Raw genomic sequence first — 130,959 nt, forward strand, 5'->3', positions numbered from 1 at the left:
GAAAAGGTTCCTGACACAATAGAATCTCCCTCTTCTCTCTGCCACATTAGTGACGCACACAGGTGGGACTAAATTAGTTCTGAAAGGAAGCGGGGAGGGTGCGGGCGTACAGAGTTCTTCAACACCAACACACAGGGGCCACCTCTGCTCCTGTTCCTAAGAAGATGCACATGCTGAGCCTTTGCTCATTAACTTAGAACAACAGCCCATGATTTGGCCTCGCTCACGCCCGGTCCTATTATGACAGCTGCAACAAGGAGCAATCAGAGGGCCCGCGCAGGAAAGGGTTAGAACGCTGATCTATTTACAGATGTGTTGTAAAACAGCCCAGTTGGATTCGCTTTATTTTTCAACGATTAAAACAGGCTAAAGGCGGAACACGTTGGTTCCTAATATCACCATTCCAGTAGAACTCCAAGAACGTCTATAGTGCTATAAAACCCCGGCTTCGTTATAGCAAATCTCCCGCGAGGCAGTGTCTCTGACTCGGTTCCTTTCCTGGTGGTGTGGGACTACAGGGAGCTTTTGTCCTTGGTTCATGTCAAATTTACACTCGCATAAAAAGGTAAATACTCCACAAGGCCGCTCAGATAGGGGCTTCTGATTGGCTCTCTATTACAGCTTTATGGATTGTGTAATTCACACAGACACCAGCAAGCCTCACAGAGAACAGGGTACCTGCGGAGGATCATGGGGACGTGGTGATAATGTCCTGGCCTGTAATAGGCCAGCGGCACAGGTGACGCAGATACCGAAGATTTATTGGTTGTTATGGTTATCTGCCGCTGCAGGTACAGCTTGTAAGCCTAAATGTTGGTTATCTTTACCTTCTGTGTTTTACTTAACGCCAAGGTTAGCAGTTGTAAACACAGTATTATCATCAGAAAAAAAATTATACTTTGCTAGAATAAAGACTGCTTTTTAAGGTTGTTGTCGTGGAACTCAGACCCATAACGAGCCTCAGATGTTTTGACTTTTTCAGTTGGTGTCGACTATACGGAAACCCTCACACATATGCACACACACGCTCCATGAGTAGATGACCCTCAGGTGGCTGATTGATACCTGCTTACTGGAGGGTGTGTGATCAGTCATAGGGCGTGTTGGTGATACTGGCTCATAGTTGGAGAGTGTGTCCCTCTCCCAGGAAACACTATCTCCCAGCAGCCCATAAAACACCCTGCTCAGAGGACATGCAGGAGCACAGCATGCCACCAAACACCATTCCTCTTACTCCACCAAGGACAGGCACATCACTTATGTCAACTCTCCACTTCCTCCCCCACTCAAACGGTTCACCTTATATTTGCTTGGACTACAGCAACTTACCCACGACAAGCCGACAACCTTCCACCGGTAAATTCTGATCGAGTTTGTTTCCTCCCTTTGGGCCCTATTAGCACATCTCCAGGCATCAGTCTGGGAATGTATTCAAACTCTTGTTAAAATACCCCCCACTGTTCTCTGTCAATAATGATCATATTAACATTGTGTGACATTGTTTAGGCTTGGAGTCCAACCCTTGTTGTGTGTTTATGTAAAAGACAACCAATTAACTCAGAGGAGAGATATGTTATCACCCTAAGCTCAAAATGAGGGGAAAATAGCAGTCCAGCTAATCTTCTCTGCATCCCTTCAGCGTTCAATAATAAATGATTTCTATCTGCCCACTTACTGTAGACTAAGACCTCTCGTGATTTTCCACGCTGTTTCTCTACAAATCATTAACTTCACGCTTAGCACACGCAATTATGTTAGATTTACTGACATGTCCACCTTCCACTGTTTCCACCCAATCAATGTTCAAAAGGACACAAACCGCTAAATTTAAAGGCCAATGGTGCACAAAGAAATGTTCTTGCGTGTATTTCCGAGTCAGGGTGAGGTGAAGTTACTTCATCTCACTTAAGTCTCGTCCTGCCAGCGTTTGCCTGAGCGTTATTAAATCGCCTTGGCGTTGCAGTGCTCTCCATGACCTGCCAAGGATAAAGAATCTGTTTACTGTAAATTGCACCCCACTCCCTCTCAAATACCATCTGCCATACCGAACAGCGCTGTGCTCACAACCTCTAAAAATAGACTCTGATTGGCTCCTGATGAGACAGGGGTCCACAACACCCAAATAAACCTCAACGTTCGTCTGTGATTCAGTCGACGGGCTGCGGGTTATCACCATGTTCACCTCTTCCAACACCAACTCGCCTCTCAAGTCATTGGACTCATTTGGCGTGAACTTAATGAAGCTGTAATGTTTGAGTGTGTGTGTGTACACGCATGCATGCGTGTCTGTCGACACCAAGCAAGTAAGGGCAAGAAGCAGCCTTTTTTTTTCTCTTTCTAAACAGGCTGGTGACTGATGCTCGGATCATGCTTGGTGTAATTGGCTTCTGCCAGCTTGTTTTACAGCTCTGTCTCTCTGTGCTGTGATTTGTCAGTTGCTGATGCAGACGGCCCCACCTGTAGCTAGAAGGCCATGAGATGCAAATGTTGCAGGAATGTATACCCTTGTATCTGTTGCCTATGCTCAGCTATTTGTCGTCTGTATGTGTACTACAACCCAGCACTACAACCACATTGATTACCTAAAAGTTCTCTGTTTTTCAATAGAATTTTACACCATACCTTGATACCAGTTTGTTTGTGGCATACAGTAAACTAGTAATAAGTGAGTATTGAGTTTTGACAGCTTTACAAGCCCAGGACAGTTTGGAGTGAACTTGATGATTGCTCTTCAGCACTCTTTTAAGGTTGTGCTGACTTAAAAAATAAATAAAAAAGAAGCCTGATTCTCGACTGCCCTCCAAACTATAGAACTTTTCCACCGATGCCGATAAAGCAGCTCCTTGTGAAAGAGCTGAGGAATCCATACTAATCTTCCAGAGGCAGAGCCCATATCTCCAGCTCGGCACATATTTAAAGGTCATCTGTGGTTTTACAAGTGGAGGTAATGGCGTTCCTACATTTCCATGAATTGGCTGATCTGTCACTGAAGGCTTGTTTATGAGCCGTTTGTTCCCCGGAACGCTCCTTCCCCAGTGCAGAGCTCATTCCAGCCGCCATAAAATACACAATTGCTCCGATTCATCACTGAATTAGTGGGAGCATGACGGCTCCTGCCAAGCGGTGGCGCGCTCGCTGATCCAGGTACAGCCACAAACTATTATTATATTAACTGATTAGCAAAGACTGTCATCTGTGGGTGGTTACTGTAATATTGGCCTAAGTTATGCCCTGTGTCCATATGCCCTAGGCCATAGAAGGTGTATCAGGCAAGGTAAACAATAGGTTGATGTTGTTACAGAATCACTTAATAACTATTGCTACAAAAGTAAGTCATGTTTTTTTACCATTTGATTCGGTAATATTCATAAACCAACATTCATAAATGCAACACACATTGTTTGTTTAAGTGATAAGTGATAACCCTGCATACATTTATTGAGCACTGTGGTGGCCTATGGTCCACTGTATCGTGTTTGGTTCCACACCTCCTAACAGTAATCCTGTTGTGTTCTTCAGGGCATCCTAAATGCAGCGCTGTCCCCCATATTTCTAAGGCTCACAGGGTTTGTTTCCTTGTTCTGAGTTCCCCGGTCGGCCTGCCTGACTGAGGAAAAACAGCTGTTTAAGGGTGCTGGAGACGGGGACGAATGCTCAGTCTGCTCCCTGTGATCGGTGAAAGGTTGGTCCTCACTGCCCAGTGTTTCTACCTCAGTTCTAGCTCTCCCCTCCAACCATGCTAGTGGGTGATAGTGCCACGGTGCTGTGCTGTAATTTCCTTCCTTTCTCATCTTTATCTTCACCTTTGGTTTCCTGTCCATGAACATAGCTGGTCCTACACACAGCCCGCCGTGTAATCTCCCACTCTAAAGCTGCATGTAAATGAGGTATTTCTCAGGGGCCGTCACCCCTTTTACACACCTACACGCACATACAGTACAGTATTTTGCAGGAAAACACTCCCACAAACACATAAATCTCATAATGAAGCCTCGCACTCTTTTTTGGGGGGGGTTCAACTTTCAATCTCACATTGAGAAATGTGGCATTAGAACACTATTTTTTGCTTTGCTTTCAATATCTATTGGGTCCTCAACTGATAGGGATGATGGCCAGAGAGAGATCATCCATCATGCTCATCCACAGTGACACCTGTCAGCTTTCTCTCCGGGGAGAAGGGGGTCCATCCAGCCAGTCTAGCTGCGGAGCTGCCTCTCTGACTCGCACAAAGAGAACCTCCAGCACCTTTCACGGGATGAAACGGCCTGGAACAAAGGTAATAGACATCAGCGCTCCTCCCTCCCTTCCTCCTCCCCCATTCGCCAGTCGCAGCATTGGCATCACGTCCAGGCGACGTCATGGTGGAGCCGCTCCCTCTGCCTCGGGGCGGCGCGGTGGTGAGCCCGACCCAGCACTTGAGCATTAGAATGTGCTGGAGCCGGTACAGCTGGCTCCAGACGCCACGGTTCCAGCAGAAGGCGAAGGAGCGGAGGAGGCCTGGCGTCCGACTGGCAGGCACATCCCGTCCCATCACGCCCGCCGTCTGAGCCCCACACGATAAGCCCTCATTACCATAGGTTTATTTTCTCCTATTGAAACGGCTGCTAAAACAAAGGGCGGTTGATTATTTTGCCTGATCGTTGTAGCATTCAAGCCGTCTGTTTGAAAGGGGGAGAGAACAATGCCGTCCCTCATCGGGAAAAGGGAGCCTGACATGCATACAAGGCAGGAAGGAAGGCTGGAATACTGACGTGAGTTCAGCCTGTCCACTCTCCACAAAGGGCCCATGAGACAGAGACAGACACACAAAAGAGCTGAATCTGACAGTCCTGTCCATCCACTCCAATGGCCGCCGTCCCTGGAGATGATGGCCTGGCTTCACAGACCTCGTCATTCATGGCCGACATTTACATTGTGACTGATCTCAGTGTTTGATGTTTGATTGTTGATAGATTAATGGTTGTCGATGAAACAATTGGAATTCTGCAATGAGATTCGACGTGTGAAAGACTATTGGAAACGTATTGGTATTGGACACAGGAGTCATTGAGTCTTGCTTCTTCTCTTTGGTTTTGTTTTCGACTTTTGTTGAAATGATCCTGGAACTTTCTGTTCATTCTTTTCTACCTCTTGAACCTGCTTGTTGTGTAATGTATGATAATGTATCTTCCCCTGTCAATGGGCTACTATTAATACACTATTAAAACCTCCATGAGGGTTGAAACCTAGGGAGGCTAGAGGGGGAGGAAATTTGTTGCTAAACCTCTCAGGTTGTACTCTAAGTGACTGGGTGAAGGGGCTCTGATTGAGGCCAGATCTCTCTAACGACTCAGTAATCGGAGGCTTAATTGCAGAGTGTGGATGAGGGTGAAGGGTAAACGCATCTATATGTCTGTCCGTTTTTCTTTCTGTGTCTTTGTCCCTCTGTCTGTCCATCTGGTCATCTTTGCCTCCAATCAAGATATTGCAAGGAGGCATTTAGTCTCATTTCGATGTTGTTGTTGACTGCATAGTGCCAGTTAGCAAAGCAACACATAATGCATTATGGGTTATTTGTAGTCATTGAATTCCAAGCAATGTACTGTGTTAGCTTTATTCCTTAGTAGATGGGGATTATTACCATGCATGGAATTGACTTTAAATTGGGGAAATGCTGTAGCAACACAGCTAAGAGGGACAGAAAACAGCGGATTACAAGGGTTTTTTCACTCCATAATGTGATTTTAAAGTAAAGAGTCTTACCTTTGTAACATGTTCCCAGTAAGGATGGTGGGAGGTTGAGATTAGCAGAGAGAATAGAGTTTGGGACAAAGCCGATTAGTCGGAATTGAAACACAGCCAAATTGAGTTCCTTCCCTTTTTTCAAATGCTGTTGTTCAAAATGTAAGATTAGTTTTGTTAAATAGCATGAAGTGAATTGTTTTCGTTTTTGTATTATAAATATTTTATGTCTGACAGAAAATAACTGACTTTCTTCTGTTTTCATTTTAGCAGAGACATATGTTTGTTATTATGTAAAGGGCTTTATTGAATAAAATAATTGATATCTTACCAGAGTGGACATTTCTGAGTCGATATGGTTTACCATTTTCTTTATTTGAATTGACATTTTATGAATCCAATGTGTTTGCTAGTGGCCGTGAAAAATACTTCCTGAGTCTTGCACTGCCATCTGCTGGTTACTAACCCTGTGTAACTGTTATATTGTAATTATAAAAGACACATGTCAGTGAATGAATAAGAATAACTAGTAAAGCTAAGGACAACTCACAATTCAGTTTGTAATTATCAAGTTATTAATTATTAAGTATACTTTATTAACTTACAAAAGCATAATTGAAGCATGGCTGAAGACATAAACCCTCTTCACAGGGTAAAAAGGATCAACTATGTTCTGCTTGTCTGCACATTGATAGACATGGATTGTCAAATAAAACCTTTTGAAATAAAAAATATTAAATTCTGTTTTAAAATGTAAATAAGATTGGAAGCATGTAGTCAGCTGGGAAAAATTGGAAGGAGGTCCGGCAGAGCATAGGTGATAAGCCTTGTTTTAGAATCTCTCAGTGGACAGAACCCACAAGGAGCTTTTTGAGTATCCTGAAGCCGTTAAATGTTGGAAGTTCTGACAGGTACACTCACTCATTGACTTGTCAGTCCGTATATTTTCATCTCTCATTTGAAAATGTACGCAGGATTCTTAAAGTGCTCGCCCCCGATGTGAATTATTACTCAAACCGGCTCTTCCAAATCCTGCCGTGTCATTTCCTGATCAGATCAAATGAGATCGCGGTCACCTCTGCAGTATCGGCGAAAAGTCGAGGTTGTCTCTCACTCGACCGGTTGCACGTCTCATCTTGTGCTGAGACCTCGTGTTGCTTTGAGGCTATATTTACCTGTAATGGTGCCGCTCTGTGCGCCGCTCGTCATTCCCGCTTCCAGCATGCAGGGTTATCTGTGAACCTGTCACTCCGTCCAAGGCCGGAGCCGTGAAGAGACGGTGATTTATGCTCCTCTCAGAGTAACATTGAATCCACCACAAAGAGAGAGAGAGAGAGGTTAGAGCGGTGGGATGAGGCGCGGGGGATGAGTGGTGTTCAACCGAGACGCATCCATTCACCCCTGACAGGGAGATGTCATCCTTTCAAGGCAGGAGTTAAGCCGGGGTAGTTCACTCATAGTGCTGGGTAAGTGTATGGTTTGAGGTTCAGGAATTCACTGTGAAATATGTCTTTACCCTAAATCATGTGTATGACCCCAGACCACAGTAATGCCCATATCTCTCTACTCTCACAACTGTTTATTTCTCCCCATTGTTTGTCAACCCCCATACATTAGCCACAGTTTAAAATAATGGGGACATGTTGTCCTTATTCTTCTATTAAGCCCCAAAATATCTTCTGTATATTTAAATATTCTTTATCCATGCAAGAAATGTATTTATTAGTGCTGTCAGTTTAACGCGTTATTAACGGCGTTAACGCAAACCCAAATTAACGGCGTCAATTTTTTTATCGCGCGATTAACGCTCTTTTTGGCCTAGCAAACTTTGTAGTTTTTTTCACATGCTGTTGCAACAACTACCGAAGTTAGAAAAACTACAACATCACACCGGATCTAGCTAGACCGGAAACAAAACAACAGGCACGCCACACACTTGTTTGGCTTGCGATCCGGCTAAAGCGTAGTAGCAGAGCCCGTTTACGGATATGAGACATTCTCTGGTAGTAGGTTAACGTTACGTTTTGAGTTGATGGCGAGCGCGAGACGCCGAAATGGATGCCAATAAGATTCTGAATGGAAAGTTGACTTTTAAAAAGTTGCCAAATGGTTCCATTGACAAGACCAAAGTGATCTGTGTGTTTTGTCGTTGTAAACTGAGCTATCATCGCAGCACGTCCAGTCTGAAATACCACTTGATGGCCAAGCACACAGATGATGCGAATTCTCCGTCAAAGCCAGGCGATTGCAATGTTGTTTTCAATAACAAAAAATATTTGCACGAAGCAATCCGAACCACTTTGACATGTTGATTAGAGCATTACAATTGAAAAAAGAATGGGACAAAAAGAAATCAAGGGACATTTAGAATAGATAAAAATGTGCGATTAATTGTGATTAATCGCGACTTAACTAACCGCATTAATGCGATTAATCGCGATTAAACATTTTAATCGTTTGACCGCACTAGTATTTATTAGAGAGCAGGTGACATGATAAAGTCAAATTACCCTGGACTGACTTTTCCAATTTGAGCAGCTCTCAGCCACTAGAGGGGGTGCTATAAAATGTGACTCACTGGTCCATTCATGATCATTTAATACAGGCCCCATCTCATCAACCTTTCCTATAAATCTGAAAGAAAAGACCTACCTATAATGTCTTTAATGTTTCTGAATCCACATATTCATACTGCACTGCAGGGTCATGTATCATTCACACATTCCAGGGCCTGTCCCTTTGGTTCTGCTAATAACTTTATTTAAATAAGACAGATCTCTATGTTGAAAAATACAAAATAATTTGCCACACACGGCCATCCCATTACAGAAAACAATTGATCCTATGGTGTCATCAGGAACAGTCAGCAGAGCACAGTGCCTGGACGGTAACAGTGAACCTATGTACTGTACAAACAGTAAGCAAGCTTTCGGTCTAACGCCAGCAACACAAGCCTTTGTGCACACACCAAGGGCAAAGTGAGATATATGTGGGAAACCAAATGCAATACGTTTTTGTGTGTGTGTGTGTCATGACCTAATAAGCTAACCTTGCAACAGTGGGATCTACAAATACAGTGGGAAAGAGGAGAGTTCCACTGTGAGTGTGGCTGTACACAGGACTAGCATTCTGGAGAGCATCACAGGGGAGGGGGGTTCATTTGTGCTGTTGTATAGATATACTGTATTTGTGAGTTGTTTGGATTGCATTACCCTCTAAATAGCAGGTCAGCAAGTTTCCCTAAATGACAGCCAGGACCTCTCCCTCTTCTGTGGCCTAGCACACAATGTTTTCGAGAAGTGGCCATAGCAGTCGATCGCTTTATTGCCAGTGTGCGTAAACTTTGACTCTGCAGGCTCAGTGTGTACTCAGACCTGCTGGTCATGTGCTCTGGTTACTGCCCAATGCTGGTTTTGGATTGGTTAATGGCTTTCACAACAAGCCGAGTGCTGACCTGACTCCTTACTCCAAGGCCTAAGAGTAAAACTAGGGAGGGTTGAACAATGACAACAGCTTTAGAAAGGAAACACCTTCTCTATTATTGCACACGTCTAGTTAACCAATGACATAATGATGTCAGTCATTGGATAAGCTATATTTTTGATAATAAGGTGCTGGATTGAAATCAAATAAAAACAACATGGAAATTCATCCTTTTTAAAGCCATATATATCTACAGAGTCGGATGAAAGGAGTCTCAATGCGGTATTTCCTTGAGCCCACAAGATATTAAAATAAATAATGTTACTTTTGATTATGTTCATCTCGTAAATGTCTTGATAAGTTGAAGCGTCGATCATTAACGCTTGGATAAGTGATGTTCAACGCGGTATATTGTTACTACCTATAGAGGAACTCTATTAGGAATTTTGCACACAAGACAATACGGAAGGCTCACCAGAGACGTATGGTAGAAAGGTGGTCAAAAGATGTCAACCTCCCTCTCTATGTGATTTGAGATACATTTGAATTTGGCTTGAGTCATTTGATCTCTAAACAGAGGAAGTTATGGAATTCGTTTTCTGCTTAGCTAACAGCTAAGGTTTGAGCGTGACATGTTTATGTGTGATATTTAAACAGTCTTCGTACGGGCATCACCTGAATATAACCGTCTCTCCTGTAGCTGTTTCTCAAGGAAATGTTACTGCAGGTTAAGACGCGACTTTAGATTACATCAACCACTCAGTTTTCTACCGAATGGTTGACGGTTCCAACTACACCACACCTATGGCTATTCTTACTTCCCTACAGCATGTTTGAACTAATCTCAGTCAACACAACCAGGCATCAAATCTCTCTCTCTCTCTGTCTCTCTCAAACTGTGTTCCTGGACCACAACTCACCACCTCCACTAAGAGGACTAAGGGGGAGGCCAACAGAAGACTGTCAACACACACCTTCAGTCTGCAAGCATGGGTCTAGGAAAAGGACAGCACGTGGCAACATGGAATGTCTAGGGAAACTCCTTCATCTGGAATGAGAACGCGTGTGAAGCGATCAAAACTCTTCTACTTTGAGCTACAGATGTTTTTATGGACATACATTCCAAATTACCTGAGTCTAGAGTGAGATACCTGAAGCAAGGCCATAACAGACACTGTGCAACGGATCTGGCCATTTTGTCTGTCCATTACCTCTTCTCATTTTGTGTTATGCTTCCTTGTTTTGCATTGCGTATCTTAAAGTGGGTTCCAAAATGTGTTGTGGATCGTGTAAACATAATCCTGAACAGTATAGCTGTTTTCCCGTTACATACATAACACAGCAAATACACAGTTTTCAATTGAAACAAGCCTTGTTTTTCTTTTCATAGATATATGAGACTATAATATGTATAGCGAGAGCTTATTCATACTGTGAATGTTGAAACAGAATACAACACAGAGTTTAATCTTAAACATACTACCAGTTTTAAAATGCATGCCACCCCTCTATTCATGGTATTTCATTCTTCCCTCAAACGTTGGCATATCTATCACTGGACAGATCACCGTGACCAGCCCAGCCAAGAGCAGTGCTTTTAAGAATATTCAAGGAACAATAAGGTGACGTTGTCGTCTTGTTTTGTGGATGTTGTTGGTGTTGTTGCTACGCCATGCAGAGAGTGGGGGTCAGCACAGAGGGGGACAGAGGGAGGGAGGGAGGAGTCGGTGACGGTGAGTGGGCGGGCGGCCGTGGAGCAGAGGCCAGCTCTGCTCCCGTCTAGCTGATGGCCAGGCCGTCTGTCTGGGAGGCAGTCTCTGAGGGCGGAGCCGCCCCCTGCGAGGGGGAGGCGGGGGCCTCCGGGGGGTCGTCTGTGCTGGTGCTGGTGGAGACCTGAGTGGGGACACAGTGGGGCGGGGCGCCGTACACAGACACGGGCCCCGAGGAGGCGGAGCTGGGGCCGGCCTCGGGGGCGGCGTCCTCGTGGGGTTCTAAGGCGGGGGCGAGGTGCAGGGAGCCGGGCAGCCTGACGGGGCAGAAGGCGGAGCCGGTGGAGATGAAGTTGACCTTGTTTTTGTCGGGGCAGGAGAAGAGGGGGACGGATGCAGACTGCTGCCTGGAACTGTAGAGACAATGTGGAGAGACGAGTGTTGACAGCTGTTTGGTTTGAACGCTGGAGGTAGACTGATCGAAAACGCTGGGAGTGTTTGTGTTAGGTTCAAATCTTAATCATGATCTTCATTTCGAGGTAGAATAGGAGAGCATTCGACCAAGTGCATTTTTATTACTGTTGGTGCACCCTGTGTACTTCCCCTTGACTAGCATTTGTAGCAGAGTGCTAGCTAAGCAGTAACAAGCTAGAGGTGTGTGCATGTGACATGCCCCAGCCTGGCTAACAGTTTGGGCTGTCAGTGGGGGGGAAAGCACACCGTTGGAAGGGGTGCACTGGATTGACAACACAAGACAAAACCAAATCATCATTGCGAAACGGAATGATTCGGCATGATAATTGTTTCATCTCAATTGCCTTGTTTTCTCAAGCGTTGGAAGCCCAAATTGGACTTTAATATGAGTGCCTGGCCCAGGCTTGGTTTGTGGGATCCTACCTCTGCTCCTCGAACACTTTGATCTTCTCACAGCCCTCCGGAGGCTCCCGCTTGAACATGTAGCTGTTGTTTGGCTTCGGGGACGAGGCAAACTTGGGCAGCGGTGAGCTGCTGCCACTGTCTGTGTACCAAGAGAGACAAAGAGATAACAACATTTTAACAGGGAGTCCTTAGACACAAATAAATATCTGCCGCAAAGACCTAAGGTGATATAGCTATAAACTATTTTCATGGTAGCTACTTTTGATCCATTTCACACCCCTCCCCCTGGGGGTCTGAAGGGGGCAGGACAGGAGAGGAGCGGAGGGGGGGGGGGGGGGTAGTATTATGGAGCAGATTGTGAGAGGGCCTGGGTGGGGGGGCTGCTACCTTTGTCGTGGTCGTAGAGCAGGTCGTCTGCGGAGTAGGGGCTGCCGTCGTGGGATCCGGGCGGGCAGGCGGGCGAGGGGCAGGGGGACAGGCTGGAGCAGCTGCTGGAGCGGCCGGCCACCGAGGGGGTCTGCGTGTCCACGCTGCGGCTGCTGCTGCTGCGCTGCTGGGGGGGGAAGGGAGCTCGCCGGCCGTCAGGCACCTCCAGAGCCTCCAGAGGGGGAGAGGGACAGCATGAGACCCTCCACCCGAGACACAGACCGTCTCCGTGTCCGACTCGACGGCATGTCGACATCTCCGAGGCAAACTGGGCCCGGCTGTGCAGTGACTGGGCGTGTATGGTTGTATGGGACTGAAAGGAGGGTGCGTGATTGGCCGGTTCCCCCCCTCCACTTACCTTGAGCTCCTCCTTCTCCCCATTGTCTCTGATGAAGACCTTCTCCAGCTCGTGGTTGATGCCCTCCATGCTGCTGGGAACTCTGGAGATGGAGGGCTTTGGCACCGTGATGTTGGTGAGAGCCATCTGGGACGACTTTGACATGGACGAAGGCTGGAGAGACACACACACAGGCAAACACAAGCATACACACGTTACACACTGATAGCCGTTGCATCGTATCTCAACAGGACGCAGGCTGCAATAGTAGTTCAAATCACTTAAGACTCTTTTGACAGTCTCTGGTTCTGATGAAACACTGAGAATGAATCGAACAACCACTTTGGTGCGGTCGGTTGCCAGGTTGGGGTGTTACCCGGGTCGGCAGGTGGAGCGGTACCTGAGCGTGGCTGGTCGTGGTGAAGGTGGAGGTGGTGTACTGAAAGGGAGACAAGCGGTCCTTGTCTTTGCTATGACGACCTCCCTGCTTACTGCGCTGGAGCTGCTGCCGGAGCTTGGCAATCTGCTGGAGGAGGAGAGGAAGAGGAGGAGGAGAGGAAGAGGAGGAGGAGAGGAAGAGGAGGAGGAGTGAGACAGTGAGACTGGTAGCTGGAAGCAAAACTAAACCGACAGATGGTTGTGGTTTGAGTCAACGTCATCTGCGTTGGACAGTAACTCCAAATGTCCATCAGGTGTCGCTGGTATTCTGGTTGAAGACCCTGGCAGATGTTATGGATGCCTCACATTACTACAGTAGTGGGCTTAGCTGCCCTTGTCTAGATATCAGAACTAGTGGAAAGACAAGACTGACAGTGGCTGACCTCACATTGATCTCATACGTAAAGGAGAAATGGAACGGTTTGAACCGCAAAGAGCACTTTAGTATGGAAATGTCTCTTAAAGACCATTTACATATAGACATTACATATAGACAATGCATCGTTTGCATAGATCCGTAAAACACCTTTTTGAAGGCGCACTGTAGGTCTATGGAAGAGTAGATTTGCAGATGAAAGTGCGTGTGAACGTGTGTGTGTCTGTGTAGATCAAGATAGTTCAGTAGTCTAATACACAGGGCTATATCTAAACGGTACCTAAAGGTAGCTATGGACATGTTCAGACACATCTTTACTGTGTCTTACACACACACAGACAGAGTCCTTCATTAACTCTTCACTCAGCCCTGGTTCCTCTACACACTACTCCACAACACTATAGAAACACAACACTCAGGACCAAACAAACACACCACAGCCTAACATGGCCCTCTTATCAAAGGAGCCTGTGTCTGTGTGCAAGGCCTGAGACGGGATCTCCTGAGCCATACTACCTGTTAGTCCCATACACAACTATTTGCTTCTCGGTCAGTCAGACGACTCACCTCCGATGTTCGCTTTCAGTAAGAACACAGCGAGAGGGAGAGCTTACAGTCAGACTGTGGGTTGCTGTGAAAATCCTACTGTAGCATCTGCAACGGGCATGAATAGGCCTGTGTTCCTCCTAGAGGGCTGGTCAACGCAAGTCAATAAACCTGCCCTAAACCCACTTAGGCGCTGTAAGTCAGCGGGTGAATGCACACGACATGTGACTGAAACCCAAGTGTGACCAGTATCCCATTAACCGGTACCAAAATAAAGGCAGGAATTCAAGTTTGTGTGCTTAGTGAAAGATGGCGGTGGGAAAAACTGCACCTGCACCTGACATGCAAATGTGGATCCAGTGCCTGCCAATAATACCCAGCGACTGTCACGAGTCATCAATCAGAAAAAGAACCAGGTTGAGGGGGCCTTATCGGTCCTCTCTGGTAGCCTATATTCCACACCGGCCCGTCTGATATCTGTGGCTCCCTCTCTCCCTCTCTCCCTCTCTTTCTCTCCCTCTCTCTCTCTCTTTTTCCCTCTTCCTGGTGGTGTGTGTGTCAGCTGTGCTCCACCACAGCCCTGCTCTGTTACTCAGTAGCGCGCCAGTGCACACATATTTGAGCAGCGACTAGGCTGTTTTTATTGTCCAGCTCCACCCCCCCCCCCCCCACCCCTCCACACACAGGAGGAGGCAGAGGGGAGGTGATTGCAGGGAGGAAGACGAGAGGGAAGGCAAGGGAGGAGGAAATAGAGAAGAGGCAGAGAGAGGAGGCAGGGAGGTGAGGCGGGGAGAGGAGGCAGGGAAGAGGCAGAGAGGTGAGGGAGAGAGGAGGACAAAAGGAGGCAGAGAGGAGCCAGGAGCCCGAGCCAAGCAGAGAGCCCATAAATTGTAGTGGGCTATGGCCGTTGCAGAGAGGGGAAGTGGGTAGTTAGAAGCAAGATAGTGTTATCTGCCGCCTTGCTGCCGTGGTAGAGTATCGTCAGGGTGGAGCTGAGAGAAGACGATAAGACAAGGGCGGCCACCCAACACCCAACGTCACAAACACTCAGGACTGCAAAATTCTGAGGTCACACAAATAGTCATAAAAGCCAGTGGCCTGTTGGAGCTTCTGTGTCAGGTGTGCCAGCGTGTGTGTTGCTGTGTGTGTGTGTGTGTCCAGTACCTCTTTGAGCTGGTCGGCGCTGCCCCAGGACGCCGAGCGCTGATGGGTGCTCCTCTTTTCTCTCGCTTCTTCACTCCAACATCCAGGAGTCTGAAGGGGAGATCACACTGGACGTCAGCCTTGCCCGCGTCCCGTCATCACCGCCGCCTAACGCAACGTCATCGCTTCACCATCGAATAAGAACAGGACGGGCCACGGGCAATCTCCATGGGACAAAGTCCGCATGCACACGCACGCACACGCACGCACACACATGCCAAAAGGACCACTGAAGAGTGAAAGATGAGCTGAGCTGAACTGGGTGTGCCAGTGTTTCTCTACGCCGTCGCTCTCTCTCTCTTTCTCGGACACACACACACACATTCTCTCCTCCCTGACACCCGGAGGAAATTGAATTGCTGCCTTACTCATCTTAATGGGCCTGACTCAAAGGACCGTTTGTTTATTTTGAGCACTGAGTCAATTACTAGAGAGCCTGCATTTCCAAACCTCTCCCCTCTCTCTCTCTCTCTCTCTCTCTCTCTCTCTCTCTCTCTCTCTCTCTCTCTTTCCCCCAACTCGTTCAGACCTGCTCCACTTGGTCACGAGAGATGATGAAGCGACACTGGCCAGAAGATTAAGAACTGCAGACAGAGGACATCTCTCTCCATCTGCTCTGACTGAGATCCGAACACACCCCCCCCCCCCCACCCTGCTCTCTCCTTTACACAGCAGCAACCCAGGAGCCTCACACCACCTCCATCCTCCTGGCAAACATTCTAGAAACGTCCAAAACACCAACTGTCGTCCCCCCACCCCTCACCCCACCCCCCATACCCCTCCCCCCACCCCAGCCCAGCCCCCACCAGAGCCCCTGGGTGTCCATACAGACTTGACAGTAGGCTCTTAATGCCAGGTGGTGGTGTGACCCACCAATGCCCGGGACCCAGCAGCGCTCAAGAGAGCTGGGGCTGGCAGTGCTGTTGTTGCTCTGGGCAGGACGGGAGGCGGGGCAAGGCCAGCCATGCCGCCAGCTACCCCGGACCTGGAGCAGCGTCACACTGATGAACAAGTTATGTCAACTAGCCAGATACAACCAGAAACAGCCTACCATCACCTAGCAGCACAGGCTGGGCTAAGCTGCTGGAGAGGAAGAGGGGGGGGGGGGGGGGAGAGGGGGAGGAAGAGGGAAGAGAAGAGTTGGCTGAAGAAAGCGTCGGAGGAAGCAGCCCAGACACAGTCAGTGGTGGTGGTAGGCCTGTGTGCGAGGCTTGTTCCACAGACATGTTTTCAGTCGGACGGGGTGACTGAGCTTTGATAAAGAGAGACTCTGTGTGGCTCTGCTTTCCCCAGGGCGAGGACAAGAAGAAGAAGCAGAGGGAAGACAGCGTGCCACCGAGGGAGTGATGAGAGGTTCAAGGCCAATGCTGTTTGCCAGTGTTTGTTGTTAAATGGCTAGTTCCTCTATTCATCTTTGGTGAAACGTCCCATTTTCAAAGGTTGTCCCTCTGCAAACAGGTCGGCAGCAGGGGCCAGGAAATGGCGAGGCGACGGCTTTGAAGACAGCGTTTTTCATGTGCTCTTTAAAGCGGGCCAAGAGAAAAAACCACACGCGTGCACAGACACGCACTCTGTCTTTATCTCTCCCTCTCTCGCTCCCTCTTGCTTTCTTTCAGAGAGAGACGCTCACACATCCGCATATCACATGCAGTCTGACCTCCCCCACATCCCTCTCTTTATCTCCATTCCTCTCCCTCAGCCTTCATTTGGCACTCTTCTAAGACTGGACTGGACTGTGACCGCATACCGACCCCTCCTAGGTCCACCTGCCCTGCATGTGTCCTGTCAATGAACAAACATGGCGGGGGAATTCCAGGTTTTCCGTTGGTTAGGCCTGGACATACAGTATGAATAGTGGCCTTATGGTGGTAGGATAGAGTTCCAGGCCAAGCACAAGTCTAGTACGTGTTGCAAATGTGTCAAGTTTTTGGTCGAGTTCAGAGCGAGAGGAAGAGAGAAAGTGAAACAGACGTTTGGAAGTTTTTCGAAGGATTAAAGTTGTCACAATTGATTACAGCAGTATACACACATTTGGCAATATGGTTGCTTTGCTGAAGTAAATAACCAGGTTGCCGAGCAGCACAATAAAAACAGGATGTATGTAATGCGGGTTGTCACTTATGACTGACACAGCTGACTCTGGTGGCACAACCTTGCAACTCCATGGGCAAACTGTTGCAAGTCCACCCTTCGACAGAACTAAATGCCATGAGAGCGGGTTGTGTTTGTACTGCACACTTACCCTGCCTTGCTAAATATCTACTTCAAAATGGACGTCTACACAAGAGTGTAGACGTCCATCAGCTCACGTCTGTAGCTACCTCGCAAGTTAGAGTCCTACTTTTAAAGGTCACAATATGGAGCAGGAGTTCCCTGAAACAGAGCACAGAAAGTACAGGAAAAGGGGCAGGAGGAGGAGCAAGAGGAGGTGGAGGAGGAGAATATTCTAGAAGTGGTAGGAGTACTCTATTGACAGGAGCTCCCAGGTCCTTCCAATCCTTATCAGGCCGTGGTGTCCATGCTAGTCCCTGCTTCATAACACACTGTGCTGCAGAGGAGGAGAGGCTGTCAACTGAAGGCCCACGGATGCGTAGGTGGTAAATGTCACACTGCCGGGAGGAAAACAGAGTGGTGTGCAGAGCTGTGAGAGAGAGAGACCACGGGAGGCTAACCACTCGGGCATACTTCACAGGCCTGCAGGCCCACAGAGAGGATCTTTAAACACACTGGAAGAACTGCTGATGGGGTTGTTGTTTTTTTCACATCTCTTCAGACGTTGCATAAACACACTTAAATAGTGACAGCGCAGGGGGGGGTCGTACTTCCTCATGACAACAGCGTGGAAACACTTCTGCTTCGTAGTTCCCTTTGCATATGGGTGTGCCAGCCATCTCTCTGATGGAAATGCCACAGAATGCATTCATCTCTGTGGGGAGGAGCAGTTATAAGGTGAACCCGTGGCTGCCAGGAAGCGGGCCTACCTGTGTGGATTTGTCTTTCATGCAAGAGGGGTAGTGCACGTGGGGGTCGCGTGGCCAGTGTCCTGTGAGGTAGGGGCCTGTGATGGTGCCCAGGGAGGATGTCCGGCGGATCGCTCCCGAGGGACGCACCTGCTGGGCCTTGGAGCTTTCAACTGCAGAGGGGAAGCAGACACACAACACAGAGAAGCCCGAGATCAAATACACGAAATACTTTGTGAAGCGCTGTAACCTTCTAAGAGGAAATGGCTCCTTTTCCACTCCACAATGCAGTAAAGAAGAAGACGAAAAAAACATGAAACATGCCCGGGTTTCCAAAATCCTTCCAAAACTCCCAATCCTGTCACCATTCTTCACCTGCTGCTTCGCTAAACTGGATGAACTAGAAAACCTCCACCCACATTTGTAGCCAAGCATGACACGCTCTTACTCCGCCCTCTACCTTCTGCACAGGACGGGGAGTGAGGCTGCATACTGAAACAGGCACTGCCTTGATTTGGAGTTATTGACCAGAGGTTGATGTTGTTGCCCTTGAGGGGAGAGACTCTGTGTAAGTGAGGCAACCGTACACCTGATGAAAATACCTCACAAACACTCCAGGCAACACCAGACTCGAGGAACTGGGTCAAGGTCTCGTCCTTTACTGACAACACTCGGTGCTGTGTGCCACGATTCCAGGGTAAAAACAACAATATTTACACCCTTGTAACCCTCCGGTCGTGCACAGGTGCGGGTCCATCTTTGCACGCCTCTACGACCACTCCTACTGTATGTCTGAGCCAATATGATTTAAGGTGTTTTTAAGAAAAGCAAACAAGGTCCCTGACCTCAGAAAAGCTGGATAAACAGGAACGGTTTCTAGGAACTACATTCAAGGACGTGGAGGTAAAATAGATCTGCCTGGATAAAAATAGATACATAGATCTGTCACTACAGTAGAATCCATTCTTTTTTGTTTAGACGAGTCAACCAAAACCAATCACTCATCTACATTGACCTGTTTCAGTGCATGGGGGGGATTTTTTGAGTGAGAAAATGCGGTCGTGCATCTTGCATTCTGAATCACATCAACTGACGCCCCAGATGGAATAGTTTCCAGGTTTCCAAGACAGATGCTAGATCCCCAGTGGTATGTGGTGTTAGAATGCAGAAACGGTTCACAAGCATGCCCTTCCCGCTGCTTCCTCTGGCATCAGAAGCTGTTAAAGTGAACTGACAACCACCAGGCAGTGAGTGCTGCGTCTTCGTAGTCATGACTTAGCGGTAAACTCCGACTGACTGAGTAGTCAAAAGCAGTTGGCCAACTGTAGACTGGGTTCGTTTTGGGTTGGTATCAGCCACAGTGACCTCAGCCTCCTACCCTATGGCCCTATTGGATTGAAGCTCCACTAAAGCCAAAAGAGGGCCGGGTCAGCTGGTGCCAATCCAGGGGATTACAGCTCTGCTCTTTGGGGAACTCATTTAGACTTGGTCGTGATCTTACACATGGTGTAAAGGTGTCAGATCTCTGAGGCACGGGATGGAAGAGATCCACTGAGGCTGAGCTCCACTTGCAAGAGTTGTGTTTTGTCTCTTTGAAACCCCCTTAGTTAGCACGTCTGGCTCACCACAGCAGGGAAAACGCAAGGCCTGCAGACCACAAACACGCATCTCCATCCGTCCACACGTTATACATGTGTATGACGTTATTTATAGGATTCATGGCCTCCTTCGTTTACTTTTTATTTTGTGATTTTTGTCACACTGTAATACTGTTGAATTGACATACAAGTTCCTATGAGCTACGAAATGCACCACGTGTGCAAACAAATGTAAAGTTAGCTATTATGGGGGCAAATATAGGCCATTTAAACCCTAATCTATGTTGCTGCATGGACTACTAGCCTAAACCTTGCCTTGGTGTGTTGTGCTACAGCTAGCCTTGTCTGGAGCCTTGGGCTGTGCCTGTTCTGGTTAGTTAGTGACACGTAGGGGATTATTGCTCATGAGACAAGGTGGAACTGGTCTGATCTTCAAATGGGCCAAATTTTCCACCGGGCAGACAGACAGACTGGCAGCCAGGCAGCCAGACAGGCAGGCAGGCAGCCAGACAGGCTGCAAAGGCGTTTGGTGTCAGTGCCCTGGCACTTTTTTTTCCAACCCATTTTTTATGGTTTCCTGAGAGCAGATGGAGAGAAAGGTGCAAGGCCATGCCAGGAGCTCTCACTCAGCAGGGCTCAAACAGGGACAGGCTCAAACAGGGACAGGCTCAAACAGGGACAGGCTCAAACAGGGACAGGCCCAAACAGGGACAGGCTCAAACAGGGACAGGCTCAAACAGGGACAGGCCCAAACAGGGACAGGCTCAAACAGGGACAGGCTCAAACAGGGACAGGCCCAAACTAGGCCCAAGAGATCATGTAACTGTGGAATCATCTCCATCTCTTTCCTACTGCAAATTATAGACGACGCAATGATGTAAGAATAATAACAATAACTGTTTTATTATGCATAAGTATTCAGCAGAAAACCAAATATCACTAATCTGTGCATGGAACATGTACTATATGAATGAAATACAGTTACTTTGTAGCTACCTCGTTGGAATCATCTCCATCTCTTTCCTACTGCAAATTATAGACGACGCAACGATGTAAGAATAATAACAATAACTGTTTTATTATGCATAAGTATTCAACAGAAAACCAAATATCACTAATCTGTGCATGGAACATGTACTATATGAATGAAATACAGTTACTTTGTTAACATCCTATAGCCATTGCTTCTTGTCACTCACTGCCTATATGAGGATAATCTATGTCAAAATCGTAGCTGCGTCTCGAGTCAGTGTCTATTGTGGACCCAAGATCGGGACAGTTTGGGTTAACTGGACCAATGCAGAACGACTGCTGTTGCAACAGAGCCCGCTCTGATCCCCCGCTCCATGACTGAGTATTGCAGGGTTCTTTAGCAAAACATCTGGAGTTGAGATACAGTGCCCTCCAAAAGTATTGGAACAGTGAGGCGAATTCCTTTATTTTTGCTGTAGACTGAAAACATTTGGGCTTGACATCAAATAATGAACGTGAGACCAGAGATCAACGTTTCAGCTTTTATTTCCAGGTATTTACATCAGGATCTGATGCACAACTAAGAAAATATCACATTTTGTTTGAATCCACCCATTTGTCATGTGATCAAAAGTATTGGAACAGATATACTTAAAACATATTTAAGTGAATAAGACTTAATATTTAGTTGCAAATCCTTTGCTTTCAATAACTGCAGCAAGTCTGTGACCCATTGACGTCACCAAACTTTTGCATTCTTCCTTTTTGATGCTTTCCCAGGCTTTCACTGCAGCCTCTTTCAGTTGTTGTTTGTTTTGTGGGGTTCCTCCCTTCAGTCTCCTCTTAAGCAGGTAAAATGCATGCTCTATAGGGTTTAAGTCTGGAGATTGACTTGGCCAGTCTAATACCTTCCATTTCTTGCCCCTGATGAACTCCTTTGTTGTTTTGGCAGTGTGTTTTGGGTCGTTATCTTGCTGCATGATGAAGGCTCTGCCAATCAGTTTGGTTGCATCTTTCCTTAAATTGGCAGACAAAATGTTTCTGTAGACTTCCGAGTTCATTTTGCTGCTGCCATCATGTGTTACATCCTCAATGAAGATTAATGAGCCCGTCCCAGAAGAAGCCATGCAAGCCCAAGCCATGACATTACCTCCACCGTGTTTCACAGATGAGCTTGTGTGTTTGGGATCATGAGCAGTTCCTTTCTTTCTCCAAACTTTAGCCTTTCCATCACTTTGGTAAAAGTTAATCTTTGTCTCATCAGTCCATAAAACTTTGTCCCAGAATTTTTGAGGTTCATCTCTGTACTTTTTGGAAAATTCCAGCCTGGCCTTCCTATTCTTCTTGCTAATGAGTGGTTTGCATCTTCTGGTGTAGCCCTTGTACTTTTGTTCATGAAGTCTTCTGCGAACAGTAGATAGTGATACCTTCACTCCTGCCATCTGGAGGTTGTTGCTGATCTCACTAACAGTTGTTTTAGGGTCTTTCTTTACAGCTCTCACAATGTTTCTGTCATCAACTGCTGATGTTTTCCTTGGTCTACCTGTTCGACGTCTGTTACTTAGTACACCAGTAGTTTTCTTCTTCTTCAGGACATTCCAAATGGTTGTACTGGCTATGGCCAATGTTTCTGCAATGGCTCTGATTGATTTTCCATCTTCTCTAAGACTCACAATTGCTTGTTTTTCACCCAAAGACAGCGCTCTGGTTTTCATGTTGTTTTCACCTCTGAATACAGTCTGCATAGACAAAACCTATCTTACCCAATCTGAACCTGAGTGTAGACATTCAGTGGTATTTATTGATTGAATAATGTATGTAATAGGACACACCTGGGCAACAAAACACACCTGTCAGTCACATGTTCCAATACTTTTGCTCACGTGACAAATGGGTGGGTTCGAACAAAAAGGTGATATTTTCTAATTTGTGCATCAGATCCTGATGTAAATACCTGGAAATAAAAGCTGAAACGTTGATCTCTGGTTTCACATTCATCGTTTGATGTCAAGCCCAAATGTTTTCAGTCTACAGCAAAAATAAAGGAATTGGCCTCACTGTTCCAATACTTTTGGAGGGCACTGTATGCAGGTTAATGAGAGCCAGGAAAACCTCAGTCAGCACTCCATCACATTTGTGAAAAACAGCAATGAAATAGGAAGATGATCATGTTCTCTACGTGCAATATTGTTCATTTAACAATGTATGAAAATGCAACTTCCTGTTATTAAAATAGCTGCCTCAGACAGCACAGAGTGAGAGTCATGCAACTGTCATCACATCATTAAGAACATTCCCATTGCGAGAATGCTTTCCGGCTTTTTCAATGATTCCAGTCAAACAAAAATAGACACAAACAATGGAAGGAATAACTCATAATAGCACTGGGTTTGGTGCAGATACAATCCTCCAGCAAAAGACACTGTATTTATTGTAGAGTCCATGGATATTTAATTGACAGTAGGGACTGAAAGTATGTAAGAATCTTGGCTAAATCATAGTCTGGCCTACTAAGTACAAAATGCATACCCTGATGACTCAAACTCACATTTTACAAACTTTACAAAGTGCTGCTGAAATGTTTGAATGAGTGTCTTCAACAGCTGCTCTGCACTGAGTTACTTATTAAAGCAGTAGGCTTGATTTAGGCCTAGTAGGGTCATGAGACAGGCTTTGAGAACCAAGGAAAGGATGCAACGCTCTCAGTGAGAGTATACCATGTTAATCTGCCTTAATCCCCCTGTCACCTCAACACTGGGTGTGATAGCGTTTAGGTCCCAGGTCACAAACATCACAGTGCCCGAGAAACCAGATTTCATACAAGGACTCAAATTTGCCATTTCAACCATCCTTGTGCAACATAAAGATCCAGCTATGGTTACAAATTCCCACATCCATAGCAAAAACGAAGCACCATGCCATAAGACCCAGCCTAATTATCGGAGAGAGCACCACAGTCACTATATAGCCTTCTAAAGCCATGCTTGCCTGCAAAGTAGCCTATGTCTATACTAGGAAATGAGAGATGAGAATAGGGGAAAGGCATCCTGTGAGCGGTGCTCGACAAGGCATGAGAGTAATCCTATGCACATGGACGCCATTCAGTTCTTCTTAAGGCAAATGTCTTGCAGATGGGTTAACAAGTCCAACAAACAAGACTATCCAGGAAGTGGGCCATCTACTGTGATGCATTCTTTCATTTAGAAGTCCACTGAGTGCGGAAGTCAACCGTTTCATGGATTTACAACCTGGTAGTTAACTGTTCAACGGATACACTTCATTCCCTTTTTGTCTCTGTTTAAAGATGATCATGGTTTTAACACAAATATATCTCTGGCTAAGTGGTGTAAACTCTCAAATTTTGGAGTATACATGGTATAATTTAGATCATTTAAACTGTACATGCCAAAGTAATGTATTCTAAATCACTCCTTACTTTCCGTCCTCCAAAGCTTGGTTTACAGAACGTATGCTTAAAAAGCTGTAACCATAAAAACATACTTTTACTGCTTCCCCACCCTTCTCACCTTAACCCCATCATTAATACAAACGGGTTTGATAATTGCATTCATTACTACACATGAAAATGGTTAGCTTTGTAAAGCTGCATGACGTAGCATAATTGTCTAAAAATGCCTGGGATGGTTAATAGAATAATAGCAGGGAAGGTTACCTATCTAATAGACATCACAGACCTGAATGGATGATTGCCTTTCTGGACATTTTAATAGCCTGAATCCCCTGTAAATGTGTGGCATTAGAAGCACCATTAGCCATAAATGATAGGAACAGTTTGTGCGCAAACACAACTGGGGCTTAGGTGTGATGTGATCACTTAAAAGGTCATGTGTTAGAATGTCACCTGACCTTTCAGAATCTACCAAAGTAGTGTTCCAGATATGGTCCCTTGATCATGGGGACTGACTGTTCAACCCAACCATGTTCTATTCTAGGTCAGGAAACGTTTGCCAAGAAGACACCATTTTACCTGAAGGGGACACTTTTGGGATAACATTTTCCCAACAAATGCACTGCATTGTATCAAGTCCAGGGTGGTTTTGATGCCAGAGGACTCATGTAAGAATATAAGAATAGTTAATGTGCCTATGAAGTATTGTTTTGTTTCTCCTGAATAATTATCAGCCTACTAGAACCGCAACAACAAAAAAACATGCTCATTCCACCTTGTCATGGTGGTTGTCTGCTGGGGAGATCACTAAACAGGATGTCATTGTTCAGTGACTAATCTGAACACTGACGTTCTGAGTGCAGAGAGCAGGCAGATACCAGCAGATCTGCCTCAGTCAGTCAATGTCTACTATAGAGCTAGCAACACCATCAGTGAAAATGCTTGTGCTGAAAGTATGAGACTGATAGCAAACTGAGACACTTTATAGCGGATGAAGCAGATGTTAAGTGGGGATATATCTATGCATCTATATAGCTATATTATCTAACTATATAGGTATAATCAGTGTTTTCCTCGGGAGGAAATAGTCTTCTGAATATTTCTAGGACCGTTTATGAGTGACAAAGACACCATTAGAGCTCTGTTCAGCCTTTCCAAATGTTTACAATAAAAGCAGCATTCACATATATGCAATAATGTTTTTAGTGTTTACGTCTGATATGCGCTCGTGCTAGGCCCCGATGTTGCCATACGCGCGACCTTCCAATTGACGACGTAATTCTTTCCATTCTTCAAGCAGTCAACAAGCGTTTAAATGGTCGACATACGTAATTCATATCATGCATACTTAGCACCGTATCAAGCTCTGTTCTGTATCAGCATCGTTTCTTTCGCTGATAAAATGAAACTACCGATATTGCTTTTAACCTGGCGCGCTAGAGGTAACTGCATACTCATCCCTGCCACGATTCACATCCATAACACAGTAATAACAAAATATCTACCTTAATGAGAACATCTGGGTTATTCCATGGATCTAAAATATCGGATTATTCTAAAACACTCAGAGCTATGTTGATCATGACAAACGGATTCAGCACGTATGAAACATGATCGAGCAACGTATACGACGTATACGCACTAAAACATCCCTTTAATGCATGCAATAAAGCACTTGGTCTAGTTCCAATAACATTTAATACAAAATTACCATGGTAATGTAGCATGTAATGTAGTAATTCATGATTACATTAATGTTAGCCAGCGATATCTTGCTACCTTGTGATGCTATGGCGTCTTAAGCATCCGTGCGACCCCCCAATCTGACCCAATTAGGACGGTAGAGCTAGCTAGCTAGCTGGCTAGCAACAAACTATCATATTCTGGTGAATGCAAAAATGGATACGACACTTGAGATACTGCACCTTTTAACACAGGAGAATTTGAACACCGCTCAGGTGAGCCCTTGTCAGGCGGTGAGGGTCTCTGCCTTGCGACCAGTCTGCCTTCGGAGCAGCTCCCACCCGCGTTTCCAAGCAGCAGCTGCGTCGGGCTGGTGGGACTGGAGCAGCGGGATGTCGTCGGTCCTGTATTGCTCCCAACTGAGAAGGATGAGGAAGAGCGGGTTGGGCTGTGTTGATTTCCACGCAGGAGCTGAAACGGCACCGTGGCACGAATAGGCTGCAACCGGATCGTAGTGCTGTTGCTGTTACAAGCTGGTGAGATGGTCGGAGAGCTGTCGCTGCTGCGTTTGCTTGCTGATGATGCTGACATTGTCACGGTTAAACACTTCCAAAATGGCAAACTTAACAATGACAATAAAAAATCCTAAGTGTTTGGTTAACTTAAACAGGCCTCAACTTCAACTACCTTGTGTATTTTTCAACGTAATAAAAAGCGGACTAATAACCGAAGCAACCTCTTTACGAGCTGACTAAGTTAGCCTACTTGGTGAAACATTTTGTTTACACACGTATCGGTCAAAGCCTGGTAAGTTGTATCGCTAGAAAGCTCCCGACGTTACATTTCAGCAATGTTTCGACTACTTATCTTTTTCCAAAATGCTTCAATGCTCTGCGGGACTATACAAACTATTAGAACATTAAGAAGTCGCAATAAAACCAGTAAGTTATTTAAGTTTGCAATACTAAATTCAGTACTCAAACTACAACGTTCCTACTTAAGCATAGTACTAGTAGCCTAGTGAATTTGCGTCCAGTGTCTCAACCCCCTGTACTACGATTACTCGTTACGGTCAGAATCAGCACAACCTCCACTGGTTGACAGATAGGGGCGGAGTAAAGTCACTGTAAACTTGGTTGGCCAAAAAATACATGGAGTAATTATTCATTGGTTACAATGTATCTATACATTCACCAATGGCTTCAATGAGGATTATGGTAGATTGGATACGATTATAAACGTGTCTGCTTTACTAAATATAATTAGGCATTATACTTTTATTGGGTATCATACAGGTCCGTGAGCTGCAAACAGTGACTCAAAGACACAATCATTTAATTACAATATTTATTTGAAATACTTTTAATCATAAAAATCTGATAAATTGTAAACCACATCCAAACTGTTAAAGGATTGATCATCGAAGGACAAAAAGTTAAAGAGGTCAAACATGAACATCAAAAGTCATGTGACTAAAGGTGAAAGGTGTTCACACAGTGGGAAAACAAAATGTCAGACAGAAAAAAAACATGTTCACCTTTAAAGTGCCATATATTCTTAATTATGCTTTACAGTATTCCGTATATGTATTTAAAGGCACTACAGCATCAGATAATATATTTTTGCAAGTAACATCCAGACACAAAACCTAGTGCAAATTGTTTGCAGGCTCCAAGATCGAAATGATTAAGAAAATGAGTTTGTAGTAAACAGAAAGGATTCATGCTCTGAAAACAAACATCTCCTCTGACAAAAGAATGAAAATAAATTAGAGAGAAATAACATTGACCAGTAAACAGTTGCACAGCACAACCAGTCGTGCAAATAAACACCATAAACAAAGCAAAACACACTAAGCAATAGCTAAATCATAAACAAGCTATGAGCATGCTCACATTCAACCTAATATGAGGATGTAGGACATAAAAAGAGCATGGTTGAATCTACAGTGTTTGTTCAGAAACACAGATTCTGTCTGGATAAATTCCTGACATGTAAAACAGTGACCGTGATTTAGTTTTGGTGAAATATCACAGAAAAAATATTTGATTCCATAAGTGGTCATAAAAGTGTAAACCATAATGGGTTTGATATAGTCCTGATTATACAATTGTTCACATGTAAAACACAATGGGCACGTCAACTGTCAAATCTTCTGCATTAATGATGGGGAACAATATAAGTATACAAATAGCAAGGCAGAAATAACCATACAGTGTTAGGGAACATAACTCAAAGGTAAGGATGATTGACTAAAGGCCACAGAGGTCAGTCTTATTACACTTCAGACAATAAATGTAGATGAGAAAGTATCTTTGGAAAGAGATATTGAACAGATGGGCTGGCTACAAGTGCTACATTGGATGTTGTAGGAAATGCTGGCTACACAAAAATGTTCACAGCATTTCCAAAGTGGTTGACAAAGGTAAGCTAAGCTCATTTGAAATCTCCCACATATATAGGTTCAAACCTTTAATAACTAAATTAACCATTCCCATGCTAGTAGGAACCAGACAAATGTATGACTTTATGTAACTATATATTCCTTAATAAATTATCTATAGTTATCATTGGACATTAGCAAGCTGTAACAGATTCCTGAAACTGCACAGAGCTCACAGCAAGTGCTTTAGTCAAAGCAATAGCAGGTACTAAATGTTCCTGAACATCTCCTCTCTGGTCATAACCACAGTACTACATGAACCTACAGTATGTGCATTTGAGTCAGGATTCGTGGAGATCCCACCTGACAAACACATGGTCTCCAAGTGGTCCCAGGTTTATCACTAACGACAGTCAGCGGTCTCTGAGCCCCTGTGAAACCAAACAGTATCAAGAACCAGGACGGTCCAGGGCTGGCAGGGCTGGCAGGGCTGCTGTTCGACGTCTGCCGACAGATGGGAGACAAAAATCACAGGTCACAGAGCACAGAGTTCTCCAGTGTGAAGTCGTAGTGGAAGTTGGCAAGGTTGTCGTTGATGTCCCGGGACAGGCGCAGCTCAGGTAGGAGGGGGAAGCCGGCCTGCATGGCCAGGATGTGGGGAGCCAGGGTGAAGGGCACATCTCCCAGGAGCTCCGGGAGGGACAGGGCCACCTCTACGGTGGCAGGCCCCGGGGATGACATCACAGGAGGGGGGACGGGAGGGAGCTGGACCCTCTCAGCGGTTCTGACCGGGCCGGGACAGAACGGCTGGGGAGCAGAGGAGAGAAAGTGCACTATCAGTTTGAGGCACTGCATTTGGTACCATGTTTGCCATTAAATGCTTTCCTGACCTCCAATCACATTTTCAAAGCTGTGTCAAGTGATTCATGGGCCACTCTCTTTACTAGCCTCCATTACAGTTCGGTTCAACGGATGTGGGAAATAGAGGGCTGGGCCACAGCTGGGTCACAACCTGAACGCCACTTATTGGTGACCTTCAAAAGTTTCCACACTGGCCTTGCTAATAAACAACAATGTGAAACACTGATCTATGATAGGGATGTGTCCACTTAAGTAGGCCTATATTATTCAGACATCCAGAATAAGACTTTGATAGCTAATAGACACATTGGGGGGGGGGGGGACAAAAGTAATACAAAAGGTAGCAGGTTGTTGATAAAAAAAAAGAACAGTTTTGCTTTAAAGGAACTATGGAAAAGAAACCGGGGAGTGTGACACAGCTGAGATGAGGTTTCACTGTTGCCTGTGCAGCTTTGCAACATCCTAGCTGAGGAAGGAAGTCGCTTGGGTGCTGTCCCCAACACTAACATCAACAGCTGAAGAGCACCACTAAATGCAACCAGACAGCACTCCTGCAGAGACATAGCCAGACCCACAGTTTAACTACAACATGTAACTACTGACATTTCAGCTGCACAAACAGAAACTATCACATCATACCACACGTACATGTTTCATATTTACAACATATACTTCCCATATATACATTAGTGTTTCCCACACATAGACTAATTTGTGGCGGTGCGCCACAGAATCAACACCGGCCGCCACACATTGCGTTTCGTAAAAAAATTTTTTATCGCTATTTAGGTTAAAACACGCAGAGTATTCGTTCAGCTGCATTTCCTTTCCCCTGCTCTCCCTCCGTCTCTCTGTTACTGATGCGTCTTTCCCACATATGCACACAGTCACAACATCAGCACACGTTAGCAACAATGCATACAGTACATATGCCGTTCTAGTAACACCGACAGCTATATCAGCGAGCCTTCAGCATTAGTGCCGTAGCTAAAAGTCGAGGAAAGTTGCGGCTACTTTTCGCTAGGTACCTTACTCACATTTACATTTAGTCATTTAGCAGACGCTCTTATCCAGAGCGACTTACAGTACTCGAAGTTTCCCCTTCGTTCTTTTGGTGAGAAGTCTCAAGAGCTAGCTACTTACTCGGCGTCATGGAGCCGACCAGTTAAATAGTTTTTTAGCACTAGCGTTGCTACATGCATAATGCAGAAATGATATGTTAGTTGTTGTTCATTTGTGAAGGTGTGAATCATTTTGGATTAATATTTAATGTAACGAATTATTAACAAATTAACTGTGTAACGAATTATTAACGAAGGAATTATTACGCCCCCCCCCTCCCCCGTCTGACAACCCCCACCCCTCCCCGCCACAATTAGTTTTCTAATCTGTGGGAAACACTGATACATATATGTTGAAATAGGTTTGTTGAAGTTTCACGCATTATCCAGAATGGCCAATTAGTGTCTTGGTTGTAGTGATGTGTCGTTCGTGAACGATTCGTTCATTTTGAACGAATCCTTATAAGGACTCGGGAGTAACGAGTCCTCTCAACGAGTGATTTGTTCATTTCCCGACTCGGTCTTTCTACGAGTCTTTGGATCATTTTTCACGTGACCTGCATAGGCTCTGTAGCTAGAGGAAACGAACGATTCGTTCCTTTCCCGACTCGGTCTTTCTACGAGTCTTTGGATCATTTTTCACGTGACCTGTATAGGCTGTAGCAAGAGGAAACGAATGATTAGTTCCTTCCCCGACTCGGTCTTTCTACGAGTCTTTGGATCCTTTTTTCACGTGACCCGCATTGTATTTTTTAGTAGAGGAAACAGTTTCCTTATTCCCTTTCGCGTGGCCGCTGTTTTAGTAAGACGTGAATGAATTATATTCGCTCAAGTCATCATACTGACTGGTTTTGTTATTTTCACTTTACATTTACACTTACAGTTTAGTGCAGTGTAATTATTTGACGTGATAATTAAATGCTAGTGTGATAATACATGACCAAATCATACAAACTCATGATACATTATTTTAATGCAGGAATTTATTTTGAAATAGTATTTGCTGGTGCTCCCCCCCCCCCCCCCCCCCCCCCCCCCCCCCCCCGAAATGAACAAATGACTCGAAAAAAGATTCGTTCATTTTACTGAACGAGATTCAAAGAACCGAATCAGTAAAAAGAACCGAACTTCCCATCACTACTTGGTTGTGCTTTGGCATGTAATTAATTCTTAATTCATTTTTGGTATGTTCCTGCATCACAGCACTTCCTGTTGCACTGTGATAGGAGGGTAGAGCACACTCTAGATTTTACCAGCTGTGTGCAATACTCCAGTGACATGTCACTATATGGAACTTAATAGTTCACTGCACACACAAACACACACAGACACACACAGACACACCAAAATACACACTCTCATAGCTGCCACTTTCCACCATGTCCTTGATTAAACCCACATGATTCCCAACACAAGAGGCACCAAGGCTCGGATAAACCCCTTGAAAATACTGAGCAGAAACCCTCGAAACAATCAAGCTTTTCTGTGGCACCATATGTTCCGGCCCAGTGTTCCAGGCAGTGTGGTGAATGGCAGTGGCATGTGTTGGCCCTCGTGTCTGGCCCTGCCACCCAGCACCTGTCAGACACACAGCGCTACTGACTGTGCAAGTCCGCCCAGTAGGACTGAGATGAGAGAACCGACAGCCATTTTAGCACCGGGTTGCTAAGCTCACACATGTCTGTTTGACTGGTTCTGTCCAGCGCACACCATATGGGAGATGACTCCCAGGAACGGTTAAGTTACAACCGCCACACAGACACAGGTTCTCTGGGTGGATCCACTTCGTCATGCTTTCAGATTGATTTCGAAGCTGCTGGAGGTTACGGGCAGGCCTGCTCTATTGTGTGGACAGAATCACCTTTGAAGGCCTCACGATGACATTGGTGGCTAGCTGGCTGGCCTTTAGGGTTTGGGTCTTCTGCCATTGCTCCTCAGCCGTATCACCTGGAGAGGAAATTAAACAGGCGTTAACGATGTGATCAAGTCGCGGTCAAATTCTCCCACTATGGGCTACTGAACTATGCCCGACTGAGGTTTCAACCTCGCTCTAACCTCAACATAAATGGATCTGACACGGATCTATGTCTTTTTTCCCTCAGGACGTCCCGGTCAATTGCGTAGATTATCTGTGCTTAACAAGTGGTTTTCTGAGCACATTAATGGATTAGAAAGCATTACGACTTAACACAATTCCGCAGCACACTCCTGTGTTGACCATTCGTCCAGCTCCCACCATTCCAAACTGTTGTTTACATCAACTGGGCCACATCCTCATTCCACTCGGGTCGTGTCACTTTTAGGACAATTGGGCATATGCAATACACATTGTCCCAATAAATAGTCTCTGCCATTCCGCTGCATCTATTCTTCTTTAGCGGAAATCGAAGCGACGGCATTGGAACATTTATCAAACCATTACTATTGTACCCCAGTAATGATAATGAAAACAAATGAGGAAAAATAAACAGGATATTCTAGTTCCAGTTTGGGCCGACCACATGGCCAAGTTGTCAATTGATTAAATAATGTATTGGGTTTCAGTGCATGGTGCTGAGTGACACATCGCTGAGACTATTCATTGGATCCCTCTCTTGATAAGCCCAGTGTCATACTGTGTTGGAGAGGAGAGACAGGAGGAGTGTGGGAGAGAGATTGCTAGTCTCTCTCCCTGCTATTCTCTGTCCTCCAGGGCTTAGGCAACAGATCCCTCTTCCTTCCTCCTGCTCCTCTCCCCCCACCCTGGCCGCGCTCACTCGGCAGTGTGGAGTCATTGTCACTGATCTCACTGGCTGCCCTTGATCTGAGCTTTGTGTGTCGACACAAACAACTTTCCAAGAGAAGCTCCTTGAGAGAGGGGAAGTGAGGCCCACAGCGCCCTGAGGAGCGGCCTACTTCAGCTTTCAGTTGATTCTGTTCTAAAATGCACATCTGGTCTATCTTGGGTGTTTATTAGTGTATCTCTATTACCACTGGGAAAGACATGTTATCATGCTTCCTCTATGACAATATTCAGATGGTGCCTTCAATGTATGGCTATCATTTCCCTTCGTAAAGAGCATCGCAAAAAAATAGACCTTTCCACAATTTCCTGACCAGATTTAGGCAAAGGCCTAAAATGTCCACAACATCTGTGAGGGAATTCTTTGCACGGTCTAAAACAGTAGAACGCAGGGGCCCGGGCCTAGTCCAAAGCAAGCAGAGCAAGTTTCCCGAGGACAAGGGCATGCAGCACAAATAAATAATGCAATGTAAAGTAAGCCTGGGCTATATTCTCCCCTTTAAGTGCAGTCAGCAGATTCTGCATGGCCTTGCCTTTGAGCTCAGTGAGATAGGGCATCTGTTCAATAGCGTGCTGGAGTTCATCCTCCAGTCCCAGAAACCACCAGGAGGAAAGGGCCAGGACTTTTCATACACCTTCTGCTTTTATGGTACAGGGAATTTGTCATGAATACTTCAAAAGTGACAGTATTCACACAGTCAGATCACATATTTTTGGGCATCAGCACTTGCAGAATATTTCCTATTTTGTCGATTGGATGAAGGCCAATATAAACACTGTCAAAGGCATTTATTTTGGTAAAATATGAATTCGATGGAGTCTGGTCAGGATAGTTGTCCGAGGTTTGAAAAGGCCTGGCTTGAATCATGCAGTGATCTATTTTACACAGGAGTCCGAGAAAGTAAAGGGATCTGGGGACCTGGAGGACACAGATACACAGCGGAAACGATACTGTGAACCTTGACAAAGACTTCCTGATGTTTGAATTGTTAAACAGATGGGTTTAGCGTTGGCAGGTTTTTCCTAATGAAGTCCAAGCCTGATAGGAAGGAGTTAGGACACCGACCCACTAAGGCCTTGTAAGGGTTGTCGCTGCTGGCTGCTCCACAGGGAGGTCCTAAGTCACAGACACCATTTGATAAGAACGCACAGCAGAACCAGCCCATCTCCAGCACGCTGAGCACACACGGAAGAAGAATCCATCTGACAAGGCTCTGGATGCAACATGGAAGTCATTAGCCTTGATCCTCTGGGACCGTGATGGGAGAAAGTTGCGTGTACCACTCCCAAACCAGAGCTGGAAGTCTCTTAAGCTCTCCAGGCCAAATAATCAGCCACATGACCTACGGCACGGCTTTGTAAATAGCACATCACCACACCATTGTTTATTGCCTAAACATTGCACTCCAAACTTGCAATTGTCACACACAAAAAAGCATAAGGGAGCATTCAAGATACTTGAATGTGACTGGGACACCCAAGCACAAGTGAAGCCATTGTAAGATGGGAGAGCTGAGAACTTGGGAGAGTCTTGAACCCCTCCCCCCCTCCCCTCCAGAAGAGGCACATCTGCTTATGACTTCAGCCGGCCTGGCCTGCTCCTCAAGGAAGAGCGAGAGAGAGAGAGTGGGGGAAAGAGAGATAGAAATAGAGAGGGAGGGAGGGAGGGAGAGAGAGAGAGTGCGTCAGCTGCAGATACACAGACCCATATCCTGCCTTTGAGGCACTAAAGACTCACACAGTCTGACACACGGCTGATAATGACAGTGATGAGGAGAGGAATACTAAGCCTACTAATACTAAGGCTACTTGACTGTAAAAGCAGACCAAGGCTATAAATCAATGCCATACAACATAGTAGTCTCACAAATTGTGATTAAAAAAATCACTGTAAAGCTCACATTTAGCACAGTAAAGCTGTTTAATAAGACTGGGATGGAAACAATCCCATAATGTAGGTTAACTGTACTTGTGAGTCATACCAGTTGAGTCCAGCAAAGGTATTACATAAATAACTTCTGGTACTGCAGTGCCACATGGTACTACCATTTTACATTACAGCCAAAAGCTTACAGCTAAATGTACAATCCTTCACTCCTAATGAGCCTCTGTACACTTTGACCCACTCCTCCACCTAGTGTCAGAGCTGGACTCAACACATTGTTTTTCTCCAGGATTTCTACCAAGGAGTGCATTTCTGCCTGAATGACCAAATGTGGATGAGTAGGAGGGCCACTGCCACGTGGGAGTTGGCTGCCCATAGTCCCACCCTGCTGGGGCTTTTCCCTTGGCGGACAGACCCCCTCCTCTCACCCTCTGGCTCTACTCACAGGAGCGGCCATGACGACAAAGAGGGACCAGCCCAAGCAGCTCTGCTTTGTTCCCACATCTGCTCCGTTTGGTTGCCACTGGTAACAATCCCAGACGGATTCACATATGTTTGTAGTGAGAAACATTCCCCATTTTCAGTATGCAACATTCAATTTAAATAGAAAAGAACCCAGACTAAACAATGACTCCAAGGCTACCTTGAATATGCAATGCTATTTCCTTTCAACATTGATCACAAGGGACCTGTATGAAATCTGTTGACACTGTCTAGTCATTGGAATGTTTATGCTTTCACCACCACCCACCTGATGCCTCAACAAACATGGCCCTGGCAGTGAGACTATACCTATTCTGATCAGAGAATCTGAGTTGTGGGTTTACATGGAGCGTCGGTGAGCTCTGTCTCCTTGATCTCGGAAAGAAATGCTGGCTCTATGAGCTGGGCTTGTCTGCCAAGAGAAACATTCTCTCTCTCTCTCTCTCTCTCTCTCTCTCCCCCCCCCTCTCTCTCTCTCTCTCTCTCTCTCTCTCTCTCTCAATCTCTATAGCCTCCAACACAGTCCTAACCATCTGTGTCGGCATCACCAGAAGCAACCGCTGTTAAAACCACAGGATGTCAAGCAAATTGTACTGCTCTATGCTGGGAGAGGAAGGGCGATTACCAAACTGTTCATTGTTTCGATCTTAGCTTTGTACGGGTAAGGCTAGCTTGCCCGGGACCTTTGACCGAGGAGTAACACTTCTTACATAAGTGTGTGGCAAACAATAGTAGAAAGTACAATAGTACAAAAGTATATCATTCATTCATTGAAATGAATGAGTTGTGTTCTGTCTGCAACACTAAACAATGTAACTTTGAGCAGATGTTACCCCTTCCAACATGCAAGTTATCCAGTCTGTGTCAGTATCCTACAGAGCACAGGGCAGGGGTCAGAGACAATGCTTGCTGAATGAGGTGGTTTTAAGAGTTCTAAAAGCACCCAGTATGCCTTCAATATAGTTCAAAAACGTGGCAGACAAAGTAAATGAGCTCTAGAAGGTTTTACCTATGATTACGAATCCGTCTGTTTCTCTCTCTGATGTCGACTTCTTAGAGTCTTTGCGCAGTCCAAGAAAACTGAACATACTGTCTCCTTGCTATAAAAGACGAAAAAAAAATGTTAGCTCTAGATATCGTGTTAAATCAAAGCAAACTGCAAGTTGTTTACATTATGCTCTACTGTTTCTGTTTACCAACTATAAGCCAAACTGGGAGACTGGTTCTTCCCGCAGCGATAGCTAACTCCTGGTTTTCTCCTTGACTGATGGCCCCAACACATCGTCAACTAATACATTGTGGGATCTTGACAGACACAGCTGTTGCTTGCTATCTGGCTAGTCACCTTGTCGCCTGCTTGCTGTCGTTATGTGTTATGTGTCGTTAGCTGAAATGTGGTAGGTAGCATTAGCTAGCAAACTATCTTATCTAACTAGCTAGTTGGTGGTTTGGTTTCCATTGTAATCCTGAAATCACTGACATTTTAAGTATTGTAACTCACCAATCTTTGCTAACGTTGTTGTGACGCAAAGTAAATCAATATTTAATATCAGTTGGATAAATAGAAAGTAGTTTCGCTTCCGTTTGATAGGCCACTGTGTTGTTGTTTTTTGTGCAAACTGATGTCAAAGCTCATTGACATTGTCCGCTGTAGAACGGGAAACTAAAGTTTTCTTCATTAGTTCCGCTCTCATGTAAAATCAGTCGTATTTCCTTCTGTTGGGTATGGTTTGGAATGTTGTGATTTTAATTTGTACAAATACTTTTATTAACACAACACTTCATCCGTTATACCTTACAAAAGACTACATAATAACTAGCTGGATCAACGTCTTCCAGGGCTTGTGTTCCGGAGAGATAAAAGTGTGACGGACACGGCGGAAATTCCGTTTTCTGATACTTTCCCGCCGTCTGACTTAATGCTTTGACATTATTAGAAAAAACGAGTGGAATATCACACACTTCAAAATGACAGCTATTTTTGATTCTCCAAAAGCTAGAATTAATACATCTATGCTTTCGCAATATAATAGCAGGGCAGTTTGTTTTGTTGGGCGCGTTGAAAAGGTAATGCAACCTCCTAGTTTGCGATGGAAATTCCTTTAGAATGTGTCGTAGGCAACAGTTCGAACGTTCCAAATAATTATGGAATTGTAATTTCTCGTGGTGCACTCGTGGCTCCGTGGCTGTATTTTTTTCCGAAACAGACAATCATTTTCAGTCAACATATTGGTTACAGCTAAGGTATCATCTATCTGCAAGTCGTAATGGCTTTGTATTCTAACGCTTGATTTATTTTGCTCTTATGCATAACAGGTACATCCGACTGGAAAGTCGTTCACGATTACTGATGGTGAAGGGAAGACAGCATCAGTGGAGCTAAATGAACCTGTGAGTACTGATGATATTGTGCTTATGTAGACTGCACTGTACCTTGCAATGTAGCTGGTTGTAAATGTGACATTTGAACTGCTTCTTTATTGATGTATTGTACACTAGCAAAGGGTACGTAGGTGACACTCAGCATGCCCATCCATGAGCTGAAAACATTGTCATGTTGAAATGTAATAATGGCTGTCTCTATAGCTTGACGAGGAGCTGAGTGGAATTGTGGAGGTGGTTGGCATGGTATCCAACAAAGGCACTATAATGGCCTCTCTGTATACCATGTACAGAGAAGACAAGGGGATTCCATTTGGTAAGCATAGAAGATTCCCCTCCCCTGTAACCAACTCATTTCAGATTGTGTTGGCATCTGTTTTCACATCTTTTCACTCTCTCCTCAGATCTTGAGCTGTACAACGAAGCTCTGAAGGTCGTCCATGACTTCCCACAACATTATCCTTTTGAACTTTCTGCCAGTGGATGAGCACTTTGGAACTATGCCTTCTGTTATTTCCAATGTTTGTATTCATATCCTTTGGTTGACTTTATTTGGGTGTAATGTTTTTTTTGTTTTTGTACAAATGTCTACTATGCTGTTTTGAATAAAGATTGTTCTCTATACAATGTTTTCATTTTCATAAATCAGGTTTGTGTTATAGCACCCTCTCTTGGATAAACTTTGACATCATGCATTGTGCACCCTTTTCAATGCTCTGTTCAGCCAGGAGGTGGCAGACTGGAGTTTTTGAATGTGATGACAATACAAACTTGTCACTTATACAAGTCAATTGAAAACTTTCAGTCACTTTTCAATCAAAAGAAGACTAATACTAGTAACAAATGTAAAGCAAACAATCCAGTGATGGTGATCTTGTGCCCTGATACCCCTCCAGGCCTCTGATACCCCTCCAGACCTGTGATACCCCTCCAGACCTGTGATACCCCTCCAGACCTGTGATACCCCTCCAGGCCTCTGATACCCCTCCAGACCTGTGATACCCCTCCAGACCTCTGATACCCCTCCAGACCTGTGATACCCCTCCAGACCTCTGATACCCCTCCAGACCTGTGATACCCCTCCAGACCTCTGATACCCCTCCAGACCTGTGATACCCCTCCAGACCTGTGATACCCCTCCAGACCTCTGATACCCCTCCAGACCTGTGATACCCCTCCAGACCTCTGATACCCCTTCTGACTTGTGTGACAAAGGTTGATTGATTGAGAAATACCAATGTTGACTAACATTTCATAAGGGCTTCTTAAAAGTTCATGATGGAAATGATCAAATTCTTCCAACACCCTGTGGCAAAAAATAATTAAAAAAACAGGAATTTGATTAGTCTCTCATGACTCAATTGAGTACTAGATAAACTTGAGTTTTGACAAATTGTATTCGGAATAAAAAATTATAACTGTAAAATGTGACTTAATAGCAAATTGATATCTATATCATTACAGAACACATTCATTGAATTGACTGTGCTCTCCTTGATGTATGGGAGAGGAGATGCCTTGAGCTATGCAGCTGCCATATATTGTGGCGTGTTCAGACATAGCGGTGATTGTTAAGGCATTTTCTACTGCAGCTACTATGCATCACTGCTATGGCTGTCACTGGACTATCTGTCAATCACAGACATTTTTGTTATTGGTTGGCATTCATTTGTTCATTTGTTTCCATTTTGGCCAGATATCCATCTTCTGAAGCCCTGAGATTGGCTTAACAATAAAGGGAGTATTATAAATATAAACTATTATTAATCCCTTTTCACTTTGAGTACTAAATAAACTAACTGGCACTATACTGAAAAAAGGTGTTGTATCAGGCAGTTTCAGATGGAGCCATCACATCTTTGACATATGAGTCAAGATCATCTTGCAAAGTACATTTCAAGTATCAATATATGTTGACCTGACAGTGTATTTTTCCATGAGTGTAATGTCTCCATAGTACAGTATGAGCTGACATGTCTTAATCAACCTTCACAAATCTAACACATACCTTGCAGGGCCTCATGGGAGAGGTCTGATCCAGCCGTATGAAGCTGTCATGCCCTCCAGAGCTTCAAGGGCCAAAGAGAGGTTTCCTCATGTCCCACCTGTGACATGTTTAACAAATGACCCAGGCAGGCATGGCGGGTTCAGGAAAACTACACACCTGCAGGCTACTCATGTAAAGACCCAGAGGTATAAAACTGTCTCATGGCTTGGTGCGGTTCCAGATATATGTAGTACTTTGAAGTCACATTTCAGTGCGAGCACTTTTTTATTAGACTGAACACCCAGAGTTCAGGACGGCAAAATGTTGTTTTATAGGTTTGAGGTTCGGAGTAAGATGGATTAGTGCTTGTACATATGAAGGAAACCCCACTGTATCACCTCCCACTGCAGACCCAGTATTGTGTGCAGAGGATCCGTGTGGAGATTAACTGGTGCCATAGCATGGATGGTTGCCGGTCCAGTTCCCTATACTGGTTACTTGAAGCATTTATTCAATAAGATACAACCTTCAGAAGGTTCCAGTCAGAACAGATCATTCAGAATGTTCCAGACAGTGTTCTCATGTCAGCAGAATGACTAGATTTAGAAGTGAAACACCCTAAATGTTAACACATAACCCCCTGGGACATCACTCATCCGTGGCAATGCACACTCATCCTGTAAGGGGATGGTGTGAACGACAGCAAAGTGAGAGATAGCCGCTGCAGGATTCCTGCCTGTCATCCCAATGTGTCACTCCTCCCCTGGTTGAGCATGCTTCCACAGCCTTGTTTGTCTTGCTTTAGCTCAGTCTCATGCTGTTTCTGGCCCCGGAGAGATGGAGCAGGAAGCTCCCTCCAGAATCCCAGCCCAGGCTGGCATTGGAGCGGCCGGCCCGGCTCTGTTGTTTCAGCACAGCCCTGTCTGCAGACATCCAGGGCAGAGCTCTAACAACAAACGACCCCGTTGCCACCACCGTGCGGAGCCTGGTGTTTTCATGAAGGCTGTGCAGACATGTTCGGTGTCCATGAACTTCCATACTGTACCGTGACTGCAGGGCTAGTGCCTGGAAGCAGGATTCGTAGGAGTCTTGTCACATGTTGTATGTCAGTGGCTCCCTCGAGCAACGGATTGTTTATGACTGATAAGTCAGGGTGACATTTTAAGTATTGTAAAAGAGACATAAATTACAAACGCAACTTTTGTGTTCCAATGTCAAAACATAGAGGTAATTTGGGTAATTTGACCATTTTAACAGCTAATTATGTAGGTGCAAGTGTCTTTCACAACATGTTGTATGGTGTTTGCACTAGCTCACACAGCCTTGATGCTACTGTTAGTATTTTAAATACATTTAGTTTGTTCTAAACATCGGTTGTTTTATTCCATCTTTTTATGTCCTGTTTCTTACATGCCAGTGATTTTCTCCGAACATTTCTGCCTGAGAAAGTCTGCCTTTCTACCTTTCCAGACACATTTGATTAACGGCAGGAATTGGGAAGAAGACCTTCTCTGGCTTGCCCCAGTGAGTTATGGGAAAGGACGTTTTCACAGTGCCGCTTACCTCAGGGTCCAAACATATCTGTGTATGTATGTGACTGAATTGTCTTAAGTCCGTCGTTTATTTCTTTACTTACATTGATTATAAGTTGCTGTCCCTGAGGTCCACAGGTAATCCCAACAGATATGGATCTCCTCTCTCTGTGCTTCAGTCCGTCCCCAGCAGCCTCTGACCTGCTTGTACTCATGTTCCGTTCCTGTCTGAGGTCTTCACTCCATTAGTCATTTTTACTGCCTTCTTGCCCCCATCTGATTTTTGTGGCCTGTCAGTAGGACCGGTATTTGACTCAAAGGATCATGGGATCATGGTAAGAAGTTGATCATTCTCATATTTTTGTACTTGTATCATATGAGTTGACCCCCATAGTGAAAAAGTGCTCACCAAACATTCTACAAAGAATTCAGGCATCATAAAAAATAGTACAGGTTTGCAGGAATCGGGGTGGAGCAGGGGTGACGGAGGATCTCATCGTTCTGGATCCAATTACATCCCACGTTCACGAATATATACTAGTAAAATACAGTGAAAAGAGTCGGATGAAAGTAATACAATTGCAAAAAATAGTTTTTGGCTATACTACAAAGCCAACATCATAATTTGCAACTAAATAGTATGCTTATTACCATGATGATAATAATAATTTCAAAATGAAAACAATTATTTATACACAACTTGTGCAACCCATTCATTATTTATTGTAATTATTTAATGAAATGTTTTAATTTAAGCAAAGTTCACAGTTAATGAGCATGCACCATAGTCACCATAGTTCATTGCTATTTTCCCTTTCCCAGTTTTAAGCTCAAGAAAAAGTTTTAACGATTTGTTCACAGGTGTTTTTTGTTTAAGCTATGAAAAGCACCATAATATATCCTATACTGATGGGAAGTCCGACCTTTTGATTTATAAAGTGATCGTGTTGGCCTGGCTTTCCTGCCACTTGAGGCCTTGTCCTATCCCAAAGCGGTGCTGAAGTGCGCTTCATGAATATTCAGGAGAGCGAGAGCAGCGCCCCGGTTCAGGTTTTGAATTGAACGATGTCGAGCAGCGTTTCCACCTTGCTTAGTAGGAATATACTGGGAGAAAAGAGCTTCTGGATTTTATTATTCAAGGAAAAGGGTTTTCTAGACGCGTTCAATTAAGGTAACGTTTTTATTCATTCATGTTTCCTTTGATTGTCGTTTCAGGTTTTAAAGATAAAATCTTCAGCATTTAAAGTTTGAGAAAAATATTGAGCATTTGTAATCTCTTTCGCGTTGACCGTATTGTGTGAAATATCCGTATGCTTTATATTTATTCTTCTTTACATCTGTTAAAATGTTAGACAATCTTGCAAGCTCACTTAAAAATGGAACAGGTATGGTAAGGATGTGTGTGCTTCATAGAAACTGCATATCATGTTTTTTGTGTATTGCAGCAATATAAAGAAAGTAGCTTATTTGTGCTGCTCATTAACATTTGAACATGTTACACATTTACAATGATCACATTCCCAAAAGCAGATGTTTAAAAAAAATATATATAAGGGATACCTTACATATAAAAAGTATCTATAGTAACATTTTAGCCAACTATTCTGTGACCGGGACTATTGCTGAATATAAGAAGACATGTAATTGTCTCAGGAAGTTAAACCATCAACACTTTATATATTTTTTTGCAGTAAAAATGAAAGAAGAAAAATCAGTGTCATTATAAAGCATTTGTTGTGGTGCTGTCTCCCCCTAGTGTACATAGGAGTCACATCAGACTGTTGTGGATGGTGAAGGGTGGACACTGCATTACTACACTTAATGATTTCAGAGGTTCAATTTATACTTTAACAGGTGGGTAAATGCTGTTCTGACGCATTGTACTTTACTGTTCTGTACTGGACTGTGCTCTGCTGTGGTTGACTCTACTTGTGTGTTTGCCTCCAGGCTAATTTCGACCAGAGCAGGAAGCATGAGCAGAGCAGTGCAGCTGTTCCTCCTGTTGGTGGCGCTGTCCCACACGGCCAGGGGTCAGGGTAAGAGACGCAAAGGACAGAGGGACGACAACCAGATCATCATCAATGAAGGGAAAAGTAGGATTTTGTTTCAATCGCTTTTTACCAGAGAATCCGTTATTTAAAATCCAAACGTTCATGTGAATAGCGACATCTATCCAGTAACTACAGAAGCCCACGTAGGCCACTAGAGTCAAAAGCTTACAACTCTGTTTATTTATTTTTGTTTCCCTGCTAAGCTCTGATTTGCCCTGTGGAGGTCATGTTCATCGTGGACAGCTCAGAAAAGGCCAAGGCGCTGCTGTTTGAGAAGCAGAAGGAGTTTGTCCTGAGGTTCAGCACTCGTCTGATGCAGCTGCAGGCGGTGGGCTGGCGTCTGAGGGTGCGCCTGGCTGCCTTGCAGTACAGCAGCTCCATCTCCCTGGAGCACAACTTCCGCGACTGGCAGGACGTGGACGTGTTCCAGAGCCGGGTCGCCGCCATGGCCTACATCGGTCACGGCACCTACTCGGCCTACGCCATCAGCAACGCCACGCAGGTGTTCAACCGCGAGACTGCCGCCTCCAGCCTGCGGGTGGCGCTGCTGATGACCGACGGGGTGGACCACCCCCGCAGCCCCAGTGCGGTCAGTGCTGCCGCCCAGGCCAAGAACTACAACATCCGGGTGTTTGCTATCGGGCTGTCCAGTCTGTCCAGGGACCGTCTTACCAGCTCCCGGCTGCGCTCCATAGCCAGCGCCCCTCCACAGCAATACGTCTTGAGCCTCACCGATGACCAACTGGAAGACAAACTCTTCAGAGAACTGGTGAGGGAATATGTGTGCGAGTGTGTGTGTCTGTTTTGTGGTTTGGAGTTGTGCCCGTGTCAACAATAACCTTCCATCACAGACTTTAAATTGACACCTTTATTGCATCTTAACTGAGCTTTACTTTTTGTTTACTTTGCCACTTTCTTTTTGGTCTTTCTTTACAGAGCGCAATTGTCAACACTGGGGTAAGTACTGTCCATGGGACATAACCTTAAAAGGACATGTTACGCTGGACACACTAGGAAGCAATCCAAATCGTACCACAGACACATATCAAATTGTTCAACCTAATGGTGCCTGTGCCATCTCTTCTTTTCAGTGCCCCCTGCCCAAATCCTGTTTGTGTGACAAAGGAGAGAGAGGTCCCCCTGGGAGCTCAGTGAGTAACCTAAACTACCATCTTCCTGCCCCCTCCTCTACTCCAGTCCAGACAATGAGGATTCATAGATGTCAGTGTGACACAGTAATCCAACTGGCATCTGCCTTCCAGTTGAGTTAACCTTTAGGTGAATACATCGGTCCAACCTAGTCATGTTCCCCACTGATGTGCGTGTCTGAAAGCTACAGTAAGGCAGTGGTTTACTCTCAGAGGGGGCCAGTAATCCTCACTACTTGGTGTTATTCCTGGCATCATAGCAGCTGGACAACCAGCGTAGTCCCAGCCCTGCTGCCCTGCTGCTCACCCCTTCCATCCCCTGAATGAAGCAGGTGCATGTGGCCTCTGTCCAGGGGAGGGGAGGGGGGCACATCAAAGAGCAGGAAGTGTTTCCCACACTGCAAGTGTAGCAGGCACGCGGGGCTGTGTTTTCACTAGCAGCGCTTTTGAAGAGCCCCTGTCTGAGGGGGTGGGTGTGGGGGTGGGTGTGGGGGTGGATGGGAAGGTCAAGGACAGGAGATTAAGGCCAACACATAGGGAGGGGGAACTGTGGGCCCGGCTGCATTGAGCGGGAGGTGTATAAAGCCTGGAGGTCACAAATGGGGTCACAAAAGGGTCACACACTGGAGTTATCACGCTCACCTAAGGCTACATGTGATGGGAACAGGCCCCAAGAGAGGCCCAAATGAATCACGTTTGAACCGATCTCTGCATTCTGCTTTAATCCAGGGGAAAATAGGGGAACCAGGATCTGATGGGGCTCCAGGGCCTAAAGGCTCTCGTGTAAGTATTTGCTGTCTAAACGACCATTTACAGTGAATGGTGATCCATAGGGACAGTTTTTTTTCACTGCGTTTTTGTCTGGTGTCTGTCCATTTAGGGGGAATCAGGGATCAACGGACGCCCAGGAATGGAAGGTCTTGAGGTACTGAGCAGTTTACATAAGTGAAACAGTTAAAGTATACTAACTAATATAGGTATTTAATTAAACATTGGTAAAATACTGCGTAGTGAGCTGTGAGGTCATTGTTATTATGTGTTTTTCTCTTGCATTAGGGTCGTTCTGGCACTAGAGGGGAGAAGGTAAGTAATATTATGATTTATTTTGTTGCAGCAAGATGTCAGTAACGTGATTTCAGTCAGATAGATAAAGTGGATAGAAAGACATATAGATTGCTGTAACAATAAACAGCAAAGCAACCCACTCATGCTGATCGTCACACTTCCTGAAGTATCAATGCAACAGTCGAACACTGCCACCACTTGCCACAGTGTCAACACCACTGTCGTGACACCAAACAAAACATTCAGATGCAGCAGATAAGGCCGGCTGAACGAAGGCCGCCTGAACGAAGCCCGGCGGTTGGTTGCACGCTAGGATTTAGTCCTCTCTCTCTCTCTCTGCTTGTCCTGTCTGCCAGGGGGAGCGAGGCGAGTGCGGCGCCCCTGGGATGAAGGGAGATCAAGTAGGTTTTATCATGGTGTTGCACTGGTCTGGCCCAGGACTGAGGGCTGGCTGTGGACTGATGGTGTTGTCATGGCTTCTCCCTTCAGGGTCCAGATGGTCCACCAGGCCCGCGAGGACTCAGAGGAGAGCAGGTGACCCACCGTGGTGACCTTTACGTTGTCTTTTTCATAAACTCGCTCATGTTGGTTGATTTCCTTTGACGACGACCCACGTCAGCCCTCTGTTTGATCAGTTTGTGTTTTTCTGCTGGTGACATTGTTTGAGGTCCATTCAAGAAGAAAAACTGTAAATTTCTCGACAATAGTGAAGAACTAATGACTGGTCATGTGAACACAACACCAAAATCAATCAAAACTGTCCAGAACAATGTTTTTTTCAGCCAAATATATGTAAACTGCACAGGACCATGTTTTTGAAAGGTCACGCACAGGATGTTGATTCAACAGCAGGGGTCGCATGGGGTCAGATTCTAGCATTTTCTGAATGGAGAGTGGCACCTATACAATGATCAGCCATACCTGTGAATGAGTGAATGGTGAAATTGAATGATTCCTGTGCCATCCCTCCATCCACGACATAACAAACAGCAGAGCACACAGACACACACAGAGTTGGGCCACTTCTCCTGCTCTGCACTAATGGAATGTGAGTCAGGGATTAGATCTTATCCCACTGCCCATGAAGCCTATCTAAAGCAGGGAATTCAAGCTTGCACTGTATTGTTTTAATCACTGAGCAGACTTAGTCCCAAAGGATTAGTGTTTCAGCACATGTTATCCATTCCCGCTTTCCTCTCTTGAAACGATTTGCCCCTCGGAGGGCTGGTGTGACGATAGCAGCCTAGTGAGATGTGGATGTGGGCGGAGATACCCCAGCTGGATGACAGGTTCCCATGAGGAGCACCTGGGAACTCTGGAGGACTGTCACCGAGATGCCACTGCCTGGAGCTCCTCCCACATCGTTCCCTCACCCACTCCGCCAAACCCAAATACACGATAAGCCTTGCAATGTTAGTCCCGGAGTGGTATTTGGAACCTCTATTAAGTGAAGGTCAACCTGCCTTCTGCTGTCTTTTAGGGCCCAAATGGAAGTGCAGGAGACCAGGGACCTGAGGGACCGACCGGGCCCAAAGTAAGTTGTTTGATTTGGTTGTCGATTCGAAAAAGTATGAGACAAACTTATTGTTTGAAATGAATAAAAAACGGAAATGTTGCAACTCTACAGGGTGACCGTGGACCCAGTGGAACAAGTGGACCTCCTGGTGATACTGGTATTGGGTTTCCTGGACCAAAGGTTAAGATTCAAAGATCTATTTCATTCATTCATTTCAACTGTTCCAGGTGAGCCACCAGCATAAGCTTTTATTTATAATAGTAATTAATTGTGATACCGCAGGGGGATAAGGGGAACCAAGGAAGACCAGGACTCACTGGACCAGTAGGCATGGGTGAACCAGGCTTACCGGTCAGTATACTCTGCACCCGAGAGCATCACGTACCACAGCAGTGCCAAACTCTTGCCTGCATGTGTCAGATTATCCACATGGTGGCACTGTGTTTCTAAGAATAGCATTGAGGAGACTGAGAGTTGAAAATAGATTTTCCATACAGTTTGGTACCTCATGTGTGTTGTTTGTTGGTGTACTAGGGACCACTTGGGCCCTCTGGTCTGCAAGGGAGCCAGGGCTTTCCTGGAGAGGGTCTCCCAGGGCCAAAGGTCAGTCACCTGTCATCATCCGGTGAACTCTCAGAGCAGGGACGTGAAGGTCATAAGTGTACATAAGGGTCACTCTCATAACCTACCTGATTTCTTTGTTCCAGGGTGACCGAGGTTACGAGGGGCCCAAGGGCAGCCGTGGACCCCCAGGATTGGGGATAAAGGGTGACCAGGTATGGTGGACGTTTAACCCCCTGAAGGCACAAGCTCTTTGGCACTACGTGTTTCAGTTACTAGCACTAATGATGCCCATGAAAACCATCTCCCTCTGACCTCCAGGGGGACACTGGTGCCCCAGGACTGGCTGGCCTGATGGGATTTCCAGGAGCAGGTATCCAGGGAGAAAAGGTCAGGGTGATGTGAGAGTGTTGCAGAGGTCGTTGTTAGACATAAAACTCTACTGGGGCACCGGCCCCTAATTCATATCCCTTTTTTCTTTCAAGCTTGCTGTGCACAATGCACTACGAGGCTATAGAAACTCCCATTGCTTAACCCACTATACAACATTTCAGGGATGCAAGTTTGATATCAACCAAGCGCGCACATTTTTTTCACATTCATTTGAGTGCAAATACCGTTTTTTTTAGCTTCATGTAATATTGTTTCTATGTTTTAGTCAAAATAAGATGAACGGTAGGCCTATTATTTAGAAACTATCTTTAGTTCTGTGTGTTTTCTTAGCCTACCTCAATTCTAACTTGTGTGCCAAGTCCGGCCCATTGGGATTCTCCAGAAAGCAGGTTATGTGACATACCCAGGTAAATTAACAGTGGCTCTTTGCCAACCTCAGGAGAGCGCGCTTACATGGAATTCTGAATGCAAATAACGCTAGGTGTTTTCGGGTTAATACTTTTACAAGCGTTGAGTGGGATACTGCGTTATCTTTTACGGGATTATCAATAAAAACGTATCCACTGACTAATGAAGTAAATTGTTAAAACTCAGAGATTTTACTGGGGCACTGCAAATTTATACTGGGGCACGTGCCCCGTAAAAAGGGTCTCTCCCTCTCTCTCTCTCTCTCTCTCTCTCTCTCTCTCTCTCTCTCTCTCTCTCTCTCTCTCTCTCTCTCTCTCTCTCTCTCTCTCTCTCTCTCTCTCTCTCTCTCTCTCTATATCTCTCTCTTAATAAATGACCTGTGTTTCTCTACAGGGAGACCAAGGGCCAGCGGGGCCTTCTGGACCCAGAGGGCCCCCGGGGCTGGGGATTGTTGGACCTAAGGTGGGTGTTGCCTATGCCTACCATCCCTCAACATTTTCCCCAAGGAACGAGAAAGTTTCACTCCACTCTACTCTACTTTACTCTACTCTGCTGACCCCACTACCTACTTTAAAAAGATGGATTCATGGTGGAGTTCCACTGGACTGATCAGATGTGGACCCCTGTGTTTCTCTCTAGGGTGAACAGGGCTTCCCAGGGGTTCACGGGTCTCAGGGAGAGAGGGGTGTCGGGGAACCAGGGCCTAAGGTGAGGAGGGACTCAGCTGGCCATTCCGCATGAACTAACTCTCCTAGATAAATGATCTTCACCAACATGCTGCAAATGTGCTACAAGACATGTCTATACTGTTTGGAGTGAATGACCTGGAGGAGAAGCTGGAGGTTCAGTGGGGAGGACACTGCGTAATCTGTCCCCTGTGATCTCTCCAGGGGGATCCAGGACCGGATGGAGCTTCTGGGTTCCCTGGGATCCCAGGGGAAGATGGAGCTGTCGGGCCAAAGGTGAGATGTCAGCAGTACCACAGGTCACAGGTCACTGGGTGTCACTCATTTTCCACATATTCATGTATGACTGATACACTTCAAAATGGGTATTCATGGGGATTGTGCTTGGTGATGTTTTTGCCCTCATCTGCTGCTCTGTGGCATATGAAACCAGGGGGAGGTGGGATTACCGGGCCACCGCGGCACTGAGGGTGTGCCTGGGAAAGGAATTCCTGGAGATAAGGTAGGATGGTCACTTATTGTTCCCCAGAAGTCAAACTGAGTCACAAACTATACCTTCCATACGTCAGCAGAGCTCCGGTATTGCAACACTGTACATTTCTAATCATCCACAAGCATCCGGTAATAGCATCACACACTGGCAAATATTGCACAGTTTGGTTTGCAGTCAAGTGGCATAAAGTGTGGTTGGCAGCTGTGAGCCCATTGTCGGTTCACATTGGGTATTTACCCTACACTCATGTTACCTTGGTTGACTCAGTGTCAATACACATTATTCAAAAAGTAAATATATATAAACTTTATCACAGGCTCAAAGCCCACATGGTAAAAAAAACTATACATACAAACAATTCATTACCTAAAAATATACAAGGAAACAAGGGTTCCCAGATCTTAGATGTGTACGTGACAGAGCTGTGGCCAGGGTCTGTCACCATATCAATTATAATATTTGTAGAGTGGTCCAGCCGACTCATAAACTTCAAAGTAAGGTTCCCTAGCAAGGCCATGAAGGTGGTTAGACCCATGTTACAGAACAGCTCACTGGCTCTAGTACTCCTGGTAGTACTGGCTCACTGGCTCTAGTACTTCATGAGGATCCTAAGATCCATTGTAGGCTACTTTCAATTCAATTTCAATCCCCTACTCAGCATTCTTAGCGAGACTCTGTATTGAAATATCATAGAATCGAACACAATGCCAGTACAGCTAACTAAATGTATTTGACATTAAATCAGTATTCTTTGTTCTTTTGGTTCATGTTCTGCTGGTTAACATGTTACAACCCTGACCCAGGAAATCAAAATTGTATGTGTTGTAGTGTTAATAGTCAGTCCTGTTTGACTGTCAGTGGTCCGGGTCTTTCCACAGGGTGACAGGGGTGACCGGGGGCTAAGGGGGCTCTCAGGATCTCCAGGGCCAGTGGGACCAGCAGGAGCCAAGGTAGGTAACCTCTGGTTTACTCATGAGCAGGTCTGGTGTTTGAGTAGATTAAATGTGAACTTTGAGGTGAAGGTCAAAGGTGTGTGTCAAAAGGCAGCAAGGGCCTTCTGGCATCCTGTTATGGTTTAGGAATGTTGGGGTTTATGGTACAACATCATCTTTGATGAGTGTGTTTAAATAATTACCTTTTAAATGGGAAAGTGGTGATGAACTCAGCTTTCAGTCATAAAAAAAGGTTTTCCAGGAAATGCAGGGTGAATCCCATTGCTTAAGTCAAGAATGGTTTAGGAGGCTTTCAAGAAATAAAATAAAAGATCCTTTGTTACAACTAGATATTACCACATGGTGTCCATCCTCAGTGAGGTAAAAGACTTGTGTGTTTAGGGGGAGCCGGGCACCCTGGGAATGATGGGCCTACCTGGTCCCCCTGGGCGAGGCCTGCCTGGATCAAAGGTACCCCCCTTCCCAAACACACACACACTGAGTGAGCATGCACACACATGCACTTATAGAAAGACAGGATAGCCTTTCTCTTGAACAAGATCAGACCCTGACCAGTATATTGTGGTGAAATGGAACAGAGAGAGAGTGTTATTTTGTGCTCGTATGCATGTTGGCAGGGAGACCCAGGGCCAGTGGGTATATCTGGACCTGTTGGGGAGCCAGGCATGGGCATCACCGGGCCTAAGGTAACACTGACACACAACACCTGTTCTCCTAATAAAATACACTGGACGAGTTTTCTGGAATAAGTTTGGTTGTCTCTGTGTGTGTGTCTCTGGGGTTGTGCATCCTCAGGGTGACAGAGGGAATCCTGGGCCTGTTGGACCTCCAGGGATGAAGGGAGATGGTTATCCAGGACCCCAGGTAAGACGGATGGCGAGGCTGATTACTGCTTTGGAGATGAATGTGTCTAGAATCCAATGAGGGATAGAATGAATAGTCAACACACAGGTCTTTCATTGGGCTTCATTCCTTTGCCCTGTAAATCAGGATATGTTTCGGGAGGCAGGTAGAACCTCAGATCATTTTTACCTGAAACCCACTCTGACACAAATGTTTCCTGAAACACAGGGACTACCAGGGTTGCCAGGACAACCCGGGGAAATGGGATCAGAAGGGAAAGGACTTCCTGGTCCTAAGGTAAGAGTTCAAGATGAAAATCTGTATTGCGATACGTTATATCTACTATCTAGCAAATCTTTTAGTGTTAACACACAAAGACACAGACTTACTGTATAGCATCCAGTGACATGTTATTGAGATGAGTGGCCGTGTGTTTTAGGGTGACAGAGGCTCCCCTGGAGTCAGTGGTCCATCAGGACCACCAGGGATCGGCCTCTTCGGACTTAAGGTCAGAGCTGTAATCACACATTTCTTCCCTAACTCACTGTCAATTGGCTCAGGGGAATATACTTACCATAGAAATAAACCTGTCGACTTGAAGTAGACATAAAGAAGCATTTGTGTGTGTGTTTTCAGGGCTCAATGGGACAGCCTGGTGCACCTGGTCTGTCTGGTATCCCTGGGGAGGGAATCCAAGGGCCAAAGGTACGGTAGGACCGTCCCATTGGTGGTAATGGCTGTCAGTCCAGATTCAAGTCATGTAGTCATGTGATTTAATAAGCTGTTGCTGGGACATTTATTGAAGAGCAGCCTGAATGATGATTGAGTGCAGTGCATTTGGCTTGAAACAACAATTCAAGTAGCAAATGAATGACCCTGCACTGCTGCTTATCGTTGCTGACATCCACGTCTGTTGCCTGTCTCTGTGACATGTAGGGAGAGCCGGGCTTCCAGGGGCCAACGGGTCCCCGAGGGCCTCCAGGGGACGGCTTAGCAGGAGAGAAGGTAAAGACAACACAGCGTGTCTGTCCAGGACATACAACCACATGGGCTCTCCTCATTTGTCTGAAAAGCGGATGTTGATGTTTTGAATCTGTTAGGGAGATAGGGGTGTCACAGGGGACCGTGGAAGGAAAGGAGACAGAGGCAACCTTGGAGAACCAGGATCAGGAGGACCAATGGTAGCCTGGCACCGACACTCTGTATCTTTCTTGCTTCTTCAGCTCAATATGAGTGTGTTTTTGTCCTAAGTTCAATGCAGCTATTGTGTAAGAGTAAATATGATACCTAGAAGGTTTTACAATACCTATAAAATAGTATGAGGAAATGGTGATTGTTGTCAGAGACCTAATCTTTGTTTGAATACTTTCAGGGAAGACCTGGTGAAAAGGGAGAAGCTGGACTGACAGTAAGTGAATCACAAGAGCACACAGGACATCCTGCTGTATGCTGGTCTCAATAGTGAGACTATATGAGTCAGAGTCTCTCTATTGACTATGCAATGAATGTACTCTTCTTTCCATCTACAGAGAGATCAAGTTATCAAAATCATCAGGGAGATATGTGGTAAGTTAAACCGTACATGTGCTGAATAATGTTAGTCCACCAAGTTTGATGAAGTTTAATCCAACCCACCGAGCAAAGTCGAATAAAAGTGACATTTCTTCATCCTCGAGTAAAAAAAGTCGAGTGTGATATCCCATGGGCGACCAAGGCCCCCCTTAAGTTCAAACCTGTCTGCTGACTGACTGCTACCAACGCATACGGAATGAGCTTCTCTGTGTGCAGGCTGTGGACTGAAGTGTCGGGAGAGCCCCCTGGAGCTGGTGTTTGTGATTGACAGCTCCGAGAGCGTGGGCCCAGAGAACTTTGAGGTGGTGAAGGACTTTGTCAACGTGCTGATCGACCGCATGTCGGTGAGCCGCGAGGCCAGCCGCATCGGCGTGGTGCTCTACAGCCACGTGGACGTGGTGGTGGTCAGCCTGACGCAGCAGTCCAGCCAGGACGACGTCAAGGCCGCCGTCAGGAAGATGGCCTACCTGGGCGAGGGCACCTTCACCGGCAGTGCCATCCAGCGGGCCAACCAGCTGTTCCAGGCCGCGCGACCCGGCGTCAGGAAGGTGGTCTTGGTTCTCACGGACGGGCAGGCGGACCGCCGTGACGCGGTGCAGCCCGAGGACGCGTCCGCGGAGGCCCATGCCGCCGGCATAGAGATGTTTGTGATAGGCGTGGTGAATAAGAGCGATCCCCAGTACGCAGAGTTCCAGGCTGAGATGAACGCCATCGCCTCCGATCCAGACGAGGAGCACGTTTACCTGATAGATGACTTCATGACACTCCCCAGTAAGCAGCCTCTTCTGCTTCTCTCTGTTCACCCACATCGTTTCCAAGCATTTACTTTAACGTGGATTGTTCTTTCCCCAATCGATTTGGTGAATTGTTTGATGACCTCATTTCCTTCTGCACAGCTCTACAAAGCAAGCTACTGAGCCGGATCTGTGAACATGACGACGGCACACTCTTCATCCCCAACTCCTTCCCTCCGCCTGCTCCCGTCGCCACCCTTGCACCTGTCTCCCCCCCTGAGGTCTACAGGGAGACCCCAGACTGGGGGGCATCACCCGGCTTCGACGAGGACAACAGACGGGTGAGAGGACGTCAGTACGTCTTGGTGACGCGTTCACAGGCCGGAACACTAACACTGTCGTTTTCCCTGCAGTACGACGCAGAAGCAGAGACGGTGACTTTGCCGCATTCTCAACCTTCCGAGCCAGAGGACTTTAATGAGAACACGATCGCTACCAGCTTTGTGGAGGAGCCCTTCTATAAGCTCCCTGACCTCGGGACTTCCTCATCCGAGGGCCGGGGAAAACAGCAGTCTCATGTCATCTCAGTAGAGGGCCCCCAGACCCCCAATAACTGGCTCTACGTCCCACAGGCCACAAAGCCCACTAACACTCAGCCACCTCTACCTGCCCTGCCAGAAATTTTTGTACCAGGTAAGGACCACCATATTTGTGGCCCATGTAATGGAATTAGGACCAGGTAAGATTTGTACCGAGTAAACCCTAGTATTTGATAAAGTAGAGCATAGATTAGAATAGCTAGCACTGCAATAATACACTTCACTTCAACAACTTAGTATCTATCAAGTTCAACAAGTCTTTTTATCTTAATGTGTTCCTCCACCTCCTGGATAAAAGCGTCTGCTAAATGACTAAATGACTAAATGTCCACCCTTCATTCAGATTAATGTCAAAGTTCAGTTTGCATAGTTATGGTGTGGTGAAACATCTTAACCAACTCCTTTGAAACACTCTGTGTTTTTCAGATGTTGGCTGTAGGCTGTCCTTGGACCCGGGCCCATGTCGACAGTATGTGGTGAAGTGGTACTACGATCCAGAGGCAAATGCCTGCGCCCAGTTCTGGTATGGAGGTTGCCAAGGCAACGCAAACCAATTTGAGACCGAGGCAAATTGCAAAAACGCCTGTGTCTACACGTAACAGACACTGTGCTGAGATAAGGGAGGTGTGCAAAACCAACACATCAGCCCAACATCGTCAGAGCAGATCAGAAGGATGTACTGACTAGACATGCTTATCAATCAGCGTTTGACACACGCTCCAGCAGGTGACAGGAAATCTCCAGGAACAAACCCACGCTGTGGCCAAGGAAACATCAAAGGCAAAGCCAACAGCAAAGGCCCTGTGCACTGTCTTCGTGTGCCATCTTTGTTATGTAGTCTGTGGACCAACTCCCCAAGTAAAATGTCTATTCTGTCTGTTTATATGTTGCAGTGTTTATACTTCAACTTAGGATATATATAAAAATATATAAATGTCATCTATCATAGTCTATTTGGTAATATTGTCCTGGTGCATTAAAAGACACATTAAATATTGATATTGTCAGCAATATTTACAGTAAATATATACTTTTGTTCAATTAGCCACCTAACCTTTTGTAAACATCTGCAAATGACCTTATCTACGGCCAAGTCATCTTTTGTAAATTCCTATTACAAACAAAACCTGCAAATGCTGCTTTGTTCTTTTGTTTACATTTATGATTATGACATGGTCTTTTGTAATATGCACACAAAACTAAGTTACTTTGATACTTCAAAAAGACTGTGAACTTAAAACAGATCTGTGTGTTCTCAACTACCATTTCTCTAGATTGTAACTAATACCCTAGTAGGTTAGCAAACTGAATGTAAGTACATAAGCATTTTTTTTTCTAGACCTTCAAAAAGTTCTGCAGGAAACAATTCAAAAATATTAATTTCTGACACTGTATGTTGTAGAAAACAAACACTTGACTGTAAAACATATAAAATACTGTTTAACCTTGTACAACAGAAGGAAAAGTAAAACCAGACATGTTGCATTTCATACCACAATTAACTTTTATTAAATAATACAATGTACAAAAATAGACTTGACTTAATCATTCATAACAGATGTGACAACAATAAATAGCTCAAGAACAACTATGAGACACAGGAGGTCTGGGGTCTATTGCAAACCTGCAGCATATAGCAAATTGTTGTTGTAGTGTAACCATTATAGCTAGTGGATACTGGTTACATTGGAAACAAGGCTCCGTTGAGTAGTTTCATTAGGATTATATCTGTACTTGTACCCATAGGGACGCAGGTGGTAGGTTAAGTATTCCAGGGTGTACATCTGTAATGGGTAAATGTAGTGAAATGACACCACAAAGTCTGAGCAGCAATCAGGGCCCTGGAAGCAGAAATAAATGCTTGTTTCAGTACATTTATGTGTGTATGGCTATATTGTTAACTTGAAATATTGTCAGTATAGAATGAGATGGGCAGTTAGTCAATGACAGGATACATGAAAGTTGACACAAAATCATATTTCGAAATGTTTATCATCTTTACAGCAAAAGAGTAAAAATACATCTGGCAGGGTATATTATAGTAATCTCCTTACTTCTCTTGGAGTGTAGTATTCATAGAGGAGATGCATTGGTCGTTCTCTGGGTGGTTGTCTGATCAGGTAGTGGTCTGGCGGGTACGGGTGAAACGTATGTCTTCCTCTCCCATCTCTGGAGTCCCCAGGTTCCACCTTCATGATCTCCATGCATTTTCCCAAAGCCACGTCCTCAAGGGTGGAGCTGTGAGAACATTTCCCTCTCTGGAAGCCATCTATAAACCGCCGGAGAGCCTCCTTGCTAAGGACATAGCCCGCACCCCCACTCATGTACCCTTGCTGGATGAATGGGGTAAACCTTCGGCCAAGGTACACTGGCTCTTCTGGGTTGTATTTGGACAGGGTGTGGCGAAGATTCTCCATGACAACATAGGTGTCGTCGTCTGCTTTCAAGAACCAGTCTGCTTCATCAAAGTGGTGCTGATGGATGTACTGGAAGGCTCTGATGGTTTTCCAGTACAGCTGCTCCCTTCCCTCACTCACATTCAAGCCAACTGTGGGGAAGTCTGTCTCCACCGAGCTCATGTACAGAATTTTGTTACAGCGCTTCGCCCATGTGGCACGGACGTGCTTGGTCCTGGACTCTAGATTATTGGGTCCTGTCATGATCCAGCACAGCAGTCGTGTCGTCTTGGAGAGATTGACTGCCACACTTCGGTCCTTTACTGAAAAGTATTGGAGAAAATGTGGTCAAATGGCCAGTAATAAAAGGAACATAATCAAGCCTATATTTAAACTGTCACCAACCTGTATCAACGTTGCCGGGTTGACAGTGACAAGTAGCGGATTCTTGAAATACTAGTATGGCCAGTATGGTGTATGCTAGTATGGTGAAGTTTTAACATCGGATCATCTTGACATAACTTGACGTGCCGCTAACAGACTACAGACTTTTTTGAGAAGGCACAAATCATCAAGGTTCTCGTGACCCCACATACCTGAATGAATAGGACGAAGGACATGGCTCCTGTCTCCCACATCACCAGACAGCTTCCCAAAAGTGGACAGAGACCGCGCGGACCAAGAGTTTGAATAAGAGAGCCATCTGAAGGACAGGATCCCAATCCACACTCCAGACACAAAGAAGAGTGGTGACTTCATGCCCTCCTTTGGAGACTTGACACTGTTATTGACAATATGCAGATCATCCACAGTACACAAAGAATAAAGAACAAAACCGACAAATTTAAAACATAGTATGTTTCCTTGAGATAGATAGTCTTACCTGTTCACTCAAATGGGTTTAAAAAAAGTTTTGCCTTGTGGTTGCCCTGGTGAGTGTCGTGGAAAATCTGAAGACAGTGTTCTCGAATAATCAGGATGCCGGATTAATACATAGGGATTTATTCTGTAACATACATTACTTAACAGAGCGCTCTGGGATCGATCCACTGGAGGACACGTAAAGCAAACTGTCATTCAGCCGAGTGATATGGACTCCAAAACGCACAAAGTTTTGTAATGACTCACAACATCAGGTTTATCTGGAATCAGTCGTTATGTTTCATAACCTGTTTTCTGGAATGCCCATATGGTCTTTATAAACAATTGTTCATCTAAAAAACCAACACATTGTTCTCCATAATGGACTGTATATAACAAAAGGTCTCAACAGCAAAAGGTCCAATAGCTGCTTCATTAGCACCTTACTGTAAGTCTCCAACTGACCCTTTCAAGAACTTCCTCCTGAGGTCCCCATTGTATCAATGATCTTAGATAGAAGTCCATACAAGATGCCCCACCCATCCAAGGATCAAGAGCCTGCACCTGTTGCCAGGGGCGGATCTAGAGATTTTCCATTTGGGGTGGCAATGTGGTGGCAGAAGGGCATTGTGGGGTGGCTTCCTGGAGTTGAATCAAAACCCAAAGTAGGGGGGTACGCTATTCCCTACGGTAAACTATTAGGCTATAACATTGTAGTTTAAATTAAACACTAATGTTAATATCATTTATTGAAATGTTCTGTAATGTACAAATAATATTTTTACATGGGAAGTATTTTTTATTGGGGTGGCAGCTGCCACCCCTTGCCACCCCTTAGATCCGCCACAGCCTGTTGCTCCAACTCCTTTCATGACACAGTAGGTGTCCTTAACAATAGACATAAAAACCATTGCAAGTCAAATCACTCTTGAAACCCACATCAATTCATTTACATGAGACATCACCATGCGGAGTAAGGTGTGATGAGCGTGAGCGCACTCTGCTGGAGGTGAGTTGTATAGCAAGGTGCTGCCCCATATCAAGGTTGACAGGATTATCCACTCTCACCAGAAGATGACATGTATTTTGTGATGTAGAATAGCCATTTCTAGAGGCACTTCGTTGTGTAAATATTTTATAAATTAAATTATCTAGTTGAACTAGAACAGTCTTTCCCAACTTTTTTTCAGTCATGGCACCTCAACAAAAGTTTCAAAATGTTGTGACACCCCCTCACCCCACCCCCCATGTAAAAAGCAGTGAGTGGCTTTCACATGTGTGTCTAGCGCTCTGACTGCTAATGAATCGAACATTTGCCAGGAGCTGAGCGTGCCCATTAATGTCAGTCGACTCATCCAGCTGCAAGAATTTTTTTTTTTTCAAAACCACATTTTCAAAGTCTGAAGACATTTCATCACATCAGTATGCCCATACATTTTTATCTATGGGACCGCCGCTGGAGGGCAGTATAAAAATACTTGAAGGTTTAAACCACGTCCAAGGCGAACGATAAAGAAGACAATTTCCTGGGTAAACAAGGGCACACGTTTTAGATAACTGTCATTGTAGCTTCGTGCTAGATATAATGCTTGCAGATATGTACTGTTAAAATCAGTGTTCAATTTTGATTTTCCAAGTCTTGCCTCGTAGGATTTGAAAGGTCGAACGTTAAGTCTTACAAGTTTAATTTCGCTACCTTCAGTAGTTGTCACAAACTAGGTAGGCTACTGTAGAATGGCAAATCTTGCCCACGTATCTAGAGTCCGTACTTTATACAAGAGGATTCTACTCTTGCATCGATTTATGCCAATAGACCTTAGAGCACTCGGAGACCAATATGTAAAAGACGAATTTAGAAGGCATAAAATGGCATCTCCCGACGAAGTCAAATACTTTATGCGAGAATGGGAGGTAAGAGAAATCAGTCGTTAAATCATGAGTTGACAAGTAACATTACCGAACTGTAGGTTCTCTACTATGCTTGACTGCCTGTGCTGTTGAGGCAACACTTTTGACTTAATGCTGATCAATTTAAGCTTAAGCTGATGTCAGTATAGAATGAGACATCCTTAACTGTCAAGGATTTACAAATGTTTTGAGGATTGAGTTGCTGTTTCAATTCAACGCCACGCGATGGCAGATTTGGCTCTTAATGTACCAAGCCCACAGAAGCAGCAGCCAGGACATTTCAGAGCAGCCGCTTCCACAGGAAACCGTTACATTATTACACATTGCATACAGAAGTATGAAATCGATCTTTACATTTCAGATGTCTTCAAAAAATCATTTATCAAATGGACAAAGCCAGGTGAACCAGAGTTTTGTATGCATAGCCTAGTTGTTCTGTTGGAGCAATACATTGAATATTAAGTTATTGTCTCTACCATCTGCAGGTGTAGCCTACACAATTAGTTTAAGCATATCCAAGCCTCCTTCATGCCGATCCTCTGGGAGAATGTCAAAGTCTTAGTCTATTTTATGTGGTTTCAGCGGAAAAGTGAACTTCCCATTAAGTTGCCTGTGTGCACTGGCAAATGAACACCATGAAACAGTGCAACACTTGAAATGGCATTCATCAGTCACAAGTTCTGAAACTGATGAAATAGCCTAAACCTAGACACATTCAGACTGACAATGGTGTTGTTTTGGCATCCAATAATGCAGGTTTATCTGATCTGAAAACTGCAGCCCATTGTAGATTTTAAAAACTCTGTTACCTCAAGATGACTTCATACAGGGGACTGTAATTATAGATCCACAACCCTGTAAACATGTCAACTATTTGTTACATTTGAGTAACAGTGATCAATGTATTACTATGGTAAGACATTTATCCAGGAAAGGTGTTGAGGGGCAATGAGGAACAGACACTCTCCCAACCTGATTATGGATTCCAGGCCATGGAAAATTACCCACCTGCTGGTAATTACTCTAATTAAGTGGATAGTGATTACAGCTGGATTCCAGTACCTTGCATTTGTCTGTGCCTGCAGCTGCTGTGACAGCAGGGTACAAGAACCCACCCTGTGAGGAGAATCTCCTCTCTTTTTACCTATGTGTCCATCACACACCTCAACCACTTCAAACTTTCCCATCAGTCGAAGTAGTCGGCTTACTTCTCAGATCATGTTTGAAGACCAAACCTGTGTCATTAACAGGCTTTCTGGGAGGGTGTACAGTCCACATAAAATTATACCCTGGCAAAGAGTGTGCACTGTTGAGAAGAGGGATCAAAGACGAGATGTCCGCAATGCTTTTAACAATGTAGCATAAGCAAGGCTTGTGAAGGAGGCAAATGGATTGGACTAAAACCAAGGAGCATCTCGCTCTCTCTTCCTGTTCTGCTCTCCACGCGTCCTCCGTTCATTGAGGAGTCGGTGAATCACCACTCCGTCTTGGGTTCCAGCTGCCTGTGGAGGGTATGGAGGGGCGGCAGAGGCACGAGCAGACGGGGGCCGAGACTCCCAATTTGATTACAAGCACTGACTGTTCAGTGTAATCCAGTTACTCCAGAGGGCCCCTGGGACTTCTCCGATCCTTATAAATCGGCAGCATCGAGACAGACAAGCTCTCCCCCGAGAGAGCTAGAAGGGGAGGTGGAGAAGGACAGATGCAGAGAGAAAGGGGATCCTTTGAAGCACTGGCCGAGAGGGGGAGGGGGGGGGGGGGGCTAGACTGTTACCAAGAGGGGTAAAACTGTTGAGGGGGGGTGGAAAAGCAAGGGGTTATTAGCTGATGGGCAGAAGTTGGGCCTCGAGTCAGTGGGAGGTCTTGACATGGAGCACCATGTTTGCCTTCCCCTTCTAATCCTGTGTGATTGCAGCCTTGCTGCCTGATCAGGGGAGTACTTTAACCATATTGCTTTAGAAGGATTCTGGGGTTGTGAGTGGGTTACTGTGGGGGTGTATGAGAGAAATCTGAACCCGACATGTTGGAGCGGTGGAGACGGCAGGGCTGCGGAGCCCCTTCAGAGGGTTGGCTTACATTTTAGTTTGTTTCTGGGGGGGAAAAGTGAAAGTAAATCTGTAAGACATTGATGTTTTGTTCTAGTTTGTTTGCTGAGCAAACTCCGGAGAGATTTTACCAGTGGTTCAGCTCAAGACAACTCTTGTCTCCCAGAAAATATTATCCCTTGGCAAATGCTCCAAATAATTACATTATGGACAAGAGAAACCCTTTCAGACAAATGGGTTGCTATTACTTGTGTTGAACCGGTTCCAACTATGCGAGGTAATAAGAGATTTTTCCTAAATGGAAGGACATGGTGCTTTATAATACTTGTTCTAACCTGGGATCTTTTTATGAATGAATATGAATGGAATATTTTTGGCTATGTTCCTGTCTTGATTTATGAGTGGCTTTGAAGCATCTGACAGATCTTGTACTATATGGCGAATGTTAAGTGAGTCATTACAGTGTGGTATAGTGATGAAACCATCTTCAACAAGTTCAGTATTACAAAATAAAGCATTGCACTAGACACTGGGAAATAATTGAAGCTTTCAAACTGTCTGCTGGTGCAATTAATAGATGGTTGATAGTGAGCAGGCCTACAACAAGCTTTAGTCATTTGAGGGTGATTCTTTGTGGTTCTCGCTTTTAAGTCTGCTTTCTGAAAAGTTTTTGGGGAGACTAAACTTCATGCCCATCCACATGATTACCTGTCACAGTCATCTGAAATCTTTGTAACAGATATTCATTTCTGGTTCAAGTGTAGGGCAGGACCTCCATTACTCCAAGACTGACATCAAATCATCCTCTGGTGATCCTTGTTGTCCACAGGCAGTATTCCATAATAGCCAGTGCATCCCTTTAAATGGGAATCTGGAATACAGTGGCAGACTAGACTTTTACTCCATTGCAACTGGCTCTATTTGAATAGAGACATGGTGTGTTTTTGGCAAATAAATTATGACAAGGGAGTAGGCTCAGCATTTGTCTCCATTCTTGCCATTGTATCAGCATCAACGCAACCAATCCTCCTAAAGAGGACTGTGTTTCTGTTGTTCACTCACAGTGGCATGTTTGTGAATTCATGATGTTCTATGGATGTGGTCTCCTGTTTCTACAGAACTACAAAGACACTATGCAGGCGCAGGTGCTGGAGACGGCAGGTGGCCGGGTGAAGAAGATGGAGTTTGGAGCAGAGCTGACGGAGGATAAACTCAAGCTTTTCCAGGACGAGCAGATGGGCCAGCTGTACGAGCTCATGCGAGAGTCCACCAAACCCAACAGACAGTTTGACATCCAAGAGGATGGCCATCAGAAATGATGTTGCAGCCAAACGACATCCAAAGCTGGGAAGAGGGTAGGAAGGAGGATGGGAAGGACACGATGCCTTCCATTGAAGAACAGTAGGCTATCCATCAGAATGGTGGCATTTAAGAGTGTCTGATTTTATTGAAGTGTTAAATACCTCAGAATGTGTATCTGTTTATTTCATTGTCTTTCATTTTGTAACCGTGGCAATAAAACAAGTTCCTATATGATTGAGGGGAGCCAAAAGACTTGCTCGGCTGACTGTCCTTACTGGAAAACATTGATGCATAAGTTTAATTTTGTGCTTCTCCTGACAGACACGAGACGTCAGTTAAGATGTTTTTTGAAGAAAGATGTGAGGAACACTCACATCAATAACGCCTCCTTCAGCCTCATTGATGATGTGCCACTACCAGAGTATAACCCCTTATCTTCCAAGTGGAAATTGTCAAAGTACCCCCCCCACACACACACAGACACACACACTCACCCAGCTAGACATGATCATCATTGTAATGTGCTCTCTATTCCACATTGCAGAGCAATTCAAATGGGTGTGCACTCTTCAATGATTACAGAATAAGCAAAAATACATCACTCAGCCGTACACCAAATTGATACACTGTATTGAATGGTTGTTGAAATGAGGATTGTTCTTTTCTATTGAGTCTTTCTTGCTTGTTCAAGTATAATAGGACCAAGAAAATAGGTTCCAGTGCATCCAAACCTTTTTTTGTTTGCCTGATCTACATTATCCATCAATCCATCAGTCTGAGCGCTATTGTATGCTGTATCTTGTAAAATAACGAAGCAAACAATTGCTCCAGTGGGGCCAGCACTCTCCGACATAAGACAGCTGGTAGTTTTTAGAGCACTGGATCATACAGCCTTCTGTGGAAACGATAATCCACTGAAGAGCGTTAGCTTCTTTATAGGATTTAGAAGCAGTCCGAAGAAGGGCATGTCACCTGGCCTGGATCGGTTCTGACAAGCGAAAGAAAAAGGAGGATTAGGGCATCGCAGCAGGTAATCTCTGCCTGGCCTTCCTCTGTGAACAGAGACGTGTGCGATAAGGCTGGGTGGTGTTTGGCAACCTCCTCGATGCAGACACAAGAGAGGAACTGGCAGGACTGAAGAGGCACAAAGCATAAATCAATGTCTTCTCAACAGCTTCATTTGCCACCATATGTGTGCTGAATTTAGTTGGAGCAATTTTCCCTTCAGTCTCGCTGGTTGATCAATAGTCAATTTGCAAATTCCACCCCACTAATGAGCTGAATATTTGCCCTAATATGTGCATGGGGAATCAAGATTGACACTGCATATGTGGCATGTTGGCTACAGGAGAGACAGTCTTGATTTGTTTCAGTCAATTAGATGTTCCTCAGTTTAGGATGAACGTTGCTTATTAGTAGACATTTTCCACGTGTAGTATCAAATGAGCCCAAACACACACAGGAGAGGTATTCAAACTGTCCATGATAACCACCAAAGTAGCTCACAGTTTCCCCCCCCCCCCCAAAAGTTTGAGTTTTAACTTCACAAACGTTTGATCGTGTTTTGACAGATTCCTGGTGTCCTGAGGAAAATGACAAGGCTATCTGAACAGAGCCAGATACAGGGCTGTGTCCTATTGATGATTCACTTATTATTTGATGACATGGTGAATTATTCATGAAGCAGGGAGGGTTTCTTAGATCGAAAACAAACAAGACCAATGACAGTAAACAATCTGACGTGACAAAGAAGGACACGGTTGGAATAACAATCATCACTCTGAAAAAGCTATGCCATATGCTCAGTCCAGTTCATAAGTACAGGTTTTTGTGCGTATGTATATTTAGCGTTGATTGAACTTTCCGATTCAAATAATAAAAAAATATTCTCACTATATAATCATTGCATAATTCGTGGCCAACATGTGTGTCCATGCTCTGTCACTGGCCATTAAATGAGTCAAGCTGTTTTCATAATTTACAATTCTGCTCAAAAATTTATCAGCAACCACACAACCTTCTCAGTGGTGTTGGAGCATCCTCAGCTCTCAGGAAAGGCACCGATTTGAAGCACTTCACGGTGCTTTGAAAAGAAAACGTTGTGTAACTTGAGCACTGCATTCACCTCTGATAATAGTTGCACTTTTCAGCGCTGTGGATCCAAAGTGTTAATAGTTTTCACCTAATCTGCATAGAAGAGAGTGCTACATGTTGACTCTAAAGTCCACAGTTTCACTCGGTCATCTGTGACTCATCTTGCCTACTTGTTCACAGAATAGGCAATCCAGGCTGAAGAGCTCTTTCTCTGTGTAAGGATGTGTGTATGTCCCCGTGTGTGTACAGTGTTGAAGTGTGGCCAATGGTTTACAAAAACACTCGTACAAAGAGTTTGAATAAAACTGACTCTTTACACCCAGATGTTGGTTGTAGCTGTATTTAGTCATTTTAACAACAAAGATTCAATCATTGTTATCACGACTCCGGACAGAAGGAGATCTGATCTGACCTGAAGCAAAGATGCTCTGGGGCTTATTGCAGGCTAGATGTACAGTGGCACACACCCCGCTATGAACCTGTGTTTCCTGTGCAATGTGGTGTCACAAGCCCTGTGCAGTTGGAGTCTCCCACACCCACTCATCACGCTGTGCACATCTCTCACACGTTGTTATCCTCACCCTGGGAGCTCCATTCTTTTCCCATGTCTTCACATTCACTACGGCCCAACATTCCCCACAAAGCCTTTTCCGTAAAGTAGATAGTCGTCCTCCCACTGAAAGGGTCTTACAATGTCACACGTCAACTGGGAAAAGACGGAGAAATGAGTGAAAAGCAACTGTCTTGTTGTTTTGAATATGCAAAGCTTTGGTTGTAATTGCTTAATTTGCTGTTGCTTCTAACCTCTTTTTACGCCTTTGTCCCTGAGTCCACAGCCAGTTCTTTCTCTCTCAAAAACCTATTTCCCACAAAAAGTATGACTGACTGCTGTTGTGAACTGTTAAGAGTAACTACATTTGGGTTTGAGCGAGTTGCTTAGTAGAAATTTAAAAAATTCTCATTGTGCCTTTTGGTTAGATAAGCTTTATTCTTCTTTCAAATTATTCCCCCAAATTTAAGGGAAACCTCTTTCTTTCCATATTTGTCCTGGCTGTCTCTCACCATGTTAGTCTTCTCACACAGAGCGTTGTTAATACTTTCCCTGTATAATCTCTGTTCCCACTGAACAGTACATCCTACCTTCAAATTAATAGGCAGAGGATGAATAAATTATTATGAGTAAATTATTCAGTTCAATTCAATTATTCTATAAACCTTCCATCTGTGGTATTTTTACCTATTCAGTGTCTTATTGCAGAGACACAAAGGGATATTCAGGAGTACCAGTAAATCTAACCAGTGGTCTTGTTAACCACTTAGATTTTCTGTATCAGAGTGAACTGAGGGTCAAAAAATCTCTTTCAGATGTTACTCAGGCAATGTTCTCAAAAAACATGTTCTGCACCCACTGTGAACAAACACACTGATACCTACCAAGCTTATACCAATTATGCATAAGATATAGGATTGATAAATAACAGTTTCTGATTTCCCTGTAGAATAATCACAGTTATACAAGTGAAACTTTTCCAACCTTGTTGGGTATCTAAAGAGCACCTGTCAGTTGTAATGGTGCAGTAGGAACTCCCAACCTTGTTGGATGGAATATTAAGGCTTTAGGGGAGAGAAGCAAGAAGCATCTGTTCAGTGAAACTCACACAGTTTGCTCTAACATTCATCCTTCTGACATCTGTTTCTGCCTCTTCCTCAACCCGCCCCTACACACACACACACACACACACGCACACACACACACCTCCAGTCTGCTGTCTTGGAGAGAAGAATAAAACAGGGATAAATACAGGTTTTTAGACTAGCAGAAAGGATGTGCGTGCATTGCCTCTTTGGGACAGATAACCTGAGGGTGCTAAATCCAGACACTGTGGGTCATTAAACAGATTTGCCAAACTGTGGAGAATAACCTCACGCTGATGTTTTCAAAAGATTATGTGTAGTGTAACAGTGTTCTTAACAGGAATTTCTAAAACTAAGGTTACCAAAATAGCTTAATGGTGTGAGTCACCACATAAGTGCCATAGGTTGTACAGATCCCTTGTTATTGTCAGTCAGACGTTGGGAGCTTGACACATACTAATCACATGTTCTCTGTTTTTGCACCAACTAATTTTTGCATGAATGCACTCTGACCCCTGAGCAAAGATTCACGTACTGTACGCTGTGTGTTTGTGTCTCTGGAGGCCCCTTACACCAAGGCCATATCGCGGAGGAAGGAAGGAGTCAATCAGACCAGGGGTAATCAGGAGCCTAATGCGAAGAGGCAGCGGAAAGAATAGAGTCGCCTTCCTGAGTGACACGTCAGTAAAAAGGCATGACATTCCATCTAGCCTGTTTCCGCCTGCCCGCCGCAGCGACATGCTGCAGCTTAGCACACGGAGGGCATTGACTCGCCATCGATAGCGAGCTCACCAGGCTGGATCTCACACAAGCATTTCACCACATTGGTATTCTGGCCACAAGGCCAGTTCATAGGATGATCTGATGTGTGTTGTAGGGGATCTGATGGATGCTTTGTTTGAGTGTGATACGTTCTGGCACACCCTTTTTTTGGGAAGTCATACTGTGTCCAAGTGTCGCGTCACTGTGTCGGCCACTGTTTGCCTCGTAGGAAGCACTTTATGGGAAGTGATGCAGTGATGTAAAACCAACCTCAGAAACACTTTCAATGGTTGCATTCCAGATGGATTGAAATCCAGTGTGTTATCTTCGGGTCATTGTGACCCTTCAGTCATTGTGACCCCCCCACGTGTTGCGCCAACTTGACCTCATACAAAAATAAAGTGAAGCATTTTCTTTTAACTGTCGGGCTCTCTCACACCCCCCACAGCGCGAACGTTAAAAGAAAATGCTATTTATTTTTTTATGTATTGGATCAAGTTGTCGCAGCACAACGATGGGTCGTTGTGAACCTTCGTGTCATGGTGAGCCGAAGGCAGCACAAGGGTTAAGATAAACATAATAAGTACATCAAAAGTGGGTTCATCAAACACAGATGGGTGGCCTGTTTGAATGAGAAGGAGGAGACAATATCAACCAAAACTGGAAGGATATCTCCGTTTTTCCATCATCATCAGGAAAGACTACATCCTCTGGGATGGTATGTAATCAGGCCTAAATGTTTCTTTCCATTTTCAGTAGCTCACTGATGGTCTGGTAATTGAAGTCTATTGCTAGTTATCATATCAACAGATTGATCCACTCGACTTGAACTGGGAGAGCTTCTAACATGAATATTCATGGTTGTTTACTCAATTACACTCCAGGATGTAAATAACACTTAGCTGTATCCGGTAGGGGTGACTTTGGAGTGAAACATTTCAATCTCCTTCAATAACCTTGGAGGAGTCAGATGGCTGAGCGGTGAGGGAGTCGAGCTAGTAATCGGAAGGTTGCCGGATCGATTCCCCGCCCCGCCAAATGACGTTGTGTCCTTGTGTAAGGCACTTCACCCTACTTGCCTCGGGGGGAATGTCCCTGTACTTCTGTACTTACTGTAAGTCGCTCTGGATAAGAGCGTCTGCTAAATGGCTAAATGTAAATGTAACCTTAAGGAAGATAAACTAGCATAACTGTATATCAAATACATTCACCAACAGTCAAAGTGTACTTTAGAAATAAGTTGTGAAAAGGCAACCAACATTATAGTCATAATGTATAGCTAGTTCAGTCCATGTGCTGTAAATCTCCAAACAGTAGGTTCATGCTGTACTGTACATTCACTGGCAAAATCAAATTGGCAAGGATTTGGCTATCATGTCCCCTGCCATTTGTATTGTGTTCATGGTCAATTCATGTCCATCCTTGAAGTGGTCTACGAACACCGAGAACTCTCAAGTATCTCTCTGTACTGTGGCTGAATTAAACCCAAGGCTATTTATTATATTGTTATCAAAAAAATCTTGAAAAAAATCTTATCAGGCTCCCACATGGCTATACGTGGCGACAAGGATGTACTGTACTATGATGTATAATTCAAGAACAGCTATCCGAAGTGAAGGATTTAGGGATTGTCATACTGTGAATATGTTCATGGGTTTTGAGGTCACAGGCATCCAAGAAATAAATTGTGAAAGAGAGAAGGTATTGGAAAGGAAATCTTTTATCATGTGTCCTTGAACACTCCTCCTCTCTTTAAGGAGTCATTGACAATTATCAGCAGGATATTGCCCCACAATAATCTTACTGGATGAAATGTCACATCTCAGTATTAATGTGTTTGTGTGTCCAATTAGATGTTACAAATGTAAACGAATAACGAGCACTCATTTCCCTGTTGGGCTGGGCTTAGACTCAATATTGAGGAGATGTGAAGGTACATGGCAGGACAGCTAACATCCTGAGCCGTTCAAAGAATGTGCTTAGGCACACACATCATCTTTCTGGCATGTTCTCAGTGTAGTATGTGACCTGAAACAAAACCGTACATCTGTGATTCGAAATCTGCTCTAATAATACAAGCCGCCCTCGAATACGGATGAAACAGTACACCAGACCTTTAGAGACTAATTGTATCCCAATCCTCTAATGCAGTCACAATCAAGGTCAAAGGTTACTTCTCAGCGGGCACTGAGCCCATCAAAGAGGATCATTTCGATCCAGACTGGCAGTAGAAAGACCAAGGAGACTAATTAACGACTGCTGCTTTGGTGTGGGGGGTCTCTGAGCCCTCAGTCAGAGTCTGACAACCGGCATGAAGCAAGAGTTTGGAGCAAGTGGCCCTCAAATCTGCCATTCCTGCCACTGTTGTCTTGGATTCGTTGGAGGCAGAGATGTTCTGTGATCAAATTTTTTTCTGGATTTTCCTGGCAGGTCAGGGTATGAATCCCAATTATTTGTTCAGATTTCTGAGCAGGAAACATGAACATATGAGACATCTTGAGTTTAGACACTTAGGGTTGAAGTTGATTTGATTTGAAGCTGCCTCCTTGTATCCTGTTTTGCCCTACTGGGCTGCTCCAATCTGGAGAGAAACACAGTAGTTGGTGCTACAGTGAAATGTCACAAGTCATAGCACAAGTTACTCCATGACAACACATGCCACCTGTTTAAGGAGGCAACTGAGTGGAAACATTGAACCAGGATCATTGGAATGGGTGAATGGAGGGATCTCCCCCTTCAACCCCCCCCTCCCCTTCACTCTCAGACTCCTATTTCATTGGCATTTGTGGAGTCTGTTTGACATCAGGTGGGGGTGAGACGGCTACTGGGAGAGCAGCAGGAGTCGTTGGGCTGCGTCTGAAGACACGCTGTGCTGAGCGGAGGTGATAAGAGTGTCCGGAATTCTAAGCAGAGTCCCTCCATTGATCCCTGGTGCTCCATAACAGTGGGGAGATAGCTCTCTCAGAGCCGCCTGGCTGAAGGGAGGCGGACCCCCTACTTCACACTGATAAGGACTCAATTCCTACGGCACTGTGATTTCATTTCTATTAGCAACCACAGTTGGATGTGGGCCAAAGGTCAGAGCTGACCCCTCTGCTCTTAGGGTGCCTTAAACCACAAGACTGTTGTTCAGGCCCAAAGACTTACCTTTGTTACCAAAGCAGAGCTGGCCCACTACTCTGTGTTGAACTCTGCTGATGCTTGGGTGTAGTGCTTTCTAAGACACTGTTTTACTAGTAGTCACTAGTCCTTGGTTACCATTAAAATATGAACATATAAAGAATAGGTTGTATAATAATGATGCTCCTTTAGTGCTCACTCCTTCAAGGCACCTTTTAAGAGAAACAATCCATGTTTACAGTCAGCATGACAGCCCATGGGTTCCTCTTAACAGATTCTGGCTTGAATCATACTCCACCTTACTAGGAGCTTGCCCTGGTATTAAGGGTATTAGCGTTTAATTGTTCACAACCGTGGCATAGTTAGCCAACACAGAAACCTTCCCTGAGCAGTTTCTGCTTAAGAAGTCTTTGTGAAGCTTTTTGTTCACATTTAGATTAATGAGTGATTACATCCAAATTCAATAAGAAAACCCCATTATATCCTCTCTGCCCACACCAACACCAAGTTGCTGACAAAGGATGGATCCCGGTGTTGGGGATTGTATTGGCACAGGCATGTACTTGATGGCCTGTGTGTTTGTGTGTGTGTCTGACAGAGACAAAGAGAGAGAGAGTAGGGGGTCGCCCTCCTCATTACAGTGAGGGTAAGTTGAGGGGGGTGGGGGGTTGTACATATCGCTCAGAGACAAGTGTACAGGGAGACTAGAGCCTTTCTAAACATTCGCCTACGTGAACCAATGTAGCAGCAATTATGCCGTCAAATTCCCAGCTGGGTGCGATGTGACAAACCACCAGAAAGAGCATCCTGCAATGCTGTGAGTGTCCAAGTCTAGATCCATCAATCAATACACCTTCCACAAAGCTTAAATAGAGGTATTTCAAATCTGAAGAAACAAAGAGTGCTACCTCGTTGGTATTTGTTCTTCAATAAACTGCATCACATGAAATAAACTCATACTATACACTCAAACATTCTGGAAATTCACCATGACAGTCATTCACAGTAATTTGCTATGTAACACAGTGGATATCAAAGCAAATCATGCCAACTTGGTCTCACAGTAACTACAATAATTGGGAATCCAGCTATCCAACCACGGCACATTCATTTAGACAATAAATTGTTTTTGTAACTTATCTGTGCAAAATGTGTGAGTTGTTTTCAAAAAGTTTTATCACTCCTTCCATAACCTTGCATTAAATGCACACCAAGTATACACACACGTATAGTTTAACAGTTCTGCATTGAAGCAGAGAGCTTACCTTGGTGACGGTATTGAAAACCCCTCTTAATCTTTTCACCTTCACAGGAACTCGACATCTAAGTGCTTTAAGCTGCCAACAGTTCTATTCCCCACTGCAACATAGATTCTAGTATGTCACTCAGAGAGAAAGAAAACTCATGCTTATGCTCAGTGATACTGTGGGAGCAAGAAACTGTATGACTGACCTTAGGTAAACCAGACTAACATAAGATAGACCCAGAACCAGGACTGATCTAAGATGGACCCAGTAGCCAATAAGATGGAAAGTAACAGAACATACTCAAGCTAGGAACTTTAGAACTGTAGGAACTCGAAGGCACTCACTTGCCTTTTTATGACTGATAGGAGAGCAACAAGATAGGAGACAGAACACTAAAACATTGAAAAGATGTGATGACACACACCTGTGACCGATAACGATAAAGGGAACCGACATGCAATAACAAGTTGTTTCTATCTTCTCAGGATTGGGAGGGGGCAATTTCTTGAGTGTATAAAATGATCCCCTGTCTTTTGATCTGGGCCTCTCTGCCAACACTCGATCTTTATGTACATCAGAGGCCATGAACTTTACTGTAACTACACCAAGCTCAGAAAGGGATGTGGCTGAAGGATGCAACCCTTTGCTCCATATTACCTTGACAACCCAGAGTTCCCCCAGCGAGGGGCACACACTGGTCCTACATGGCCTCCTCCCTCGCTTTCACAACTCTAAAAACTCTAGCTTTGAATCCATGTCTTTGAGATGTCATGTTATGTTGGAAACAAAAGCATTCCGTCTATTCATTCTGTGTGGCCTCTCAAGGACATTTATAGTTTATGCTCTGGAATCTAAATTGAATTTTCTTGGAGGCCAGCACGAAAATAACCTTAAATGACGCAACAAAATACATGCAGTGAAATACAAAACTGCCAGCATAAGGAATGGAAAAATCCCGCTGATATGTACACAAAACATCGAGCAACTTTATGGCAGTGAATAATATATTTTAAGTTAAATTGCCCAGACTCCAAGACTAATGTCAGTCCTAATAGGATTTATAAAACACTATCTTCATGTACAAAGCATCTGTAAAAATGATGCCATTACAAAGCTACAGAGATCGCAAACAAGTATCCCAACGAGAGAAATGCTGTTCCTGCTATGAGAATTGTGACATTTGATAACATTATTTTGTTCTCAGAGGATGAGGTCTTAAAAGCTAATGGTTCCTCAAGCTCTCTTTAGGCGGGTGCACGTTTCACCTCTCATAATGAACAAACGTCAACAGCTCTCATAGGAGGGAAACAATGGTTGGTAACATTGGGCCCTCGAGTCCTGCAAATCACAGAAGTTGGGAAAAGACACAACAAGTCATGGGATCTATAGCATCTATCCTAAAATAACAGTCTCTACAACAGAAGGGAGATAACTTCCGAAAAAATCACTTGTACACTGGGAGCCTTGGAAACTGGGAAATGAATCCCCGGTCATCCACAAGACTCCTCCCCTGCGAGGTTCAGGTTGGAGGGAGAGGCAATGATATCAGATCCCTGATGATGAATTAGGAACGGTGGCTGTGGAAGTCGTGCCTGAGCAACAGTGTAAGCCACAGCTGCTGAGGGGGAGACAGGAGAACGCAGTATGCATTAAGACATGTCAATATTCCCTTCCTCTCCCCTGTGTCACGATTGTCTTAAATGGCTCGGTTGATGGCATCATATAAGGTAACAGCAATTTATGACATCAACATTAGGGGACGGGGATCTGGGAAAGAAGTGTGTTTAGTGCCCTATGTGTGTTCTGCAGTAAGGTTGGAATTACATTAGAATGGAATTTGACCAACTGGATTAAATATTGTGAGATGCTGCGTGACTAAATGGCGGTGCAAAGACTTTGAGCCTTACATTTTTAACCTTAAATCGTAAATTGCCTTAGAAAAAACACCTGAAATCTAATAAGGTTGTCAGAACTGACATTCTTTGTATTGCATCCAACATTGGACTGGAGTTATAATAATTGATTTAAATATGATTTATGGGCACTCAACATTGATATTTCAACTGAAAGTTGGATATCACATCAGCTATAACACACACCAATACACATACAATCATATATACACGTTGACATGTTCTAAATATTTAACACCGTCTATCTCTGAGTTTAATTCACAAAGAACATTCACAACCTCTTATATCTGCTCACCTCCAAAAGAGCGAATGAAAATCATTATTTACAACTGCCGGCTATCCATCAGACGACACTAAAGCATTTAATTAAGGCATGAAGGGAGGTCACATCAAGACCGTGATCAACAGCTTACTTTTGGCATTATCCTAACCTATTGATGGCATAAATATTCATGTGACTCAGATGAATGGATCTGATTTTGGATTCCCTCCCAGTCTGTAGGCTACCAGCACACAGGCAGGCCTTTGGCTGGTCACGGTTATGTTTAGTCCTGGCCTGTAAGTGATAGATCACTGACACATAGAAACATGCATTAGGATGTAAGGTCAGCAATGTTTGGTCTGTTAATAGAATGGTCAAAATTGAACGATTGAGTGTTGAGGCACATATTGACAGGACTGACGGGTTCCACACAGGTCTGGTAGGTGGGGAGGGGCACTGTTGTTGGACTGTGTAGTAGGAGTTGATCTGTTGCCATGGATACATTTGTTTCAGCGCTACAGATGTGCAAACAGAAACAAACTGAAAAAAGATTACTCGGACACGACTATGTAGGCTATCGAGTGATCTGCTGTTATCACAAAGTAATGAATTTCCTGTGCCTCTTGAGGGTCATGCAATAAGTGAAATGACTTCTTCTGGTTGGTGGGAAGCATGGTGCCCGTGGACAGCTGGGCATGGTGCGTGCCACGCGATACCATGCAAACAGCTTCTTATCATAACCAAAACGAAGGTCAGTGTTTACGGTTGATGATCTCAGAGGCAGCGCAGTATGGGCGTCGCTGTGGCCACTGAAGTGTATTGACAGTACACCATTGGGTGTATGAGGACAGTCATGGACTGTAATGACAGAGCAAGTGAGACGACAGGTGCAATGAGGAAGATCATTTCCTTTGTACAGATATAGAACATGGATAATGGTTTATGACCGTTTTACAGATCACTTCAATTAGAGCTTTGTGTTAAACAATACACCCCACACCCCCCAAAAGAAATTGGTTTCAGCAGCTTTATCTTTCAGACCAAAGATCAAGCCATCAACTTCTGTCAGCTGTCAGCTTTTATGTTTGATAGTTTACAGTTTAATGCTAGTTTCGTTCATTGCAATCAAGTTCATTACCCAGCCAGGAAATGCAGTATGTTAGGTGGATACAGGTGGTCCTAAACCTCAGAACGTAAAAAAAACGATCTAAAATGACTTCCACAGGCTGACTATCCACAGCCAGCATTTTATAGACAGCAATGTCAACTCCTATTATCTTTCTATCCATCATTTCCTTGTGCTGATTATGAGTTCCAACAGGAACGGAAATCTATCATCCAAGATGTTAAGTATGCTAATACAAAACAGAACGCATTTTGTACTGGGAATATGAAGTATAAACTGTGCTTTTTGTGCCACGACTAAAGGCATAAAGCCCCAATTAAGAATAATTATTGTCTGATAATTCTTTGTTCAACCCAAGATAACATGACATTCCCAATAGCTTGAGTACAGGGTAATTATTTTCACTCAACTCTTTTTGAGACTTGTAAGGGTCAGTCAATGGATAACCTTTTTCTTTTTTGGCAACCTTTTTAGCTTAAGAATCAAGTTGACATAAACCAAAAAGCCTAAATTAAGGACCATTTAACAAATGGTTAGTCTCCTTTCTTTTGTCTTGGCTTTTGTTCTTTTTTGTAATTGCCATGCAATTATGTCTTATATAACAATCCCTAATGTCATATTGTACTGTGAGAGCATTTATTGACTGAAATTGCCACAGTGCTTTAAAGCGCTGGCTTGAAACATAGGTCTCATGTCAGATATTTGTTTCATCATTCAGTTTATAATATTCCTCTTTGGCTTTTTCACACCGTTTTTCAGTTCATGGTTGGGTCCATCATTTCCACAGCAGGGTTTGCAGTATTTATGCTTTTCAATCAGCAAGAGACGTCCTTGAGATTTTTGGCTAAAACTGAGGATAAAAGTTAAGAAGACCAACAGGGTATTTTATGAGATATTGACAAAACTCTCTTCACTTTGGAATGTAAAAATTCCACAGGGTGACAACCTTTTCCTTGTATACTCATAAATCACATCCTTCGAGAACACACAAAGAAAGATTGTGATGTTATGGGCAGAACCCCACACTGCTGTGTCGGTGAACATTAACAACCAAGGGAAACATGTTTGAAAGGACACATTGAATGACACATAATTCAAAGCAAATAGAAAACGTGATCTCATTCCTGAAGCCAATCGACATGCAAAACCATCAGCGTGTACAACTAACAAACCATAATAAGTCTGGCCCTGACCACAGCAGAGAATCAGGAGGTCAGCCATCCAGTGGGGGAATGTCAATCTGAAGTCAAAGAGATCAAGGTAAACAAGAAGTCACCACTGATTGTTCATTAGTGTAACAGGAGAACTTTGACGTCTGGACTGCTGTCTCTTCTTCTACTGACGCAAGTAAAACCCTCCAAACGCAATCCTTACATCTTACTCCCACTCCTTTGCATGAATGGAGAGGAAAGGCTCCAAGACCCTTGTCCTCCCCCACACACACCCTCCCCCTCTCTTTCGAAAATAGCGATGTTAAGGGGAGATTCTGCCTGTCTGGGCACGATTGATGATGTCCAGGGCTTCAGGGCAGCCTAAAAGCCCGCCCCTTCTGTCAGTATAGGAGTAGGGGGTGACATCATCCCCTGGTGGCATCCACTCACCCTGCCGCGAAACAGATGCACTCTCATCTCAGCCAATGAGATTTATTGATCACTTCTTGACTCAGTGTTGTAAAAGTACCTTTGTTCTCAGTAAAGTGTAATGGTCAGTTAGATTCCTTTTCTGGCCCACTGACGGAGAAGGTATATGTCATGTGTCAGTATTTTTTCCATCACGAACCCAACGACCAGATGATTAACGTTAACAATGACTTGACAAAAGGGACTGGTAAAACATGGCTATTATAGCAAATTGTAATAAGTTGTGATAACACAACTAATCAACAATTGATCAAGCATTATTTATAGTACCAAGCTTTGCTCCATTAATCAGAGGGTAAAACTTTTAAAATAGCCAAGGCTGTTAAACAAAGTATCAAGGTTGTATGAATGGCAACAGTAGTGAATGTTAGAGCCATACCTTGATTTCCCCACCTAAACACATTCCAACAGAGGAGAGGAGGATGTTTAGTCGTGAATGGAGAGAGAAAGACACTGAGTGCTAAGCCATTAGACTTGGCAAGCCTGACTGTCGCCATGTTTCACTAGCCTAAGTAGAGAACCTTAATGAAAGTCCCTCTGCACCAAGCTATCAGGGTGCACCGGAATGAAAATCACCATGAGGAGCTTCCAAAAAATATGATGATTCATTCATAGAACACAGGTGGTCGGAAATTGAATTCCCAGTGGTTCTTTGAGGAGTCTGGACAATGCATTCCGATACCTTTATTGTCCATTAGCTATACTCAGGGAGACCAAAAGAGTAAACAAAATCCTTTGTTGTCGTCTTTAAACAGGACATAAATCTTTAGGTCAACGTGTTGAAACTGTATCTCTCCCTCCTTAAACCCCACATTTACTCTCTTTAGTAGTATATAAAATAGATAGCATTGTCTGACTTTAAAAGAAAACTAAAGAACCCTAGAAATAGATTGTAGAGCTTTTTTTCTTGTGTTCTGGTTATCTGTGTTTCCCCCAGTGCAGCCAGTGACAGGTACATCTCCACTCAATGTGGCTGCAGCTCGGAGGGACACTTCAATCCGAAGGTCATATCTTTGTTCATGGATGAGTCCTCTCGCCACCGACAGCCACAGAGGAGTAGGTTAAAGCTCGGCCTTTCTGAACAGGCATATCGCGCACACACCTTGAGCCCCGTGTCCATTCACCAGAGGTTTGTAAAAGGAACCTGTTGAAATGTCAAATTTTTGGCTGATAGAAATACCACCAAGTCTAAATCTGCTGCAAAGGTGGAGCTTCAAGATGATCTACAGAGAAGTTGACCTGACTCTTTGTTCTCAGTTAAGACTGTTTAATTATTATTACTTGTGAATATTCATGAACACTCGTGTCGGAGATTTATTTTGTGAAATAATGAGTGTGTACCTTTGAGGTTAGCTTTAGATTACAAGGATTACAACAACGCCCAGGAAATCACTGGTCTCACAGCAGATGAATATTTATCAACCGCATTCCGGAAAACTTTGGCCTTAAAAATTCATGTTTGGATGACAACTTGTAGCTGAGAATGCAATGCTTTTCGTGTGTGTGGGATGTCCTTCAGCAAACTTCCCATCCACAGGTCACACTCTCAGTCACACCGATGACAATGCTGGAGATGAGCCAAAAGCTATGACGCTGTTTCTGACTCACCCAGCAGAATCTGAATGAATGATTGTCACTCTCACCCTGAAACCAAATGATGCAAACATAGTCCAAAACAGTGAGATGGTCATTCACAGTTGATGATTGGAGAGGGATGTAGCAGCTGGAAACTACGGTTTAAGGACCAGAACAGGAGCCAATAAGTGAGTCAAGCCAGAAAGTAGATCCAGGTGCACGCTTGAAGGGAATAGGTCCTATATGTTCCGTGACGTTGATTAATGCAGCACTTCAATGATTGATGAATTATCAACTGATTCACCCTTCAACCAAAAGCTTAAGTATCAGCCATACCACCAAGCCACAACTTTGTGTTGAAAAAAAGTACCGAACAGTCGGCTAAATCAACGTCACTGGGAGGTTGTGTCACAACCAACCATCTGATGTGAGACACCATTCACGCATTACATGAACACATGTAGAATATGTCTTATTGGCATACAAGTCAGAATGCATGACTTCCTCCAGATTAGTTCCCAAACAGGGCGTAGCTACATCTCCACAGGTAACGTGTTCAATCTGGGGTCCTCACAAGATGAACTGTCAAGAGAGTGGGTGTATTTCCCCCCTCTCTCAGTTGATGCCTGGTGATCGGGATGCTGGACAATTCACCCATAGACGTTCAAACAAATATTCAAGTGGTGTCATCATTTTGGGGCACTGTGAGGTTACGGGAGAAGCCACATCAAAAATATTTCCCTCAATATAGCTTTCCACCTCACTGCAGATGGCATCCCATTTAGTTGTACAATGTAATCAAATCCCTCCAATCCTTCATTGTATAATTATATCATAAATACTACAATTTGCAATTCATCAGCAGATCATATTATGACAAACCCAACACCTCCAGTAGACCATTTTTTGGTTCATGTTTGTTTTCTTCACAGGAAAGAAGAACAAATGACCAAACATCAATAGATGACTGACGTAGCACTCAACCGTCTCCTATGTAATCTAGTGGAAATCCCATAGAGTCCTTGTCATCCTTATCAGATTTAGATAGTGGCCTGTTTATACAGACCATGTTAGGCTCTCCAGTGGATTGTATTAAGGACAGGAGTGAAAACAACGAATCTCATCTGAGCCACACAGGGCGCCTGTCTTATCTGTCACCACTCAACAGATAATCAGCATATCTGTGTTTCTGTCTGGTTTCATACAATGCCCTCACCTGCACTATATCTTTAATCTGCTCCCTGTGCCTCCCTCCTTCTCTCCCATCTCATCACTCCTCCGCAGTCCACCCCCCTGGTTCTGTGGCCTCGACCCCTCTCCCTCAGTCACCTAAACCTCCCTCCCTTCTTCTTTTTCTCTTTCACTTTCTCCCTCGCTCTTCTCTTCGGCTCCCCCTCTCTCTGTCCTCCTCTCCCTCCTCTCTCTGCTAATTGGATGAGCAGTGCCAGTTGTGAGGATGATTAATTCTGCTCCGGAGTGGTTCACTGTGAACATAGATCCCTGTGCAAACATAAGTAATGAATATTAGCAACGTCAATCCATCAGTTATACTCTCCCCTTCCATCTTGTTTGGAAATGACCCATAAAAAGCTTTCACAGTCTCCAGTTTGGGATCTATTATAAATAGAATCAATGCTATGTATTAGCATGTCCTATTGGTAATTAAAAACATTCAGGTTTTAGGAAATGTAAGTTAGCAACTGTGACGTGCAAAATATAAACCCCGGTGCTATTCCAAGAAGAAAGGACATCCTAACAAGCAAAGATTCCCAATGGGGTCTGACACTTGACAAATTGAATATGTGCATAAATATGACATTGAATCCCTGTGGATTTTGTTTTCAGTCGTAGTGAACATAAGCATATATTATTAACATATGGTTAAATAAAAGAACGTTATTGTCACTGGAATAAAGACACTTGAGCCATCAAGCGCTCATTGAGCTGCGTGGACGCTGTGAACTTGGACTGTCAGATCACCTATCTTGTCCCTTCCCTTAAACAAGCGGCCTTTCTGATGGAAATCAGTGTACAGCTCCGGTCCGTCAGGTCACCCACCTTCAAGTATACTATTATTAATGTTCACAGCCACGATGCCTGCTTTGATTAAACCTGTGTCCAGTATTTTTCGCTGTATCCTCTTTCAACGAGGACACTGAAGCCTTTCATTATGTCTTCATGAAATACATAATGACATAATTAAAATAAATGTATGTGAAGAAACAATTGTCTTGCGTTTTTAGTGAGTGGATACTTGAGGTAGTCTTAGAACAACTATTTGTACATTTGAGTATAATTTACGCTTGAATCATATAGATCACACTGGCTTTACATTGCCCAGCACTTTCTTAAAAGTTGAGAAAACCATCAAATTTAAAGTTGTTAGGTCCAGAAATATATATATATATATATATATAATCGTTTTCCCCCAGAAAGCACCATTGTTATTGAGTTGCCGTAGAATATTCGTAAACAGTACGTACATCCAACATCTCGTGCGTCATCAGAATCAGATACCCCGTAGGATACACGGCCTTCTCCCATTATATGGGGATCTGAAGAGTCAAGAAGGTCATATAATTTTTTACTTTATGCAAAATATCAAAACAGCACAAAGGTTTGAGAAAGAACCTGCCAAGTAATCTTTACTTGCTTAATTGATTTATCGTCAATAAAAAAAAACATCGTTATCCGCATGCTATATAACACCGTGCGCATTGTGTTTGCTCACAACAGTATTGAAGCGAAGGCACAGCACGCGCTCGGAACAGAGAAGTGAAGACTAGAAGTGGCTGCATCGGACTATAGCCTACATCATTTTTGCGCACGCTTCAGTAGCCTGTATGGAGATGACATCTTTCCCCTAGGTGTAACTGAGCTCTGACTTAAGTTGCGTTAAGGAAACAATTTAAGACAATATTTAGGCGTATCTGAATTATTTGTATTTTTTTGTTTGTTCGTTTTTTTTCCAATTTACCATAAATAATTTCACGTGTTTTCTCTGAGAAGAAGACTCCTTTAAAGCTGAACAGTTGTGCGCAACAGCTTGCTGCATCATGAAATTACTTCTGCCACTTGTGATAGCTTTTCTTGCTATCGCCCAAATTTTTTGTGAGGAAGTTGGTCCTAAAGAAGATCTTGATTACTGGACGAACAGCAATACAATTGAGGTACATGATGTAGACTAATGTTACAAAAAATGTATGTCATTTGTGTTGCGTTACGGTTTTGGTCAATTAATTCATAAACTATTACTTTTGTGGTATGGAAACATTAAAAAAAATTATAACATGCAAACCTTCTTCCTTAGTTGTAAAAAACTGAGGCATGATTGTATGACCGGTACATTTATTTAGTGGATATCACCTGTTTGAGGAGTTTGGTCACGTTTTTACGCGTACTTTTCCGTGTAGGCTATTATAATGCACATAATGAAGCACATTTTTAGGATGGATGACTCAATCAATGGAAGATACAGTAATGTAAACTCACTGTCCAAGACTAGAGCTAATGTACATTTTGTGCACGTTTATTATTTGACATTGCGGGTTGGGCGACTGCCAAGTATCCCGTCGGCTCGTTTTCCCATGCAAGTCAGATCGGAACCATTCACAAGATATATAAGGATTGACTCGTCCCTGAGGTGCATATATGGCATTTTACAAGCGCGAAGATAAATGGCCACCCTAATGCGTACAGAGACATTACCCGTCATGGTCTTTGAGTACTGCTAATTCTAGAAATAGGCCTACTTTGCATGAGATAAGAATAGAATCATTACAAAAGTTAATATTGCGCAAGTGTCTAATATTGATAATTATGTTGGCTATTAAAAAAATCATACTACACTCGGCCGTTATAACCAGCGGGCGGACACTCCCCAGCTAACAGCCCAATTAAGTCTCATAAGTTGTTTTTTTCTCCTCATGCAGGACAATTGGCTTTCAACTGACCCGTTCAGAGAGATACTGCGGAGAATGACCAGGAAACCTCGGCCACATCAATTCTTCGGGCTGATGGGGAAACGTTCCTCGGGTAAAAGCCTTTCCACGCTTTGTGATATATTTCATTAGTATACCTTGCATACAATCTTTTCATTTAAATGGTTACATGTCGGAATAGCTGTTTTCAACTGACGTTTAACTTTAAGCACTTGTTATGCGCTCCTGACTGCGCCTAATGAAAACGAATATTCACGTTTTTTCGACGAACGGTTTTCATTTATTCTTGTTCTCTTTTTCAGCAAATGCACAGATAACCCGCAAACGTAAGTGTTAAACCTTTTGAACGTCTCTGCGATAGGTTCCTGTAAGTTCTTCTTAAAGTAAAACGAGTTAGAGAATATAAGATTGCACCCTGTTAAGGGGGTTGAGTCCATTTTAAGGTCTATTGTGAACTCATTGTAAAACAGAACGGTCGGGTCAGATGTGATGGTGGTCATTTGTGTTGTTGCCACAGGCAAGTGTTGGGTTTCATAGGGGCAACCCCCCTCCCCATGTGGTCCACAAGAGCTTCATCCATCCTGGTTGGGGTTGAAAGCTGTTCTCTCATAGGCTATTATCATCAAAGGACAGCAGGTCATCTTTTCCATGGGAGCCAGTTGTACAGCCCTCTAGTTTAATCAAGAATTATGTATTATTAACAGTTAAATAATGGTATGTTCATGTTGTTTAAGAACTAATTTGGAAACCTTTTACTAATTAAATCTCAGCCCACGCAGTTATTGCAACGTTTGAACTATGCCTTGAAGACCACTGTCCTTTGTCTCCAATGGTCAGCAAAGACAGAAAATGGTGGGGTGTGGGGGGTTGGATGAGAGAGGCATAATGGGCGGGATATCTCTCTCAATTGAATTTTGTAAATGATTTTTCCAGTCAGCAATGCAGTGTAGTGTAAATAAATGTATCTGGTTTATACGCATAGACAGAGCCTTTATACAGGCATGCCTGTAAACCACTCATCATTAGAGCAGAGTGAGAGTGCTTCGATCAATGCCCCAAGGACATTTAGGAGTTCCATTAAATTGTTTACGTTGGAGATGGAAAGATATCCCCGGCACACAGCTTCTTTCTATTATCTTCTAATAAAAGGATTAACCACTTAAAAACCCTCTCTCTCTCTCTCTCTCTCTCTCTCTCTCTCTCTCTCTCTCTCTCTCTCTAAAGGGAGAGAAACTGTAAATAATCAGCCTGAGGGGTTAAAACAAGGGTTGTTTAGTAGGTTATAGATTACCCTCCTGGGGTTCCTCTGATTGAATACCACTTACTGAGGAGTGGGGGGGGTTGGTGTTACAGCTATCCATGATAGCTTCACTTCAATAAATCTGATTGTTCATTCAGGATATTCCCTTGGGTCTCTCTGGATGTTCATAAACACCCCCGCCCCTCTTTCCCCCATCCCCATTTTACATTCCATTACTGGGATTGAAAGGGGCGACACTCAGTCTGTGACGCAAGCGTAGAACCCCATGAACGTGCCTCACGTCATATGTACAGGATGTATCTTCTCCAAAGGAACGTTTTTTTGTCTTAGATGCTCACAATCCCTCGCAAACGTGCAAATGTCATTACCAAGCAGGGAAAAGACAACAGCAACAAAATCACAGTAAAGTGCCGTAAAATCATCGAACATCAACCATGGGTTGGTTAAAGCTCTGTGATAGAGCATTTGACTGCAGATCTAAAGGTTGCAGGTTCCCTTTCCTCTCTGTACATCGCTTTGGATACAAGCATCTGCTATATTATATAATCTGCAGCCAATCTGCAACCTGTGGACCAGAGGCCTAATTATTATTAAAAAGAATACTGGCCTAAATAAATAATATTATCTCAAGTTGGGTGTCCACATCCACATCAATGTCCACGTCAATGTCGAGATTTCTGAACCTTGATGAACAGATTAATTAATGCGAGGAAAGCAAGCAAATCACCCCAATCTAATACTGGCTGTCATTGTCACTGTCGTTGGTGGCATTCATCTTTCTCATTTTTCTGTTCTCAGGGCATAAACTGAACTCCTTTGTGGGACTGATGGGGAAAAGGAGCCAGGAGGAACCTGGTAAAACCATATTTTACACACGATCAACATCAAGGAACAACGTATAGTATGTTAGGTCCAAATAACCCTGAAGTGTATTCTTCTATTCACTTCCGACTTGTATGGCAGAACGTTAAGGCCAATAATAAAAACAACGTAAACATGAAACGAAGAACATACATTTATATTATGAACTATTCTGGCAGACTGATAGCTAAATATTGTGTCATTGAGGGGATGCATATAGCTCAGTGGTAAAGAAGTTGACTGCAGATCAAGGTCAGAGGTCACAGGTGTAGTTGCTTCTGTACATCGCATTGGGTAAAACAAAAAAAAGTATAATGAAAAACATGACATACAGCACTAAACATTAACAAGCTCTTTCTTTGACTTCAGATTCTTATGAGTGGAACACAATACAGAACTTGGACAATCGTCGCTGACCAGTTCTTGGAAGTTGGTGTGCTTCTCATCCAGTCTTTACTCACAAGTGAAAATGGGGTTCCTTGATGCTGTTTTCTTTCCTCCAAAATATATATATAGTTGGTTTGTAAATTGTAAGTCAAAAAAAAAAAAAACATTTTCACATCGTGGTGATGTAGCAGTACTATATCTGTGCCGATTTGATTTGTCCAGACGAAGGGCGGGGATGGGGGGCATGAGTTCAATCTGATACCAACCCCTAGCAGAAGGATGTTTATTAGATGTCAATTAGCATACTTTTGCCATTTCACAGAGAAACTACTATTGTTGTGGACCATCATAGCAAAGCTCTACCGCAGGGTGTGTTGAAAATTGCAACTGCCAATCTCAATGTATTGTGCCTCATAATTGTTTAATCATTACCGATTGTTCTGTAAATACACACAATCTGAAACAGACCGACTCTACTGTCAGGGCATGTTCTCATTTCAATTCCGAGTGACTTTAGATCTACTGTCATGTTTTAAACCAAGATGTATGGGGTGTTATGACAGAATACTTGTGTGTGATAGTGGCTTGATATATTAAAATTATTTTCTTTATTGGTTGAATGTATTTTTTTTAATAAGTGAATCTTTAAAATATGGCACAGGTCCATTCTGCATTGTAATAGAGCAGTAGATATGCTATGGAGGGGGGAGCCCTCTGGTGGACAGTGCAGCCAGAAGTGGGCTTGAATCAAGTCAAGTTGTCAGCAAAAACGTCTGACAGAGACAGAATTGAGTCACTCAAGTCAGTGATCCAGATCAATGCATGATAGTCTCATCACAGATTATTTTATTTGGTTCAAACTGAATTGATTAGATGTTGTACAGATCATTCAATTCAATAATGTAGCTAGTATGTTGCTATTTGTGTCCTTGTGCAACCCATTCTATAAGCATTGATTCAATCTGTATCAGTGTACACACACACATACAGCACAAGTGTGTCACTCTGTTTAATAGAGCATTAATGGGTTAGCAACAGCCGCCATGACTCAGATGAGTGCAGCAAGCGAACAAAAAAGGCTGTTGTAGTCAGAAGGCCTTCAACAATGTCCAGGTCTCCCATTCCTTACATGAACGAGTTGCTCTTGATAAAAACTAAACTAATGAGAGTTACAACACACTGCAGCTAGGCAGTCTTGCATCGGTGAAAGAGGGGATTGTAAGGGGCAGGATGGACAGCTGACATTCAAGTAGAGGCACGGTTGGGTCACTGGTCCTTCTGGTCCTTCTCTGACGTGTAGAAGGACAGGGTTCTGGCCGAAGGGTCAGTGGCATTGATCCAGCGGGGCATCCAGTAGTGGGACAGCCAATCGGAACGACCCGGGAAGTGCTTCTCAAAGACCTGCCTGTAGTGGTAGGCCTCCTTGGTCTTCGGGGTGAGGTGGGAAAATATTTTGTGTGCCTTCTCAAGCTGGGAGTCGTTAACCTTGTTATACAGAGACAACATATAGTAAGAGGCTTGTAAACAACAGGGTATGTTTTTGATGCATGTGTTATCAAGAATATATACATGTGTTATCAAGAATGTATACCTCAGACTCTAGGTGGTCTTGCAGGCTGGTGTACCAAGACTTCTTCAAGGATGTCATGCCATCACTGAAGGCTTCCTTGCGTCTCCACAGGATGTCCTCTGGAATCAGGTTCAGTCCTTTGAACGAGTCCCTTAGAAGGTGCTTCTCCACACCATCCTGGTCCAGCAGAATGTACAACACAGTCCATCAACACTGGTATCAAGGTATCAACAACATGCTACCTTCCATCTTGCTAGTGTCTTGTACCATTTCTTCACCCCAAAACATGGATAAAGTAAGTATTGGTGAAAAAGTAGGGCGTGGATGAGGACACTAACCTTGGGAGTCCTCATTTCTTCAGGAAGGGAGAGGTAGTATGCAGTAAACCTGTGGTCCAGGAAAGGCACTCTGAGCTCCAGACTGGAAACAGAGAGGAAAGGGAGCGCAAGAGGATATACTTTATTAATGGATGGACTACTTGATGGTCAAATAGTGGATGGATGTATTACTTGATGGTCAAATAAATAATGAATGGACGGATAGGGATCAAACAGATGGCTTTATGGGTGGATGGATGGACACCTAAACTAACATAACCTTACCCGTGTGCAGCAGTGGTGCGGTCAGCCCGTAGTGCGTCAAACAAGTAGAGCTCTTCCAACAGACGGACACTGTCCTCCGCTGCTGCCTTGGGGTTGGGTGCCTGGAATGAGAACCACCATGAGCATATTGACCTACTGCCTCCTACAGACCGGTGGATAACAGAATACACAGTTACAAGCTGCGTGCCTTATGAAAGTAGATGTATCCTTGTGTTAGCTCATCTGATCCTTCACCAGAGAAGATGACCACGCTGTCTGTCTTCTCCCGGATGTACTTTGACACCAGGAACATGCCTATAGAGACAGGATCAGAAGGTGGGGGTGGGAAGGGTCAATAATGTGTCCCATCTGCTTCGCATGGGTGTTGGTTGTCTTACATAGGAGTGTACGCCATTTTGTATGGAAAGCCCTTTTAACCTTTATATCAGTAGGTCTTAACTAGCAGTGATTCAGATTTCACTTGTGGAAATTACATTTTGATATCCCCCCCTCAGCAAAAAGCTAGTTGGTTAGTCTGTTCAGGTGTTACCATTACTATCAAACATTAAAGACAATCCCTTTTCCAATAGCTTATCCAGTCACTCCGGAAGGATGTTTCTATTGACTGGCTTTTAAACCAGACACACTAATCTACCAGGATTCCAGTCTGATTCAAATCAACCAATTGGAAGGAAAAGAATGTAGCCTGCCTGAACTCAATAAGCTGAGGTCAGCAAGCACATGACATGCTGATGATGTTCCAAATCTGATTTAGTCCCAAACTAATTTAACCTTGTCTGCTCTGTTTCCATGACAATGGGACACTGAGTTCTCTCACCAACTGAGGCTCGTACGGTGGTGATGTCATAGGTCTCCAGGTGGAGAATGACTTCGTCCACAGCTCGAAGGCCCTCCTCTGCAGTGAAGTTCACCTCATGATGCTCGCTGCCAATATGAGCCGCCACCTATTGGGCCGATCCCCCCAAACAAAAGCTGTTATCTGAAGGTTGGACAGGTGGATCCTTTTCATAACCGAGGTTTGATGAAGGGGTTTTACCTTGCGAGCAGCCAGGATATCTGGACTATCTTCAGCCCCAATGGCGAATGTCTGGATGGGGTATTTTAACTTCTCCTCTTTGGACAGTTTCACAAGCGTTGCTGCAACCAGGCTGGAATCTAGGCCACCTAAAAAATATTATTTGCACCGCATGTTCAAGTAAGAACATATCTGATGTCAACAGCTGAATGAATGGCTACAGAAAAGTCTGGAAGGGCCACCGTACCGGACAGAAGACATCCAATTCTCCTATGAGCCATTAGGCGTTTCCGCACAGCATTCTCAAACAAAGTCCGAATGTTGCTCTTCACAGTGTCGTTGTCAAAACCTGCAGAAGGAACAGCAGGACCATAGCGTCATATAAATAGCCTGTTTGTACCAAACATGGCAGAATACAACAGAAATAACTCAAAGATTTACATTGTGTGTATGCAGTACCTGAAGAAAGACACTCCACACTGTCATAGATTGCATGTTTGGGTTCATCAGAGCAGCAGTGGAAGCGGGTCATCTGAAGGGACTCCACCTTCCCAGAAGGCTTCAGGTTGAACTCCTCGACGTGGCCCGGGAGGAAAGGAGTGATCTTAGCAGGACTGGACATGGAGTGAGTGATCTGGGTCAGGCCTGTGGAACGTACACATGAACAGAAAAGTTGAATATTTTTTTTATTTTTAGGTGGGTGGGGTCCAAACTCAAAAAACATTGATCAAGTCACAGCTCAGAAATATAAAGCTCTGCTTCCTCCCTACAGAAGCTGCCAAGCTTGAGTTCTGGAAAGGGGCAAATCAGACACATTAGGAACTAAACACCAACACTTCTGGTTGAGTTAAAACCCAATGAGCTAAAAACCCACATTTTCATCTGAAAGCGGGAAAATATGAGGGTGCGGCTAAACGTGGAGTGCGCAGGTAACAATGCACAATTGCAGATTACAAAACCAGCTACCTTTGGCCTCGGAGCTGACTGCCAGAAACCCGTTGTCCGTCAGAAGTTTGAACATGGGACGCACACCATACGTGTCTCTCCCCAGGTAAACCTTCCTGTTGGCGGTGTCGAGCAGGACAAAGGCAAACACTCCGTCCAGCAGGGAAGCCATCTTCTGGATGCCAAACCTGTCATAGAGGTGGAGCAGGACCTCACCATCCACGTTAGTCTGGCAGTCGAATTCAAACTGCTTCTTCAGCTAAGAGTTGGAAAGGTGGAAGCAAAGCAACATGACCTTGTGAAAAATCTGAATAATCAATAATTATTAGTAAAAAATAAGGAGTGTGTAGAAAAGCACCATAAAATAATATTTTTATAACATGTACACTATAAGAACAAATGCAACCTAAAAAACTACCATTCTTGCCCTCAACTCATTAAAACAAGCTGAGTACTTTGAGCAACTTCCAGACAATAGATTACTTCATGGCTTTCCTACCGTATGATGGTTGTAAATCTCCCCATTGTAGCACAGCCACAAGAACGGAAACTTCTTGATGCGGAGCGGCTGCATTCCATAGAGTGGGTCCACAATTGCCAGCCGATGAAACCCAAAGCAGCAGTTTGTGTAGCCGTTTACATTCTCAAAACGAAAAGCATCAGGACCTCTATGGGAAATCTTCATGGCATTGGTGCACTGAACTGACAGACACTCATCGCTGCCAAACAAAGCCCATATTCCGCACATTTTGAGTCTGGAATAAGATCGAGTGGTTTTCAGATTAGATACAGGTAACCTATGTAACTAGACGGGGCTGTAATTAACTGACATAACTTTAATTGGTTGTCATTTAAAAAATCGTGGCCCTGATTGGCCAACAAGAATATCTGATCGTGTAATTTTAACTAGGCATATTATTAAAATATCCAGTAGCTAACTTATCTCCGACATTTTGAAACTTCTCATTCCTTACTTTCGTTATAAGAGAACCACGTGTGGAATAGTATTAGCTACATGTGTAACGATGGTCGACCATATGATATGGTCCATGTGGCCGAGTCACTTCTTGGCATGCAAGGAAATGCTGGCGGATTGGATACTAGACCTACAGTCCTAATATACATAGATTTGTATTAGAATTTACCCTATTTTAACATATTGAAAAACTGTCGAACCATACCTTGCGTGTGGACGAATCCCTTCAGGAATATACTGATGTAATAATATGCCTCACTTACCAGACGTTTCCGGTACAGCAACCGGTGAAGTAACGAATCGGATCACAGCTCTGATATAAAGGCGTGTTTTAACAACGTCAGTCATATACCCAATGATAGCAGCCTCTTGCATCAGCAACCAACAGACAGTTGGTGGGCCGAAGCTCAAAGTCGTGCATGTGAACGATCCCTGGCGATGGAGGAGCTTGATTTTTTTGTTTCGCTTTAAAATATTTCTAAAACCTTTAAATCATGTGTTGGCATGTCCAGTTCTTGCACATTTTTCAAGGAACAAACATTTTGTTTCTTCATCGACACAGGCATGTTTTCCGGACAACTATATGGTCCGCATCCAATAAGATCTCATACACAGAGAATGTCTAATATAGAACGCTGCATTCATCAGAGCAAGTTAACAGTTAAGTGATAATGAAATGTGCAGAACATTGTTAAAATAAATGTACAGTATTGTTTTAAGTGTGTGTCGCCTAAAGATATAATAATGACAGGAATCAATGACATAATTATAAATAGCCAAGAGTAGATATACCACATCAGTAACACTCATCAATACTGACATCTCTGCACACTTACCAAGTTGGAAAACGAACCTCATTAGTATAATAAACGCATGTGCACAATTAATTGTATTGCTAGCAGTGTATTCAAGGCCACAAGTAGTTGCAATTATGCTATAGCAAACCAAAGGATTTAATATACCCATTTACTGTAGCTAGTTGGTCCAAGTTTGTTCAGAGTCCATTGCAATTGCAAAATGTTGACAGCAAAGAAAGCATTCTTGCAGAAAAAGCAGTGGAAAGATTCGAATTAAATTCAGCACCTCAGAACCATATGCTAGGTAATGCTGGATTTCACAAGGGTGTTACAGTAACTTCACGAACACAACAAATATAGGTAAAGCACGTAAGAGGAGTGAAAATGCAGCTCTGGGGAAGGTTTTCCAAACAGAAGGTGTGTTTGAAATTCTGTATTTTGTATGGCAAGATGTAGTGGGGTCAGTGTATACAAATAACCTACTGCAAAATCAATTTTGCTGTTACAATCTATAAGTGCACCACAATTTTGGGGAAAATGAGTTTACATACATTGCATGCTTATTAAAAGCACAGACAGGACGAGCAGGGCAGAGAGGATGGGCAGGACAAAGACCTGATCTGATGTGGAATACCATGCCCCTCTAGAGTGTCTGCTTCCATGTTTTTTTTTCATACGATAAGGTAAACTATGCAAGATGCCTTTCTTCTTACTGGCTGGAGATGAACAGTCTAAAGGACACACATTTTGTCTACAGGTACAATCTGGGGATTTTGTTGCTCAGAAACAACAGGAGTATGGTTTTGAAAACACTGCCTGTGATCAAGTCATAGAGCAAACAGCCAACAGAGACTAAAAAATTAAAGTTGGACTGACTGGATTCTCCCTAAACAAAGTTGCAGTGCATTGATGCACCACATCACTCCAACACAGTGAAGTGCATGAATCATGAAAAGATCAAAAGGATATTCCAAACATCATGTCAACAATCAAATGTATGATCAATTTGACCAGACATTGGAGCGAGAAAGTCACATAACATCATGAAAACTAGCTTCAGATGCTGTTGTCAGTGACCTTTTTGAGGCTGGACAGGAAACAATGCCTTTGTACAATAAAAGCTATAGAGTGAAGAGATTAAAAAAAACTATCTTTAGATGTTTAAGGACAGAGCAAGAAAGACAATGACGAAGGTTAAAGGTCGGGAAAAACAACGTTGATAAAAAAATAATAATCCAGCTCCTCCATCGACGGGGACAGGTCATTTCAAAACTAAAGCAGATACGCGGGCTCGGCCCACCACCTATTACAGTTGACTGATGTTGCGGTTAGGCCGAGATCATTGCAGTCAGATGAAAAAGAAATGCAAACATTGACAACCAGTATGTCACTTCAGTTAGGATAAAGCTGTCATTTATTATTGAAGTTTCATCTTTCCACCAATACCTGACTAACAAGGAACATTTGGAATGTTTTTTCTTCTGGGAACAGACTTGCGTTAATTTTGCTGAGCATTTCGCGCTTTAGTTTAAATTTTGGTTTATACTTTTCTATGCATCAAACCGGAAAACACGTAAAATCACAAAAAGTAGATAGAGATATGCTTAAAAATAGTACTAACAATAATTCTTACCTATTAAGTGATAAAAAAACTGGCCTTGATCATTTGTATTTTAGGATAGTGCCATGTACACCCTCCAATAATGCATAGGCCTACCAAAATTACCAGGGTCCTTGAACTATTTCAAACGTTTTCCTGGGCACACTTATGAAACAGTATAAGACAATGACATAGGACAAACAAGTGGATGTCTTGGTCATATAATGGACAACTTAATATTATGTTGCGTGACACCCAACATGATAAATACAGCGTATTATCAAAATACCCACTTAGCTAAAGCTAGGGAGTTTGTCTGAGAAAGAGAAGGGCATTGCAGTGAATAATATATAATTACGAGCTAGTGTTCAGTGCTATTATGGAATAAGTCAAGCATCCAGACAGAAAATGTTGCCGCTTTTGCATCATATCTAAACTCTAGATTGTTTGTGCACATACCATGTAAAATATACAAACTGAATAACATTGTGTCTGACATTAAAAAAACTCACACAAGCCAGACAGGATACAAAATATCAGATGTAAAAGTGTCCCTCCTAAATACTTTGGACCAAATAAAATACATGGGTTTAGGGGATGGTGTTAAAACACCAGTCCTCCCAAATACTGAAATGTCACTAAAAGTATGGCTTTATTCATATTTCTCTAAATTTCTTATAACTTATGACTGATTACTTAAGCTCTAGATTTTCCACCTGTAAAAATATTCAACAACTTTAATTTTGTATTGCACTTAGTAATCTTATGACAAATGGGCAGAGTCAATGATGGCCCTCCAGCCCAGGTGGGAGTGCTCATGCAGGGCTGTAGCAGGACTCCGGCTGCCACATGCGCAAGTCAACCAGGACCTGGTTCAGTTTCTGCATCCACAGATTCCTCTCATCTTTAGTGTCAGCACTCAGCCAGTTTCTGTGGAAAGTAATTATAATACTTTTTCCAAAAAAATGACACAATGCTTGGTTTGTACCACATTAATGGTAGTCCTTTGAGAGCGGTCCTGTCTAAGACACCACGAAGCATAAGCTGATGAAGGCTGGGGACTTACGTGGTGACACACATGGTGTTCTTGCACTGGCTGACGAGTGTCTCTTTATCCTCCTCTCTCTGCGGCCGCACGGTGATGAGCTCAAACGTGTTTGGCCGAGCACAGAACTCTCGGTTCGCAGGCTCCACCTTTTTGCTAGTGCAGTTCGCCAAGTTAATGCGACCGATTGGGCGCTGGGAAAAAGGAAAGAAAGCACCGATGAAACCGAACAGTCCCATTGAGAATATGTCACAGGAGTCTTAGATCAGAATCCATACAGAAGCACCACTAACTGGCCTGAGTCACCACCCTGGGATGGCCTCACCTTGCGTCTCTCGTCGTCTGGGTAGGTCCAGTAGGAGATGCAGTATCCTGAGAGGACGCACCACCTCCTATGCCAAGCTCCAAACCCACTGACATCCTCAAACATCGTCTGGGGAGAAAGACATAGTTTAAATGACGCACTGAGCTTCACTGGGAAACACTGGAGAAAAGCACTGAGAGACAGGGATCATGAGAAGTATCAGTTCATTGGATGCAGCATTTAGTCCCGTTTGTTCCATATGTCAAATTGTCTGTGGGCAGGTTTGTAACTTTGTACTCACCAGGAAGCCCCTCTCCTCAACCTTAGAGCCCACCTCACACTGCATCTTCAAGTAGATATGCCCTTCCAGGGGACACAGGAAAGGCACCTACAGAGAACAGAGCTCACTGAAAAACATGCCTCAAACTAGTGGAAAGACACTGCCTCAACCTGAAGCTCAACTGAGATAACGGGACAGGATTAAGATGAGGAAGTGTAAATTGGCAGGATGGTATGAATGCCGGCTTGTAAATAGGATTATTCAAATACCAAGCACCATGTAGCCATCCAGCACAACCTACTCTTCTTGCAGCATCGTAGAAACATGCTGAACGATTAAGGTTAGAATGTTAGTGCCACGATGGAACATTGGGTTAACTAGTGCCGCCACAAACCTTCTCTCCCCTTCCCCCAAACACACAAATGCAAAAATGTCATTAGGCAAGTAGGAACCTTTTTCTGAAACATGTCACTTAGAAGCGCTCTCTCAAATCCTTCATATTTGATCTACAAGAGAGAAATGGATGTGTGAGTGTCAGCGAGGCAGCATACTCCACAAGGGAAAGATAGATGTCTGTATGTTCCCCTCTGAGAACAAAGCCTTCACAAGCCTGTAGGTGGGTCTGATGCCTGCACACAGTTCACTCAACTCTACCAACATCCCCCTCAGCATGAGTTGTTGATACGCACACAGCCGATGCCAGACACAATGTAGGTGATTCAAGTAAAAACCAAGATGGTGTCAAATAAATACCTTCTCCAAGGAATATTTGTTTTTTCCAATTGAGGCCAGAGTTAGTTTGTGGGATCCAACCAGGGCAAAGTTACTGGTGCGAACTGCGTTGGGACCTCCAGGACTGGCCATGACTGCAAACAGAGTGTAAGTGTTATACTACAATTCACTACTGGTATACACTTGTGAGTTATTATTGTTAAAAGTGGAAAAAGCTTCATACCTGGAGTCTGGCTACTCTTCTACAAGGGCAGAGAGAAGATGAGAAGATCAATACAAGTTACTGTTGCAAACAGGCCTACACCGTTGTGTATTAAGTTTCAATGAAACAACTTTGTGGTTTTAAGAAAGTAAGGACTTACAGAAATTGCGAGGAATCTCTTCGGAGTAATAGCCTGAAAGAAGGGAGGGTAATAAGTATCAATTTGAATCATTAACAATGTTCAGGAGCCAAGGTCCCCTCTGTGAAACATCCACCCCAGACCGTTTACCACCATGTGTGGGACGACAGTGAGAGGAGGGGGGTCTTACAGCAGTGTTACTACCCAGCAGGGGCACCATCACACACACACACACCCACCCACAACAGTGTGAGGGGCTTGGTACATAAAGTCCCTACCGACATGCACAACTGATGGCTCTTGTGAACTTGTCTCCAGATCATCTGACCATTAACATGATCCTTAATAAATAAATAAAAAGCAGGTCCATGGAAATGGTCCTAATAGTTTTCATGCACAAACTAGAAGTGGCTTCCATGTTCCCACTTGATTGCTACAGTGTGCAGTATATGTACATACCTTTGACTTGCTGGGTTTCTTTTTCTTGTCAGTGTGGAGTTCACGCTTCTGCACCTGTGGGAAACAATCCAATGATTTCCGCTGAAGGGCAAACATCAACGTTCATTACTCTTTCAATCTCTCCCAGTACTTACCAAGCAATAGACCTCAATGTCAATTTCAAAATCATTGGCAACCTCAGACCTGCAAGTGAAGACAGAACCGTGACACCGAGTCATCGTCATGTGCTGCCGTCTGGGGTCAACGTAACTGTGGGTGAGAGAGGGTGTCTGGACGGACGCTCACATGGTGAACTTGGTGGAGAAGGTCAGCGCGTCTCCGCTGAGAGCGCTGCGTGTGCTGGCCAGCGGAGTAGCCACCATGTTCTCTGCTCCGGCCCGAATCATGAGGAAAAAGTAATGACTGGCTGATGCTGGAATAAAGAGGGGAGGGATGGGGGGTGTTAGCAATAGCACTGTGTTGGCATCTCTTAACTATTTCTGAACCATTTCTATAGGGGACAACAGTTCTGGAGACTTCGAACCTGGCTTGTTGGCTGTGGAGCAGACAAAGTCAGCCTTAAGGGGCAGTCGCAGCTCCAGCAGAGAGATGGAGCCCTTCGAGGCAGGGACCCCCATGTCATACTGGGCCTTAGAGGGCCCCGGGGCCCCATTCCTCTGGCCTACAGGACCCTCTCCCTTCAGACGGTCCAGCTCAGCCTTCAGAGCCCCCCTCCTCTCCGCTTTACAAACACAACAACGACTCGTTAGCACTTTTAATGACCTTTAAGCTCCTTACATCTGCTTGGATCAGTGTCTGTACTGTGCATGGCAGTCGGACAGGACGAGGGCTGACTGGATGAGGGATGCTGTGAGGGGGTCTGAGCTTATAGAGGGACACTCACTGGCCACCAGCAGCAGCCTCTCGGCCTCCGCCTCCACCTGGGAGCCTTTGCCATGTTCCTCATCCGTGCAGCAGTTCAGGGCCTGGCTGGCCTGGTGGATCACCGTCTGCTGCAGGTTCATCTCATTGGTCAGGATCTGGGTGGAGAAAGACAGCCTCTTTCAACCCTTGTTATCTTCGGGTCATTGTGACCCCCCCCCCCCCCCCCAGACACGTGTTGCGACAACTTTACCTCATACAAAAATTAAGTGAAGCATTTTCTTTTAACAGTCGGGCTGTGCGCAAAGGGTAAAATAAAATGCTTTTTTGTGTGTGTTTGTATTGGGTAGAGTTGTCGCAGCACAACGATGGGTCGTTGTGAACCTTCGGGTCATTGTGAGCCGAAGGCAGCACAAGGGTTAAATCAACACAATGAGGCGTTTCAAATCAGACGGTGTCCATGACACTGTGGGTAACTGAACCCTACTGTGTCTAATTAGGTTTTTATAGAGCCAAGGACATCTGATATATACAGGGACAATTTAATTCTCAATTAATTAGGCTCATTACATTGAGCGGACGACATGGGCTGCATCTGCAGTGAAAGTGTTTAAAACGTGTAAACAGTTGGTTAACAGGGGTTTGAAATATTCACCTTCATCCTCTGCTTGATGTTGCCATGGCTGCCGGCGCTCCTGGCCTCCTCAGGTCTGAGGGCCACGTCCTCCTTCCTCACGATCACCTGCTTCACATGGGGCCTCTCAGTGTCCTTGACCCTGGTGGATCTGTAAGCGTCAATACTGCAACACACAGGAGGACAACACAGTCAGGCCCACCCAGCTGCAATGCAGCCGATGATTCACATTCAAGGGGCACATTGTCAACCTTCTCCCTCCCTCCCTCCCTCCCTCCCTCCCTCCCTCCCTCCCTCCCTCCCTCCCTCCCTCCCTCCCTCCCTCCCTCCCTCCCTCCCTCCCTCCCTCCTTCCCTCCCTCCATCCATCCATCCATCCATCCATCCATCCATCCACACAGAGTAATGCAGACAGCTGAGGGCTCGTGAGGAGCGGTGGCGCTACCTGTAGGGCAGTTTAAGGTCTTCGTCAGAGCCCTCCACGCTGTCCAAGCCAGCCCGGAGCATGCGGGCCCTCTGGAACTTGCTCTTTCTGGAGACACTCTCTGGAGTATTGCCCTTCTCAATGAAGGAGCTGGCTGGGGTGGAAGTCTGGATGGGGATATACAAGTGTGCTTCGTCAATGAAGATATTTGATAGGTCAGCTAGATAAAAGAGAGATGATTTGGATTCTGGTTCTTGTTAAGCTTCCAAACCTCTTTCACTCACCATCATTCTCCTCTCTGGGCTCTTGACTAGCGAGGCCTCTACCAGGGGGGTGAGAAGAGACATCGAGGAAATGTTGAGGGCATCCTCCTCACCCTCCTCCTCCTCCTCCTCTCCGGTGCGCTCGTCGCTATCCTCCAGCACACCATCGAACAGCTCATTGATGACTGCAGAGTTTATGGAGTGGTCCACGTTCATCTCAATCTCCCTGACCACATCCTCGTCTGGGATGACAGAGAAACAGGCCCGTTTGTATCCCAGGGTTTCCCGCAGAACTTTGCAGCTGCGGCGGCCGCCTGAGCAACACACGCCTGCCGCCTCAAATACGTTTATAAAAAAATAAATGATATAGCGATATCCGCCATATAAATCCCACCCTTCCACCTTAACTATCAATTGTTCTGCTGGAAACCCTGCATCAGTGCACACTTCCAAAGAACACAAGGTAACGCTGATGATCCACAAACAGCTCTTTTGTTTACCTTCTTGTTTCTCTGGGGCCTCGTCCTCAGAAGGCTTTTCCATTGAGAACTCCACTCTCTTCAGAGGGCTGGAGGCCAGAGGTGTGGGGATCACTCCGGTGCCTTTGAAGAACAACAAAATCCAGATTTTATTCCGAGTTTGTTTTTGTGCCACGCCTAATTCATGATGAATTCTAATAGAGGAATGTGTCTTTCCCCCCCACTGTACCTGCAGGGCCATGAGACTTGGAGGCAGGAGGGTTCAGGGTTTCAGCAGGTGGCACTGTTGCTTCCTCTGGTTGAGCCTCAGCAGACGTGACCTCTTCAGGCTGCTCCAAAACCTCCTGAGAGGAAGCAACAGAAAGACATTGTTTGTTTAATTATTTTGACGAATACTTCACAACAATGAAGCAACCAAGCAACCAACCAATACTAAGAACAACTCACCACGATTTTGGTGGTTTGCTTTGGATCTGCCGCCTCGTCCTTGCTTTTCCACATGTTCCCTTTCTGGAAGCGGTTGCGAATCTGTGCCAGTTCAGACTCCCGCTCCTGAACGGACATGACTGTGGGTGAGTTTTCTTCAAACCTCCCATCACAAATTCTAAAAGTCCTGGGTGGCTCACTGGGATAAGAGCATCACTCCTGTAATGTACCCAGTGTGCACTATATTGTGGGTTAGAATCAAACTCAGCCTAAGGAAGTCAAATGTCACCCTGCACTGCAGTGCGTACATGTATCATCATGGGTTTGAGTCCTGCAGCCTCTGCAGGTTCTACTCCTGCATTGCTACTTCCTGCATTGCGTATACTGCCTGTCCAACCACCCCACGATGTCGCTTTTGAACAAAAGCGTCTGCTAAATTAAGTCAATGCCTTTCATTAAATACCCACCAGTTTCTGCTTCTGAGTGAGATCAGCGGTGGCGGTGCTGGCAGCCTGTGCACCTCTCAGCCTCTCCTGGACCAGCCTAGTGTTGGGTGTCACAGGCAGGGGCATGGCGGGGGTCCTGGCCTGAGCTGCCCCACCTGCAGGGGAGTTCTGGTTGGTGCGCTCCTGGTACCTCTCCCCAAAACGTTCCAGGAATGACTTGACGCCTGGGTGTCGTGAAAACAGTCAGGGACTATGAGTTGAATGGTTGAGGGAGGAGAGATCACGCTAATGCTCAAGAACTTCAGGCACACCCGTTATCACCTACGTATGATTCATTGTCCTGTAGTCTGAAGGACCTATTTGTTTTGTTGTATTCAGGAGTTACAGTAACTACATTTCTCACCTGGACCTCCAGCTGGGGTTTTCTGCTGCAGGGGGGTGGTGGTGGTCTCCTTGGCCAACTTTTCTCTGCTCTGGACGACCGAGGGGCCAGTGGGAGTGGGCTTGTTCGGGAGGCCTGGCTTTTGGGGACTCTGACTGAAGTTGGGGCCACTGGAGACAGCCTGGTTCTTCAGGGGACTCTGAGCTACAGGCACCACCGAGGGGCTCACCTTCTGAGGGCTTGAGGGGAGGGCTCTCCCCTGACTGGATGGGTAGATCTTCTGGGGACTGGCCACGGGTGAGGGCAGCCCTCTGCTTGTTTGTACAGCTGGCCTTGCCTCAGGGACCACAGTCTTCTGAGGGCTTGGCAGAATCACTCGGTTGGACTTGACTGGAGAGTAGATAGGCTGCTGGAACAAAGATGACACAGGGCCCTAATTGATCACATGTATCCCAAGTAAAGCAGACAGAGGCAGAATGAAAGAACCATTCCATGTAATTACTCAAGTGTCATCACCAGCACATTCAAAACACCCATTCAAAAAAAAAATCTAATTCAGTGCTTAGCAGGGATTGTATTTTGTATGGCTCACCTGATTGGAGCTGGGTTTGGGCTGGCTGGATGCTGTATTGCTTAGTTGTCCACCATATCTAGGTTTGGTGCTAGCAGCAGAATCTCTCTGGGCTTGCACGGTTTCAGGCTGCGATTTGTGCGTAGAGTGACTGAGGTCATCCTCCCAAGAACCAATGGTGGCCGCGAGGTTGGCCAGCCGGCCCTTCCTCCCCAGGGGGGCCCCGGAGGATGTGGGGACAGGAGCCGGGGCCACCTCTCTCTGGGTCTTGACAGGTGACAGAGATGCACAGTCTGGGACCACCTCAGAGGTACCTGGGCAGGGTAGATCATATACTTAAAACCATGCAGGCCAACACAAGTCATGTGTAAACAAGCTAAACAGTCAACATTCACCCTTAAGTGCTCAAGGTTTAGAGTCAACCCTAGTAGCTAACAAGTAGCTACGCCCATACCGTCAGCGTCCCAGTAATGCCTCTGCTCTGCCAGTCTCTGCAGACGAGACTTCATGCCAGATGTGGTTGTGGTAGGGGCTTCCTTGGGGTCCTCCCTGGTCCTCTGCAGAGCTGGGCTGGAGGAGGTCATGTCCACATCCCTGCTCCCCTGGGGTACTGGAGCAGCACTCGCAGCCATCCTCTGTGGCTCTGGGGCTGGACGTACCACATGGGTCTGAGCTGGAGGTGGTTTTGGTACCACGGTCTCTGGCTCAGGGGTAGTGGTAGGAGGCACAGCCTTCCTGTCCAGAGAGGTGGAAGATCGCACACTGGCTGGACCCACAGGGGGCTTCCTGTCCGTGTGAGGGTCTGTTGTGGCCGGGACCACAGGACAGACTGAGACTGGCTCCCGGTTCTCTTCCCCCACAACTGGCTGGCCATTCTCCCCCGAGCATCTTCGCTTTGACGGAGAGGGCTTGGAGGATGGGTGTGGGGCTTGGGTAGAAGGTAAACAAGAGGGAAGATTATTTTGAGAATGTTTGTGTTGAAATGATACCAAAATGCTTAAGCCAAGCTAGGGAGCAATATATTTCCAGGCCTGCTACAGAACATATGCTAGAGACGATCAACAGGCTTCCTGATTGTCATGTATAAGAGGAAGTTCAAGCACTTCCTGAAAGACTGAGGCCAAAAGAAACAACACCCCACTGTCATTTGAATGCTGGATTATTATTATTAACACATTTGGTGCTGCTGGGGGTGACTCACTTTTGTCAACGACTGGTTCGCTGATCATACTGTTGGTCTCTGCCAGCGGTTCCCTGGCTCTCTTGGCCATCGGTCTGTTGGCTGCAGTGGGCCTCTCAGCAATCTTCTTCTGCAGGTTCTCTCTCCGGGCCCGTGTACGCTCCAGGAGTTTCTAAACGAGAGGAAAACTTGTGTGAGAACTATAAAGTAATTGTAACTAGACACAGTTATTTGTCTGAAAGATCCGCCAGTTTGCAGTTCAGGAATAAAAAATAAATTTAAATCAGGACTGAACACTTTACTGAGACTGTACTCAGTCATGTTTTAGCGGTCTGGAAACTGCAGTTGAATCTTTACAAAATTACTCAAATCCATTAGGAACATTTTAGAAACATTAACATTATAAACTTAAAAAATTGTTTGAAACAAAACGGCATGCTTTTCTTTTCTATTCGTCATTTTTCCCGCCTGCTCTACTCATGTGTGTATGAAAACAGTAACGGCTGGCCTCCCAGGCAAACAGTGAATCTGATTTACTGCCAGGCTATAGTTCAACACTGACATTCCAGCTTTTCCACTGCTGCCTGGGTGACTCTTCCAAGTGGAAAAGTGTGGGGTGTCATTCCTGAGGAATGAGCCACTCCTGTTATGGTGTGGTTACAGAATTTTGAACTCACAATAGATTCTATTGGTTGGAGGAGATTTGTCTGAGGGGCATACCACTGATCTATGCATATGGTAATGCAATGTTTTTTTTGTGAGGGAACTGACATATTTGGCACTTAAGCAAAGTTCTTAACAGGTTACAAAGAAATCCATTGTACAACTGAACAAAATAAATTCAATAGAAACTGCACTGCACATATTTCAAAAAGTTAATAATGGGTGGGGGACTGTTGGAGGCTTCAACTGGCTTGGACCATGAAGAGGAATGTCTAACTTTTAGTCCCATAATTGGAAATGAATGAGTACATTGACAGAAAACCTTAACAAGCAGTCCCAAACGTACAAGGCTGGTTGGGGGAGGGCTTTTGACAGAAGATTCAGCTTTGTAGCTTGCCACATTTTTATATAGCAAGTCTATTAACTATGAGGCTGACATTATTATCTGATACTGAGAGTTTTCTTTTTCAACATTATTCACGTGGCATGGGTGTGGCTAAACGTAGCTAAAGCTAGCAAGTGGTATGCTAATGTTCTTTGTGAGCATGACATTTGAAATATCAAACGTCACATATTTGTACCGGTCTAAAAGAGAATGCATGTTATTTTAGGTTAGAAAACAACAACCTTATTTTTTAAACAGCAAATATGGTTAACTAAGGTTAATTTTAGCTTGACTCTATATCGGGCAAGTTTGCTAACGTTAGCTAGACTACTAGTGCTAGCTAAGAGTACAGTATCTCACTCACCTCAGTAAACGGATCCATTCTGGGGACAGTTTATCCCAGGTTGAAACTAGTAAAGAACTGTATTAACTATTATATGTTTATCTATATCGATTGGCGAGACAATGACAGCTTGTGAGCCGTCGTTACTCAACGCGCAGATCTAGACACTCTTTCCTTTTTTCGTCTCTCAAACATCTGTTCAAATTTGAATTTCAGCGGTGCGCTCCAGGCGCAGACTCTGACGGTTGGAGGTGAACACGAGAGCCAATCAAATTGGATAGGCGGATTGCATCGTCAGAGATTGGCTGTAACCCAACCTATAACATTTAAGTAAACTGTTTTTGTGTGTGTGCGTGTGTTTATGTGATGTGCGTGTGTGTGTGCGTGTGTGTAAAACCATTGTTTTGACTGCCATCGTAGGGAAATATGTATTGTCTTGACAGGTCCAGGGGTCACCACTGCAGGTATTCTTGACAGATGGAACTTGTTTTACATAATGAAGCATGTTGCTAGCAAACAAAGACAAGCCAATAAATGCTTTGTGGGACTAATCTTGATTTACGAGTGTGAATACCTTCAATCGCTATCGCTAATCTTCATAACTTGTAATTTTAATAATAAAATTGTGCTGAAAAATCTCAAATATACTCCTGAAATGAGCAATTTTTTATCATTCTGATTGAAACTTAATTGAACGTGAGACGAATATCGAATATGAAACGAATTTCACCTCGGTACTATTCAGGGGTATGCCCCTGTAGATATTCATAACCCCTTACGTACAGATTTTGAATCAAATGGGATGAGACTCCTTTCCTCCTTCCTATTTTCTGTGCATTCAGGCTTACTATTCCACTTTAAATGTGAGGACTGTTTCATGAAGATGGATTTAACAAAGGCAAACATTTTGGGTTGTAAATGACCGAGGACAATCAATGCCATGTGATTATATAGGCTATTTAATACAATCATATTTAGATGTTCCATTATTTGACCTGTTCCAGAGCCAAGGAGAGATTTCTTGCTCTGACTCAGTCTATGTACATTTTAGAGAACTGCAAGTCCCATCAACACCAATCTCTTTTGTGTGACGTAACCTGGGTACCATAGAAACAGACTAGAGCTTTGTCAGTCCAGTCCGCGTCTCTTGACTGATACAGCAGCACTAGTTGATGTCGAGCACAGATAGAACATCATGCCCTACTTGCATGGTCTTAATTCTAGCTATCTACTAGCTTTTATAGATAGATTGACGTATTAGCTATTGGGCTAGTTTCGCTAGCTAGCAAGTACTTGCTTCACTTGCTCAATCTGATTTGGCTAGGTAATCTAGCCATCTGACGACGAGGTCAAAACAGCACTGTGTGAAGTGTCATTGCCAACAGTAGAGAATGCTGGAATCAATTAAAGTAACTGGTAAGTCCTGTAACCTTATAAGCCTGAATTCAGTCATTGTTTTGTTTGTCACTGATGTTAGTGAAGTTGCCTATCACTGTATCCCTCTATTAGTTTCAGCTCTTAATCTAACACAGACTCCATAGCTACATTTAGACAACACAGTAGAAAGTTACAGGATGTTTAACTATTAAGCAATTTAGAAAGCTTTTTACATACCAACCCTCTTGGACTAGTTTCCAAAATAGTAATTAAAATAGTAATTTGGCTACCATTGCACTGTGTATTCAACTCAAATTGGATAGCCTAATCATACAGTATTCTCAGCTGATGATTTTTCAATGACCAGGATCTAGACAGATCATTTGAGCACAATTAAGGTTTGGGACTACGTAAGGTTTGGGACAGACATTCAGTACACTTTCAACACACTGAAGTTACTGACAGAACTAATTGTATTTTGGAATGATTTGCTTTGGTGTACAGTCCATTGGTTGTCTTCCTCCTGCAGATTTCATTTGTTTGTGCTGTAGTTGCATGGATTCCACATGGTTGCTCCTGCCAGTGCAGGGAAGCTCTGCTGACTGTGATGGCGCTCGAGGTCATTTCAGTGACTCAGGTCACGAGGCCCTGCGTTGAGCATGCTATCCTGTCAGACTGGAGACATGATGAGAATAATTTGGTTTAAGATAATGGACAGTGCATTGTATGAAATGCAATGAAGCGTAGCCAATGTACCCACCGTGGAATGGTGATATGAGTGCTCTTACACTCTAGAGGAAACTGTCAGGTATTGTGTAATGGATTGTTAGGAGATAATGGTTTGTAAGGAGATAGTTTGTAACTAATGGAATAGTTTTGGTTATACCATTGCCAACCAAAAGCACAGTCACAGTCTATAAATGACGATATAAAACGTCAAGATACCAATATATTATTAGTGTTATTTACTGTTATTAAACCTACCCTGTACAGCCAGGAAATTCAGTTTCAAATTGTTCAAGTTATCTATAGTTCCACTCTTTGAAGAACTGTGCAGTAGAACTCTGTTCTGTATTGGACACTTAATAGGATTAGTCATGTCGGAACATCCTAGAAGTCTGCTGCAAGTGAATGTGAATCTAAAATAAGCTGCTCAGAATCACCGCCCTCAGTATCACCACTGCTCTTATCCCCTGTCTGTTTCAGAAAGGCTCCACTGGCCAGAGCTGGAGCTGTCGAAAAAGTACGTCCTGAGCCCCACGGACAAGCCTGTGAGCCCCAGCCAAGTGTGCCTGGAGAAGGTCTCGTCCAGCGTTCTCAAGGACCTCTTCACCACCGGGACCAGCAGCTTCAATGTGCTGCTGCAAGCAGAGGAGGAGGACAGGCAGAGCCCAAAGCACTCCTCTTACAGGAGGACCGGAAGGTGTGTCTCCATGTCTGGCAGGAATGACAACCGCCGTCCATCTCTCAACCCTCTGATGCTGCAGAGCCAGGGAAGTGGGGACACCAGGCTGTCGCATGTCTTCTCCCCAGGCAGCCTCTACGGTGGCACCAAGCCAGCGTCCACCATCACCGTGCTGGGCAGCCCCATTGGCCTGTCCCCTCGCCCCACAACTCGGACCAGGAAGTTCTGTGCCAGCTCGTCCCGCACCAAACTCCCCTCTCTGTCCAAAGCAGGAATCCCCGCAGAGCGGGACAACTCCACCAAGAAGCTCTGCATTCTTACCGCCATCAAACCGTCCAATGTGGAGAAGGAGAAGGCCAAGTTTTTCAAGTCAGGCTACACCTATAACCCCCAGTTTGAGTACAGCAACCCTCTATCTCCACCCGTCCTGGCTCGACACAACAATGCCTCTGATCGCTTTCTGACCCAGGTAAGGAGCAGGTCGCGTGATGTGACGTTGGAAGGAACAAAGCTGAGAAACCCTGCGAAATCAGGAGGCAGGCCCACACAGAATTCAAACACTGATTGTCTTGATTAAGGGTTGGTGCAGGTCGCTTACCTATATGCTACCCCTGGCCCTTGTGCTCTGGGTTGACACGAAGGTGTCTGGTATTAGAGTTCCCCACTGTGCCAGAGTTCAGGCTCTCTCAGAACTGAGGTGAAGTAAATCTGTCCACAAGCCATGTTAGACCAGTGTAGATGGATAAGCTCTGGAAAGTCCTTAGACGCTCTGTTAGTTCGGGGGAGTCTGGCTGGATTGAGACAAAGATTATACACCTAATGCACTGTCCACACTCCCATTCTGGGCAAATGTCCAAGAAACGTCTCTGACCACACACAGATCACTAAGAGCAGGTTAAAAGCAATATCATGTTGTGATTACCCTGGCAAAAGAGATGAGAGTAATCAGACACGGAAAAGGTTACTGGATACATGAATGTGCGTACAGCAGTTTGCACATTGCACCCTGACACAATAGCCTACTGTCAGGATTAAAAAAGGAATATAATCTATAATCAAAAGCTTTCCTGTATGCCCTCCAATAATCAGCCCTCTAATATAGGCACAGGGCTTTGAAATGGCCTCTTGCTTACAAATACAAGCTTAGTAGTTTAGCAATATTGTTCACTCGTGTTTCTGGGTGAAATGAGGCTTGATCCTGTCGGTTCTGTTGCATGCTGCCTGGGTAACAACCGTCCACAGGTCAGAGGAGAGAGGTGTTGTGTGTTTTGATGAGTGAGCTCCACAGGAAGTACAGTAAAGTGATCCTGTGGTGGATGCTGCCGTTTGTGCTATCATGTTTTCTTTCTCTTTCTCCCGACTCTGCTCTTGTTTTACATGTCCCCATTGTCTGGACCTTCACTCTGGGGTTGTCAAATAGGACTCCTTTTGTGTGACCCTTCATCAACTATTCATAGGCTATCATTTATCCGAAATGAAGAGGACAAATATAGTCTAGGGCCTAAAGCTTGACATGACTTCATGCAGTTTTATCAGTAACCCTGACCTTGCATTTCATACCGTGTCATTGCATAATAACTGCAGGGACTGGACATTCACAGAAGGGGTCTCATTTCCAATCTGAATCATCACGGTCTATATTCTCCCTCACAGCGTGTTTGCTCAGGCTGACAATCATCCTATAGGACAACCTCTCGCTTCAGAAGTCCCTGACTCATCACATAACTTCACAGAAAGTATAGCGAACATTCTGAGACGGCCATCGGACCAGAACATCTCCAGACTGAAGACCTTGATACAGAATGCAAAGACTTCCTCGCCCCAATAATATGGGACTTGTAATTCATGTAATCATATTAAAGATGGCTTTATTTGCAGCTCCACTGAAGGTGCGATGTGTTGTTCCATGTTCTCAGGCGGTTCGGATCATGGAGATGGCCCTGCAGAAGTACGGCAACTATGAGAGGTTTGAGCAGGCCACGGGGGGCAACCTGCTCACCAAGAGTCGCATCTGGTACAGCGTCAAGAAGTACATGGAGAAGGAGGGCTGCATGGGGGAGGTGAGAGAGAGACACCATAGCTGTATGTAGACTGTTTCCTATGACGCAGACCTTGGTAGATTCAAACACAGAACAGCTGTTGCATTCAGAGATACGCACAATTGGTGTCCGAGTGACCAGAAAAGACATGGGTGAGGGTAGAGCTGTGGTCTGTGAGAAATAGCACAGACATGCCATATAGTGAGTATTCTAGAACATTCTTTTTATGAGATGTGATGCAGGGGAACTGGGAGACAGGATGAATACGTCTCTGACATTCACTCTCTCCCTTCTGTTGTCTCCGACCTTCATGCCCCAGAATGTGTCAAAAGTGATTAGTCCTCATTCTAGCTTGTTCAGCAACCATGACTGGGCAGTCAATGTTAATGTGCCAGGGGAAAGTAACATTTGGCAAAAGCTATCACCTGAGGGAAGTTTCTCTGTCTGTGTGGCTTGCCCTGGTCTAGCTGCCTAACCGAAGGGCACAGGGGGTTGTTCTCTGACATCATCAAGCAGAGACATGCTTCAGTTGTCATCCGTGATGGTGGTGCGATGAGAGACCTAACCAGCCTGTGACGTTCTGTCAGATAGTGGTCCACATGACGGACGACCTCCTCTCCAGAGCCTCCATGACGGTGGTGAACAGCCGGCCCACCCTCACCATCAACATCTCCACCGCCCGCGAGCACTGGCTGGAGGGCATGCTCCGCCACGAGATCGGTAGGCTACGCTGACCCAGCCACACTGTATATGTACCTCATGCTCCTTAGTCATGGAGACCAGTCTTGGTCCACGACTGCCCTTCATCTATAGATGGCCGAGGTTGTGGAGTTGCCAACCCTAGTCACGGTTCAATTATTTAGCAACCTCTGAACATTTCCTCAAATGTAACCTCTGCAGGTGTGTGCCATTGCCCGAGGGAGTCTTAAGATCATTATTACTAGAGCTTATTTTACGGCTTCATGCTCTGTAATGTCTGACAATGCGAAGGGTAATGTGCATGGCTCTACACCTTGATCAGACTCACTATCGGCTGCTGGTCTCAGCTGTGCTAGTTCAGGTCAATGTCAGCTCTCAGGAAGACTATCAATTAGACTCACCTACTGCTGAACCTGTGGAGGATATTTAATCACATACAGTATGGGATTTTAACGACAGCGACACTATCAGATACCCACTTAATATGGATATGACACGCTATCAAGCTGTTTGGTACTTTCCCCTCATGGTAATGTGCCATGTGTTTGCCGTCCGCTCCCAGGCACACACTACTTCCGGGGGATCAACAACAGCCAGCAGCCCTGGAGCACCAGCCTGGGCAGGAAGAAGTTCTGCCTGAAGCCCCTGAACCCCACGGAGGAGGGCCTGGCCAGCATCCACAGCGTGCTGTACAGGAAGGACCCCACGCTGTGGCGCGCTGCCCTGCTCTACTACACCGTCTACCAGGCCAGCACCATGTCCTTCTCCCAGCTCTTCAGCGACCTGGGCCGCTTCGTCCAGGACCCCGGCACGCGCTGGGACTACTGCGTCCGGGCCAAGAGGGGCCAGACGGACACCTCCCAGCCAGGTGAGCAGAAGCAGATGAGCCCTGGTGAGAGGAGCCGTGTGGAGACGCTCTCCCTCTGCCGCACACACACGCACACACATTGACACCATGGGTCAGCCTGCCTCCTCTGGAGGTGTGTGTGTGATACTGAGGAAGGGCTTGTCCTGTTCCAGGCTGTTTCAGTAAGGACCAGGTGTACCTGGACGGCATCCTCAAGATCCTGAGAAACAGGGAGAAGATTGACTTTCCTCTGCTGATGGCCCTGGGAAAGGTGAGAGCTTTTGGAGATTGTGTTCACCTGTACCCTGAAGTAACATCAGCGCTTTGTTCTGGACGCTCCAAACGCACCAAAAGGTCACAGGTTTCAGTAAGGATGCCATTGTGTAGCTTAACATTTATTGAGACTATCCCGTGAATTAAGTTAGGACCAACATGAAGTGCTTAAACTGAATGCACAGTGAGGCTTCTGGAAGCAGGGATCAGAACAGATGCTGTTCTGCATGAGAGGAGTGACTCCAGGCAGGGACAGGGGCTCTCAGAGGGTCACCACCAGACATCATTAAAACACCCACAACATCTGCCCCCTGTGCCAAGGTGTCGTTCGAGGACGTGGATCGGCTGAAATCCCTGGGGCAGACGGAGCACGTGCGCATTCCCCACTTCCTGCAGGACCAGGTGAGCTACGCCGAGCAGCTGGAGAAGATCATGGAGGTCAACCAGCTGACCGACGAGGAGCTGAGCCTCCTGCTGTGAGTCTCAGCAGAGACGGGGGGAGGACGGGGGGGGGGGGAGCTACTGAAACCTTATTAAAGCCAGTGAATTCTCCCACCAAGGACAGCCCTGCATCTCTCCCCCTGTTCCCTCCACCATCTTCTCCTTCGAGCATGGTAGCTGTGGGACACGTGACCTGTGCAGACTACTGTATTGTATCGTGCTGTCGTGTCTGTGAAGTCTTTCTCTCTCGCTCCTCCACACCAAGTGTACTTCTCTTTCTGTCTCTCGCCCAAAGACAAATGGATTCCTCCACTTGACTTTACAAGGTTTTTCCTAGTGGTTGCTGTTGTTGTTGGTGTTCAGGGAATAACATGGAAACAGTCTGTGTGTTTGTCGAGACCGGGCTATGCTGACGAGAGAGGTTCCTGGAGGGGCGTGTATGAGAACTAGCTGTGAAGCACAAGTGGATTGACCAAGGCAGTATCTCTATGCCTAGGGAAAGTACCAATTTTCTATACGTGTCAGCACTGTTCCTGAACACGGCTCAGAGGTAGGAAGGCTGATGTGGAGTTGGATTGATTGATTATGTGTACCGTTGCATTTCTAGAGATGGAAGGCTAGTCTCTGGTCGACTGGGCTGTGTGCGGGAGTGGGTTCTTTCAGAGCTCTCCTTACGGCCACACTCCACAAACACAGACACTGTCTCACTATTTGCACTTTTGAGCATTTTCTGCCCTTTTTCAACTGCTCTCTTTCTGGCAGTTATTTCTACAAACCTTTCCTGCATTGAAGGAACAATCCCAAACCCGAGTGTTTTTTTTTAATGCACTGTTTAAGTAATTAAAGCTCCCATGGTCGAAATGATGGACACATCTAACGTTCTTGCTTTTCATACCTGTTTGAAATCTGAGCACTGTGATATTTGGTAACTGTAACTGTTGACACTTTGTAGTTAGCATGTGTGCTGCTACTTGACCGCTGATACCCCCTGTGGTTTAATCCCATGTTAAGCACTGGTATTTGGATGTTGACGTGTCTGTATTGTGAATGCCTTCTCATGTTCACAGACCCTGAAACCCCCAATAAAGCAGACTGCAGGAAGGCCTTAGTGTGTCTATGGAACATGCACAGTGTCTAACTGTGAAGGTAACTTTGCCCAGCAGTTGATGACGACCTTCCACAGGTTGACCCACATTCTCGGTTGCAACAGCCTGTGAGCTACAGGGAGGCAGGTGTATGATATCTGATGTTTATCAACTTGTAGACAGGTACTGTGTCCACAGCCCCTCTCCAGCTCCTGTTCCTAGTGAGACATGTCACCATAGGTCACTAATGAGGGCCTACCCTGTGTAACCAAACCCCCCCAACCCCAACCCCCCCCCCCCCCCCCCCCCCCCCCGGGTCCTTCTTTCACACACACACCATCGCCCTCTCCTGTGCTGTGCCTAATCCTTGCTAGCAGGCCTGAGGCATTACGAGTGTGTCACTCACTAAGGTTTAATTCCATGGTGAAACACGACTCTTGTCATAGCCTCGTGGTGCTTGGCACTGACACGCCCTGACATGCTGGACTTACAGGGTTCTGTCCACACATCCAGCCGGCACAGATAAGGAGCTTAACCTACTCATCCTCCCTTTCTCACACCCCGCTCTGTTTACCCCTCCCTGCATGTCTCTCTTACCTCCGTATTGAAATGGTTTCTATGGGTGAACTAGTCTTACTGGATTGTGTTCCTCTGTTCACACTGGGTCAGAACTTCAGCATGGATTTGAAATAGAGATGAGAAATGTATGATTGTATTGGTGTTAGACAGGTCAAAATAATATGTTTTAAATGCCTTGGATCCCCATAAATGTTTCATATTTCCCAGCACATGAATGTTTCATATTTCCCAGCACATGAATGTTTCATATTTCCCAGCACATGAATGTTTCATATTTCCCAGCACATGAATGTTTCATATTTCCCAGCACATGAATGTTTCATATTTCGGGAGAAAGCTGTAGTGTGGTGCGGACAGGGAGCTGCAGGGACTTGTGGTGCCACTAGAGGGCAGTCAAGCCTGCTTCCCCAACAGACTCCCTCTGATGCAGCATACAGAAGCCCTTATCTTGAATCCATTGTTTTATTTCAATCACATTAACAACAGCAACCACAATGATCACGTCTGACAGATCAGGCTATTGAAGTACAAAGTTCAATGTCGTTCCGTTTCTTGGTTCTCGTAAGGAAAAATATGTTGCAGGAGTCAATCTGGGTTTTGCTAAATATGTGTCATGATATGTCAATGATTCTGACCATGTTAGCTTGGTAGTGGTACTTTCCTCCAGGTCCAGCTGTCTGGAACAATGTCACTTTATTTATCGTCCTCACTGTCAGATGTTCCGTCCCAAACACAGTCATCAGAACTCACTAGGTTAAGATAGGTCACTTACATAGATCCCCTGTCGTAAAACAGCTTCATTTTGTCAACAGTGGCCATTGTCTCTCTCATTGCGAAACAAGCACAATACAATGCGTTGTCCTGGGACTGGTTTAGAAGCCTGTTTTCTCTCCATAAATAGCTCTGAGTCAGAGAAGACACTGGGTCTGTGGAACGTTCAGCAGCCTGCCCTGACCCTCCTAGTGACCCCCCGAGGGTCAGCTCACAAGCCGTGCTCACTACACCGTCTGAAAGTTAGACAAAACACAGCAGCTAAGAGCAACAGAAAACACACCATCATAATTGAGTTATAAGGAGACAGTCATTCTTGGTGAATTGCCATCTTGTTAGGGACAACCCGTTTTTGAGGGAGAGTGGAGGTAAAAAAGATGTCCAATTGGTTTTTACTCCATTGAATCAAACGTGGACAGGAGAAAAGAGGAATACAATTTAAAAAAACACCGGTGACATATAAACACAGCAGCGAGCAAACAGGTCTGGCTCAGAGATACCCTCTTCACAGCACGGTGGTTCTTTGTGCTGTCAAACAAGGGAGTTGATTGGCCATCGCAGGCAAAGTCAATGTCACAGTGCCTTGTCGCCCCATCTCCATTAGGGAAGTAACATAGTACACATACAAAGGGCCTCCTTACGCAACTTAATAGAGCAGCTTTTTACAGCTCAGTATTTACTGACAGTTTAAGTGTGTGCCTCAAGTAAACTACTTTAGGACATAGTAGGTGACTTCCAAACTGAGTAGAACGGAATTGGGCAATACTTTATATGAAATGTTACATAAACTACCGTGTAACTACATAGCAGTACCCATAGTTAAAGCATTGCACATACATACATAGGAATTGCAAAGTAGTTAATGTAACCTCAGTGTAAAGTGTTGCCCAGAATTATAATATTTCTTAAATGAAAATGTATACTAGTTTTTCAAAACTACTTACAAAAGACTTAACACAGGAGAAATGTCTACCAATTTCATTTGAATTCATCTATATTTATAAAATATTGTGGCACACTTACCATATCTATATCACACATATCTCTTAATTTACAAACAAATAATTCTACACCATGGATCTACACAGACCAACATACACTGATATCAGGAAACTAAAAAGGCAATCTTGGTGCTTTTCAGATTTGTCAGGTAACCCTTTGCTCCACTGCAAACCAACCCAAAGCAGGATCCAGGGCAAAGTCATTATGAAATGTCACCGTCCAATATCCCTTGCCACACTCACGACTGTCTCTATGGTGACCGTGAAGTTGGTCACCGCTCGTGTTTGGGCATGGCCTCTCCTTGCTCCAACACCGCCACCCTGTTCTTGCTCAGCTCTTTGGGAGTGATGTCCACAAAGAACTCAGCCACGACAGGGCAGTGGTCCGACGCTACGCCTCCCCACGACCAGTTGTCAGGGATCCAGGGGTTGGTCAGGCCTTCCCGCACCACTGTGCAATGGCCTGCAGGGGGCACCAAAGACAAGGACAACCTTAGTTGATCTAGCCAGCTTTAGTAACCAGGCTTGGTCAGGTGGCACCTAGTGTGCCAAGCTCATCCTCAGACATGCAAATGTAGCAGCGATGTGCAAATGGTTCAACGGGACATATTTTGTAAAGCAAAGTAGGCCGAACATGCACGTTTGGACACTGCTCACATGGTGCACACACACACACGCATCATTTATACATACACCCACACACACACACACATCATTTATACATCCACACACACATCATTTAAACATCCAAACACACCTGAGTAGACTTTCTTGAGCGAGCGGCTGAGCCAGATGTTGTCCAGGCAGTGCGAGCCCTGTGGAGAGCGTGTGCTGATGTTGGTGAAGTGAGAGCCAGGCACCAGGGGGCTCAGCTTCTCCCTGCGCAGCATCTCCAGCTCAGCGCTCTGGGGAGGCAGGCCAAAGTCCCCCAGCACCAGCACATCCTTCACCCCTGCAGACAGACGAGGGGGAGAGGAGTCAGTACGCTCGCCCCTCCACCCCAGACCCTACGTGGGATGGGTTTAGCTCAGTGGTAGAGCATTTGACTGCAGGTTGTCCTGGAGCTGAGTGACGATGAGCGACAATGTCCCAACCACAAGTGAAAGCTCCTAGTGGGTGACCTTTAGGCTGACCTTTGAGGGTATCCTGAATACTGACGGACATGTGTTGGCTCCCGGGCTCATCGTGGCTCTGGCTTTTGCCGTTGGGCTCTCCTGGCTGGGCTGCGGACCCTCTCATGTGGACGTTTACGATGGTCAGGTCAGATGAACCGATCTAACACAGATATAGGGATGAGTTCAGTTCTTACATGTGCAAACACAAGCATACACACACACACACACAACTAACACACACAAATGCACACGCACATTGAGCCTGACACAAACACGTCACAGACAGAGACACACTTCGTGTCCGAGTTGTCATATTGGGTAACGCATCGCACTTACGAGGAAGTGAGCCAGATACGGACGGGGATAGACATGCTTTCCGTTGCCATTGACGGCGGGACTTTCCAGGACGGCAGATTCTTTCAGGTCGATCCCGGAGGAGCTGTCCCACAGGAAGCCTGAATAGCTGTATCCCTGAGAGGGAGAGAGCAGAGGATGATGGGAGAAAAGCTTTTGGTGTTGTAACCCTAACCTGATGTCAGGTCATTTCTAGTACAGGAAGTCATGGCGTCAAGTTCCCGAATTCAAACTGAATGGGAACTTCCTCATTAAGCACAGCAGTTATCTCTCACTACCCAGAGCCTGGGGAGCCTTACGCTGGCCTACATGGCCTTCGTCACAAACACCCTTGAACGTGACCCTGAACGCTTGTCAGGGCGTAAATGAGGCTTCTTTGTTGTTAAAGTAGGATATAGTAGCAGCCTCCCTGGGTTGTGTGGTCAGACTAGAGGAGATGATAGCCTGGGGGGTGACCACAGTCTCTGTGGCACATGATCCACTTAGCTACACACGGAGACAACGCGGATAAGAAAAGGAGAGGGCATCTAACAAGGACACTGCTGCAGACAGGACTCCAACAAGGTCTTCCCGGTGCTCATCCAAACAAGCCCCTTTTCCTCTAACACATGCCGACACACAGGCATCACACGTATTCTGTCATGTCCCAGTGGCCACAGGAAAAACCTCCCAGGGCAAGAAAGCTGTTAGACTGACACCAGCAATAAAAAGGGATTCAGTGGAGTGGGGTGTCACGTGGAACACACACACAGCCTGACTATTATACAACAAATCGAATTATACATACTGATCTTGCTCTCCAGTGAGGAGGAGAACAGCATCGGGAAGAGTTATGGAGTCATTTCAGTTCACCTCAACAATACAGGCCCGATGAACTACAGCGCCTGCCAGTCGCGGGGAGGCTTTTTACGACTCCCCTTCCCATTATCGAGACCATCCATCTTACGTGACAGAGAGCATCGCTGCGGGGAGAAGCCAGCCCAGCTTAAGTTGATATCTGGGGTCCATCTCGCGGCTGGCTTCCTCTGTGAGTAAACACTGGCATCGGTTCGCTCAGAGAACCTTCCTGATGTTAGGGGGAGATTACTGAGGAAAAGAGCCAGCCTCAAAGGGTTATATAAATCAAGTAGCTTTATGCTCTCTAGGACCTCTGCTGCCTGGAGCCCCCCCAGGGAAGTGGCTCCCCTCCCCAGGCAGAGCACACTGCGCTAGCTGTCCTCGTGGATAAGAGGATAATAGCAAAGCTCTGTCTGAGACATTGTGTACGTCAGTGTTCTTCAGAACGAGCTGGACTAACTCGTTTTTGACCTTAAGATGGGTGATCTTATATCTGAGTTTCACAGTGTTACTTTATACTGTACCTTGTCGGTCTGTCCGGTGGGTTTTTCAGACACAGTGCACTTCCACAGCCCTCTTGGTCCTCTCCACTTGCGAACACTGGCCAGCATGCCCTGGTTGAGCTCCACACAGAACTGGAACACAGTTCAGGAAGAAGAATTACAACACTATCGACCGGATGAAACCATAAACTGCCATCCGACTGTCATCACAAACCATCACATCACAGAGCTCAGTAACAACAGCTTAGAAATCACGAATCACAATGTCTCTACTCTTGGATTTTTCATGATTTCAAAGCTTAATTTAACAAAAACGTTTTGTTTTTTTCCATTCAAATTTGTATAGGTAGTTAACAACACATTCTTCTGTGGTGTGATGAACTTAAAACTCATTTTTCAATTCCACTTTACAGCATCTTTAAACAACCTACAATAATCACACTTCCCCAAAGTGCCATACATGGAGCCTGCAGTTACATGTCTCTTGATCTGCAGTCACATGCTTTACTTGGGAGCTCCACCTGTCTCATATCATACAAGATGGCGACCGCTCCGTGTGAGGAAGTGGGCATGGCCGTCACTGAGGTGAAGACAGGGCAGAGGTGGTGGTGGGGGGTGGAAGGTGGGTAGGAGAGGGGAACCGGCTGGAGGATGACATTTCTGCGCAGGGTAACCTGCTGCTGGGGCTATAATTAACCCCAGCCCACAGAGAGCTTCGCTGCGGGACACTGGAGGAGCCAGAGAGCGCCCCTCTCTGGAGCTTTCTCCATCCCTCCTTTCCTACATCCCTCCCCCCCTAACCCAGTCTGTCACCCCTCCTTCCCTGGGTGCCCCAGTGACATCCATTAACCAAAGCTAGGCTGTCTTATCCCACAGGTGGCAAAGTCGTCAGTCAGTCAGGCAAAGTCAGTCAGTTGGCATCCGGGACAACCCCCCCCCCCTCCCTCCCGACCACACATCAACCTCACCTCGCGCTGATGCGGCGCTGAGGAAACAATCCAATGACATGATTGGATTTCAATGGGATGGAGCTTCCCTGCCTCAGGCCCCCTGGGTGCGGCCTGGCCCCAAGGAGATACGGGGGGAATGAATAGCGGGGCCGCTCGCGGAACACAAACACACCCATAATTCACAGTGGGTGATGAAAGCGCAGGCACAGCTCTGGGGCCCTGGCCCGGTGCCAGGCCTAGAGGACCAACCAGGCGGGGAGAGCGTCTCCTCCGAGAGGGCCAGTCAGCCTGGCGAGGCCTGACTCAGGTGGAAGAAGCCGGAAACACTCCAGTACATTTATTAAATGAAATGCGGACCTACTTTTCACTGCCTCAGATTTAATTATCTAATTAATGTAATCTGCGTTAATCAATACGGGAGACAGAAGGCCATAAAACACTCCACCTGGTTGCCGTGGAGACCTGGGATGAGCAGTAAAGCCTCTGAGAAAGCACTGTTCATTGTAGATATGTGAAGCTGTGTGTGTGTGTCTGCCCACAGGCTACAACCAGACAGACAGTCCCTAGTTCTGGTGTGAAGCTTAACACTCTTAACACTCTTCCTAGTATGGCTCCAGTCTCAGGACTGGAAAGGATAGATGATACACACCTCAATTTTGGCAATGCCTGCACATACACACACACACAACCTCAAACACACTGGACACAATTCTGGGCAGGCATCTTTTAGCAACAGCCAGTAAGAAGATAAAAACCCATTTCCGTTGGGTACTTATTGGGTCTTATGGGGAGAAATGCAAACCAATATGCACATAACTCGTGACATTCAGTTCCAACATGGTTGATTACTAGATCAAACAGGTTAAAAGAACCAAGTTAAAACCACAATGGTGTTTGTGTGTGCGCATGTTGGACAATAGTGTGGGTCTGTTCCTATATAGTGTGTCAGTTAGTGATGAAATAGAAGCTGGCAGCTAAGCTGAAGTGGATACAGACACCCAACTTCACTGTAAGTCTACTGCATCTGATAAACAAGTAGAGCATTGTTGAACCAGAACTACTTCCTCACATTGCAGCAATTTACCACAAACCACAGAAGGTTCCTTGGATACATAACAGAAGGGAAAACAGTGCCCCATTACTGGTACATGCGCCTAAGTGACTAACTGCAAGCTGTACAGTTGGCCAGAAAACAAAAAAGTGTGATGGTTTGAATGTGAGAGGACGCCTTATATAAAGGTGGAGGAATGTCCTGAGGGGGGTTAAAGAATTCCTTCAGGGGAACTTCTGAGAATGAAGCAAACTGTGAAGGGAGGCCCTCTGCAGAGAGACTCCTGCTGAAAATTCTGCTTCTGAGAAGAAGAGAAAAGATAGAGATAAAGCCCAGAGAGACATAGGGAAAGAGAGAGAGGAGAGAGAGAGAGAGAGAGAGAGAGAGAAGAGAGAGGAGAGAGAGGAGAGAGAGAGAAAGGATGAAAGAGAGTGAAAAGGGGTGTGAACTCCCCTGATTCTGGGCCACTTAATCCAAACAGGTGGGCCCCAAGAAGCGTTTTGCAGTAAAAACTGCATATGAGGCTGAAGGGAGCTTCTTGATCTATTGTACCACTTTGTGTTTGGCATGCTCATGGATGAAACTGGGTGATGCTCCTCTACGCCTGTGTGTGTGTGTGTGCAGAACCTCTGCTTTTGGTCAGAGCAATGAAATCAGAACCAGTCACACTTCGTGACTGACTGCCTGCACTGAACAAAGAGGGAAGAGGACAGAGAGAGAGAGACACACATAAAAGAGAGAGGTATATCGAATTTTGGACTGAAGCACAAGAGGCAGAGAAAAGAGAGAGCCGGATAGAAAGATGGAACGGTATCAGGGACCAAGATGGAGTGAGAGAGAAAACGAGAGGGTGAAAGGAACATAAAGAAGACAGGGTCTCTCTGGATTCTTCTGATGTGGTTTGTCTCCAGTCCAAAAGCAGAGCTTCAGCCTCTCCAGCCCGCCCCCGTTCTCTCTCTCTCTCCCTCCTCTCTCCCCTCTCTCCCCCTCTCTCCCCCTCTCCCTCCCTCTCTCTCTCCCCTCTCCCTCCCTCTCTCTCCCCTCTCTCTCCCCCCCTCTCTCCCTCTGCTCTCTCTCTCTCTCTCTCTCTCCCCCCCCTCTCTCTCTCTCTCTCCCCCCCTCTCCCCCTCTCCCCCCTCTCCATCCCCTCTCCCCCTCTCCCCCTCTCCTCCCCCCTCTCCCCCTCTCTCTCTCTCTCCTCTCTCTCTCTCCCTCTCTCTCTCTCTCTCTCTCTCTCTCTCTCTCTCTCTCTCTCTCTCTCTCCCTCTCTCTCCCTGTCTCTCTCTCTCCCTGTCTCTCTCTCTCCCTGTCTCTCTCTCTCTCCCTGTCTCTCTCTCTCCCTCTCTTTCTCTCTCTCTCTCTTACCTTGCTGATGAGACACTGGTCTGCTCTGACCTACTTATCTCTCCAGGGTGGCAACACATTCCAGGTCAGACTCTCCCCCCCAGCTCCTTTAGCTACCAAGGACGAGACCACTGCTCACACACACCGATCAATGTCACATCTCTGCCTATGTCCACTAACAAAGCACACAATCACTGAAAGGGATGTCAGTTCATAGACGTGTACTATAATCATTGCCTACCCTGGGTATCAGTCAAATGGGATCTCCAATTCGGTGCAAATACCACGATATTGATTCGATACATTGTGTACTTGAGATACAATGTAGAGTTCTTGTAACACAACTGATCTCTATTTCATAACGCTCATGGCCAAATGGAGACACAGAGGATCCATCCATTCTCTGATGTGGAGATTGTGCATGTCCAGTCACAGAGTATGGGTCTAAGCTTACCACATACCATACCAAATACCGGGCAGTGTCCCCAATGTCTCGCTAGCCTGGTAAAAGAGACACTCTACACGTAGCAACTACAGGCTTATTTTTAGCCATGAAAGCACAGGAGAGGGACTACAGTTCAAACCCAAATACAAGACTGGAAATAGAAGACATAATTTACACTGGAGGGGCGACAGGGAAGAGTGGAGGAGGCAGAGAGAGTGAGAGAGGAAGCGAGAGAGGGTGAGTGGGAGAGAAGGCATTTGCATAATGTCGACAAAAAGCGAGGCCTTCGCTAAGTGGGCGTTAGGATGCAGATAGCAAGTGGCTCACTACAATCATTTCCTGTGCAAAGGCTGCCATCGGTTTTTACACAGGCCGGTCTAGACTGGCCACCCAGCCCCTTCATCACGACCACTATCCTAGCGGAGGTCTGTATGATGAGAACCTTTGGCTCACCAGAACAGAAGCACCTGAAAGAGACATGACCAGGAGGAATTCAGGTCTCTACTATACCTTGTCCAGGGCCTCTCGGTCCAGTAGGTCCTGAACGGCCAGTAACTTGATGCTGGAAAGGACGAGAAGAGAGGGAGAAAAGGGGGGAGGGAGGAAGGGAAGAGGGGAGGGAGGGAAGGGGGGAGGGAGGGAAGGGGGGAGGGAAGGAAGGAAAAAAGTGGTCAGAGTGGCTTGCATAGCATGGTGGAAATCATTGCTGGTGTGCAGATTGAATGCCATGGCTTCTAGTTCAACACACAGTGAAGATAGCCTTGTGAAGCAGAGACATCTGTACTGTTGACACAACAGATAAGCAAACAGAGAGACTAGCCGACCAGGATCTTGTCTCTCCATCACAAGACTACCTGAAAATGACTCATGCAGGCCACTTTAAAACATACCAAAGTGAGATGGTAGAGTGAGGACAGAGAATTATCTAGAACTAAAACTATCCAGTGCACAAACAAATTATTGCACCGTGAGGAAATCGTTACCCCATAAACATTTATTTGTTTGCTTAAAAATTACTTTCCAGGCCACTAGTCAGCACAGGGAAAAGTAATGCATGCCATAAAAACACATACTAGAGCTCAAGCAAGATTGGTCTTCATTACTTTTGCTGCCTGATTAGGTATTATGCCTTCACCAAGCCTTTTTACACAACACTGTCGCAAAACATCTTTATTTAAAGTGGCACAACTGTGTTCTGACACTCTTGATGTGAATGTTTGTGCCATATGTACGCATAGATCCCTAAGGCTTTATGAAGGCTTAATGAAGCTTCAGATGCACTAAAACAGACTGTAGTAACATTTCAGGAATCCCTCTCTCCCTCCCTCAATCCCTTTTTCTCCCTCGAAGCCCCCCTCCCTCCATCTTCCTCCCCGTTTTTCCACATCCAGTTGTTGTTCTCTAAACCACAACCTATTTGTGATTAACTAAATGAAAAGATATTCTTTATTCACTGAGAAAATGAAATCAGTCAATATCTTGTCTTTTAAGAAGGGCCGAAGGAAATCAACAGCTACTTGGCAACAGATACCAACAGATATTTAGCACATGCAGCAGAGTACACACATGCAGGACGCACACACACACACACACACGCTCACTTTCTCAATGTCTCATCTCATAATGCAGGTGCAGTACACACCGATGGTGTGTGCTTCAACACTACAGTCGGCTGCAACACTAGCTTTCACCTGCTCTCACCCTGTAATCCTAAAAAGAGGCCAAAACCCATGTTGCATAACACTTCTATTTGTAAAGTACTGCCACAGTCCAGGAGAGACTAATCTCACATGCAGTCTGCCATGATAGAAGACACGTATGACTAGAACTACTTATTTGTGTTTAGCCAAGTCATTTAGCTTATCCATTGTCTGCCATGAAGACCCCTTTGAGATCTCTCTGAAGAGCACAGGAGACCAACCAGAATGAGTCAGCTCTTTTGTAGCTGTTACAAAACTAACGTCATTGAGCGAATGGTGGGAGTTTGCTAGGAGCCAGATGGACTGCTGGAGGAGTGCTCCGGGCTGTCAAACTGAGTGACATCACTTCCGGCTTCCTCTGCTCTATCATCTCAAGCTGTTGATGGACGAGCCACTTAGCACAGCTGTGACGAAATTACTTTACCCATTTGTAAATCACTTGAGATACCAGAGTGAAAGGATTTCAGTTAGAATTGTATCAGGGTCAATCTGGCTTTCAATGGGTTTGTTTTCCTCATGGAGAAACCCGTTTAGTACTTGGTGTGGTAGTTTCCTTTGTGGGAACTGAGGGAGGTCCCTGGAGAAAATGATCTGGGTCCACATGTATAATTAGAGGATAGGGAGATAGGCCAGCCTCAAAGAACAAAACCAATGTCAGTGTTAGGTTATGCTACGCTAGCGGTCGTGTGCTCGATTCGGTGCAGTGTTCTGTTAGAGCTCCCCAGAGTAGCTGCCTTGGGCTTCAACTTGGCCTTCATCGCCGACCGGGCTGGTGGAGTCTGTGCCCTCACAGCCAGAACAACTGACTGGTCCGGCTTGCCTTTCGTCCCCCAGTGTCTCCACCAGCAGAGACACATCCTCTGTCCCCAGCACTGCACCCTTCAACCCGCCCCTCACAGACCCCGCCTGGCCAGCGCAGCATGAATATGGATCAGCGAGCGCTCGGTCTGATTGGTATTCCTGCCGCTGGAGACGGGTGAGGACGGATCCTCTAGCTGGACAGATAAGTAGCGCAGCACTCTCAACACGTCCCGGGAACCTATCACCTTCAAAGAGCATAGGAACTTTCGCAACACTGGCCCTTTCTGTCATATTGCTCTGCCAGATTGTTTTGTTGTATTTGCGAATCAGCCAACCCAATTCGACCCCAGCCATAACCACTTGACCTCTACATGTTAAAACAATGTTTTAGTGGTTGACAGATGAAGAGAGGGAGCTCAGCACGTGTACATATTTGCAATCTCCACGCAATCACCGATTGCCCCGTTTGTCCGTTTTGAGAACAAACGGGTCAGGGGTCAGAGTGACCCCGCCTTCTTCCTCCGCTGTGAGTGGTCATGGTCATCACCACAATGAGACCAAGAGGACCTGACAATAGCTCCTCTGCAGTCCAGGAGCTTTACAGCCGTCCCACCATATCCTGCACCTCCTCCACAAAGCCCCCGGGGCTGGTCCGTCCCCCCCGGCCTCAGGCCAGCTCCAGGCTTGCTCTGAGCCAAGGTGACATGACGTCACCGCAGTGCAGGGACAGCTTAACGGTGAACGCAGGCAGAGGCTCAGCAACAGGGCGCAGTGTCCGGCCCATCGCTCAAATCCACACTCTCAACTCAAAGCTGAATGGAATATGCAGATTAACGGACGCCCTCCCCCCCTCCTTTTTAAACAATGGAGCGAGAGAGAAAAAAAACGGGAACGTTGATGATGGCCATTCCTCCTATTCTGTGACAGTCAACACAGTCCAGTGACAGTGAGAGGCAGGCACACTCACAGATACATCCCTCACCTACTCCCTCGCGGAGAGGGCTGAGTAAGCATGGCTCTGTCCAGCTGAGGTCAAACAAGGTCCCACCCTGCAGCAGGAAAGCAGAATGCAATCCCTCAACGCCATCACCGCAATGGAGAAGAGTAGCTTAGAAAACCAGATAAACCTCTGGTTGGAGGGCAAGATGGAAGGGAAAAACTAATACAAATCTGAATCTCAATAAATTTGATCAACATGATGTGGTAAAAGATTGCTGCTTTGTCAAAAGGGTTGAGCTGCAGCGAAGTATTTGTATCAAATCAAATCAAATCAAATTTATTTGTATAGCCCTTTTTACACGCAAGCATGTCACAGAGGGCTTCACATGCGCCCATAGAACTGCCCCTCAACCAACCTAAACCCTCAAGGAAGACAAGGAAAAACTCCCAGAAAAACTCCCACCGGGAGAAAAAATGGAAGAAACCTTGGGAGGAGCAATTCAGAGAGGGATCCCCTCCTCCAGAGACGGTTGGTAAGAGAGAGGAGCAGAACACAAGCTAAACATAGTCATACAGTGTCAATGGGTTTTGAAACACCAAAATCCATTGTTCGGCTTTATAGACGTTGGATGGGACCGGGAAACTCGCTGTTGGCCGTCATGGAGACTGGATTCCGGGTGACGACCTGGTTCAGCGTTGGCAGACCGACGACCAAGCAGGTCCTGACAGCTCAAACCCCCCACACCACAGGGAATGTGTGGGGGGGGGACAGAGAGGAGAGCAGGGATTAGAGAATGCCAGGAGCAGCTTTGTACACTGGTTTCAGGGGACATGGGGCACCAAGTACACTCTTGTTGTCAGAGTAACTGAGTAAACTACTTTGGGGATTATGATTGGGATATGGAATGATCCCTGAGTGCATATTGTGGTTCCTGGGGTGACTGTGTGTAGCAGTCCACGCTGGTCAGTCAGGCACCTGGGTTTGAGTCCTGCCACTGGCAGGCTTTGCTCTTCACTCACTGTTCTCCCACAATAAAGTGCTGCGCCAATGGAATTTTCCACATGAGCGCCTTCCCCTCTCTGTGCTTCGTCCTAACACCCTGCGTCAGCTCCGACCCCCGCCCACCCCGCTCATGACCTCAGCATCAATTCTGGGCAAAATCACAACCCCCCCCCCTCACCCGCCATCCTTCCACACACACACACACGTCGTCGTCGACCCGTAAAATTGAGATGTGAGGCACCATATTCGAAAACGGTGCCTTTCACAGCCCAAACTTTCATCGGGATGTCGTAGGGAGGTTGTGTGTGTGTGTGTGTGAAACACGCATGAGCACGCAGGGCTCTCTGACAGCTGGGATCTGGAGGTGGGAAGTGACCTTGCGGCGCTGCTGCACACTGCAGACCCACACACTGCAGACCCACACACTGCAGACCCACACACTGCAGACCCACACACTGCAGACCCACACACTGCAGACCCACACGCAGACGGACAGAGGGCTGAGTGGCGGAGCGAACACATCCTGGGGTCTACCTCTGCTCTTCAGACACGCTAGACTGGAAGGGAGGGCTCTACTGCAGCAGAATCCAACACCTGCACACAGGCAGATACAAAACACGCTCAAACGCACACACACAAGAAAAAGGCTACCGCATCTTACGAAGCTCTGGGTAGGGGTAGCCAAAGGAAGCCAGATGGTCAGAGAAGAGGGATTCGAGCGAAGGTCGTGACAGTAATGTTGTTTAACAGGGAGCCGGAGCAGTGATCTACATCCCTGTCTTCTACAACCCAGTAACACCACCACCATCAACATAATGACCCTCACCATCATCAACAGAGGTCTGGGTTAGTGTCTGTCGCCAACATCTGCTCAATGTCATCATGCCCTAATAGAGAACATGCAGGCCTTCCATTAGATCTTCCTCCTTTCGAGAGAGGCCTCAGAGAGTTCTCCCAGGCCTTACAGTTATTTTACAAGTATGTTAACATCCTGTGTTTGATTTCTGGGATCTGTAGATTATTTACCCAGCTGATTGGATTGTTCCTTTTCTCCCGCCATCAAACACAACACACATTGTCTTCTTTGGACCTGAGGTTCACTCTGTCAAACAACGGCCGAGGGGACGATAACCTCATTAACCTGCAGAACTAAAAGAACATTCCAAGAGGATTCTGAAGGAGGAGACTTCAGTGTCTGAAGGGAATCTAAAGGGAATATTGTCTTTTCACATTCTGTCCCTCCCTCCTTCCATCACTCCGTCTCTTTCCTACTCTGCCTTTCATGTAAGTATGTGTATGTCGGGGAGTGTCTGCGGATGGTTTCAACAACAAGCAAAGCCTTTCCCCGTCAGAAACCAAAGGTCAGAGGCTAAACAGAGACATGCAGCAATAGCCAAAACATACCTACACAACAACACCCTATGGCAAAAACCTCACCCAGTATCACCGGAAGGCTTGTTGTGGAAGAGAGCTTCAACAGTAGATCCAGGTCTGAAACTTGATGTTACGCTTAAATGAGCTATTAGGAGCAGACTTTCACTATCGCGAAGCAGAATATGACTGCTCCTTTTCCTTCCCTTATTCTAAGCTTGTCCAAATGTACTGAAGTTCTATAGCTGTTTTTACCTCACCCACCTCATTGGATTGCAAAACAGAAAAACGTCAATAGAGCTTCAGGTCGATGGGTATAGCATAAGATGTTCTTATGCACACACTGAGAAAGGAGTGATGCAGAGTCGGGCAAGAACCAATTGACTGTGGTCCACAGCCCTCCAGCCTGTGGCAGACACACAGCTATTTCACATTACAACCAGGAGAGTTTGTTTTGCACTGAGCATGTGAGTCACCACATTCTGTGTGTGCTAGCTTTACACCTTCCCTGTTCTGATGAACTGTATTAACCCTGCTAGCTGGCCTGGCTGGCCATTCCCCCTTCTCTAAGCATAGACATAAGACTCTGTGTATATGTGTGTGTGTGTGTGCGGCGCACGTGTACATTGACTGCTGACTGAAACTGCTGACAAATAACAAGAGGGCTCCTCAACACTGGAAGAGTCTGATCTGGCAGTCTAACCTTCGGTAAGCAGTGCATCGCAGAGTTCAGTGAACTCCAGTGACCCTTCCCTCCTTCCCTGCTTCCCTCCCTCCCGTGGCTGAGGGAGGGAGGGAAGGGCCAGGTCACGGTGTAAACTCAGCCTCCAGCCTGGGATCTCTGCTCCGCAGCTGAGCACTACACCAACACACAATAACCCCCCACCCCACAAACACTTCACCTCTCCGGCCCTCCTCCCCCCCCCCCCCCCCCCTCCCGAGGCTACCAAGATCAGGAAAAGGGAGGGCTGATGAGTAGGGTTTTGGACTTCCAAATCCATGCTCAGTCAACAGAATAGAGGGGGGGGGGAAGGAAGGGGGGCACAGGGGAGGGAGGCAGGCATGGGGGAGGGAATTATGGGGAGGAAGCGGGAGGGGGGCAGTAGAACAAGCCACATCAGCCCAGTGCAAAAGTTGTTCATGAAACTATAAACTGTTTGCAAGCTGCTTATTTTGTTATTTGTTACCCTTGGGTACGATAGGGCGGGGTGGTAAAGGTATAAATGTTTAATGGCCCAGCTCATGTTTGTATTAGGAATTAGAGGAACATGTGAGGGTGGATCGTGTTTGCATGGCAAGAGCTGCTTGTTTCCCAGACAGGGTCAGTTTCTGTCTTAACAGCGGGCTGGGAAGCGTCCCCCCCATGTTCTGCCAGGGTGAACCCCAAACTGCATGGCTCCCAAGGGGTTATGTAAGAAAACCCAATGAACCTCACCTACTGCCAAGGCACACGGTCTGCTTAACTCATACAGTGTGTGTGTGTGTGTGTGTGTGTGTTCAGTAGACATGTGAGGCATGACTAGATCAAACAGTGCACCTCTCTTTGTTCAAATCAATAAATAGGGCAGGTCCTTAAACCGAGGCTCTCCTGGATAACAGTGTATTCCAGCTGTCTCAGGACTATGCTGAGACAGCTGACTAGCTTTCTCAGAAGGCCCAGAGAATGGACAGAACCACCACAGGTATACTCTATAGGTGTATTCATTATCAGTACATTGTCATTGTCTTCAGTAACGCCACCTCAAAAAGGTATATATATAATTCCAATATATCTATAAGTTTCTGACTTTATAATGGCTGCAGGTCATGAAAATGCAACATCATTATCCAAGGTTACAGTAAGCCTACACTACAAAAATAAGTGGCATACTTACAAATCCATGTGACGCATGCTAAAGCACACATAACTTATGGGGGCTACATGTGATGAATGTATGGCTATACTTACTCGTTCTCCAGAAGTGTCATACACACGACCTCTTTCACTCCTGGATTGTTAGCCTTCTCACAGGAACAGGACTGCAAGTTCCAGGTGGCCACTCGCACCACCGCTCTTCCGTCTCGCAACCCGCACAGAGGCTCTACGTTGGGCCGCACCGACAGGATCTGCGTTGGCCCACCAGGCGGAAGGTCAAGATCATCACTTCGAAGACTGAAAGAGGTCGGGCTCGGGTGAGATTTTGTGGTGTACGTCAACCCGCCGTTGGTGTTTGTGGAAGGTGTTCTGGATCGTTCAACAAAAACTTGGAAACGGATTTTGTCCAACAGGGAGGAGTTGATGTGGTTGACCCTCACCAGATCTTCAATGCTTTTAAACGGGCCGTTCTCGGCACGATACTCTACTATGTTCTTGGCCATTTTCTCCGTGATGCCACGGATGCTCATGAGTTGAGCAGGGGTTGCGGTGTTGATGTTCATACCTGTACATGACAGGTGCTCCAAGTCTTTACGCAGCGACGACGGAGAGTGCTGGGATGAGCTTGTCCGACTCGACACGCATATTTCTAGTTTGATCATCTCTAATTTCGTAGCCCCTATCCCGCTAACTAGTGCCAAGTCTTCCACCTTTTTAAATCCCCCTATACAGTCACGATATTCCACAATATTCTGAGCGACCGTGCGGTTCACTCCCGGTAAAGTCATCAGTTCCTCCTCAGTTGCCGTATTGATATTCAACCGCTCCTGGTTGACTAGTATATTACTAAAGTTACAAGCCGCGCTGAATTTACGTTTGCTGTGACCAACATCTGAGGGGTCTTTAGGGATGGACCGGTGGCACCCTAGATTTCCTCCCATCGTCAGGCTGGTGATCCACCGGTGCTCGGAAAAGTCTAGACCGTAGGCTGACAGGCACAAGACGTGGAAAAGAACAGCGTGGTTGATCGACCCCTGCGAGGAAACATGCCCTGCATGCAAAGAGCTGTGGACGTGACAGTATTACAAATTGACTGATACGTTACATTGGTATCTTCTATCACCGTTTAATTTGTATTTTTTTAAGACGCGCCCGAAGCAATGTTCCTTTTGGTTATTCTCGCACGTCAAATTGTTTGATAGTTCAGCTTCTCCACTGAAATGTCTGTTTCCCTGTTTTTAAATACGTCCTCGACGTAGAGTACAGGTTCCAAGTAAAGACAGTGGCCGTCAATCTCAATCTTCTCACCGTCTGCTTACGGAGCGCGAGACAGACTGATATGCGAAGCTGCAACGCGCTCGCATCAAATGCCATATGGACTCATCAGCACTCCAGGGGGCGTGGTTCCGGAATGAATGACAAATCTTTTCTGTAGCATTTAAAAATGTAATTAGCCTCCCAAACTACATAAGATACAAGTTATATATTGTTGTGGAAATTGTGAGCATGTTCAATAAAACAAGATTTACCAATTGCCAAAATATGTCTCAATAATATTAATTGCAGAGACAGAATGGCCTAATCTCTTTAATATGTGATGAAATTACGAATCAACTGAGTACAATTGGGAACCAAACAAATCTCATCAAATAAGAAACCTCTTGCAAACTAATCCCTTCAATGTCGAGCTGCTTGGATTCAGGTTGTTACACAGTCAGCAAAATAACTTGATTAAATAGGCATTACCTCCGTCAAATCATAGGCTACAATACACTACTGTATCTGCAAATATAAACACTACTAATGAGTCTACCTGAATAGGTGTGCCAGTGATTTGAATTTCAAAGCGTTTTCTATGTGCTATGTACACCCCTTTGAAACCTGTCATGAATGAGCATCGCCCTTAGGGTTTACCCACTCGATCTAACATGTTGGCAAAACAACCAATAGATGTGCAAATCATATATTGCTGAATTCAAAATGAAAACTAATATCTCAATCAGGTCGCAGGATCAACATGACAACAGGTATATATAGGAAGCAGCTATCTGCAAACTCCGCACAGTTAAGACTGGGAGAGTCACGGATCATATCACACCTGTGTTTAGCATCAGGGTGTTTCGGAGTCAGGACTCAACCAGGACATCCACCTGTGCCTGAACCCCCTACTTACATCACAACAAGGGCCGGGGATTACAGAGGAATATCAACAGGCAATGCCGAAGATGCAGACAGATAACAGGAAACGCATAACAGGATGCGTTCAAACATGATGACCTCAGTCAAGGGGTCAGAGTTAAGCACAACAATCCTAATGTGATTACCGGTCAGGCCAAAACACGCAAGAGGATTAGGTTTCATAAAGTCATATGAAAGTGATAAACGTGCTGATGCCAAGGGATCCAGTTTCCCTGCTAGTGCCCCACGCTGTACCAGTTTGTTCTAATCTTCATGTACTAATCTCCCTGTTGGGCCAGCACAGGGTTCGAGGCTGGACTCGGCCTACCTGGGGCTGTTGGTACATGGAGATGGAGTTAGTCTAAAGGAGGCCCAGACATACATTATTCTTCATGACTCAGACAATATCATGATGAAACATTTCATAGCCAACTTGACTACACCCACGTGATTTAAACCTGGACATGCTCAAACACACACACAGTAAGAGTAACTGCCAGCAGGGCCAGTGGTGTAATGGGATTTCTGGCTTACAATACACTATTCTCCATGGCACAGACCACAGGGGGAGAAATGCTTCAGACAGCATAGAAGTTTGGCCCTGATCCCTCTGTGGGTCCAGTGCCTCTGGCCACACTGTCTGACTGATGTGCTGCACATCCCCTGTTCTGTTGCCCAGTGGGCGTGGGAGTGTGTGTGTGCATGTGCAGGTTTGAATCATGTTTGAGTGCGAGCGCATGCGTGTTCTGGAATGTGTGGCCTCGTCGGTGCTGTGAAACCGAGTTCAACCAGAAAGGAGCTCAAGTATGCTGACAGCCCCAACGTTAAATCTTCCCACCTTTTGTCTGTCTGCATGGGCCGAATCCAGCTTCATTGGACCGCCGACCCAAGGAGGTCATTGTTAAACGACTAATCAAGCAGCCAGAACAGACTGTGCTAGCCAAGGGGGCCACGTTCAGCAAGAGGTCCCCGTGAAGCACACAGCTATGGGGCTAGCAGTTTGGCTGGGGGGGCCGGGAGTGCTGGGAAGGCGTCAGCCGGAGGAGATCAGAGTGTTGGAGAAAGTGACATAACTCAGGAATGGACCCAGCTCTGTGGGAGCAGGCGGTCTGGGGCTTTGACAGGATGGGGAATCAGTCTAACAATCCACACGGCAGAATGTGGAGCCTTTCACGGGCACTCCACCACAGCAAGGGTGTGTTGGGGGAGGGGGTCTCAAGGGGATTGTAGAGGTGATATTTTACTGATAACCATGAAACTAGATTCAATCCAGGGTTTTGTCAAATCAAGATTACAGAGACCAAACTCCAGTGTATTTGTCTGAACGTCAGCTCACTGCCTTCTGTAGCAGTGCTGAGGCAGGGATGCCTGGGCCACACTATCTACACTGTCCAGCAGGGTGACATGTCTGAGCCTCCTTGCCCTTTGTCCAGTTTGACTTGGCTGAACAAAAGGCCCAAGGCTGCTTGTCTGCGTCCAAAGGGGACAAATCTTCACTTTGGCAGACGAGTACCAATACTGTCTCTCGTTACTGTTTATAATAAATAAATTGCAAGTTAGATTTCAACACTATCGTGGTGCCACACACTTTTTTCACAGTCTCTATTCAAAGGGATTTCAATCATAAATATACTGACAAGGACTATCAAAGGGAATACATGCTTTCCTGTTTGAAATGTTCTGTCAGAACCTCGCTATGCGGCCTAAACCTCTGAAGATTTAGAGCCCCCTTCTGATTGGTTTACCTGGATGTCCAGGCAAAACTCTCAACCAATGGGTGGGGGGCAGAGGTGGGCGAACATGGTCTTCTGACAGGGGATCTGTGGCGTGATGCCACAGTGACCGGGGCAGAGCGTGTGTCCCACTAAGCTGGGAGGGAA

At 45.3% G+C, this 130,959-nt stretch overlaps 11 protein-coding genes across 17 annotated transcripts; 5 read left to right on the forward strand and 6 right to left on the reverse strand.

Annotated features, from left to right (window-relative positions):
* Positions 1-8,425: 8,425 nt before the first annotated feature.
* On the reverse strand, positions 8,426-26,759 carry glcci1a (glucocorticoid induced 1a). 2 transcript variants are annotated; one of them, XM_047019034.1, is made up of 8 exons: positions 25,923-26,759; positions 18,040-18,191; positions 15,020-15,109; positions 12,896-13,018; positions 12,517-12,669; positions 12,120-12,330; positions 11,751-11,871; positions 8,426-11,266 (listed from the first exon to the last, which is right to left on the reverse strand). In XM_047019034.1, the coding sequence occupies exons 1-8, from the start codon at positions 26,269-26,271 to the stop codon at positions 10,924-10,926; spliced, it is 1,542 nt and encodes a 513-aa protein (XP_046874990.1). In that variant the 5' UTR covers positions 26,272-26,759; the 3' UTR covers positions 8,426-10,923. The 2 variants fall into 2 exon arrangements, with proteins under 2 accessions (XP_046874990.1, XP_046874988.1); XM_047019032.1 differs by having other exon boundaries at positions 12,896-13,021.
* Positions 26,760-27,013: 254 nt separating this feature from the next.
* On the reverse strand, positions 27,014-36,760 carry umad1 (UBAP1-MVB12-associated (UMA) domain containing 1). 2 transcript variants are annotated; one of them, XM_047019658.1, is made up of 4 exons: positions 36,637-36,760; positions 36,145-36,235; positions 31,847-31,932; positions 27,014-28,870 (listed from the first exon to the last, which is right to left on the reverse strand). In XM_047019658.1, the coding sequence occupies exons 2-4, from the start codon at positions 36,221-36,223 to the stop codon at positions 28,592-28,594; spliced, it is 444 nt and encodes a 147-aa protein (XP_046875614.1). In that variant the 5' UTR covers positions 36,224-36,235; positions 36,637-36,760; the 3' UTR covers positions 27,014-28,591. The 2 variants fall into 2 exon arrangements, with proteins under 2 accessions (XP_046875614.1, XP_046875615.1); XM_047019659.1 differs by lacking the exon at positions 36,637-36,760 and adding an exon at positions 36,332-36,575.
* A 247-nt stretch (positions 36,761-37,007) lies between these two features.
* rpa3 (replication protein A3) lies at positions 37,008-38,141 on the forward strand. The gene is made up of 4 exons (XM_047019438.1): positions 37,008-37,202; positions 37,452-37,526; positions 37,722-37,833; positions 37,922-38,141. Exons 1-4 carry the CDS (start codon positions 37,104-37,106, stop codon positions 38,002-38,004), a joined length of 369 nt encoding a protein of 122 aa, XP_046875394.1. The 5' UTR covers positions 37,008-37,103; the 3' UTR covers positions 38,005-38,141.
* A 4,757-nt stretch (positions 38,142-42,898) lies between these two features.
* On the forward strand, positions 42,899-55,431 carry col28a1a (collagen, type XXVIII, alpha 1a). Its single transcript, XM_047019685.1, has 34 exons — positions 42,899-42,903; positions 42,984-43,129; positions 43,291-43,868; positions 44,179-44,238; positions 44,965-45,018; positions 45,116-45,160; positions 45,292-45,318; positions 45,657-45,701; positions 45,790-45,834; positions 46,781-46,834; positions 46,928-46,996; positions 47,099-47,167; positions 47,351-47,419; positions 47,524-47,592; positions 47,699-47,767; positions 48,572-48,640; positions 48,818-48,886; positions 49,069-49,140; positions 49,298-49,366; positions 50,236-50,307; positions 50,692-50,760; positions 50,928-50,996; positions 51,106-51,174; positions 51,382-51,450; positions 51,593-51,661; positions 51,790-51,858; positions 52,090-52,158; positions 52,254-52,334; positions 52,526-52,561; positions 52,683-52,719; positions 52,942-53,496; positions 53,622-53,800; positions 53,873-54,152; positions 54,485-55,431. Exons 1-34 carry the CDS (start codon positions 42,899-42,901, stop codon positions 54,655-54,657), a joined length of 3,579 nt encoding a protein of 1,192 aa, XP_046875641.1. The 3' UTR covers positions 54,658-55,431.
* Positions 55,432-55,529: 98 nt separating this feature from the next.
* On the reverse strand, positions 55,530-57,834 carry si:dkey-202e17.1 (uncharacterized protein LOC555344 homolog). 3 transcript variants are annotated; one of them, XM_047018710.1, is made up of 4 exons: positions 57,338-57,834; positions 57,051-57,235; positions 56,113-56,777; positions 55,530-55,899 (listed from the first exon to the last, which is right to left on the reverse strand). In XM_047018710.1, exons 2-4 carry the CDS (start codon positions 57,211-57,213, stop codon positions 55,726-55,728), a joined length of 1,002 nt encoding a protein of 333 aa, XP_046874666.1. In that variant the 5' UTR covers positions 57,214-57,235; positions 57,338-57,834; the 3' UTR covers positions 55,530-55,725. The 3 variants fall into 3 exon arrangements, with proteins under 3 accessions (XP_046874666.1, XP_046874667.1, XP_046874668.1); XM_047018711.1 differs by having other exon boundaries at positions 57,051-57,219; positions 57,338-57,824; XM_047018712.1 differs by having other exon boundaries at positions 55,531-55,899; positions 57,051-57,182; positions 57,338-57,822.
* Positions 57,835-58,808: 974 nt separating this feature from the next.
* On the forward strand, positions 58,809-62,822 carry sdhaf3 (succinate dehydrogenase complex assembly factor 3). The gene is made up of 2 exons (XM_047018736.1): positions 58,809-59,226; positions 62,387-62,822. The coding sequence occupies exons 1-2, from the start codon at positions 59,050-59,052 to the stop codon at positions 62,585-62,587; spliced, it is 378 nt and encodes a 125-aa protein (XP_046874692.1). The 5' UTR covers positions 58,809-59,049; the 3' UTR covers positions 62,588-62,822.
* A 17,677-nt stretch (positions 62,823-80,499) lies between these two features.
* tac1 (tachykinin precursor 1) lies at positions 80,500-85,008 on the forward strand. The gene is made up of 5 exons (XM_047018735.1): positions 80,500-81,114; positions 81,877-81,979; positions 82,188-82,211; positions 83,945-84,001; positions 84,377-85,008. The coding sequence occupies exons 1-5, from the start codon at positions 81,001-81,003 to the stop codon at positions 84,421-84,423; spliced, it is 345 nt and encodes a 114-aa protein (XP_046874691.1). The 5' UTR covers positions 80,500-81,000; the 3' UTR covers positions 84,424-85,008.
* A 214-nt stretch (positions 85,009-85,222) lies between these two features.
* On the reverse strand, positions 85,223-89,840 carry asns (asparagine synthetase). 2 transcript variants are annotated; one of them, XM_047018667.1, is made up of 12 exons: positions 89,766-89,840; positions 89,026-89,281; positions 88,548-88,785; positions 88,041-88,226; positions 87,829-87,930; positions 87,603-87,730; positions 87,384-87,510; positions 86,754-86,860; positions 86,567-86,667; positions 86,303-86,384; positions 85,986-86,141; positions 85,223-85,879 (listed from the first exon to the last, which is right to left on the reverse strand). In XM_047018667.1, the coding sequence occupies exons 2-12, from the start codon at positions 89,272-89,274 to the stop codon at positions 85,661-85,663; spliced, it is 1,695 nt and encodes a 564-aa protein (XP_046874623.1). In that variant the 5' UTR covers positions 89,275-89,281; positions 89,766-89,840; the 3' UTR covers positions 85,223-85,660. The 2 variants fall into 2 exon arrangements, with proteins under 2 accessions (XP_046874623.1, XP_046874622.1); XM_047018666.1 differs by having other exon boundaries at positions 89,708-89,784.
* A 1,850-nt stretch (positions 89,841-91,690) lies between these two features.
* On the reverse strand, positions 91,691-102,336 carry anln (anillin, actin binding protein). 2 transcript variants are annotated; one of them, XM_047018635.1, is made up of 24 exons: positions 102,138-102,336; positions 100,747-100,897; positions 100,000-100,473; positions 99,567-99,859; positions 98,996-99,380; positions 98,614-98,816; positions 98,168-98,272; positions 97,950-98,064; positions 97,742-97,843; positions 97,263-97,483; positions 97,000-97,145; positions 96,577-96,721; positions 95,944-96,079; positions 95,584-95,781; positions 95,346-95,472; positions 95,195-95,243; positions 95,061-95,114; positions 94,623-94,655; positions 94,484-94,502; positions 94,282-94,394; positions 93,550-93,636; positions 93,270-93,377; positions 92,966-93,138; positions 91,691-92,829 (listed from the first exon to the last, which is right to left on the reverse strand). In XM_047018635.1, exons 1-24 carry the CDS (start codon positions 102,153-102,155, stop codon positions 92,715-92,717), a joined length of 3,570 nt encoding a protein of 1,189 aa, XP_046874591.1. In that variant the 5' UTR covers positions 102,156-102,336; the 3' UTR covers positions 91,691-92,714. The 2 variants fall into 2 exon arrangements, with proteins under 2 accessions (XP_046874591.1, XP_046874590.1); XM_047018634.1 differs by having other exon boundaries at positions 98,996-99,383.
* A 930-nt stretch (positions 102,337-103,266) lies between these two features.
* Positions 103,267-110,256, forward strand: si:dkey-222b8.4 (uncharacterized protein KIAA0895). The gene is made up of 7 exons (XM_047018677.1): positions 103,267-103,532; positions 104,700-105,367; positions 106,815-106,958; positions 107,525-107,657; positions 108,199-108,504; positions 108,657-108,754; positions 109,078-110,256. Exons 1-7 carry the CDS (start codon positions 103,508-103,510, stop codon positions 109,234-109,236), a joined length of 1,533 nt encoding a protein of 510 aa, XP_046874633.1. The 5' UTR covers positions 103,267-103,507; the 3' UTR covers positions 109,237-110,256.
* A 1,058-nt stretch (positions 110,257-111,314) lies between these two features.
* On the reverse strand, positions 111,315-128,281 carry eepd1 (endonuclease/exonuclease/phosphatase family domain containing 1). The gene is made up of 7 exons (XM_047018668.1): positions 126,995-128,281; positions 119,743-119,794; positions 115,464-115,574; positions 114,085-114,219; positions 113,767-113,908; positions 113,391-113,585; positions 111,315-113,096 (listed from the first exon to the last, which is right to left on the reverse strand). Exons 1-7 carry the CDS (start codon positions 127,840-127,842, stop codon positions 112,906-112,908), a joined length of 1,674 nt encoding a protein of 557 aa, XP_046874624.1. The 5' UTR covers positions 127,843-128,281; the 3' UTR covers positions 111,315-112,905.
* Positions 128,282-130,959: the final 2,678 nt, after the last annotated feature.

Source organism: Hypomesus transpacificus, chromosome 4 (assembly GCF_021917145.1).
Source record: "Hypomesus transpacificus isolate Combined female chromosome 4, fHypTra1, whole genome shotgun sequence".
Taxonomy (NCBI): Eukaryota; Metazoa; Chordata; class Actinopteri; order Osmeriformes; family Osmeridae; genus Hypomesus; species Hypomesus transpacificus.

Excerpts from the sequence above, each read along its gene's own strand:
- si:dkey-222b8.4 (XM_047018677.1), top strand. The coding sequence starts at position 103,508 with ATGCTGGAATCAATTAAAGTAACTG. Across the intron at positions 103,533-104,699 it reads GGAATCAATTAAAGTAACTG|AAAGGCTCCACTGGCCAGAG; the intron begins GTAAGTCCTGTA and ends TGTCTGTTTCAG. Across the intron at positions 107,658-108,198 it reads CATGCTCCGCCACGAGATCG|GCACACACTACTTCCGGGGG; the intron begins GTAGGCTACGCT and ends GTCCGCTCCCAG.
- umad1 (XM_047019658.1), bottom strand. The coding sequence starts at position 36,223 with ATGTTCAGTTTTCTTGGACTGCGCAAAGACTCTAAGAAGTCGACATCA. Across the intron at positions 31,933-36,144 it reads AGACGGATTCGTAATCATAG|GTGATACGGCTGAGGAGCAA; the intron begins GTAAAACCTTCT and ends TTTCCTCTCCAG. Across the intron at positions 28,871-31,846 it reads TCATCGTGAGGCCTTCAAAG|CCGTTCTGTCCCGGCCCGGT; the intron begins GTGATTCTGTCC and ends TCTGCTCCCCAG.
- rpa3 (XM_047019438.1), top strand. The coding sequence starts at position 37,104 with ATGACAGCTATTTTTGATTCTCCAAAAGCTAGAATTAATACATCTATG. Across the intron at positions 37,203-37,451 it reads TTGTTGGGCGCGTTGAAAAG|GTACATCCGACTGGAAAGTC; the intron begins GTAATGCAACCT and ends TATGCATAACAG. Across the intron at positions 37,834-37,921 it reads AGACAAGGGGATTCCATTTG|ATCTTGAGCTGTACAACGAA; the intron begins GTAAGCATAGAA and ends CTCTCTCCTCAG.
- glcci1a (XM_047019032.1), bottom strand. The coding sequence starts at position 26,271 with ATGTCAGCATCATCAGCAAGCAAACGCAGCAGCGACAGCTCTCCGACC. Across the intron at positions 18,192-25,922 it reads AAATTCTCCTGTGTTAAAAG|TTGAAAGCTCCAAGGCCCAG; the intron begins GTGCAGTATCTC and ends TCCCCTCTGCAG. Across the intron at positions 12,670-12,895 it reads CCACGACCAGCCACGCTCAG|CCTTCGTCCATGTCAAAGTC; the intron begins GTACCGCTCCAC and ends GTGTCTCTCCAG.
- asns (XM_047018667.1), bottom strand. The coding sequence starts at position 89,274 with ATGTGCGGAATATGGGCTTTGTTTGGCAGCGATGAGTGTCTGTCAGTT. Across the intron at positions 88,227-88,547 it reads AGTCAGCTCCGAGGCCAAAG|GCCTGACCCAGATCACTCAC; the intron begins GTAGCTGGTTTT and ends TACGTTCCACAG. Across the intron at positions 85,880-85,985 it reads AAGACCACCTAGAGTCTGAG|GTTAACGACTCCCAGCTTGA; the intron begins GTATACATTCTT and ends CTGTATAACAAG.
- eepd1 (XM_047018668.1), bottom strand. The coding sequence starts at position 127,842 with ATGGGAGGAAATCTAGGGTGCCACCGGTCCATCCCTAAAGACCCCTCA. Across the intron at positions 115,575-119,742 it reads ACCGAGAGGCCCTGGACAAG|TTCTGTGTGGAGCTCAACCA; the intron begins GTATAGTAGAGA and ends ACTGTGTTCCAG. Across the intron at positions 114,220-115,463 it reads CCACCGGACAGACCGACAAG|GGATACAGCTATTCAGGCTT; the intron begins GTACAGTATAAA and ends TCTCCCTCTCAG.
- col28a1a (XM_047019685.1), top strand. Across the intron at positions 47,593-47,698 it reads TGGGGATAAAGGGTGACCAG|GGGGACACTGGTGCCCCAGG; the intron begins GTATGGTGGACG and ends TCTGACCTCCAG. Across the intron at positions 48,887-49,068 it reads TCGGGGAACCAGGGCCTAAG|GGGGATCCAGGACCGGATGG; the intron begins GTGAGGAGGGAC and ends TGATCTCTCCAG.
- sdhaf3 (XM_047018736.1), top strand. The coding sequence starts at position 59,050 with ATGGCAAATCTTGCCCACGTATCTAGAGTCCGTACTTTATACAAGAGG. Across the intron at positions 59,227-62,386 it reads ACTTTATGCGAGAATGGGAG|AACTACAAAGACACTATGCA; the intron begins GTAAGAGAAATC and ends CTGTTTCTACAG.
- si:dkey-202e17.1 (XM_047018710.1), bottom strand. The coding sequence starts at position 57,213 with ATGAAGTCACCACTCTTCTTTGTGTCTGGAGTGTGGATTGGGATCCTG. Across the intron at positions 56,778-57,050 it reads CCTTCGTCCTATTCATTCAG|TAAAGGACCGAAGTGTGGCA; the intron begins GTATGTGGGGTC and ends AATACTTTTCAG. Across the intron at positions 55,900-56,112 it reads AATACTACACTCCAAGAGAA|GGCCCTGATTGCTGCTCAGA; the intron begins GTAAGGAGATTA and ends TTCTGCTTCCAG.
- tac1 (XM_047018735.1), top strand. The coding sequence starts at position 81,001 with ATGAAATTACTTCTGCCACTTGTGATAGCTTTTCTTGCTATCGCCCAA. Across the intron at positions 82,212-83,944 it reads TGCACAGATAACCCGCAAAC|GGCATAAACTGAACTCCTTT; the intron begins GTAAGTGTTAAA and ends TTCTGTTCTCAG. Across the intron at positions 84,002-84,376 it reads AAGGAGCCAGGAGGAACCTG|ATTCTTATGAGTGGAACACA; the intron begins GTAAAACCATAT and ends CTTTGACTTCAG.
- anln (XM_047018634.1), bottom strand. Across the intron at positions 100,474-100,746 it reads CGAACCAGTCGTTGACAAAA|CCCCACACCCATCCTCCAAG; the intron begins GTGAGTCACCCC and ends CTTCTACCCAAG. Across the intron at positions 95,115-95,194 it reads ACATTGAGGTCTATTGCTTG|GTGCAGAAGCGTGAACTCCA; the intron begins GTAAGTACTGGG and ends TGTTTCCCACAG.